General features: G+C 43.0%; 2 protein-coding genes across 6 annotated transcripts; one reads left to right on the top strand and one right to left on the bottom strand.

Moving 5' to 3' along the window:
• Nucleotides 1–1,956: 1,956 nt before the first annotated feature.
• On the top strand, nt 1,957–26,828 carry USF3 (upstream transcription factor family member 3). Its single transcript, XM_020789533.3, has 6 exons — nt 1,957–2,102; nt 7,761–7,822; nt 11,112–11,140; nt 11,295–11,377; nt 15,050–15,146; nt 16,237–26,828. The coding sequence occupies exons 1-6, from the start codon at nt 2,052–2,054 to the stop codon at nt 22,647–22,649; spliced, it is 6,735 nt and encodes a 2,244-aa protein (XP_020645192.3). The 5' UTR covers nt 1,957–2,051; the 3' UTR covers nt 22,650–26,828.
• A 2,881-nt stretch (nt 26,829–29,709) lies between these two features.
• SIDT1 (SID1 transmembrane family member 1) lies at nt 29,710–104,282 on the bottom strand. 5 transcript variants are annotated; one of them, XM_072991710.2, is made up of 26 exons: nt 103,942–104,282; nt 83,549–83,670; nt 82,228–82,398; nt 81,310–81,355; nt 77,393–77,494; nt 75,619–75,702; nt 70,793–70,886; nt 68,116–68,187; nt 64,962–65,055; nt 64,174–64,217; nt 61,631–61,702; nt 60,707–60,855; nt 58,622–58,695; nt 56,308–56,374; nt 54,147–54,220; nt 51,060–51,183; nt 47,062–47,179; nt 46,407–46,543; nt 44,440–44,548; nt 43,772–43,786; nt 42,021–42,097; nt 39,327–39,373; nt 35,316–35,421; nt 34,595–34,705; nt 33,222–33,335; nt 29,710–30,252 (listed from the first exon to the last, which is right to left on the bottom strand). In XM_072991710.2, exons 1-26 carry the CDS (start codon nt 104,149–104,151, stop codon nt 30,190–30,192), a joined length of 2,496 nt encoding a protein of 831 aa, XP_072847811.2. In that variant the 5' UTR covers nt 104,152–104,282; the 3' UTR covers nt 29,710–30,189. The 5 variants fall into 5 exon arrangements, with proteins under 5 accessions (XP_072847811.2, XP_078242864.1, XP_078242863.1 ...); XM_078386738.1 differs by lacking the exon at nt 103,942–104,282 and adding an exon at nt 103,628–103,645; XM_078386737.1 differs by lacking the exon at nt 103,942–104,282 and adding an exon at nt 103,518–103,634.
• Between the last annotated feature and the right edge of the window lie 8,011 nt (nt 104,283–112,293).

Genomic DNA, 112,293 nt, shown 5'->3' on the forward strand with positions numbered 1-112,293 from the left:
GTACCATACAATTGCACTCATTTCACACGCTAGCAAAATTATGCTCAAAATACTCCATGGTAAACTTCAGCAGTATGTGGACCAAAAACTCCCAGAAGTACAAGCTGGATTTCGAAGGGCCAGAGGAACTAGAGACCAAATTGCTAACATGCGCTGGATTATGGAGAAAGGCAGAGAGTTCCAGAAAAACATTTACTTTTACTTCATTGACTACACAAAATCCTTTGTGTGGACCACAGCAAACTATGGCAAGTTCTTAAAGAAATGGGAGTGCCTGATCTATCTCCTGAGAAATCTATACTGTATGTGCAACAGGAGGCAACAGTTAGAACTGGATGTGGAACAACTGATTGGTTCAATATTGGTAAAGGAGTACGACAAGGCTGTATATTGTCTCCCTGCATATTTAACTTATATGCAGAATACGTCATGCGAACGGCTGGATTGGATGAATCCCAAACTGGAATTAAGATTGCCAGAAGAAATATCAACAACCTCCAATATGCAGATGATACCACTCTGATGGCAGAAAGTGAGGAGGAATTAAAGAACCTTGTAATGAGGGTGAAAGAGGAGAGCACCAAAAATGGTCTGAAGTAAAAAAAACTAAAATCATGGCCACTGGTCCCATCACTTCCTGGCAAATAGAAGGGGAAGATATGGAGGCAGTGACAGATTTTACTTTCTTGGGCTCCATGATCACAGATGATGACAGCAGCCACGAAAATAAAAGATGCCTGCTTCTGGGGAAGAAAGTGATGACAAATCTAGACAGCATCTTAAAAAGCAGAGACATCCCCTTGCCGACAAAGGTCTGCATAGTCAAAGCTATGGTTTTTCTAGTAGCAATGTATGGAAGGAGAGCTGGACCATAAAGAAGGCTGTCCGCCGAAGAATGGATGCTTTTGAATTGTGGTGCTGGAGGAGGCTCTTGAGAATCCCCTGGATTGCAAGGAGAACAAACCTATCAATTCTAAAGGAAATCAACCCCGAGTGCTCACTGGAAGGACACATCCTGAAGCTGAGGCTCCAATCCTTTGGCCATCTCATGAGAAGACTCCCTGGAAAAGACCCTGATGTTGGGAAAGTGTGAAGGCAAGAGGAGAAGGGGACGACAGAGGATGAGATGGCTGGACAGTGTCATCGAAGTGACCAACATGAATTTGACCCAACTCCGGGAGGCAGTGGAGGATAGGAGGGCCTGGCGTGCTCTGGTCCATTGGGTTATGAAGAGTCGGACATGAGTTAATGACTAAAGAGCAACAACAATGATATTAAAGACTGAAAACCACTTCTCCTACACTACCATATAACTGAATCTTCACCTCACCCCCTTGTTGTCCAGATGTCTTTGGCCAGGGAGTGGCCAGGTAGCAATTCTGATAAAATCTAACTTGGAGGTTGGTTTTTGGTTTCCTATCTTAACCAGCTACATTTTGCTTCTGTGACACTATGTCTACTTTCCCACATCCTTGGTGAAAACCTGTACCACAGTCACTTTCTGTACAGTACTCCTATCTTGACAATACTTGATAGCAGCAAGCTGATGCATTAGGGCAGACAGACAGACAGACCCGTCTGTCACAAAGCAACTCCTGTTGCTGTGCACGGATTAAAAAACAACAACAAGCGATTTCTCATGCTCTTCTACCAGGTTGATTTCGACCTTTTCCCTTCCGGGGAATCCAAGCCTATCCCTCCATTTCCAACCATTTATTGGTCCTTTCTAGGAGTACAGTTTACCTGTTTTCCCCTCAATCTAACCCTTCTCCCCTCACCCCACGCTCCCCGCATACCCAAACCCTGTCCGCCTTGCGTCAGCTCAAGCCCCAGCCAATCCGCCTTGCGCGGGCGGGGCTTGCCTCCCTCCAGGTTGGAGGGGGGCGGGCTCTTTCGAGCACCCCTGATTGACAAGAGTGGGCGGCGACGTTTCCTCTCATTGGCTGGTCCGCGGGAACGGAGGGGTAGGTGGGCGGGACCGAGCGTGCAAGTGCGCGCAGGGATACGATACGAGCGCCGGGGAGGAAGTGGAGAGGCCTCCCGGGCGGAGGATGGTCCCCGCGGTGGGGTCGCAGCTGCTGAGACCGCCCTCTACGCCGCCGGTGAGTCCCTCTGGCCAGGGTCGTGGAGGGGGGACGGGAGGGGGCGGGGCAAGTAGGCGCGCGACCCCTTCCGACCTCTCCCCCCCTCCCCGCTGTGGACTCCCTCCCTTGGGGTGCAGCGGCGGCCGCGGCGACGGCTTGCTTCTCCTCAGCCCTGTAGCAAAGGGGACACCCACCCACCGGTTTGTTTGCCCGTGTCGGTGACCGTGTGAACACGGGCAGCTTTGTGGAAGGGCTTCGTCGAGTCCCCCATGTTGCCGGCCGCCCGTCCGTCCGTGTTTGGAAGATAGCTTGCCCTTTTTTTCTGGGGAAGCTCCCGGCTCCGCCACCCGTTAGGCTGGCAGTCGCCGGGTGGGAATCGTCTGGCGGTTGCGGCGGCCCCAGAGCTCCCCTAACGGGGAAGGGGGGCACGCGTTGTCAGCGGCGGGGCCTGAAAGAGGCTTGGGGGGGGGGCCCTCCAGAGGTTGCCTCCCGCCGCCGCCGCTGTCGCTCCCCCTCGGTACTTGAAAGCCGAGTCCTTCGGGGCTGCTAAGGCCCCCCACACACGTTAGGGACCTCTTTGCAGGTGGGAAAGCCCTGTTCTCAACGGCTGGCAGAGAAAGCCACCAGCAACCGGGGCTTAGAATGAGCTAGTTGCAAGTAACGTCGTTCTCTGCGAGCTGCTAATGTAACGATCAGCATGGCTGGTTGGCACAACATTTGGGGGAGGATGTAACCCTAACTACTATTTTAAGAAGTTACTTGCAAGGGACTCTGGTGTAAGGCACACCTACAGACATGTTGATGCGAATAGTTCCCATTTTGTGCCATGGCTTTATCAATCCTAAGTGGCAAGGGAAGTTGGGTCTTGTGTTGTTACCGTCTGTCACCTATATTGACTCTTTAACAGGGCTTTCAAGGTAAGTGAGTTATTTAAGGAGTGGTTTTACCAGTTCCGCTCCCCCAGTGAGTTTCCATGGTTGAGTGGTGATTCGAACCCTGCTCTCCAGAGTTCTAGCATGGCACTCTATCTGCTATCCCACACTATCTTTTATATTCTGTAAATGCGTCCAAGGTGCAGCATCTGACCTTCTCACTCCATGGATCTACTGAGTATTCCCCTGTGTTTTGCAGGCATGTTGATAAGGCCAGGACAACAGTAAGGGCCCAGGCAATTAAATACTTATGTGGTCCACGTAACAATAAGGACAGTGTAACTGTTAAAAGGCGAAAGATTTATACGATCTGAAGAGACACCAGAGTATAGGACAGTATAACTGTTGAGAAGTTATAGTAATGCAAAGAGTTAAAAAATTTAAGTTCTGGGTACAGTATTTTCAGGAGCTTTTATTTTGTTTAAGCAGTGTACCTGTCAGTAAGAAGTTTTTGGTCTACACACAAGTGAAGGGGCATCTAGCTTTATGCCAGAAATTGGGGTGGTGGTGGTACAATATCTTTATTGGGATCAATGGTGAATTAATTCATAAGACGCACAAGCTTCCACAGAGATGTCTCACTGACTGCTGTTGAAATTTCTATGGGACTGGAGAGCTTGACTCAGCAGGACATCTCTTTCAACACTTTAGGAATTAAATTATGTTTCCACTATTTTTAGTATGCTAAGTACTGTGTGGTAAACTGCATTATAATTTCAGTTTTATCCCAGATGGGGAATTCAGTTATCCAGTGCTAAGGTAGTAGAATATCTGCTAACCTTTTCTCATGCTGAAGACAAAATAGATATTGAAATGTGTCATTTTACACACACAGTGGTTAGTAAGGCCCCAAACATATGTGTCAGGCTTGAGCCCTAATATTTGGGTGAATGAACTCTTACCATCAGTGGAGGAGGAAGCTTTCATACACAGCAGGATGCCATTGTATATTTGTCTCTTTTTACTGAAACAGGTGGATTTCTTTCTATTCCCGTCATACTTCAAGTCAATTTGATTAAGGCCTCGTAAAAGTCCTATGAAATACATCCTTCAAAATTTCCAATCTAATCTTTGGTCCTGGGGAAGTGTTCTAGAGCTGATTTTTAAATAGTTCAGATGTGTATTTTTGTTTGCTAAGTGAAATGCCTTAATAGTCAACCGATTGCTTTGTTTTTCTGTTTATTAAATCCTTTATGTTAGTATGCATACATGTGTGTGCATGAGCAGTGTGGTATAGTGGACAGAGTGATGGATTAGAACTCCAGAGGCCTGTGTTCAAATCCCTGCTCAGCTATGGAAACTCACTGGGGGTGTGGAACTGGTAAACCCACTTCTTAAATATCTTACTTCCCATGAAAGCCCTATTAGGGTTGCTATAAATTATTTCCAACTTGATGGCTCATAACATGGGCACACATACATCCTTCAGGTTTTTCGTGTGGGGCGGAAATGTGCATTTGCTCACTTGCTAGACTCTAGCTCTCAGTCCTGTGCACACCTACCTGAGAATAGATGTCATAGAAATGTTTGAGGGGAAAATAAGCAAAAACTTAATCTGGGCAAGAGGATTGGAAATTGATTTGTATGAAGATACACTCCTTTAAAGAACTAAATAGACAGTTTAGGGTTTGCGTTAGTCTTGGCTAGATAATAATAGATTCTGAGAACCACACATTTTCATGAGGTCCTCTTCAGACTGTACGAATGAAGTTCTAACTGAGTGGTAGAGGGCAGGCTTTAAGTATGCATCCCCATTCCTACTATAACTAGAGCCTGCCACGATTTCAGAATGTAACAGCTAAATACAGCTTTTAACTGACCATTATTTGTTGGTAGCCATGATCAAGGATGCCTTTTATCAGATGTGATGTGCCTGTTTGGAACTGTAAGGCCTTGCTGTGGTACTTGAGTCCCTAATTATCTGTAATCTGAATTACTGCAATTTGTTTTTTTGTTGGACTACATTTGAAAACTTAAATTGGTGCAAAATACGGCCTTCAGAATGGTGATTGGCCCATAAAATATGACTACATTAGTTTTGTATCTTTTGCTTTGATGACCAATTTGATTTTGCTTTACCTAAAGGATTTACTTCATGTGTGCAGTCTTTTACCAAGGGTTTTCTCCTAGAATTGCCAGTTAGAATAATTATATGCATGTCAGGTTAGGCGGAGAATAAACTGGCTCCTGTCAACCACGTATCTCATAAATGTTAAGGCTACCATCCCTGCTTTATAAATTATTGAAGCAAACGTGAATAAAATTGGAATTGCCTGGTTATGCTTCATCCAGTCCTCTTTCCCTCTCTCTTCTGCATCTACTTTTTGAACAGCAGTTCAAGACTCCAGAATAAATGTTAGATTTGGAAGCTCAAGTATATTTATGGGGTTCCACTCTAAGAAAAAGATGGAATGTTCTTTATAATTGCCACTGGTTGATTTCAGTAGAGAAGTTTTGTTGACTGTCAAATTAGGGAAAGAAACATTAAATATTTTTCTAATATACAATTAACACCTAGGTAATATTTTTCAAAGACTTAACTTTTTCACAATATAATTATAGGGTATAAAGAGGCCTAGAGATCATAATGGTCACCTTCCTACTTTAAGGAAGCATCTTCAACATTTCACTTCTGACAGCAAAATAGTCCTGTTTTTTCACTGAGCAAAATGGTCATGGATGATCTAGTCACCTTGTCCTGTTCTGCTCAGAACACTTTTCAATTTCATGTCTGACCAGATAAATGCTAAGGCAGAGACTCAGTATTTAGTTAAGGACAGTCCAAAACAGAGTCACAAGGCACTCAAGGTTCTGTGTTGAGAGGATACAACCAGAAGATGGATCGTTTAGACAAGGACAGTCTGAAATCATTGTCGTAAAGGACCTAGAGCCAGGTGATCAAGGAAGACAGCAACAGGGACTAGAGCACTGGTTCCAGCAGCCTTATTTGTCTTGAAGCAGCTGTTACATACCTGAGTTTCCAAAGCCCTAGTCACATCTCAAATGGCTATGGGGGAAAGTAGAATCACTCATGTAATCCTCAATGTATGTTCTAGAGTAGTGCAGCTCAGGCATACATTTTATAACCTTGTGAAAATCAGGCCCAGTGCAAGTGTGTATACTGTATATGTTTTACACAGAGAACAGATAAACTGAACAATGTTATTAATTCATACAATTTTAAGGCAGCCTTTTAAGTTCATCTTACTCTTATGAAGCATATTTTCTTCTGGGCTTAAATGTCTGACTTCTTCATCTGAAATAAATTATCCAAATTTTCCTCTAATTCATCTTGTATTTGCTGATGCTTGTAAAGCTTCTGATGAGCATTGGTCATAATCCTGTTGGTGTTTGCTTACGTTTTGTGTAACTTGAAGCTAATTGTCACTATATGCACTGAGGTGCATCTCAGACAGGTGTCTGTTCACAGGTGCAACTGCACAACTAGAATGTACCCCAACACCTCAGCTTCATGGGAAATTACACAGGCCTTGCATTTACACTAATAAGATTCCCACCATTATATTGCATCTGAGCCCTCTGCTTTTACTTAAAGCATAGCAGATCTCTATTGACTAGGTAGATGTATTGCAATGTCTGTATTATGAGTCAATTACAGTTCTGTAGTGGGGTTTTTGTGGTTATTTTGACCTAAGACAAGATTATGTCTTATTGGAAATAATACGTAATTGTAATGATATTGCATCTATTTTCTTGCAGTCATATTGTTTAACCTGATAATGTGGTGTGAACTTTAAAGAAATATGCAAGTGCTTTTTCAGTTTGTTGGTCTCAGTACTGCAGATTTGTGCTACACAATTCATAGCTTGTCTTCTGATCTGCTAAATTTGAGAGAATTATGATTTTTAAAAATGAATTGTCACTCTTCAGAGTCATACAATTGGAGATCCTTCTGTGTTGTGAATCTTATATAGTCCTCTGGTTAGAGACCAGAACATCCTCTCATAAATTAACCTGAGCAATTCAAACTACATTATACAGCAAACTTAGATAATTCATGGTAAAAATGAGAAAGTAAAGGTAGTCTTTTAGCTGAAAACCAGTATGAGAAATAATAGAAGGAAGGAAGGAAACGTGCTGTTTTTCAAGTTGTACACAGCAGGAGAAATTGTGTTCGTTTCATTTTTAGAAGTAAAATTTGAAGGAATTGTCACTTTCCCCTGGTTCTGATGATCATCATTTACATTTAAAAGAATGTGTAAAGCATTGTTCTACCAAATTTGTAGAATTTTGATAGTTTTTATCTTTCACACTTAAAAAAACACCCTTTATAACAATCCCTTGTCAGTGGTGAGTGCAAATAAGCTGCACGCAGGATGGATAAAAATCAATGATTTTTTAAAAAGCAGATTGATTTAAATGACAATTTAATTTTTAAAAAATTGATTTTTTAAAAAATGTAATTGCCAAAAAAATTGATTAAAAAATTAATTGGGATTTAAATCAAATCCACCCTGGCTGCAGCTGACTAAATAATGAATCTTTCTATGAGTGGGTCATATAAAGGCATAAATAAGGTGTATGCAAATAGGCAGTCTAGAATCTTTTGGGTTCTTATTGACTCAGTGGACTCTGCTGACATAAACAAAGTACCACAAGAAGCAAGTGGAAGTTTAGTTATGAAGAATAGGGAGAAATACATGAAGAGGGTTTGCCAGTACATCTATAATGCTTGGTGTTTCTAGAATTGTTATTAGTATTTTGTTTTGTTTTCTTTATTAAGATTCTTCTCTCTCAAGCAATGCCAGAGATGACAGAAAAGGCTCCTCTTAAAAAGCAGCACCGGTAAGTAGCCTGACTGCAGAGAAAGCAATGCCCACAAGATTCAGGGTGGCAGGAGCCAAAGGACTGCTGCAGGCAGTGCCAGCCACCTCTAGTTTGCTATCCATTCTTCTACGTTGCAACAAGACTTAGTCCACCTTAACAATTTATTAACTGGTTAGCATCTGACTGGAAAAATAGTGTCGTTCAGTCTTGTTCTTACTTTTGCACTATGATAACAGCACTCAAAGTGGTTTACAAGTTAGGACTGTATTGGTTTGGAAGGATTCCATGCTGCTTCACTTGATCTTGTGCTAAGAGAAAAGTTGTGTTGCCCCAAGAGTCAGCCCTGTCATCTGCATAGGAATCCCTGTGCCTGCTGAAAGACTAGACTGAATATATATATATATCTGTGCTGGGACAAACTAGGGATTCTCAAGATATACCATCCACCCAGCTGTGCACAGTCTCTCTTTCTGAACTATCTAAGATGGTTCTGAGGGTGATTTTGCATTCACCTCAGTTTGCTGGGATGGGTTTTTTATTGTTCCACCTGTGGCTGCTCTGCTATGAATAATTCAGGATTTCATGGCAGCGACGGGTTCGTTCCAGTTGGTTTCTGATCCTGTTCATTATGAAAAGCAAACACTGGACCTTTTCCTGTTTGCTGAGTGTGGAGAATCTTTTTGTAGTTTCACTGCCATGACTAGATGACTACCTGGCAGGGTTTAATTCTCTAGAATGTAAACCTCTGTAGAGATTCAGAGCTGATTAAGATGCTGTGCTCCCAGAAAGCTGATGCCCTTTCTTGATACTTCTTGGGGATGTTTTGTTTTTTGTAGGCAATTCTTTATAAGCCATTGTTGGTCTGTAAAAGCCAGAATGGAGAGGTGTCCCATATAGTAGACGCAAACAGCTCTCAGATGCTCCTTACATGGACTAGCTCCCTGGTTTTTCAGAGAGCTGTTGAAAATGAAATGAGTGGGAGAGAGACTAGAGTGATGTTTTTGCAGGTTTTCAGCTAAGTTCAACTCAATATGGGCCAAAGCCTGTTTAAAGGCCGTATCCATAGTTGTGTTTGCAACAACAAAAATTATTCATAGATGCTGCCATTGTCAGGATTCTGTCTTGTTCTTCATGAACTACTGATAGAGGTTTTTAGAGTTTGGGCATCCAGTGATCCCTCCTGGCTGGCTGGCTCAGTGAATTGGTGTACTCTGGGGTTAGGAATTTCATTCCCCACTCTACCTCCAGAAGAAGAACCAACCCGTGTACTCTTGGGCAAGCAGATTAGTCTAAAGAGCACCACCAGAAGAAGGGAATGATAAATCGCCTCTGAATACTTCATACTTAGAAACTTCAACTTAATGCTTCATCATCATCATGTCTGTTATTGTTGTCCTAGCAACTGCCAAGTCATGCTCTCCTTTCAGTGTAAAGTCAAGGAAGGCGTTCTAAATTCTTCTGTGGTATGGACAGAGGTGTCAGTAATAGTCAGAATGAGGGTGACGCTTATTCCAAACAAAATGGAGGTTTTCCTGGTGAGCTGAGGAGAAGATCGGGGCTAAGATTTCAACCTCAGTTAGATGGGGATTGAAACTCCTCTTAAAGGGCCTGAACCTTTCCCCTGTACTTAGCCAGAAGGTGCATGCCCTTGTTTCAGTGACAGCCAGGAGAGTGCACAGCTGAGGTTAGAACAGTAGTTGTACCTGTTTCTGGAAATGTCTGATTTGGTTATAGTGACACTTACCTTGTGTACACCCTTTCGGGATGACTTTAATGTGGTGTACATGAGGCTAGAAAAGGGACGTGGTGGCGCTGCAGGCTAAATGCAGAAGCCTCTGTGCTGCAAGGTCAGAAGACCAGCAGTCATTAGATCGAATCCACGCGACGGAGTGAGCTCCCGTCACTTTGTCCCAGCTCCCACCAACCTAGCGGTTTGAAAGCATGTAAATGTAGATAAGTAGATAAATAGGGACCACCTCGGTGGGAAGGTAACAGCGTTCCGTGTCTATGTCGCACTGGCCATGTGACTACGGAAGATTGTCTTCTGACAAAACGCTGGCTCTGTGGCTTGGAAACGGGGATGAGCACCGCCCCCTAGAGTCGAACACGACTGGACAAAAATTGTCAAGGGGAACCTTTACCTTTACATGAGGCTTGGTTGGAAACTGTTCAGAAACTTCAGTTGATCCAAAATCAGCCCTGGAATGTTAGGTATTAAAATCTGTTTCTGCCCCAAAGGCAAAGTGTGATTTGGAACAACTTATCTAATTTGTCCCTTCAATTTTGATAGTGGTGAGGCAAAAGCAGTGAGAATCAGGATGTGTAATAAAGGGTCTGACTATGCCCACTGACCTGAAACAACCTTAATGTGTTTCCTGAAGTTAAGCTTCACTGACTTCAATGACACTTCTGAGTGAAAGTACATAGGACTGGACTGAAATTGCTTAATCGAGTTTATCTGCTGGCCTCCTTTTTAAATTAAATATTAGTAATCTCAATTTATGACAGCTTTTTCTCATTTTGCAAAAATTAGTCTAAAATGAACTGCTGCTTACCTTGTTTGAGAAATTGAATTATAGTGTGAACATGAAATTAAATTAACATATGCTGTAAGTAAATCTCCTGCTAAATGTAAGGATATTGGAGGTAATAGGTCTGATTCTGTGTGGCTCTGTTTTGTTTCCCTTGTGTCCTTTATTTCCAGCACCTGTTAAATAACCTACGTATATGGAGATGTAGAAAACATAAGAAATTGTGCATATTACAAGGTTTTGTTTATTGCCAGGGCAATCTAATGTCCTTCAGTTATGTATAGATAAGTGCCTAAAGCAGGATGGGGCTCTGTGGCTGCATGGTTTTCTGCTGCAAGGAAAGGGGAATTTCTAGTTCTGGAGGCCTCCAGGAGCACCAGTTACTCATTTAAATGTCACAGGGTTCCTGCAAACCACAAAGTATCAGACTTGCTGAAGCTGCCCACCCCAGTCTGAAGTTTCATTAGGGAAAGCATTCATACTATGTAATGCTGCAATTGTGTGTGTATGGTTAGCAGTGGTAAATTCTTCTCTTACGCATAGCAGGTTCTTTAAAGAATGCATTGTAGTACTGCGTTCATGGAAGCAGAATATGCATATTGGAGAGCTATGGTGTAAATGTTCTTTTTTTAATCCTCTCTGGTCTTCTGTTCTTTTGCTGCCAAAAAAGAGGGCTTTATTTTGCACATTATTATAGATGAAATGAAAGATCCAAGATGGCAAGACTGCTTAAGTCTTTATTCATATTTTCTTTTTTAATATGTTCTATTTAATAGAAAGAAGAACCGCGAAACGCACAATGCAGGTAAGACCTTCAATGCTTTTGTGGCCTGAATTCTGTTTAGGGATTTTTCATTTTTTAAAAATTCAAACACAAGGCCATTTTTGTATTTGGGAAAGTCTTTTCGGAGTAGGCTGTCAGTGTATTATTTGACATATTGTGCCTTCTGTTTTCCTAGTGGAGAGGCATCGAAAGAAAAAGATAAATGCTGGAATAAACCGAATTGGTGAGCTCATTCCGTGTTCCCCAGCACTGAAACAGGCAAGCAGTTCCTTAATGTTTTAATGGATATACACTGAGGTTTACTTTGAAGCTGACTCGCTGAATGACCTGGTTCACATTATCAAGATACCAGTTTAAAAGGCTGAATTGGGCACAAGAGTCAGGCACTGTGTACAGCCATGTTGTTTCTTCATATGTGAATGAAAAAGACAAGAACTCCTTTATCTACTGTTTTTGGCTTATGTTTGAAATGCATTATGATTAACAGAAACTCAACAAGCCAGGATACAGAAACCAACTTCAAACTGTACCTTCATGTTCTGGCTTGTTCGAACAAACTTTCTGGTGTGGACATCCATCTGTAGCTGTATGATGATGATTCTTGGCTTGTTTTACTGCTTTTGCAAAAGGTGTAGCTGAATGAGTGCCTGAGGTTTGTGTAGATCTGTGCCTATGTAGCAAAACCTTGATCATTCCTACATGGTCAGTAATTCTCTTACTGACTGTCCTGACTTTCCCTGAATACAGTGGTGCCTCGCTTGATGATGTTACAGTAATTCGTTCCAGCGCAATCGCTGTAGAGCGAAAACGTCGTCAAACGAAATTAAAAAACCCATTGAAACGCATTGAAAACCATTCAGTGCATTCCAATGGGCTGAATACCTGCTTGTCCAGCGAAGATCCTCCATACAGCAGCCATTTTTGGTGCCTGTAAAGCGAGGCATCCGTCCTAGAAAACAGTAGGGGCCATTTTCTTCAGCCGGCGGCCATTTTGAAACACGACGATCAGCTGTTTGCCAGTTGTCGTAAAGCGAAAATTGGTTCCCGAAGCAGGGAACCGATCATCACAAAGTGGAAAAACCCCATTTAAAGCATCATTTTGCGATCGCAAAAACCTAATTGTACAGCGATTTCCTCGTTAAGCGAGGCAATCGTTAAGTGAGGCACCACTGTATTTGATGTGTGAAGAGTTGCATGATCAAGGCAGCCATCAGCAAGGAATAACCTTGAAATATTTGGAAGGAGATTTTGGGGGTGGTTCTTCTTGCAGTTTAACACCTTCCCTAGTAGCCTTAAGACATAGTGTCTAGGCATTAAAGGTGTGAAAAGGTGCCTGAGTGGCGCCTGTGGCCACCTGAAGAGTATGTGACCCAGCTAGTCAATGTAGTTCAAACTTCATGTAGCTTCATATTCTGGCCTGTTCGGACAAACTGTTTGGATATCATCTGTAACTGTATGATGATTCTTGGCTTGTTTTACTGCTGTTGCAAAAAGTGTAACTGACTATTCTTTAAGACATTCTTTAAAAGTAAATCCAAACTTTCTGTAAAAGTCAGTTTTTAAAATCCTACAGACCAAAACAATAGAGTTCTAGAGAGCCTCTGAGGGTAGTGACAAGAGATAGGGACTTTCCAGGTATGACCTTACCTGTTGAACATGATCTAGAGGGATTCCATTTATCTTTTTGGCCCCTAGTTTATTTCTACTCCCAAGAATTTTGTAGGATGTGATCAGGCAGTTTTTAATAAATTGTCCCTATAATTTGTTGTTGGATAGTAAGTGTTGCTTTTTAGCATATGTTGTTTTCATTGTCTGTAAATTTTGTCTTCAAGAAAAACAAGGTATTTTTCTTTTAAATGGATGTCCAAAAATAAGAATAATGATAATATATATATGTAAATATTCTCAGGAGTTTCTGCTTTTTGTTGGCAACTTGGATAAGCTAACTTAACCCCTTAAGGTAAAGGTAAAGGTTCCCCTTGACAAAATGTCCAGTTGTGTCTGACTCTAGGGGGCAGTGCTCATCCCCGTTTCCAAGCTGTAGAGCCAGCATTTGTCCGTAGACAGTTTCTGTGGTCATGTGGCCAGTGCGACTAGATACAGAATGCTGTTACTTTCCCACTGTGGTGGTACCTATTTAGATACTCGCATTTTTACATGCTTTCGACCTGCTAGGTTGGCAGGAGCTGGGACTAGCGACGGGAGCTCTCTCCGTCGCGTGGATTTGAATTGCTGATCTTTCGACCTTGCAGCCCAGAGGCTTGCGGTTTAACCCGCAGCACCACCACATTATTATAGGATGAAAGGAGTCAGATAAAGACTTATAGGTGTTAGCTTTGGAGACAAAGTCATTGTCGGAAACAGTACCTGGAGACAAGATGAGGTCTACCCACTGAGAAACAAATTTCTCAGAGGTCAGGTGTGTCTTCTTCAGTAGACTTGGTGCCTATGCCTTACTGCTGCTCAGTCATTGGATCCACTAGGAATGGTAGACCTGTTATCTGATGCTACCAGATTTTTTATAAATGTGCAGCCAGACACATAGGCTGGAAACCTGTTGGTGTAACTATGTCTGTAGAAAGCTGGTGATGTTATCAGCAGGAGACAATTTTTGCAAACAAGCCCACCCCCACGCCCCAAAAAAAACCCTCCTACTTCTGTCTCATGGCTCTTTTGTGATCCCCTTCATTGTCTGGAAGCTGTGGAAGCTGCAGGATGGTAGAAAGAATTCTGTAGTTACAGAAAATTGAGCCCTACTGTTGATGTAATCAGCCTTCTACTGATGTACTTGGTTTTTGGCCATAGTGTGTTCATTTATAGGGGAAAAAAGTGTTCTAAAGGAACATCTCTCCTGCTGTGTTTTTAATTTGTAGCATGATTTCTGAGTCACCCTGAATGCTATTTCCTAGTGGAAAGGTGGAATATAAGTGTAATAAATAAAATCTGTGCTGTTCAGAATTCAAGTCATGGTGAAGTTATTACATTTGCTGGTATCAAAAAATCCCCATTGCCTGCTAACAGTGAAGGGTGTTTCAGTTTGCTCTGGAATTAGTAAACTTTAGCTAAACATACTCCTTTTTCTTCTCATGGCAAAAGAATCTGCATGCTTTACTGCTGTGCCCTACAGAACGATCATCAATGTTTCTACATCAGAAGAGGGCAAGCACAGAAGTGTGTGAGCCATATTTGTCCCCCCCCCCCCCCAATTCTCCTTCATGGTCCACATGGAGCCCTTAAGTGGCTGTTCTAGGCCATTAAGAAAAAAGTAAACTGGGTAGTATTTATTTTGTCAGTTAGGTGTTTGGGATGGGGGACATTAAGGGGTCGGCCTGATGAAAACTAATCTGTGTTTAATATTTCAGTACTCTAAATTTATTGCCCACCCTTGCTTTTGGAACTTGTGTAAAAATCACATGGCTTTTTTTTCCTTTTTGCTCCATATTGATTGATTGCATTAATTTTAGTTCAGGCTGATGTTGTAATTTCACTTGACTGAGCAGGCAGGTTCATGTGGTTACAGATAAAGGCAGCATTGAAAAGTTTTTAAATGTTGATGCATCTCTCTCTCTAAAGATCTCATATGAATCATATTTCCTGCAAACCTGTAGAGCAGAGGTCCCCAACCCCCGGTCTGCAGCCAGGTGCCGGTCTGTGGCCTGAACCGCGGAGATAGACTTGCCCCCCAGCCTCTTTGTGCATATGTGAGCGCTCTGCCACCCCTTCCCACATGTGCACGAGTGCCCTCGAACGCTGCGCCGGCCTTCACGCATGTGCACGAGTGCCCTTCGCTCCTTTGCACATACACACGAGCACAGGGGGTGCCCCGCCTTCCCTATCCGGTCTGCGGGGTTAAAAAGGCTCTAGAGAACTATCCTGCTTGTGTTTCAAATTGTTGTCTATGTTTTTCTTACTTTGCCTTTTCCCTTGCAGAGTAAGAACATGATCCTCGATCAAGCATATAAATATATAACAGAAATGAAGCGTCAAAATGATGAACTTCTGCTAAATGGGGGAAACAATGAGCAAGGTGAGTAGCTCATCAGATGAAACTGCCTTGTGTTGTGTGTTTTTGTCTGTTCTCCCACTCAGTTAGAACTGGTATGTGTGACATTTTGAAGCATCAGTTGTTCTCAATGAGCTGTGTGTCTTAAGTGGTTCGTGGTCTTTTCTCTGAGTGGCTTGAAGTTATCCCCATTCCAAAATAACAGTTTCTCCGGCCACTATAGGATGGTCCCTCAAGCTTGCAGCACTTTCAGATCTGAAGCCTGATGCTGTTCTTTCTTTGAAGAAGTGCTTCATTAGGAGAATTTATATCTGAGTCATTGCTATCTTACTTCTGTAATATGTTATAAATTATTTTGTTCATATTTACTGGATACAAAGAATACGCCTCTTCTGAATATTCCATGGCATGGCTGAAATCCAGTTGCCCGTACGGTAGACAATTGTCTAGTTTTCATTTCATATTCTTCCTGAGAAAAATGGAAGTTGTATTCAAACATTACATAGAAAGCAAGGACAGTGGATTTCTGCAGTTCAGATAATATTTAGTTTTTATTGAGTCAAGATAATAGAATCATTTGATCCCAGTATCATTGAGTACCAGCTTGCAGTGGGTCTTCAGGCTCTTAGTCAGGAGTGTTTTCTTCCTAGCAAAGTTCCCAGTAAAGTGGGCGTGTGCATGCATCTCTGCCTTCTGGCGTGCAGCTGCCTTCCTCCCCCATGCAGTGATCATGTCAGGTTCTGGACGCGACAGAACTCAGTGGGGGTTGTAGCCTCGCACACACACAGGGGCGAAGTCATGTGTGAGAGGTAGAGCCCCACCCAGTCGGGCTTCAAATTAGAGGGTACGTTGCTTCCTAGTTTCTTGAGGTTTTTATTTTATTTTATTTTTTTGGATTGGTTAGATTTCGACACAAATTATAGTGGAAGCATTCTTTGACACAATGATAACATAAGTAGGCAAGAAGTAAGGCATAGTGTTATAAGTATATCTAGAAAACTCTTAAAGTATTGTCACAGGTGCTTGAATTTGTTTCTAAACCATTTAGCTGTATTAGACATTACCAGACTCCTTGATTATTGAAATGTATTTATTTTTTAAATTATCTTTGCAGCGGAAGAAATAAAAAAGCTCCGGAAGCAACTAGATGAACTCCAGAAGGAAAATGGTCGCTACATTGCATTATTGAAAGCCAATGACATTTGTCTTTATGATGATCCCACCATCCACTGGAAAGGAAATCTTAAAAATGCAAAAGTTTCTGTTGTTATCCCAAATGACCAAGTACAAAAGAAGAAAGGAAATCTCAAAAGTGGGAATGTTTCTGTTGTTATCCCCAGTGACCAACTCCAGAAAAATATCATTGTATATTCCAATGGTAGTCAACTGGGTGGAAATAGCCAGGGGGCATCTGTTCAAGGAATAACATTTAATATCAGTCACAATCTGCAGAAACAGACAGCAAATGTTGTACCTGTCCAGAGGACTTGCAACTTAGTTACACCTGTGACCATTTCTGGCATTTACACCACAGAAGTCAAGTCTGGGGTTCAAACTTCAGTTTCTCCATTGGTGTCAGACCCACCCAATCCGACCAAGAAGATTCTTGAGCCCTCCACTTCGAAGAATGAACCTATTTCTATTAGTGTTGCTAACTCTATGAACACCTCGCACTTAGTGAGAATCCAGCCTGAAAAGCAGAGTTCACCACGAGATGGAGATGAACCTAAAAATAGACCAGATACCTTGAAGTCAGTTGAGAAGGCAAGCATCCGCCTCCCATCTAATGCGAGTATATCTCATGTTCAGTTGTCAGAAATAGCCCCCAAAGAAGATTCAAGAAGTGGGTCTCAAGAAGGATGTGTTGTTTCAGCTGCTGATACCACTTGTACTCCATCTATTAGAGTCTCTGTTGATGGGAAGCCATCTGCAGACAAGGTCTTCAAAAGTGTAGATGTGGTAACTGGCAGTGGAGCACCATCATTGTCCTCCTCATCAGAAGTTCTGAAGGCTGTAACAGAAAGCAACACCTTGCCTGCAACTACGTTAGATAAGTGGCCTTTCCCCAGTTCTTCAGGTACTGGCACTTCAGGCTCCAAAAGCTTGGGCAGTCTGACACGAATCACCTCTGCTGGAAACACTCAGACTACCTGGACAACTTTGCAGCTGACAGGAAATACTGTTCAGCCTGTAAATCATACTCCGTCCAACATAATGACAGCTCTGTCAAGCCAGCCAGTGAATGGGGCTAGTATTGCCACTTCCCCTCCAAACAGGATTTTGGCACCTCCTGCTGCTAGTTTAAGTACTCCTATGCTTGTAGATGAACAGACAGCAGAGCAAGTTGTAGCTACTTTGCCTTCCTACCCATCCGTCCCCATGCAGCCGCTAGTCACCAAGACTCAGGTTCTGGCGCAACCTGCAGGCAGCCTCCTCTCCTTGAATTCAGCCATGCAGGTGATTCAGATGCCCCAGCCAGTCGTTCCTCCTGTCACTGCATCACCTGTGAATCAAAATGTTGTCATTCTCCAGCCTCCTCAGGCTAGTCCCTGTCTGCCGCTGTTGAGGGCTGACGTCCCCAGCCAGACCGTCAGCCAGCAAATTGTGATTATACAAACTGCTAACCCAAATCCTCTTTCCGTTTTCTCTGCCCCACCTCCTGTCCGAATGCCCGTGAATGGGGCCTCTCCCACAGCAGCTGCTAGCAATTCTATGCAAAATGCCTCTGGGCCTCAGATGTATGGTGGGAAGCACCTTGTCCATATTTTACCAAGGCCATCCTCTTCCTCATCTTCTAGCTTGACACAGACGTTTTCAGTTGCAGTGTCGAATCCACAGCTTCCACAGACTATTTCTTTAAATGGACAGTTGTTTGCACTGAAGCCTGTAAAGTCCTGTTCTGGAAGTGCAGATCAAATCCCTATGCAAATTATTCAGCCTACTACTAGTGAAGATCCAAATACCAACGTAGCTCTCAATACATTTGGTGCTTTAGCTAACCTCAATCAAAGCATATCACAGATGGCTGGACAAAGCTGTTTGCAGACCCCGGCGAGTCAGCCTGCCAATCCAGCTGTCAGCAGCCAGACAACACCAAGTAAGCGTATTCTGCTGGCCACTCCAGCAGTGTCTTCAGCTGCTGAAGGCTCCATATTGACCAGTGTTTCACAAGCAAAAGACCCTTCTCCCTCCAAAACGCCTCTTGGTTTAGGCTCAAAACTGCCTAATAAAAACCCAGGTAGTAAAAAAGACTCAACAGCTGAAAGCAATTTTCCATGCCAAACAAATTCTTGCAAAGATTCCAAGAAACCTGCAAATGATAAAATAGAGACTACACGTGAACATTCAGAAAGTGACATCTTGCTGGAAAATGTAGCCGTTAACATGTTGCAAAACTTTGACATATCCCGAGGAAATAGTAGAGTAACGCCTAACGATGCAAATGTTTCTGAATCTCAGTCCAGTGGCAAACTGCAAGCTGAACAGGATGTGGAATCTACACTAGCACATGACTTAAACACAACTGCACTGCCTAGATCATTGCCCCTTGATTCATCCTTAACAGAACAATTTGAAGTAGTTGCACCAGTGTCCTCAGAAAGTGCTTCTCCTCCACTTCAAACTCATTCAGAAGTGAAATCAAAGTTGCCAGAATCATCCAAATGCATTCCCATTAGCCCTTTAGCTTCCTCTTCTTCTGCCTCAGACGTGACAGCTCCTCAGGTTTCTAGGACACCTGTGAAAAGCGGAGGGACCAGTGCTGAGAGTGTTCCCAGAACAGAGGTCTCAGAGATCTGCCGAGTGGAGCAGAATTGTTCCATAGTAATGCAAGCCACAGATTTGTTAGAAGAACAGGGCCTAACCAAGATGTTGTCTGATTTAAGTAAAGTGGGAGACACTGTACAAAAAAACTTCTCAGGTGAAGTTCAGCACTCCAGTTTTTGCACCCAGAGTTCTCAGTCAGTCATTGACTCAAATGATGACTTGGCAAGCAAACAGGAGGGGCTCTTGCTGATGAACCCTGAAGAGGATAATCTTGCACAGTCTCATCCCTGCACCTCTGAGCAAGAGGCAGGCACAGCTAATAGACAAGCGGACTCTCCCATGTCAACGGGCTCAGGCAGCAGCTGTGGCTTTTCAGTTGCATCGATGTTGCCAGAAACAGGTAGGGAAAATGCTTCCAACAGCACTCTGGTGAATACATGTACCAGTTGCACATTTTCTGAGCAAACAGATATTGTAGCATTAGCAGCAAGAGCAATTTTTGACCAAGAGACGCTTGCAAAAGGTACAGGAGCTGCTGTTTCCAAAGCCGGTGAAGTGGCTTCGTTAGGGAGAGACCAGCCTTTCAAATCTCATGGAGCTAAAAATGCAGATCAGATAGAAGTAGCACCAAACAACTTTAGTACCCAGAATTTAGTGCAAATAAACCTTGACAGGTCAGTAGAAAAACAAAGTTGTTCTGTTGGAGTGGAAATATCCAATGCAACATTGCAAATTCCAGCCCCCCAGTCTTCAAGCACATCAAGCTTGAGTGTCAACAATCTCATACACCAAAGCTGCATCATCCATCCTGCCGTGAGCTGCTCAGGTTTGCCACCACCTTCAGACCAAGCAACTGTTCCTGTGACTGTGACTCAATCTATGCCTGTTAATTCATATCTCAATCAGTCTCCAGAACACTCTCCAGTGTTAATGACAGGCTATGCTTCAGAACAGCTGTCTGCTCTTCGAACAACTGCCATGCAGGCTCCTCTGATGCGTGAACCACACTTAAAGCAGCAAAATCAGGGAACCCGCAAAGACTCAGCCAAGCGATCTGTTCAGGACGATCACCTCCTTTCCACATCAAAGAGACAGAAACAGTGCCAAACAGCACCTCTGCAGCTTGAAGGCATGGCTTTGCTGAACCAAACTGTTGATGATATTACAGACCAAAATCGAATCCTTCCCAGTCAGATCCCTCCCAACTCATCCAATCTTGCAGTGTCAGTGAGCAGTCAAGGCCACACTGATGGCCACAACAGGTTATTTCCAAGCGGCAGTTTTGTATCACCTGCTCTGAGGCAAGCTGAAGTTCAGTGTAATTCTCAGTCTTCTGTCTCAGATCAGGCAGGGCAACATCTTCAGCCTATTCAGCATGTGCCTGCTCAAGGAATGGCTCATCTTCATAATAATCACCCATACATAAAACAGCAGCAACAACAGGCTGGGCAGTTAAGAGAAAGACATCAGTTGTATCAACTACAGCATCACATTCCTCATGCAGAAAGTTCAATCCACTCTCAAGCCCACATTGTCCACCAACAAAGAGTAATGCATCAAGAGGCACAAATGCAAAAGAAAAGAACACTTATTCAAGCAGCCCAGCCCAGCACACTTGCTTTACAGCAGAAACATCATGGCAGTGACCAACCACGGCCAAAGAGCAGCCAACCGCATCCTCATCATACACAGATTCAGCAGATGCAGCAACATTATGCATCTTCTCAGCCTGAGAAGAGCTGTGAGAATCCTGCTGCCAGTAGAACTCACCATACTCATCCTCAGAACCATCTGAATCAGGACATTCTGCATCAGCAGCAGCCAGATGTGGGCAATAGACAGGCAAGTTCAGGAGTTTCTTCTGAACATGTGCCAGGACACAACCAAATGCAGAGACTCATGACCTCAAGGGCTTTAGAGCAACAGATGGTGTCCCAACCTAGTATTGTCACCAGACCATCAGATATGACCTGTGTTCCTCACAGACAAGAAAGAAATAGAGTTAGTAGCTACTCTGCAGAGGCACTTATTGGGAAGTCTCCTTCTAATTCAGAACAGAGGCTAGGAATATCCATTCAGAGCTTGAGGGTTTCGGACCATCTTGAAATGAGAAATTACCTTGATGTGTCTAGGAATAAAGGACTAGTAATCCATAACATGCAAGGCCGCATGTCAGTAGACCATACGGCTGGATCGGATGTTCAGAGACTTCCCGAGTGCCAGACATTCAAGCCAAATGGTCCTAACCAACAGCCCACAAACAATTTTGATGTGCAGTCCTCCCGAAGTGGTGAAATAGGTAACTCAATGTCCTCTCTCAGGAGTATGCAGACACAGGCTTTTCGAATTGCTCAGAATGCTACGCTTCCTGTAGACAGACAGAAGAGGTTGCCGTATCAGCCAGTTCAGGGCATTTCAGCAGGAAATCCTCTTCCTCTCCCGAGGGATAGTGAGAATGTATGCCATCAAGGATTCATGCAGAGTTTACTTGCCCCTCATCTTGGAGATCAAGCCAACACAAGCCAAAGACCAATTTCAGACCATCAGAGAAACACACAATGTGCTACTTCTTCAAATATTGAATATAATTGCCCCCCAACAAGAGACAGTATTCACATCCGACGAGAAAGTGATGGCCAGAATAGGGAGAGTTGTGACATGTCCCTTGGTGCTATTAACAGTAGGAACAATTCATTGAGTATCCCCTTTTCAAGTTCTTCTGGAGATATTCAGGGTCGCAACTCGAGTCCTAATATTTCTGTCCAGAAATCTAATCCCATGAGAATGTCTGAGAGTCATGGAACAAAGGGACACATGAATACTCCAGTGTCTAGCAATGTGCACGGGGTTGTTCGGCCTCCCCTTCACCATCCACCAGTCTCCCGTGGGAATGCTGAACAAGTTCCACCCTCTATTCGTCAACCAAATTCTTCAGCTACTCAACGATCAAGGCATCCTTTGCAAGATAATGGTGGTGGTTCTAAAATTCGCCAACCTGAAAGGAATCGTTCTGGAAATCAGAGACATGGCAGTGTGTTTGATCCTAGTCTTCCTCACCTTCCTTTGGCTGCCAGTGGCAGCATGATCCTTGGACGGCAACAACCTACCCTGGAAAAAAGGGGCAGTATTGTGCGATTCATGCCCGAGGGAACACAAGTGTCTAATGATAATGCCACTTCTGATCAACAGTCGCTCCCTCAAAACTTTGGGTTCCCTTTTATTCCAGAGGGTGGAATGAATCCTCCCATAAATGCCAATGCATCATTCATTCCACCTGTGACTCAGCCCAGTGCTACTCGAACGCCAGCCCTGATTCCAGTAGACCCTCAAAATACATTGCCATCTTTTTATCCACCTTATTCTCCTGCCCACCCACCCCTGTCCAATGACATTTCGATTCCTTATTTTTCTAACCAGATGTTTCCTAATCCAAGCACAGAGAAGCCCAGTGGCGGAAGTTTAAATAATAGATTTGGCTCTATCTTGTCTCCTCCCAGACCAGTTGGCTTTGCTCAGCCAAGTTTTCCTCTTTTGACAGACATGCCCCCAATGCATATGGCCAATTCATCGCACTTGTCCAATTTTAACTTGACTTCTTTATTCCCAGAAATAGCAACAGCTCTTCCTTCAGACGGTTCCGCAATCTCGCCTCTGCTGTCAATAGCAAACACTTCTGCTTCGGACTCTTCCAAGCAGTCGTCAAATCGCCCTGCTCATAACATAAGCCATATTCTAGGTCATGATTGCAGTTCAGCTGTATGAAAATAGTGGGCTGGGTGTTGGAATGATTTGTTGTTGTGTGTATGCATGTGTGGAAATGCAGTTTATGTATTCACATGAATGCATTTGAAATTGCCATTCCTAAAGAGATGGCTTAACAAGCATCACTGCTTGGAATAACGTATACATGGGTAGGTGCGTCACTGTTCCTACACACCCATGTGGCTACCTTAATGTATCAGTGCCTATCTCAGTGCTCAGTACCACCTTGATCTCTCCTAACAGTATATGATATTTCAGATGATCATTTCGGGGCCAGGATGAACCCTCTGAAGCATAACTAGACATCAAGGACCCTGGAAAGTTGCAGTTATAATCCTTGGAAAGTAGTTGTTTCACTCCCACTGGAACAAAACTTTTGAATCTGTTTTTGCTATCTCACTTGTTGGATTTTTGTATTAAAATTTGGCAGAGGAATTTGCTGGGTTTCTAAGGTACGTTCTGGTATGTACATAAAAAAAAAAATCTAAAGCCATGCCTAGCTTCTGAGGAGCAGTATGAAAATTGTATAATGGCAAAATTTGCTTTTCTCCTGAAGCATTTATTTTAATGCTTGTCCATTGAGATTTTTTACAATCAGTTCCTGCTAACAGTGCATAAATTTTTAAAACAGAAAATATATTGGTAGTTTCTCCACTGCCTTCAACCTGGAATTCATTCTTGCTATTGCCAGTTTATATGCTGTGAGCTTTCTCAGGTACCACGTTCATTTCTTGTGTAGTACATTTCTAAGCAGAAATCCCTTTTTCTTTATTGTTCCTCTAATGTTTTTTCCTTACCTTTCCCCCATGTTAACTCTTGTAGCACAGAAGCATGTCGTGTGAACATAACTGCTAGGAATTTTGTTGGGTGGCATTACAGGCAAGTTTGGAATGAATAATAAGTGCTGATTTACATGTATTTAAATGCTTTTTATTTACACAGCACCTTCTGTCTAAACCAGAGACTTTTAAAGAAGACTGGGAGGAAGAGTGTGAAAGTTTAAGCACTTGTCAAATAGGTCTTGGGAGGGTGAGCTGAAAGTGGAGCTTAACAATGCCAATGGGACGATGGGTAGTTAAAGCTAAAAGAGTGAAACACTAATTTGATGACCTAATATTTAAAGTAGGGCAAATAACTGGTGAATATTTTAAGAGCAGTACAAGCATCATTGCTTCACACCCCTTTCAGTAGTTTAAATCAGACAGCTGTCGATCCATCTTGCTTCATTTCTGGTAGCCAGACTATCACAGTGGCAGGCAGTCATTGGCCACAACCATTTACTTGTTCAGTTGCTGGTTTCTTCTATTTAGTTCCACAAATTGGTAATCGGATGTTTTCCATGAAATGGCAATCTTAATTTTTATTATACACACAGTTTTCTTCACAGTGAAATGGTTTATTGAGAAGACCTTATAATGCTCGTATTATATAGTCCATTCCGTCAAACGGCCCATTGGAAGTGAAAAGGTTTTGGATGCTAGTATGTGAGGGTAAACTTTGTATCATCAGATATGAAGGCTATGCTTAAGATTGCAAATATCATCTTGAGCAGTAATTGTGGTTGCCCTTGGTAGAGTAATTCAGTCTAGATCTCTGGGTTTCTTTCCAGTGTGTGAGGGATTACTCACAGGCAGTAAGAATATATGCAATCAAGCATATAATGTGAAGATATCTAGAGCAGTGGTTTTTAACCTTTGTTACTCGGATGTTTTTGAACTGCAACTCCCAGAAACCCCAGCCAGCACAGTTGGTGGTGAAGGCTTCTGGGAGTTGCAGTCCAAAACTCCTGAGTAACCCAAGGTTAAGAACCAGTGATCTAGAGCATATGGATTCCTAATGTGAGTAATTCAGAAATGACTCTCAAGTAACCAGAGGTCTGTTCAGGTGTTATGGATTTTGCCTCTACTCTGTACAGGAAGAGGGGAGTGATTTAGCCCCACCTGCCTTCATTTCTGGTTTCATTTCCCATGGAAGGTATCGAGTCTAGACATCCCCATGGATGTTTTGGGACCCTGCTTCTCCAGGGTCCTTACTCCCATGGAGTGTCTGTGGACATTGAATCTATCCCTTCAAACATGGTAGCCTTTTATTCTTAGGAAGGAGATGAAAACCGAAACAAGGCTGGTGAGCTTAGCTTTAACCGTGGTGAGAATATACAAAATAAATAAGGCTTGAAGAGACCTTGAGTCCCTTTGATTTTTCCAGGACACAACCCAGGCAGGCTATTTAGTTTCTTCTGGAGACTTCTCACAGGAACATTTAACTATTTAGAGATAGCAAAACAGTTGAACTAGAGGTGGGTCACGCTTCCTTTATTTCCAACAACAAAAACTCTGTGGATAATTTAATATCCCAATATTTTTTTGAAAGGTTTCATTGTTCATGGTGATAAAACACTATCCTTAACCATTAATAAGTAATTCAGTCCATATCAGTCCATTATGTATTGAGTCTTAGACTAATTTTATGCACTTAAGGTGGTATAACTGATGTGCCTTCCTGAACAGAAACTTTTTTTGTAAGATTGCACAAGTTCCTTCTGTTAAATTCTATTCCCCCCCCCTTCCCCTCACTGTCTCAGCAATTATTGACTATTTTTAGGCTATTGGTTATGGGTGCAAGTGTGCCCTCACTGTACTCTACTAGTTCAGAAAGCAGAAGCGCTATCTGAATTGCCACTAGAAAAAGCTCCCCCTCAGTTAATTACAATTGAATTCCTGCCAACTGTGTTTCCTGTTTCTACATAGTGCAACTCTTACCATATTGTGTTTATGAAATTTTCTGGACAGTTGCTGTGCTACATGCAGGTGAAGTTTTCCTAAGGTGACGGTGGCATATGTAACTTGCATATTTTAGAAGCACATGAAAAGCTGACCTCTGGTAGGTTGGATCCAGGTCAACTGTTGGGAGTCATAGACAGAAAGGATTATTCCTACCCCTTTTCCCCCAGCATAAGAGTCCTGAGGAGTAGGTGGCCTGTGGTATTGGCAAGATGAGGGGGAGCAACTGGAATTTGGGAGGAGGAATCTATTATAAACCAAAGGGGTGAGTCCTTCAGGAGAAGAGAATTCCCAGCTCCATAATTTGGTGGGAACCTCTCAGGCTGAATTATGGGACAGGGAGCTATCAGAGGCCAGAAAGTAGAGCAGTCCTCTTCCATGCTGTTTCTTTGGGCCTCTAAAAGGCATACCATTGCCCCTTCTGAGTCACAAGGATTCTCCATAACACACATGGATGTATGGAGAAAAGGGTCCTTACATAGGCTGCCTCCTGCCATTGTCCCATAATTTAACCTTGGGGTATATATGTGTTCCTGCTGAATTATGGTACTGATCCCCCCCCCCCCCCCGTGTTCCATTCCTAACATGAAAGGTGTCTCTGATTCATTTTTGCCTCCCCTCAACTCCCTCTGTGCCATAACTACCCCATTCAGCAGTGTCCCAGCCTTTGAGATGAGGGAGGCTTTCCTGGATAGGAGACAAAGGAGAGGCATGTTACCTGCCAGTGTTTCTTTGGCCAGTGTTTCTTTGGCTCCAACCCATTGTTTGGATTAAATTTGGTGGAAGTGTGAAGTTTTTGTTCTCTTTTTGAGGTGGGGGGATAGTTAACAATCTCAAACACAAGTACTTCTCTAAAGATTGCTAGCATTTATTTTTTTTGGCTTTACCTTATCTGGCTTTAGAAATGGAAGACACACCCTACTTTCAATGGATGGAAATGGTAGTGTTGGCTGTGCAATGGCTGCTGACTTCCTCTAGTAATATATAGTGTAATCACATTTTTCTTCTTCCCATTCATTGGTTAACATTTTGAGGATTAAGTAAGATAAGATTTTTGAATTATTCTGCATCTTCCTATGCTTAGAAAACATGCAATTTGGGTATTTAACTAATGGATACCAGGTAAGTTGACTAAAAGTAAATATAGTTACTTGCTGAAAACAATAGTCGAGAAAAATATGTGTTGTCCCAAATGACACTGTTACAGTACTAGTGTAAACTTGGACATAAAATACTGTTTCTATGCAAAAGGTTTAAGGATATCTGGAACTCTGTTCAAATTACCTGTCAATAGGTTGGATGTGGCTGAAACAAATGCTAGAAAATACTTGGCTTTTAAGGCATCACAAGAAAAGGAATCAGTTGTCTCTTCTTCTTAGGCATTTTTCTTATGCTCCCACAATTTTTGTCTTAGGTTTTTTTACACAGAGGCTGGGAAACCAGCAGCTCTCCAGATGTAGTGAGCTCCGGTTCCAGTCACCTTTCACCAATTTGTCTAGTGAGGAGACATGGTGGGAGTAGGAGTTCATCAACATATGAAAGGCTACAGTTTCTGTCAGGTTCCCAGAAGTTTATGGCTGGTAGGGTCATCTCAGCCATTATCTCCTAGCTCTCTTAATTCAGATCTCCAGTATGTGATCTTGCCAATATCATGTTTGGTACTTTCTTCTCAGTGTTTCTTCTTAAGTGTTAAGTCACTTAAGAAAGGGGTGTGAAACATGGGGGATTTTCTGAGTCTTTAGGGCCTATGGGATGCCAGCTTCTGGGTGCATGCAGAACTGAACAGTTCTCCTCAGTAATGAATAGAGTTGCAAGAAGTGTGTTATATGTAAATGTAGATGTTTTTAAAGTTGTATGGGTGTATAATGCATCTTTTGTGTTCTGACTGGGTACAAGCAGCCAGGCCTTGCTCTTTTGCTGGAAGGGGGATCAACATCTATGCAGCAGGGCAGGCTGTCAACACCTCTCCTGTGGCAGACCCTTGTCTCAGTGATATGCTGCTGTGCCTGGTTCCCGTAAGCATGTACGTTATACAGTATTCCCTCTCTCCTTGAATTTAAGAAATGCTTTGTCTTGAACTGTGCCACAGGTTTTCTGCTGTGTGTCCTCTAAATTTCCAACCACTATGTTATGGCCCCTAAAGACTCTTTTACCACCCTGATACTGAAAAGTGTAATGACACTGGTCAGGAATATGACTTACTGTAAATAAGATTTTGTTCTGTTTATTTTGACATCTTTTTTATAACTTCACTGCATTCATTTGTAAATATTTGCAACAGTGATTTTAATGAAAGTTCACAGATTTTTTTATTAAGTGTAACATTTTACTGAATGTAAACATTGTATAGATTCAAACAAAATAGTATTTTATTTTAAAAATCTACAGTTTTTGTACTTTAATTTTTTGGTAATGCACATATTTTCTTCTTTCCATTCCAGAAGACAAAACTGGGGGAAAAAAGCTTGCAATTCTGCACAGGTCCAAAGTTGCAGTAAAAATTACAGGCTTGTAACTTTAAAAGGTGCAAAGAATATCAAGTCAAGAAATTCAATCTGTGGTTATCCACAACTTCTTTAACTTTTATGATTCTTGCCTTCTTAGGTATATTGGTAATTTTAAATTAAGCTGAATTACTGTGTGTTTACAAACTGTCCATTTATGCACATATTCATATCCTATCAGCCGCCACCAGTCCAGCCAGCTGATCCAACTCTTGTATGTTAAACACCTCCAAAAGAGAAAGGACAGGAGACCTAAGCTGGTCTGCAATTTAAGTGCCTCCCCCAACTTCTGGGTCAGTCTTGCCCACTTTCAACAGGTGGCCTCCAGATGTATTAGTGTAATTCAACTGCTCTTTAGCCCTTTGCAGCATGGGGCTCTGTGAAATAAAGTAGACATGCTGGACTACAAGTTCTTTCATGCAGGAATAAGAGTTTTAAAAATTTTATGCATAACTTAAAACTCAGAAGCACATGGTCATGATGACTGTACAAACATCCATTTACTTCAGATGAACAGAATATCTCTGTGCATAAGCAAAAACACCCCTTGTATTTTTCTTATTGTTCTCAAGTTTCTTTCAAATACTTGCAAGCCAGTCACATCCAGTACTGGACCAAATGAACACATTCCAGTATCTGGTATTCTTATACCAAGGTATTTTTTTTTTCAAACTAGCAGATAGGTCGGGCTGTGTTCATAGCTGCTGTAAGAAGCAAGAGGAGAAAAGCCAAATATCTTTACAGACCTTGGAATAATTACCAGTGTAATCACAGTGAGATATAATCTCATGTTTAAACAATCAAGTGGTCCACAGAGGATGCAGAAGTATCTCACACCAACTCTTCTTGTCTCTCTTGTGAGAGACAAATTAATGAGCAATCAGCAGCAGCTATGTCCAAGAGAGAGGAGGGTTTGGCAAGGGCAAATGACTTTGAGGCACGGTAACACTGTGGTGTTTGCACTGAGCTTTTAGGTCACTGTTCAGAAAAAGAACAGAACTTGTCACTTTAACTAAATGGGGCTGTTGTAACGAAAAAGTAAATGTTAAGGTGATTATGTATAACAGCAGGAGGAAAAGGCGAATTCCATATGAGAACAGAGCAAATACTCAAATGTCACTAGGCTAGGTGCTTTCTGAAATGTGCCCCTCCCTGTCAAAAGAACTCCAGTGCTGCCCGAGCACCTATGTAATATTTCTCAGGCTGCACAGGCATAGAAAGGAAGGGGGTGCACTTTCAAAGCAGGAGTCTTCCAGGACAAAAAAGAATAGGTTTTGTTGGCTTACATGATGAGTTAAAAGACAAACAAATGGTGACAAATTAAGCAGTAGAATACAATCACAGTATATCAGGTAGCGAAATCACAGCCAAACGAGGCAAGACACAAGCAAGATCCTGTGTACAACTTCTAAAAAAAAATGCTCAAGAGTCTCTGCACATGGTTCAGAGGTTCGCACCAGATCATTGGAGCAGCACCATAGGTGCTGTTGCTTTCCCTCCCCGCCCCCACCTTGGCTGGATTCCCCCACTCAACAGCTGGTGTGTACAGCTGTTCTTCTCTTTGGGCATTTGACCAGTCCCAGCAAAGAGTGCGTGCTTCCCTCCTGCAGCAGCCACTCACTCAAAGGCCAGGGCTGTAGGAATCCCTGCCCTGCCACCTCCCTCTGAGGAGGCTGGTGGAGAAAGGAAGCATGAACTCCCGCTGGGACTGGCCGAACACACAAAAAGGAGAAGAGCAGCGCATGCTGGCTATTGAGTTGGGGATCCGGCTGCAGGGGTGGGGGAAGGGAATACGCAGCACCAGGGGTGACGCTCTTGACGATCCGGCACAAACCTCAAAACCGAGGCTCGTGCCCACTTTATACTCGTAATCTGGCACGTGACCTAAACTGGGCGGCAGCAAGAAATGCCATTGGTCTTTTCAGGTTTTCCTGCACAGCAGGCCAGAAAAAGATGCTAACTAGAAGGGAAATGGGCAACTAGTGAAAATGTCCCAACATTCACAGCAGGAGTTTATCTCAACTCTGGAACTATGTACATTACTTTGCTTTTTTGTGACTGGTCTTCAGGCACAGGATTCCTTGGAAATCAGACCTTACAAACCTGAAAAGTTTGCCTCAGTTCCCTCTGTGCCTAGGTTCCCTTTAGGATCTGTTTCTAGTTTGGGCTGTTTGCTTCCTTCCAAGGTCCACCTGGTGATCTGCTATGGCTGACAACAGTATTTCTCGGTGAGCAGCACTGTTTTTCTGTCATGGTTCAGAAAACAGGTATCTTGTCTCTTCTCACAGAGTCCAAGTCATCATCCAGAGTGAGAAGGACCTAGAATAAACACCACAAAAATGAGAGTCATATTTTTAAACACAACTTCCTCTAGTACTCTCATCTCCGTCAGGAAAGCAGGTAGGAAAGAGTTAATGACTCAAGAGACATCAGACTCAACTATCATGATGTTCCTTTGAATATCTAGGGATAGTTTTCTTCACCACCTTGTTGGCTGCAAATGTCACCACTAAGGAGCAGAATCTACTTTGATGATTTTCTGCTACAAGGAGAAAAGTGGAAATCTTCACTCAGTTCTAACAATTCTAGTACAGTGGTGCCTCGCATAGCGAGGTTAATCCGTTCCGGATTAACCCTCGCTATGGGAAACATCGCTCAACGGAACAAAAAAATCCATTAAAACGCATTAAACTTGGTTTAATGCGTTCCAATGGACCCTAAACTTACCGTTGAGCGAAGCTTCTCCATAGGGGCGGCCATTTTCGCGCCCTCGCTTACCGAGGGCGCGGCGGGAAAAGTTGCGGTGGCCATTTTGGAACCGCCGATCAGCTGTTCTCCCCCGCTTCGTTGTGCGAAAATCGCTAAGCGAATCGCTTAGTGATCGTCGCACAGCGAAAAAACGCCATAGGGGCCATCGCTGAGCGAACGCTCCAGCGATGGCCCAGATCCCCTCGCTATGCGAATTCATCGCTCAACGGAGCGATCGCTAAGCGAGGCACCACTGTACATACAATGGTAAATAGCATACAGTGGTGCCTCGCTTAGCGATGTTAATCCATGCAGCAAAAATTGCTGCTAACCGAAAACATCGCTATGGAGGATCTTCGCTGGACAGTGAGTTTCAAGCCCCTAGGGTTTTAATGCGTTTCTGTGGGCTTTTTAAAATCACATCACGACGTTTTCGTTTTACAGCGATTTTGCTGGAACGAATTAACATCGTAATGCGAGGCACCACTTATTTTAAGTTATCTGGCTGTGGAGTCAGAGATTCGGAGTTCACTTTCTTCAGTTAATTTTTATCCTGTCTCCCAATTCAGACACTCAAGGCAAGTTACAAAAGGGCAGCAGAGAAACAGGTGTATAAAAATATTAAACGTTTTATAAAACATACAATAATAAAATAGCATTGAAACAAAAATAATTTTAAAAGACAGCCAGAAATAAAGACACCTATCCAAAAGAACTTCAAAGGAGAAATAAGAAGCTCAGCATCTCAATGAAAAAACTCTGTAGTATAAACAGTGGTTAAAAATTTGGCTCCGCTTTAGTGAACTACAAAAGATATTTCTTTCCAATTATTCCCCGACCCCCAGGAGCAAAACTAGCAAACTTTAAATTTGTAGAAAGAGCTTTCTCAATAAACCCTGGAAACTATATTTATTGCAAAGGTGCACTTTCTACCCTCTGTGTTTTTGTATCCATGAATCCATCCTAGGCAAATTACAACAAACCCCAGTGGTTCTAAGTGTTCTCCTAATGACTTTTTTTCTTCTGTGGTAGATGAAGAGGCATCTCTTGAGCAAGTGTTCTCCCTACCAAATGGAGGAAATGCAAAATGTATGTGAACAGGAAGGTACCCCTAAAACTAATACCAGTACCTCCTTCAGTTCAGAGTTTCTGTTTCAAGCTGCAGCAAGAGGAGCAGGCACCTAATGCAACTGTTTCCAGCTCATGGCTACAAAACCAAGGAAGAGGTTTTTGGAACCTTAAGAACCAATTTTGAAAGTCAGTGTAGTGTAGAGTAGCCTCCAGCTCAAGAGAGCTCGGTTCATCTCTTCACTGCTTGAAAGTGCTTACCAACACTCAACTCAAGGAACTGTAATACACTTTGAAGTGTGTTTCAGAGATGGTGTAGGTACCCATGCTGTAGTCCCACTCCAGTGCCTGATAGCCTGGTCTTTTTCTACATGAAATTAGACTGGGACTTAGGCACAACACCCTAAAACAGAGGTCAGCAGCGTAACAGCCCCTGTAGGACACTTTTGTGACCTACAAGGTCACCTGTTGGCAATTTCAGGGGGAAAACCCAACACATTTTTGGTCCAAAAAACTGTGTTCTGACTTCCCAAGGTCTCAGGAAAGTGGGGGCATTTATCTAACGCCCTCCAAAAATCCTGGAAATACTGAAACCAGAAGTTCCTGGTCAAAGGCATTTCCTCTTTGTTTTGTTCTTTTAAAAAAAGGAAATTGACATTCTTAGGCTGGTGCAGCAGGGTGTGGAACAAAAATATGGCAAGACAGTTGCAAAGCCAGAAAATGTCCTAACTGGGCATTTCATCTACACATTAAATCCTTTTGGAGAGGCCCTTTCTTTGTCAGTGTACAGACTGCCTAACTCTCCTTAGTCTTGAAAGCACATCTGTTATCTTCCTCCTTCAGCCACAAGGGAGCTCACATGAAAAGGGGCATTTCCAAACCTCCTTTCCCCTAGCAGAGAGTGGGCAGGGGAAATCAGCAACTTCCACAGCACAAAATCTATTTCAGATTGGTATATTGGTCCTTCCGACCATTTCATCACTACTGACCCAGGGTAAATCTAATCTGACACATATTGCTTTAAAAACTTGGAAGCTCATGCTTTTAACATGTATATGGCGCTAAGACCTTTGGTTATTGGGCCATTTTAAAATGCAATAAATAAACACAATGAATAAAAATAAATGTTAGGATGATCTACTGTTAGATAACTTTTGGACCGTGTGTTTTCTTTGTCTTCAACAGCCACATTCTTCTTTCCCAAAGAAACAAACAGAACCTATAGCAATCCAAGCCATAAAAAGTAACTGGTTGAAAAGTATGGGAACCAGGACACTCAATTAGACAGGATACAGCAGGGGCTTGTTTGTTATGCCTCTGTTTTCCTTGTTTATATTTGCATTATAGATGCATGAAAGCAAAAAGTACTTTAATGTTCTGTTTGTAAAATACACAGTTTGGTACAACTATATGAAGCTGCGTAGGTATCCACATGGCCCGACTTTGCTGAGAAACAGAATGAGAAGCCTTACCAAAAAGGAGAAGAACAAAGCAGCTGCTGAGAGGAAATGCCAGACATCGTGATCATCGAAGAAACCCAAAAGGATGCACGGACGGTTTTTCTCTCTGGATTCAGCTGGGGTTTCCTAGGGAAAAGAATGATTTAAGAATCTTGTGATTCTACCTGGATTCCTTCAATAGGCTCACAGATTGCAAACTGAGTGATTGGAAGACTGGGTTGCAAGAGGATTGTTGAAATCCAGCATCTCAGCTGATGTCTAGCAAGTTTTGAACTGCAGGACAAAGTATGAAAATAAACCACCCAGAAACAATGGGATAGCTTGGGTAGCTCGGTACATCAGAGCCCCTGTGGAACCAGAGCTAGGGAGTTTGATTACCCATGGTGCTTTGTAGGAGAAAGCCAGCCGGTGTCCTTGGGCAAGGTACCTGGCCCGAGGGCACCCCCACAGGAAATGAAAAGGTCCTGGCAACAGTCACCATAAGCTGGAGATTTTGGCACGTAATCATTGCTCTCCCTGTAAAAATGTAGTTTCCAAGGCTGTTCAAGTAAAAACTGTTAGCAGGTTCCCTTTTGCACTGTTTACACTTGTTCAAAAGTGTGCAGATCTGGTCACTGTAATAACATGATATCTGAAAAAAAAGGGCCATGTTCTGTGCGCATGGTACACAACGGCACTTCTCAGCTACTTGAAGGCTTGTCACATGGAAGAGAGCCAAGACCTGCTCTCGGTTTCTCCAGAAATGTCTGCCTCCAGTAAGGAGTTTGACCAGAGAGCAAGGAAGCTCAAAAGGCCATGGAAAGGGAAAGTATGAGTACAAGAAAACTAAGTGCAAGTGAGCACCCTAGGTAAGGCAGCTGAATATGTTTACACGAAACAGAAGTTAAGGCTGGGTTCCTTAGCTTACATGCCCATTTTTGATGTGTATGTAAGTAAATCTATAAGAAGATACTCCTCTCTTAAACCAGGGTAGAGAATCTTTTTTTTCCTATGGAGAGTCAACAATCCATCAAAAAGTCAGAGAACATAAACACAGGTCCATTAGAGCCATGTCCAACTCCGGGCAAAACCAAACCAAGAGGTGGACAAAGTTCACAGGACAGCCAGGTTGTATTTCCCACTTCTCTCTTCCCCACCTTGCTCCATGGGCCCTGTTCTACCCTCTGGTGTCTGTGCTATCCCACCTCCGCTGACTGCATGGAAGGAAGTGAGCCCATGACACCAGGTTTTTCACCTCCATCTTAAACCCAACCAAGGGTGTTTTGATGTTAGCATTTAGAGGCTCACAATGCAGGCATGCTCTCCAATTATTTTTCCTGATCCATCAGAAAAACGGATGGAATGTATTACTGAAATGTAAGAGCGAAAAAAGATCAGGTACTTACCTCCCAGCTGCTTAGGTTTTGGAAAAAGAAATAAAGAGCTGCAGCCCAAACCACAGCAGTGGCCACAATACAGAAAAGGGGGATGGGTAAGAGCCTCTCTGAGCTGCGGAGCTGGAAACAGGGAAAGAAAAAAAAACCTATTTTAAAATAATCCCTTCAAACTAATCACATTTAAGAGCTCAGCTGCACATATTCAAGCCAGAGTTGCATTGTCTGTGATTCCCACCTAAACACATCTGGAAGGCAGCTGGTTCTTCAGGACAATTAAGTAGGAATCTGCTTGAATTTCAGTATCTATGCTATCATGTTTTTGGCACCGCCAGCAATCAGACGGAGCACCTTAAAAGTACCAACAATACCTTTCTGGGCAACTGTGTTTGTGATATTTGTAGTGATCTGAGAAAGGTGTCACTTAATCCGGAATTGTTTTTCTACTCATTGTTCATGTAGCTAGCCTTTGTTTTTTTAAACTTCTCAAAGACTAAATGCCTGCCCAGGTTACAGCTAGAAAAAGAGACCAAGAGTTTATTCCCACAGCCAAGGTGGGCATCAAAGAAGCTTTGAGGCATCTCAAGCTTTGGGGTGGAGGGCAACCAAAGGGAACAAATTTCTGGGTGCCCATATTTTAGGATAAGACAGATAGAGGGACTTTGCACAACCCACTTTCCCGTATCTGAAGTTCTTACAGGAAAGAGATAAAGAGGCTGCTGGTACTACTTACCTTCATGATGACATAGAAGGCGAGATACAGCAAAAGGTTACAGATAAAGATGCCCAGCAAGTAGGAGGCAAAGTCCTTTGGCCGATATACTAGTCCAAAAATGGCACTAAGGAAGAAGACGAACAAAGACAAGGTGATCCAAGATGATGCACAGAACCCTGCCCTGCTGTTCGTCATCTGTGTAGAACCACCATCAACTTAAAAGCTTCATACCCCATAAAGTGTGCTGCCTATATACTGCCCCATAGCACTTAAAGCACTCTCCGAAGGCTACACATCATAATTATTGCCTTAGACTTTTAAAAAATGGAGCTGCTTTACATTATGGCCATAATGAAACATCTTTTAGACCCTTCTGGTTGAAAGGCAGCTGAGTTTAGGGATCCAATAGATGTAAGCCTGGGGTTCGTCCTACTTCCATCCAGAAGTATTTGTTGGAAGAGCGGGGACAGGCCATTATTCTGGGCTTTCTATAAACATTCTTACTGTAACTTCACTAGTGTAGGTAAGTCAAGACATTAAGCGATGTCTTGACTGTGGCTTCTGGTAACTGAGGCAGAAAAGAGGAGACAGCACCTTAGAGAGTGTGTCGAGATGAAGTATTTCTTCCTCTCTGCTTTGTGCTGGCTGGTATTTGTGCTAATTAAACAGATCTGTGGGTTTTGCTTGTTTGTTTAACCAGAATAATTCTCATTTGAAAGGAGAAGCTCTAAACTGCACTGTCCGTGCAGAAACACACACACACAACCTTGCATCATCTGGACAAGAGGAAAAATGCAAGTATCATCAGTGCACAAATGCTCCATCTGGATGAGCCCCCCGGTTATTGAGTGTGCTCATGGATATGAACACATGGACATGAATTCACACATGCTGTGAGAAGACACATGTAAAGGGATACCTGAACCTTCATGCACCCGAAGCTCGGAGCCACCATGCTCAGGTAAATCTATTTCTTAGGGGAGGTATGTATTTGAACTAAAATATATCGTCGCTTGTCCCAGCTCCCGCCAACCTAGTGGTTCGAAAGCATGCAAATGCAAGTAGATAAATAGGGACCACTTCGGTGGGAAGGTAACAGCGTTCTGTGTCTATGTCGCACTGGCCATGTGACCACGGAAGATTGTCTTCAGACAAAAACACTGGCTCTATGGCTTGGAAACGGGGATGAGCACCGCCCCCTAGAGTCGAACATGACTGGACAAAAATTGTCAACGGGAACCTTTACCTTTACCTTTTATACACAGTCACTGCATGGAGATTAGCAAATACTATTCTAGCAATGTTAACACAGTACAGTATTAGTTCACTCTCAAATGATTTCGCCTGATGCACACCAGGCACAAAAACAAGCTTCCATGAACTAGTCCTGGATAAAGGTGTGGCAAATGAACTCATCTTACATAAGGGTGTGCTGGCAGAGAATGGGTTGGGAGGTTCTGAAAAATAACCAGTGATCGTGACTCCAAGGCTGCGATAGGCAACAGGGGATGGAGCTTCAGTTAGGATGCTGTCAAAAGTTGGAGCCAAAGAAGCAAAGGGTTCAGTGGCCTTCAAAGGGGGGGGGGAGCACAAAGGAGAGGTTAGGAGGTGGGGGAGAAAAGGATTACAGTGGTGCCTCGCAAGACAATGTTAATTCGTTCCGTGAAAATTGCTGTCTTGCAAAAACATCATCTTGCAAAACGCAGTTCCCCATTGGAATGCACTGAAATCTATTTAATGTGTTCCAATTGGGGGGTGGGGTGGAATCGTCGTCTTGAGAAAATCGTCCATAGAAAACGTCTTGCGAAACGCGGTTCCCCATTGGAATGCATTGAAATCTATTTGATGCATTCCAGTGGGGGGAAAAACTGCCTTGCTAAAGCATCGGTCTAAAAAAAAAAAACCCGTCTTGCGAAACGTGGTTCCCCATTGTAATGCATTGAAATCTATTTAATGCGTTCTGGGGGCGGGGCAAATCACTGTCTTGAGAAAATCATCCATAGAAAACATTCACTTGCGAAACGCGGTTCCCCACTGGAATGCATTGAAATCTATTTAATGCATTCCAATGGGGGGGAAACCATCTTGCGAAGCATAAACCTAAACATTGTCTTGCGAAGTGCAACAGCGATTGCAAAAACCCATCATCTTGCAGATTAATCGCCCCATGAGGCAATCGTCTTGCGAGGCACCACTGCTTTTTGCTGCTGACTGAAGAACAGGAGCTACTGGGTCCCATGGGCAAAAAAGGAAAAGCAAGATGGCCGGGAAGGCTAATTCTTATAATGATCCTTACAGTATCCCAATCATTCAAGAGCAGGCTATCTTGCATAACTCACCAAGTCCCCCTTGTCGTCCTAAAGGAATTTGGCAAGACAGAACCGGGCAGATAAGACCAAACCCTAAGAGGGAGTCTGTGGTCCTAGAGACATGTTTCTAGCTTTCCATCTATATAATGGTCTGAAAAAGAACTTAGGAAAGGCATCTCTCATCTTGGAACGCCCTGATTCTGTTTTTCTAAAGTTCTTTCCCCTATAAATCATAGGCGCCTTCTCTGCAGCCTTTCTCTCTCTCCCTCCCTCTGTATTTTTAGGGAAAGACCAGATCTCATGAAATTCCTTATGCATAGAGGAGGCGGAGTGAGGAAATGCCAGTCACTGCCTAAAGAAACGGAGGCCTTGGAAAAGGTGACCTTGGCGAAGGGTCCTGACAGAGGCTTTGGAAGGACAAGCCCCCCCCCCCAATAAGCCCTTCTTGGCAGGTCCTGGCTCTCAAAGTCTTATTCAGTTTGGGATTAAAATCTCACATGTGCTTTTAGAGTGATTTCAGCAGCAGTGAGAGCACAGGAACCTCAAGACTGCAAGAGCCTCTGCAGGTGCAAGAAAAATATCCACTGGAGTCCAGAGATTTTTATAGTTCTTTCCACAGGGATAAGATACTTTGACCCCCCCAGGCAGAGTTTCCTTAGACATCCAAGGACATGTGCAAAGCAAACAAAAGGGCCAATCTTGGCCGGCTGGTTTCCTTCATAAAGAATCTGACCATGACAGGAGCATCCTGCCTTGGGAGGTAATTGCTACCAGCAGGATAACCCTCGGGCAATGGAAGGGGACCTCTTTCGGCCAGAGGGCTAAACCCGTATGTCAGAGAAGGTCTCAGGGCCACATTCCTGAGAGTGGGCGGAGCCAGAGGCAGGAAAGGTGAGGAGTACCAGTATATCCTAGCTTTAAACCTTTTGCTAAACCAGTCACTAAGCTTGAGAAGAGGAATTTCGGCCTTTTAAATTAAAAGGGGCGGGGGGGGAAGAAGCACCTACAGAAGCTAGGAAACCACCAACTGATCATGAAATAATGGAGAAGGGGTTAGGGACATCTGGATGGATTGATTCACAGGGCCCTGGATTTGTGGGACGGGAGCCTGCTTGCAGAAGCTGCTAATTAGAGCTATATTAGCTGAACCTCATTCCGCCTACTGGGCCAGCTGCTCTGGCAGATGTCACTTGCTCCGTGTGGCTTTCTAAAGCTCCCATTTCTTTGTGGTGCTTGTCATCATCCTCGGCCTTTGATGTTCCATCACACAGGTGGGCAGTTCTCTAGCCTCACAAGCTTGCCGACAATGTGTGCATGAATGTGTTTGTGTGCATGAATGTGATCTAGTTCACATCTAGAGGCTAGATGTGAACTAGACCATATTCATGCACACAAACACTGGAGGAGTCATTTTTTTGCCACAGGCCAGACTTAACACATAGGGGTGGATGTCACTGCCCCAAGCTTGCAGAAAGTGGATCTGTGGATGAGAAAAGGGACTGCCCTCCTAACTAGGGATCCCAGTCTAAAAGTGACGCCAGAATGAACAATTAGACATCTAGAAGAAACATTTTCTAGAAGGAGTTTCTGAGGACCAACTTGTTCTCCATACAATTTGTCTGAGCTCATCGCCATATCATGCTACACGCACGCACGCACGCACGCACGCACGCACACACACACACACACACACACACACACACACACACTTGCTACTTACAAAGACCAGTTCACCAGGTTCCCCACAACAAGCAGGACCATTCTGTCCTACAGGGAAGAAGCAATAAGAAGACGCATGTGCATTAAAATCATAACCACAACATTTTTTGCCAGTGCAATTGGAGTTGTTTAGTATTTTAGGAATAGTTCAAGTGTTTCGGGCACAGTCAAAGCAAATTTAAGTATTAAAAATCCCTTCCAGACATAATTCATTACTTAACTCTACCTTTATCCATCACACAAGCAGAAAAACACCCAATCCCATCTCTTTTTGTTCTGATTTCTTCACATGCACAACAAAGGGTCTGCAGAAGGCAGTGTGCTGCTCACATGGAGCCTCTACAAAAAAGCAAGAACTCCAGTTTCCCAGGGTTGTTATTCATATGCAGAGGCTACACACCAGCAGGACTCTCCTCTTTGCAAGTGAATAATTTTTCAAGCAGCAAAAGCAACAGAGAGGGAAGGGTCTGGGCACTTTCCTGCTTGCATGATTGAGGAACAGCAGATAGAATCAGAATGAAGCATAAGCCTCATAAGATGCTTAAAGTCCATTGATTTTCAATGAGAGAGAGAGAGAGAAAAAAAAAACATGTAGGACTTTAAAAGTTCTTCCTTTAAAAGAACGGTCTCAAAAGAAGTTATAGAAATGCATTCACGTGTTGCTTTAATATTGCTAAAGTAATTCTAGAATATTTTAAATTGTTCTATGCCAATAGTTATGTAATAGTCGAACTAGTTCAATTGTTGTGGGAGATCACACTTTTTCTCTAGGCTTCTGTGTTTAGCTCTCCCCCCTCCCTCTCATTGCTTCTGTGGCCACAAGTAGAAGATGAGAAGCTTTCACCTGGTTTTAAACATGGGTAGAAAGGCAGGAATAACATCAAACAAGTCATTAAGGAAATAAGTAAGTATTATGCCTGACCTCTGTGAATTGTGGTTTGCTTAAAGCCTTGTTCATGAAAAGACCCAATCCGGCCTTGTTTGAGCAAAGTTTAAACCAAGGCTGGATCTCCAGATTAAACATCTGGTCCTACAGTCTTTGGGCTTGCTGGGTGGGGCTTGTGGGAGTTGTAGTCCTGAACACACAGAGGGCCAAAATTCCCTCCACCTTTTTAAACAGGCCATCGTTCACAGAATTAGGATTCTCCAAAACCCGGTTTCTTTAAAATGAGAAGTGAATGCTCTCAATCATTTCCTTGTTGCCATGAGAGAAGAGCTTAAATTCTACTGCAGTCTGTCAGCTGGTTATCTCTGAAGTTCTGTCCATATCCAACATGGACAAAATCCATAAACAGGTTCAGACCAGGTCATGGAATAATTCTATTTCCCTCTGGTTTGTTGCCTTTCTATTACATTGCTGCTAACTTGGCTTTCTCTGCTTAGATCTTATTTATTTTAATATGTTTACTTTTGATATGTTTTCAGTTGCTTATCTTGTGATGTTGCTTTTAGTTTATAGTGTATGCCACTCTGGAATCCTCTAGTGGAAAAACAGCCCATGAATATACATATGAGAGATGTGAACGGTTACTTCTTTTTCATTACAGCTCCCACAATGTCGCAGCTCTGATAAATATAAATAGTTAATCTCAGAAATCCTTAAAGCGGGGCTAGTTATGTGTGCTGAAAACAACGGCAGAGCAATCTTTGTTAATTATGTGTCTCCTCTACCCACAGAGGAGTGGGGAGATGAATCTAATCTTAACATGAAAGAGACCTTGTGGGTTTGCTGAGCTGGACCATCTCTTGATTTATGTCTTCCTGGTAGCGCGACAGTTCATCTCCCCTTTCTCATGCGCTTGCTTCATTAAAAACCTCACCCCTTTATAGCACATGTAAATCAAGAGATGTAGTAATCAACGACGGCAGTAAAGAATGGCTTTTATAAATCCACTCTGAAAGTTCATGACTGAGGTGAAGCCTGAATCAAGGGCCTTCAGATTCAGAGGTCCTGCTGCTACATACCAGTGTCCTGTGGTGTATGAGAGATGGAAAGGAACCTCCTATTAAACCACACTTTCATAAAGGTTTCAGGAAAGCCAAGAAAGAAGCCTTCTTGTATTGTATTCGCGAAGGCTTTCACGGCCGGGATCTGATGGTTGTTGTGGGTTTTTCGGGCTCTTTGGCCGTGTTCTGAAGGTTGTTCTTCCTAACGTTTCGCCAGTCTCTGTGGCCGGCATCTTCAGAGGACAGAAGGTCACAGAGTGCTGTCCTCTGAAGATGCCGGCCACAGAGACTGGTGAAACGTCAGGAAGAACAGCCTTCAGAACACGGCCAAAGAGCCCGAAAAACCCAGAACAACCTTCTTGTATTATTTTTTTTTCTTTCATTTTTCACCTGAAATTCTCATTTTCAGATCCCTCAGCTCTGTGCTTCAGTTCCAAACGGATTTCAATGGCGCGAATGAGAGAGCCTTCCAGTCCTTGCCACACTTTTACTCAGTGGGAGTCTCTGAGTTCTTGCCGAGAACCCACACGGGGCTACCTGCAGAGCAGTTTGCAATTTCCATTATGAATCACTCAAAGTATGGGTGTGATCCATCCAAGGTTAATGAGCTTTTGAGTCCTGTTGATATCATTATTTAATTAGATGACCACCTTTTCCTGGCATCTTTAAACACGCTCAAATGAAAAAAAAGGAAAACAAAGCACTCCCCCACCAGACCAGAGACGGCTCCTGCAGGAGAGGTACTTACCATGTACATGGGGCGGCTGCACTGCTGGATGCAGTCTGTGTACAACACCATAAATGCACGTTGGAAAATCCCAAAGTCTGCCACAAACAAAAGCACATGTTACTCCGAGGAGGGACAGCTGGGCAATCCGAATGTTGTAATGAAGGGAACTATCTATGTCCATGTGGTAAAGAAAGGCAGACAGAAGGTGGGCCCAGATCTACAAAGAGAAGGCTGGATGACCTGCAGTAGATTCTGGCTTGCCGCTTTAGCTTAAGTGAACTACAAAATGATCTTCTCCACCTCCATTAGGCTGATGAAATGAAGAAAGGCTTGGGGGTGATTAGGAGTGGACTTTTTTTGTTAAAGAACTATGAGTTCAATCCAGTTTTGGGACTGAAAAAAAAAAGAATGTCCTCTGAGGCATCTGGATCTTTAATTCTAATTTCTCATCATTTGTAACTGGTTCTGGCTTCCAGTAAAATCAAAGTAGAGCTGGCTAACCTGAGGACTCCCCCTCCTCCGCTGTGAGGGCATACAGAGCAACACTACGATAGCAAGTACTCATACTGATTTCTGTGGGCAAAAATATCCTGACGCGGTAAGGGGTATACATTATTCGCTTAGGCCACTGGGTTTGCAAAGTGGGTGTGTTGAAATCCAAGCTCATGTCTTGATGCCTATGAGGAATCTGGGGAAGAAACTCCTTTTTTACCAGGTAAAGCTGTTTTTGCATTATTTCATCACCTTTCCGGGACGGAGGCGACTTGGGCACTGCTATCTGTACTCTCCTAACTCCCAGAGAAGCCTCTGTGCCTTGAGAGATCACAACGGATGTTAGAATATGGATTAAAACTAGGACAGAAAGATCTCAGCAGTTTTAAAGCAGCTTCGCTAGTTCAGTCTGAACAGAACTGAAAGGGGTTTGTTTAACCTTTAAGGCCTTTTGCAAAGTGGGCAGTTTTGGACAAAGAACGATTCTATACACGAGTCTTCCTTACCACCACTGCTACCTGAGGCCCACGCCTGATTCCTAGGAAAAGGATCTGTTTACGTATGGGGCCTTGATTATGGAATAGAGGAGACTGCCTAGAGCTGGCTTCAAGGCATCAAGAAGCCTATTCTGGCTAAGAGTTTTTTTAAAAACTGCATTTTAACAGTCCCTTTCACCTTTTAAATTGTGAAACTGCGATTCTCTTACTTTTAGCTGTCCTTTCCAACACCGACGGACAGTTTGTTTCATGGAACAAAATTTAAAACTAATCGTCAATTACTGTTCTTAAGTTACAACTGGCTTGGAAGCTTTTGAAAAGCACCATCAAAATATTCTGAAGAAAAGAGAGACATTTTGAGAGTACCTTCCAATGGCACTGTTGAACATTCACATTCAACGATGTCTTTCCAAGAGTATTCTTAGAAAAATCTCCAACAGGCTGGCAGGGCACTCAACTCCACCTCTTACAGCTCTGTTCTGGGGAGAAATAGCACTGGTGGTTCAACGTCTAGTCTAAGCTACCGATCCTTTTTTTTTTTTTTTAAAAAATAAGGGTTTAGACTAGGTATGACCAAGTGGGCACCTTTGAGTCAAACTAAAGATGTGTCAAACTACAGCTTCCATCACACCAGCCAGCATGACTGTTAATGGGAATTAAAATCCAAGCACACTTAGATCCAGCATCAAGCCAGGGACATGCTAGAAGAAAAGAGCATGCTTTCTGGCTCAGCCTGGCTTAGTCCAAATGGGAAAGGTGAACACAAAAAGTGCGAGTTACCTGGTTCAGAGACATCTGAGGCCAAGCGAAGGAGACGAGAGAAAAGAGGGAGAGAAAGAGGCTTGTGAGAGGAGCTTAATGGCAAGACAAAAGGAGGACAAATGCATAACCTTTGGCTGGGAGGTTCTCCAGAGCACTTAGCAGAGAAGGAGGCATACACAAAGCTCAGGTGCCTGTACACACACACACACACACCTGCATCCCTAAGCAAGTGCTACCTGAAAGAAAATGAAAGATGCCTTGACGAGACAACACAGCAATTCTAGACAAGTAAGGCTCTTACACAGAGGAGAACCAGAGGAACTACGAGCTTCTATGGGGAGTCAAGGGACAGCTGCCTAGTTTGAACTGTAAAGATCAGACAAAAACCAGAAAAGTCAACATGGAGTCTCTTAATTCTGATTTCGCACACCAGAAATAAGAATTGGGTACAGAGCAACCTTTCCGTGCCATGTCCAGGATCGCAGGTCTTCCACATGATGCTGGGCTTCTCCCATCAGTCCCAACCAAAATAACCCATGGTGAGGGATGATGGTTGTTGCAGGCCACCAAGATCTAGAAGGCAGCTGATCCCCACCCCACCCCCCCACCCCCACTTAGGTAGCACTATTGATTTCTGAGAGCTGCTCCTCCAGGTAAATGTGGTTAGAAGGACTATCGTTACCCACCTATCTTGAAACGACCCATGTAGTAGATCTGAGTGCTCAGGCCAAGCGAGGCAATAACATGGATGACTGAGAAGAGGACCCAAAACCACACTGAATTCTTTCCAAAAACCTGGGAACAAGCAGGAGAGAGAGAGAGATGTGGATGGTGTTCAGCAAGTTTCCAGGCTCAGCTTGCCAGCAGTGAAAAAGGTTTCCCTTTCTTCAATAAAGGAGTTTAAATACACCCTACAATTAAAGTTTTCCAAACTTATCCAGCAAAGGCTTGCTGAAATGCGTACTCTCAGAGCCTGTCATTTTGTAAAATGGAACAACAAATCTTGTTCAGGAGCTGATCTGTGCCATGGAGCGGACGGTCAACAGCTCTCCTCCTCTTCATAGCATCCAATCATTACAGTGACATTTTTCACCGAATTTTCAGGAGCCCACAGTGGTCTTCAAGATGAAGTCGAGCCTACATTAAATAGCCTGCCAGGGCCCTCAGTGGGCTGGTGCAGGCACAGTAGCACATGTGGCTGCTGTGCTGGGGATCTCAGTTTGACTGTAACAATGGGCCTGACCAGACTGGCTACAGTGGACCCTTGACTTACAGACGGCTTGACTTACAGACTTTTTGAGTTACAGACTTCTCTGGCCGCAAAGTTTAGGTTTGACTTGCAGACTGAGATTTGACTTACAGACCAGAAAAAAACCAAAATGGAACAAAAACGGCCTGTTACGGGATTAATCGGTTTTCAATGCACTGTAGGTCAATGGAGACTTGACTTACAGACTTTTTGACTTGAGAACCGCCTTCCAATACGGATTAAGTTCTCAAGTCAAGACCCCACTGTATTTTGGTGTGGGTTGGATGGGGCTACGAAGAGTTAGTTGAGGTCAAGGGGAGGAGCTGATGTGCCATTTGGCATGCTCCTCCCATCCAAATGACAATGGCTCTTTGTAGGCCAGTCTGCTGTCAATTAAGCACTTCTCCCGATGGTCAAACTAGATCATCACTGATGTGATGAAGCAATTCATTTAAATCTTTTCCCCCCTTTGCTTGTCTCTGTTTTGCTGATCTATAAATTGCTCAGAGCTGTAGCTTCAATCAGCTATACACAGACAGGCAAAGAATTTAAAAACAAAAACATTTAAATGAATCAGTTCAGTGATGATCTAGCAGATGTGCAAATGCCCTCCATAGATGATTAGGGGAGGTGCTCAATTTCTGATATCCTGGAGCAGCTCATAAGCCACTTCAGAATACCGGAAATCGACACCAGACAGAACTGCAAGGCTATACTGTAGTTTAATATATATCAAGTTACCACACTTGTTAGGACTGGACTAAACTGGAGCGCTCCAACCCCTACTAAAATAGCAGACGGGGTTCAAAAAGGTGTGGGTTGGAACAAGCTCCAACAACGTTCGTATGTGGATGCCAGAAAAAATAGATGACTAACTCAATCCATCAGCACACCAAACAGTGGGACAAATGCCCATGTGGATTTCTTTTACACCCAAGTAAACTTAAAATAAACACACATTCTTCCCCCTGCATACCAATGTTCTCTATTCCCACCCCCACCCATCCTCTGTTGATCTTTCCATGTATCTACTGTACACTGTGAGCTTCCTGGCATAAAGGCCCGTCATACCTGTTCCTTGTAAAGTGCCAAGCATATGAAAGGGATTTATATAAATAATACTTCAGTTCAAAAAGTCTGAGCCCTTGTCTATAAATAAAAACACTGTGAAGGCTCGCAGTAGGATGGAGGTCGCTGGAACTCTTATTTTCATATACCTGGCATTTTCAGAATTTATGTTCAAAAATTCACACAAGATTGCAGGGCTTGGTAGCTTGATCTCACAAGGCATTTGTTTTGGATGCTGAGCCCCCTTTCCCCTGATTCCATTCTCAGCCTTTTCTCCCCACTTTTGCTGAAACCATTCTCTTCTTAAGGAAAAGGATGTCTCAGACAATGACATACCACTCCCAGCACAGCAAGGCAAATGACCACAGCAAAGGAGGCGTAGGCAGAATAGGCGCTGGCGTTGATGTCAGGATGGCGAGTCTGGTACAGCTTTAGCATGCACAGCCCTGCAATCATGTACATGAAGGAGGTGTCTGTCGACGAAGGAGAAAAGACCATCGTGAAATCACTGGTGGTGTTTCTAAAATCACACTCTTAAACACTCCAGAACTGCTGATAAGCCACACAAAGAGATTGGTGTTCTTGCAGACTGGAATCACCATAATGGGGTCAATGAATTAAACGAATTGTAAAAAGAAAGGAAAACAAAAACCTTCTGCTCCTGCTCTTTAAAAAGGTTCTCACAGATACAACAAAAACTTCACTGGGACATAACGTCTGCAGAGACATGCGGAAGATGCCATTGTAGATCACAAGAAAGGAGGAGGAGGGGAAGAAATTATTAGACTTAATTTAAAACAATTTTAGTACAGTGTTCCCTATTTCTGAACAGTATCTCTGCTTCCAGTTGGTTTCCCCAGATGCACGTAAAACTGGGAGGTACCGTGAAAACCAAATCTTAGTGAGTCTGATGAACATGTCAACAGACAAAAGGAAACCCTCCTGCTCTTCTTTCTCCTGTGTTTCCGGCTGAAGGAAACTCTCTGCTTACCAAACTGGAAATTGGAGTAGTTGGGGCAGACATGATAGCAAGCGCTGAGGACACCTTCCATGATCAAAGCTATGCCCATGGCATAGAAAAGGCCAAAGTGCTTGGGGATCCCATAGTCCTGAAAGGGAAGAGCAGGGAAGGTCCAAGAAGGATGATTAGTACATATATAATCTTGGAGAGAGCCTTTCTTCATAAAAGACCACTATCCTTTTCACAGATTGTCCCATTAGAGCCAATAAGCAGCAAATCTTTGGCTAGGCTTAACAAAGGCTCTTTTGAATAATAATGATCACGTGCTGGCAAGTTCTGGTTTATGATGACCCTTTTAAGGGTTTTCCACACAGAGAGTACCGTAGGATCCCCTGAGGATGCTGAAAGACATGGAATGCTATTCTCATAGTGAATGTTTGTACATGGCATGGTCTCTGTCTCCGTCTAGTGGCTTGTAACTCCATTCTTAAAAATGTATACTTTTTGGGATTTCTCTTTTATTGTTTTTAATACAGTGGTGCCCCACTTGACAACGATAATCCGTTCCAGCAAAATCCCTGTAGAGCAAAATCGTTGTCAAGCGAAATAAAAACCCCCACTGAAATGCATTGGAAACTGGTTCAATGTGTTCCAATGGGGGAAATACCTGCTCGTTTTGCGAAGATCCCCCATAGGGTGGCCATTTTCTGATGCCTGTATAGTGAGCAATCAGTCCTGAAAACAGTGGGGAGCCATTTTGCACAGTGGGTGGCCATTTTGAAAACCCGATGATCAGCTGTTTTTGATCATCGTAATGCGAAAAACCGGTTCCTGAAGCAAGGAACCTATCGTTGTCAAACGAAAATTGCCCATAGAATCATCATTTTGTGATTGCAATAGTGATCGCAAAAACATCGTCGTCAAGCGATTTTGTCATATAACAAGGTAATCGTTAAGCAGGGCACCACTGTATTTTCAGACCATGAATAAGTGAATCAACAGATGCTGATCCTACGGATAAGGTGCCTGTCACATTCCCGCCTGTCCCTTGGTTGTTTCGCCAAGCAAAGGCTACGTGTTGTGTCACTGCCACCAGTTGATTATATTGACATTATGTATTATTAATAATAGAGGTCCAGGCAATGTGTCATTTTAAACAGAACCAAGTAGAAGTTGTTTATTATTACAGGTGATGAAGGAACAATCAAATGTCTTTAAGTCTTAATAAAACATCCTACTTCATCCACTCTCAAGCACCAACCCTCTCTCCACCCCAAACTCCAAAACTCCAATCTCTCCAACTCTCAAACCCTCAAAACTCCAATCTCAACTCCTCCTCCTCCTGATACTGTAATCTTATATGTCATGACTCCGCCTCTCCAGCACTCTGATTGGTCCATGCAGATAGCACATTAATATTCATGACCTGGGCAGATGCCACAGTGCCCTAGGACTGTGCAGCTTGCCCAAGGCCACACAGGCTGACTCTTCTCCCAAGAAGCACCCTGTGTGGCCTGGCTCCACAACCAGATGCCCAAACTACTAAGCTATCCATCCGGCTTTGCTCTTTTAGAGGAGCAGTATTTCTAAGAGAGAATGTAATATGTCTGATATGAGCTTATCAGTACTGTTCATCGTATCCATTTCAGATGCTCTGCTGCTCAATCCACTAGCAAAGGTTAATGTTCGCACTGCACTAGCCTGCAGACATATACTGGTTAAGCCTGAACAGATACCGCTTGCTAGTAATCACACTGTGCTTAAAAGCTCACTGTACAGGGCTTATCTGTAGAGCTGGAGATGTGTCGTAAACTCAGCATTTGAAACATCCTCACACATGAATGGAAACCCAAGAAACTGCTGAGGACGGCAATACTATAATCATTATACACATGATTAAGGACATCACATGTCATAATTGAAACATTACTCATGTGATCCAATCCTGTTGATTTTCTCAGTTTTACTTCCTCAATCAAAATGAAAACATGGCAACAGTCTAAAACCAGAAACTTGTCAGTAGATTTTCTTGGCATCAATTTCTTTATTCTATTCCCTGGTTGGTTTTTTTTTCCTGGAAGTATATTAAAAATGCATAGTGGCTTTGAGCGGCATTGAGACTGCACAGCAGCTGAAACTTGGAAAGCAAAGGTTCAGTCAGATAGTGCTTTTTCTCATGTTTTGGACTGCTTTTGGTATGTTCGGGTTCGATCCGTTTTTGGTGATAAGACGATGTAAACACCCCTGACCCTTTTTCCATGGCTATCCACATCTTTTTGGATCACTGGCAGGGTCTACTGTTTTTTTCCCCCTGCACCTTTTAATTCCATTTCCAACATGTGTGATCATCAATACTGAATCAAAGCAGCCCTGGTAGGTGTTTTCCCCCAACAGGGCAGTGCTTTTGCCAGGGTGTGACTCGATACGAGAGTTATCCTAGGTCGGGTTCGGCTAAACAGGGTCCCTTGAAAATGCCATCTGAGATTCAGGATGATCCTTGTATCTACATGCAAGGATGGGATGGTTCCAGGATACCACACCTCAACACAACCCATATTTCACCCATTCTTCCTTCTCAGCCTCTGTGCCCCCTGCATCCTCTCCTGCCTCCCCCTCTGTGGGGAGCGAGGAAAGGTGGGTTTCCTGCTCCAGGGAGGAGGGCAAAACCCCATCCTCTGAGTGCTTTCCTGACACTTTGCAAGGAGGAGGGAAAAGCTGAAATTTCCCCTTTATTTATTGATAAGGGACACATCACTGCATGGGCTTGAAGCAGTATGTCCCTTACCGGTAACTGCCCTGCACTACAGAGACTCTTGGCATTCTCCTTTCACTTAAACTCTATGTTCTTCTCAGTCTCGCCTTATTATCCCTTGGGCTCTGAGCTCTTGGCTGGTATCTGTCTTTGCATCTTTTGAATCATCAGCCCATCTTTGGTATTCCAAACACAACTAAGAATATTAATTACAAATCTCTTTGTCACTTTTCTTTTGATTGCCTGTTATCACTGTCCTCTTCACTCCTCATTTTCCTCTGAAACTGAAGCCACCAAACACGGCTATGCCTCAGCCTCATCACCTGAACTTCTGATCATCATTTAAATGCTATTTATTATAGCTGCCAAAAAACTTCATGGGGGGGAGGGTTGGCAAAGGTTTGCTTCTATGCTGCTCTCAGAGTATCTTATGGCGTTGCTTCACTGTCCTTCCTGACGAAATTATTATAACATTACCACGCTTGGCTCCCACATATTTTGGTCCTGGACCAACAACAGTCCGCACGCTGACAGAAGATATTTATTTATTATATTTATTTTTTTGATTTTTACCCCACCCCTCTAGACTACGTGTACTCAGGTTGCACTGGGAAGCAGTTCTAGTATATGTCAGAGCTATCTTCTCCCAGCCATTCATCTTCTAGAAAAACCTATTCCCTGAACCCAAAGATGGAGTCTACAAGTCTACAAGCATAAGATGAAAGCAGTCTATAGCTACTTTATTTAGAAATTAAAAGGGGGGAAGGGACCCACGACATGCAGTCTTGCTGAAAGACACATTTTTAAGGACAGCGTGCCTGTAGGTTCTTTTCTTCCAACACAGGGCATGATCACGTGGAGAAGTAGATCACAATTTGGACCATTTTTGGAGCAGTCTACTATGATCTATTTCTTTTAGATCAAACCACATACACGGAAATGAGCTCCAGCCTGACCCCGATGTGTGCCCAAGCTGGGCTTTTTTTTGGTTCTGCTGGAAGGCTTCTATTGGGGGGGGGGCTGGGATGGAGTAGCTCCCTGACAGATGGCAAGATGGATTTCAGAGAAATTATTATTCTCAAAGCAACTCGTTCTGGGGCAATCAGGTGTGCACCTTGCAGCTGCCTGATTGCCTTCACAGTCTCTACATTGGAAAAAAACACAACACTGTATTTTCCAACACAGGGAATTAGGGCACACCATTCCAGGGGGGAGCTCCTAAGGGGTCCTGCCCCTAAGGTCTTGTCTTTCTACTAGATCCAACTAAGAGTGGTACCATTGTACAGAGGTCTTTGGCTTCCAAGGAGCGTCGGTGGAGGATGTCTCGGCGCAAAACAATCAGCAGGAAGAGAAAGCCCAGCAGCAGGTGGCCGACATTGCTGAGGATGTTGTTAAAAGCACTGTTAAGAAAGGAAGCCTAACGTGAGAGAAGGAAGGCGGCTCTCTCCATGCACATGCACATGCTTAGTGAATCTATAACAGTTTTTTAAAAACAACCAGTTCCTTGCATGTGTCACATTTGCTCACAGAACTGCATGGCATTTGGCTGGTATAGTAATTACAGGTTTTAAAAGATAATGGGAGAACCTCCTTTCCCTCAACTTCTTAAATAAATAAAGCAGCTGCTCCAAACGGCAGGACTCCGGTAATGCCGGATTGAATGCCTCTGGGATTTATGCTACCCCAGGGTAGACAAATGGAGTGTTTCCTACGTGTTTGTAACAACAGTTCCCATATTTCCTGAGCATTGGCCATACTGGCTGGAGGAGCTGATCAAATGGGGGAGAAATGATCACCAAAGGAAGGACCAAGCCCCTTTGCATTAAACTTGCACAATCTAATTTAAAATGATACACTTAAGAAATACGGTATCTGTGTTTAACAAACTTTCACATTTATTAACTTAAACAAAATTAAATGAAACTGTAGGCTTAATGTTTAAATAAACTTATCTAAATGATAGATTTAATCATAAATGGATCCAAACATCTGTCTATTTACAGTGGTGCCTCACTTGACAAGGATAATTCATTCCATTCAAATCGCTGTTAAGCGAAATCCTCGTCAAGCAAAATTTAAAAACCCATTGAAATGCATTGAAAACCGGTTCAATGCATTCCAATGAGCTAAATACCTCAGCGTCCAGCGAAGATCCTCCATAGTGCAGCCGTTTTCCGGTGCCTGTAAAGCGAGGAATCCGTCCTAAAGCACAGCGGGGAGCCATTTTGCACAGTGGGCGGCCATTTTAGAGCCGCCGATCAGCTGTTTTAAAATCGTTGTCTAGCGAAAGATCGGTTCCCGAGGCAGGGAACCGATCACCGTTAAACAAATTTTCCCCATAGGAACATCATTTTGCGATCGCAATAGCGATCACAAAAACTTCATTGTAGGTAATCGTTAAGCGAGGCACCACTGTAATTGCTTTAATATGTGACATTATCCGATAGCATCACTTCTAGGGGCATTTTGAGCCTAACTGAAAAATACTCGGCAGTCATGCTGCATAGACAGCTTTAAGAAAAGAGGGAAGGAAACTGCCTTTGTTCCAACTCAAAAATATTCAAGCCTTAATAATCTTCTCTGAAGTCTGCACGCCAGACTTCAGAGGGGCCTTTTATTCCTGACCCACCTGAGAGAGGGTGCGTGTGTGTGCGTGTATCTATACAAGTCTACCCTGAGGATTTATGTCTGACCCAACCTGCAGGCTTTTGAGTTTGCTTTTGGTGTGAAAGTTAGAAGGTGAGGGTTAAACATGACTATGTGTCATTTCCTCTTTCAACCTGTGCCATTTCTTGTTTTAACCTGATATTTCTTGAATACAGAAACCGTTGCATGCAACTCCTTTACTACAATGTTATTAGCAGGTGAAGACCTTTCTCTTCAGGCGAGCTTTCACATAGTGCTGCCAAGTGTGCTTTTTAAAAGGGATGTGTTTTGGTGTTGCTTATATTTTTTTTGGTACTGTATTCATTAATCCTTTTAGTATAGTATACTCACTGTTATTAGCTTAAATACTGTCTTTTAACTGTTGTAAGTGGCCTTCGGTCCTTTTTATGGAGAAAGACACATTAAAAATATTTTAAATAAATAAATAAATAAATAAATAAATAAATAAATAAATAAATAAATAAATAAATAAATAAATAAATAAATAAATAAATAAATAAATAAATAAATAAATAAATAAATGTCCTAACAGAATGGCTCTGTGCTATGTTTTAGAAAAGTATTCCGTAGGTCTTTGAACAGGTTTCCTGGAATGGATTTTCATCTCATTTAGCCTCATAAGACATTATCAGTCCGTCCATTGATACATTTTCCATGATCACATAACTTTACCAGAACATGGGTTTTTTTACAAATATTTAAATGCATTTGTGTTATGTCAGCAAATCCACTGGGAGTTTGTGTTTTACTTATTTTAAAAAATACTTTCTAGCCTAAATAGCCAATTGATAGCCTCACAGTGCTTCTGTAGTGATGGCTCAGCTGAAGGAAGACGGTGATTTCTTCATGTGTAGGTGATGTGTAGAAGGTGGAATATTACCTTTAGCAGCCGGCTGAGTGAAGAAGACTCTGATTAATGGATAACTTCCCCTCAGGGGAGAGAGAATGAATCAATTACTTTTTCTGTTTCAATTTGCTATGGAAGCCAGAGGCTTATTCCACCTTTGTTACAGTGATGGACAACCCATCGCTTGCCAAGTTCCTTTTGCTATTCTCTGTAATTCGTAATTAGAGATGAGACTGTATTTTAAAGCTTGAAAGCTGCTACCTGGTACTTTACTTTGAAGTCCAGGAAGCTGTTGCCATGGAATTGAGCTGCGCTTTGCCCTGCTGAAAGCTACTGTGCCAGGGTTCACTCCTAAGTAAAAGAGCACAGCATCAAGATGTGCTTCATACGTTTGGCGGGGAAATGGCCAAATTAGCAAGAATTACCTTTTGCTTTGAATTCACCTCATATCTTCAGCCTTGTTGGATTATGGATCCTGGTGGAATGTGACCCATCCAAGACCCTTCCCAAAACTGGAATTTGGCTGCCACCCAAAAAGGTTGCCCACTCTTGTTTTATTATCCCAAACTTCATATTTATATGCATTTCTTATTTTTATTGTTCTATTGTCTGATTTTAATTTGTCAGCCGTCCAGAACAGTGCATTGCACAAATGGGACAATCAATCAATCAATCGGCTTAAGTTATTATGACGTCTGTGTTACTAATAGGTGCTAAAGTCAGATAATATCCCACCTTATCCCCACCCAAGAATGCATCACCCGCATTTTCTTGGCTGTAAAGAGAAAAAAAAACCCAAATGTAAATTACAATCCATGCACTGGGAGTGTCTCTCTCTCTCACACACACCTCAGGACTCCTAGTGGGTGAGCACAAAGGAAGTTATAATAGCAGATGTCCTGGTTTCCAGTCACGTTCACCACCTGAAAAAGGAGGAAAGAACAGTATATAGCTTTACTTGCATCCTGTACACATCTTTGCACCTGTGAGAGTCAAAAGGCAAGAGAGGCAAAAGCAGAGCCTTGATTTTACTTTACTTTATTTAGATTTATACCCCGCCCCTCTAGACAAAATCTACTCGGGGCGGCTTACAAAAAATGATAAAATACTATAGAATAATATTAGCTATTAAAACTTAATAATACAAACAACTAACTAGTGGGTATATACATTATCAAGATGGGAAATTAAAGAAATGGAACAGTTAATTGACTGGAGGGAAGGCCTGCCTAAAGAGCCAAGTTTTAAAATGGCTTTTAAAAACACCTAGCGAGGGAGCTAGCGGATTTCCGTTGGTAGATTATTCCACAGCCGAGGGGCCACTGCCGAGAAGGCCCGGTTTCTTGTTCTTTCTTTCCGGGCCTCTCTCAGTGTAAGGCCCCTCAGCCGTCCCTGCTGGCTTTGTCGGGTGATTCGAGTAGACCTGGGTGGGAGAAGGCGATCTGCCAGGTATCGAGGTCCCAAACCGTTTAGGGCTTTATACGTCATCATTAAAACTTTGAAATCAATGCGGAAACAAATGAGCAACCAATGCAGAGCAGCCAGGGTGGGGGAGATATGCTGATATTTCCTCACTCCACTAAGAAGCCTGGCTGCTGCATTTTGCACCATTTGAAGTTTCCGCATCAATCCCAAAGGCAGCCCCACGTAGAGTGCATTACAGTGGTCTAATCTCGAGATTATGAGCACGTGGACAAGAGAAGTAAGCCCTCCCCCTCAAGATATGGTCGCAGCTGGGCAATCCGCCACAGGTGAAAATAGGCAGAACAGACCACGGATGCTATCTGCGTTTCCATGGTAAGCGACGGGTCCAGGTGTATCCCCAAGCTGTGAACCTCACTCTGTGGTGAGGGACGACCCTCCAAAAGAGAGGGAGTCACCCACGCCACTGATGGAAGGATCGCCCACCCTCAAGACCTCCGTCTTGTCCGGGTTCTGAGCATCCTTGATTCTGAGCAAGACTGAAAAAAACGGCTATCATATTTCTTGAACAATTAAAAGCATTCCACCCCATCTCAGAGTGGCAGCATAAGGCAAGCCCAGCTTCTCAAACTGAGAGACACCAGTACTTCAGCAATAAGGAAACCTTTATTTAGGATTCAGCTTGTTTGCATGTGTAGTGTTTAACTCTACTTGAACAATGTAAGTATGCACTTTCCCCCTTGGCTTGTGTTAGCCAAGTTAGCAAATTCTCACATATTGGAATGGTATGACAATCAGAGCCCCCCCCTACTATCCAGGCCACTCTGTAATTGCTTTTTGAAAAAATAAATGTACTTGCAGTTGGAAGACAACTACACCAGATGGGCTCTCAGTGTTGAAATGAAGATATATTTTATTTTACTTTATAATTAAAAGGGAGTCCCGTAATGGTTCCCCGTAAAGGGGGAAAAGAATGACAGTAAAGGAGAGAGTGTATTCTCGAAGGCTTTCACAGCCAGGATCCAATGGTTGTTGTAGGTTTTTCAGGCTGTTTGGCCATGTTCTGGAGGTTGAAAAAAAAAAACTGCCTGCAAAAAGGTCAATGAACTCTACCCAGCCACAAGGACCAGTGATCACTATACACAATAGACTAGCTAACAACACCCATCAATCACAGTGACAGACCATCTTCCCCCTTATCACAACAACACACCCATAACACCCTGATCACCATAATCACCCAAGCTCCTAAAAAGGACAAAAAGCTGATCCCACAGCTACAATTACTCAACTATCTCACACACTACACCAGAACACAGACAGAGTTCTAAGTCCTGTCCCCTAAAGAGACAAAAACTAGGAAGAAAATCCTTCAGAACATGACCAAACAGCCCAAAAAACCTACAACAACCAAAGGAGAGAATGTTGGTACAGAAGGTAAGAGAGAGGTGTGAGGCATTTTCTAAAGTTAAAAAAAAGTGTGGGTGATGCCCAAAACTTTGGGGTCCACTGAAGTTGGGGGGCTTGTAAGAAATTTGTTTGACCCGAATGACAAAACTGAGCTGAGGAGTGAAAGCAAATTACTCACCGTTTGGTATGTGATCACCAACTGGATCACAGGCAGGGCATAGAAAACAGCTATCGTGATGATGTTCCTATAGGCCCCAAAAAGGAAATGATTATTTGTCAACAAGCATTAAGAAGTTTACAGCAGTATGTAAAAATACAGTGGTGCCTTGCTTAATGGGCGCCTCGTTTAACAATGAAATCGCATAGCGATTAACTTTTTGCGATCGCTTTGCGATGTTCCCTATGGGGAAAATCGCTTTGCGATTATTGGTAACCTATTTCGCTTACCGATCATCGCAAAGCGATGATTTTGTAACAGCTGATTGGTGGTTCCAAAATGGCCACTGGGTATAAAAATGGCCACCTTCTGCTTTCTGGGATGGATTCCTCGCTTACCGGGCAGCGAAAATGGCCGCTGTATGGAGGATTTTTTGCTTAAAGGTGAGTCCGAAGCCCATAGGAACACATTGAAGGGGTTTCAATGCATTCCTATGGGCTTTTTAATATCGCATAATATCACATAGCAACGAAATCCCTTTGCAGCGATTTTTGCTGCACGGATTATCGTCGCTATGCGAGGCACCACTGTACTGTATGATGACAGCGATCAGGCAGTTAGGAGACAGGCTAGGTTATTTCTGCAGCTATGGGCTGATTATCCCCCCAGAATTGAAGACAGGCAGAAGAAAGCATTGGCGCAATCAGATCGGTTCACAGTCCTTTGAATACAAATCTCCAATTAAATCTCAGAGCTTTTCAGCTGACACGACGGCACAGGGTTGTCTTCTGGCATTGTTCCTCTATGCAGACCCCAGTGTTGAGTTGCAGCCTCTTCTACCGTCATTGGCACTGCTACTTCAGTGGTAGTTATCTCACGAACCCACTGCGAGTTCCTGTGACTCTATGGTGGTCAGCTATTGCAAATACTATCAAGAACACTATCTGAGATAGTGCACCCTACCAAGTACAGTGGTGCCCCACATAGCGAGGTTAATCCGTTCCGGATTAACCCTCGCTATGTGAAATCGTCACTAAACGGAATGTAAAAGCCCATTAAGCGAGGGGAGGGCGCGAAAACGCTGCATGCGGACATTTTGGGCGTCAGGCGGCCATTTTAGAACCGCCAAACAGCTGATCGCCCGACTCTGTGGGAGGTTTGGGGGGTCGGCAGCAAGAGGAGGAGAAGAGGGAAAGTGCGGGGGCGGAGGACGCGCGGCTTCCCTCCCTTCGCCTGCCTGCCTTGCAGCCTGCCTTCGTCCCTGGGGGCGGCAGGAGAAGGACAAGGAGGAAGAGGGAAAGTGGGGGGGGAGGACGTGCGAACGCGCGGCTTCCCTCCCTTCGCCTGCCTGCCTTGCAGCCTGCTTCCGTCCCTGGGGGCGGCAGGAGAAGGACGAGGAGGAAGAGGACGCTCCTTTGCCTGCCTGCCTTGAAGCCTGCCTTCGTCCCTGGGGGCGGCAGGAGAAGGACGAGGAGGAAGAGGACGCGCAAACGCGCGGCTTCCCTCCCTTCGCCTGCCTGCCTGCCTGCCTTGCAGCCTGCCTTCCTCTTCCCGGCCAGCGCCGCCCCGCATCACTCTCGCGGCGGCGGCGGCTCCTTCCTGGCACCCTTCGGTAAGCGAGTTTTCTCCATATGGACAGACGCTATGCCTCCGCATTAGCGATCCCGGAGAAGGGATCGCTATGCGAATTCGTCGTTATACGGTGCGCTCGGTATGCGAGGCACCACTGTATGTGTATCATCCAGTAAGACGATTCTCTAGCATCGTATCCCGCCTTCCATTAAACAAAGCAGTGGTGGGTGGAGTGCAGCCCTCCAGATGTTACTGGACTGCATTTCCTATCATTTCTCACTACCAGCAATGTTGGCTGGAGCTGTTGGAAGCTACAGTCCGACAACATCTGGAGGCCCTCATTCTGCCTGTGCTTCACACAGAAAATAGGGGATAGCGGAATGGGTAGTGGGATGGGCTGTCTCTCCTTTTTTTAACCTCCAATCATAGCAGCCTCATGGCGCAGTGGTTAAACCGCTGTACTGCAGCCAAAACTGTGCTCACGACCTGGGGTTGAATCCCAGGTAGCCGGCTCAAGGTTGACTCAGCCTTCTATCCTTCTGAGGTCGGTAAAATGAGTACCCAGCTTGCTGGGGGATTGCAATGTATAGCCTGCATAATTAACTTGTAAACCACCCAGAGAGTGCTTAAAGCTCTATGGGGCGTTATATAAGCAGCACACTTTGCTTTGCTTTATTAAGAAAATGTTGGTTGCCTAATCTGAAAGGCGTAGGACAAAAGGCCCAATGTTGAGCTGATGAGAGACTACCTGTCTCTGACTTACCAGAAATAAATGTTATACTTTTTGGTGACAATTCTCCGGTCTTTTCTGGACAAATCGGACAGATAGAGGAACATCTAGAAAGAGAGAGAAAAGGAATTCTGCAGTGTTGTGATGCTTTCATGCACTGCAAATGGGTTCCCCAAAAGCCTGAGCCCCGCCCCTCAAGGCAGCCATACAAAAGAACACCATGGTACTTAGCCAGAAGGTAAAAAAAAAAAGTCAAAAGCCTTTCAAAGAATTATAGAGAATTAAAGAAAACCTGCTCTCTGAAAAGAAATGAAGATAAATCTTCCATGTTTTAGCTCTTTATAAACTCATCAGTTTGTGTTCCATAGGCACACATGCATTCAGTACACAACATAAAGTCAACAGTGCATCCCTGGCTGCTTGAATTGATGCAATTGATTTATTTTACCTCCAGCCTTTGAGGGTAATCATTAGAGCGAGAAATGATCTAAAGAACTATCAAGCTTCAGAGCTGTTTACTGAACATAATCATCATGATGCGCCAACAAGTCAATTCTGACTTACGCCCATCTTTTTCAGGGTTTTCCAGGTAGAGAAAACTCAACAGTGGTTTTATCATTCCCTTCTTCTGGGGATGCCCTGGGACAGTGCAGCTTGCCCAAGGCCACACAGACTGGCTCTCCTCCCAGGAGGCACCGTGGGAAATTGAACTCCCAACCTCTAGCTCCGCAGTCAGATACCTAAACCACTGAGCATGAACCACAGTTACTGAGAACAGCCTAAAATTGTTTTCAGTATAAACAGTGAGGGAGAAAGAAGGAAGGAACAGGTAAGAAATGTCTCATTCTGTTCTTCATATTCATACTCATCTAAATCTTAATAGGTAAAGTCCTCTCTTTTTCCTTCTGTTCATGCAATGGTCCACTGCAGAAGCAGTACAACAATTATTGTCTGTCCAGAAGCCTCTATGACAGAGATGGGAGGTAGAGTCATGCTGCTGGAGTTTTATGCTCCATTGCTAATCAACTGGATTCTGACCAAATCTCTTTTGCACAAAGGTTTGACCACCAAAATTTGCTCAGCTCTTTTAGAACAGAATCACCTGTAATACTTTATTTTCAGGTTTTGCTGAACTTACTTTCCAATCATAAACTTAACATGAATATGGTAAAGTATTACTAATAAAATTACTCATGCTGCTTGTTGGGTAATCATATTACTGTTATGTACTACTTTTTTGGGTAATGATGTTAGCAATATTGCTACTTTCAAAAAAAAAAAACACAAATTGACTACTGAAATATTCGAATATGGGCTTTGGGGGGGGGGAATAACTTCTGTTTGTTACTCCTGAAATGTTGCTTTTGGAGAGAATCATAATACAGTAGCAGTGTTGGTAGTAGTGGATACCCAATATGGTGTAGTGGATGGAGTGACTGACTAAGGCTCAGAAGGCCTGAATTCGAATCCCCACTTGGTCATGGAAACTCACTGGGGGAATGGGACCAGCAAAACCATTCTTTAAAATCTCATTTACCTTGAAAGTCCTATTAGGGTCACTACAAATCAGTTCTGACTGCATGCACAACAACAACAAAAATATTGGTAGCCATAGTAACTAAAAAGTAGCACTTTATTAATGACCACCTAACTTTTTTAAAAATGTGTCATGCAGAGTACTTCAAAATGTAATGAGTAGGGAATTATTTTCAGAAAGCAACACAACCAAGCAATGGGGTTCATTCCCTAATTCCCCACCCCCTAATCTATTGGTTAAGCAAGCAGTCCTGGGTAAGCATCATCACACAGACAACAGCTTCCCTTCTGAAATCATAGATTGTTCCCCTGCATCCATCTGAGCTGAATTTCCCCAGGTATTTGTGGCACAGAGAGGTTCGTCCTTCCAACACAGAAAAAGAGCCTGCAGGGGTACCAAGAGACACAAACATCCCCGGTAACCATGGCAACAAGGCTCCCTAAATCTTACAGCTTGCTGACTGCTGTGCTTCATATGCCACAGACGCTCACAAACGACCCATCCCAGACAAGTGCAGGCCTGAGAGTGGGTGGGATATACCGAAGGAGAAAGTCCTTACTCAAATGACCTGCAGGAGATACCTTAGTGCGGATTACGTTCTTGTCACTGTCGATTTCAGGCATGGTGTCAAAGTCACTTTCCTCTTCCACTGAGCTGTCTGTGTCGGAGCCACACGGAGGTTTGTGATCCAGAGAGGATAACTGCTGTCCTCCACTGGAACCGGACTCATCTGGAAAATAGCCGAGGAACATTTGCATGTCTTGGGAGAGTAAACTAACGCAACCTGGATTCAAATCCATGAGGGAAAAAAAAACATTGTATGAAAGGCAGTGGGGAGTTTGGTTTGTTTCTCAAGGTTTATAGGAAAGGCCACTTGCAGAATCCCCTTCAAGAGCACTGTATGACTCTCCCAAAGGGGTTGATCCATGGGTCCACCCATCCTTCGGAGACATCAGCCTATCACCCCAGTTCTCCGAGTCTCTCAACGCCTGCCCAACGCTTCCCCTTGGGAAAAGCACAGGAAGGCCACTTTGGGAGCCACCATTTCAAACTGTGCAAGGCGCCTGAAACAGCAGCTCCCAAGGGTGTGTGCTCCTGCCTACCTCTGACAGGGAAAGATGGGGGGGCCAATGTCTGGAGTGGCTGTCTCAAGACACGTCTTGAACAAGCAGCCTCCAACAGAAGAGGCAAAGCAAGAGGGGAACAGAGATATGGCAATGGAGACATTGAGCCATGGATATTATGGGAGTAAAATACTGGGGCAGCTATTCCCTACCCCTTATTTAGAGGACAGGCCGTTTGCTATCCATAACCCTGAGGGCACTTGAGGACACCCCTCTGCACCTCACTCTGCATCCTGTTTTCAACTAGTACTCTCATCGTTCCACAGCTTTTCATAAGATGTCTTTAATTATCATTTTAGGCAGTATACAATGTATCTACCACCTGATCAGGCTCCACAGTTATATCTGTAAAAGCGTCCCTTGGATCAAGAGTTACTGTACCAATTGCTCCATAGCTGCTTCCCTCGGGGGTGCTGGCAGCGATAGGATGAGAGGCAGCCACGGTCCCAGATCCTACAGTGGAAATAAACAGTCTTTTTTAAAAATTCTGATTGGTCATGGAAGCCCCCACCCCACCCCAGGAAAACAGACGATTTCTGCTACAGCCTGGGCTTGCCCAGGGAAGCTGCACGGGAAATGAGCACTATATGGATGTTGCCAGCTCCCCAGGCCCAAGGGGGTGGGAACACACAGGATGTTGGGTGGGAAGTAAAAGCAGTAAAAGCAGAAGGAGCAGGTTAGGTATAATTGGCCAGGGCATTTTTCCATGGAAGGGAATATATCTATATATATATCTATATAGAGAGGATATAGGATATAGTATTTACTTTTCTACCCATTGTAACCAGAGTGATTTATTACAATGTATTCAATTCATTTAATCTTGTCTTGTACTCTCTAACATAGTATTAATCTAATCTATTCTATTTAAGTTGGTGTAGATTTCATCCAGGTGTAAAAGGTAAAGGTAAAGGTTCCCCTTGACAATTTTTGTCCAGTCGTGTCCGACTTTAGGGGGCGGCGCTCATCCCGCTCTTCAAGCCATAGAGCCAGCGTTTGTCCGAAGACAATCTTTCCGTGGTCACATGGCCAGTGTGATTTAGACACGGAACGCTGTTTACCTTCCCACCGAGATGGTACCTATTTATCTACTCGCATTTGCATGCTTTCGAACCGCTAGGTTGGCGGGAGCTGGGACAGGCGATGGGCGCTCATTCCGTCGCGTGGATTCGAACTTACAACTGCTGGTCTTCTGACCCTGCAGCACAGGCTTCTGCGGTTTAGCCCACAGCGCCACCACGTCCCTTCATCCAGGTGTAAAGAGGTTCCCATTTATTATTATCTGGTCTATCATTTAGTGTATCTGTCAGAATATCCATTTCTGCTAGTTCCAAAATCTTTTCAATATATTCCTTCTTTGGTAGCACTTTTGTAGTCTTCCACCTACAGGCATATACAATTCTTGCTACAGTTACCAGGTGTAAAGTCAGGTAAGTCTTGTTTTTTCGAGCATAACTGGTAAAATATTCAATAAGAAAAATTCTGGCATTAAAGCAATTTTAACCCATAAAATTTTCTCTACCATTTCATGAATCATTTTCCCAAAGTCATTGGCCTTACTGCACATCCACCACATATGAAAGAAACTCCCAACTTTCTCTTCACATTTCTAGCACTTATTAGAAACATTTTTATACATTTTTGTTAATTTCTCTGGTGTTATGTACCATATTTCTAGAGTGGACGGCTCTGCTGCGGCGCTGCCGCCGGCTGCCCGGGGCTCTGCCCGGGCCTGCCCTGGAAGTTCATGGCAGGCGAGGAGGAGGGCGAGGAGGAGGGGATGCGGCCGGCGGCAGTGGAGGAGGAGGAGGAGGGGAAGCGGCTGCGGCGGGTGAGCGGGCAGCTGGCTCAGCGGCGCAGAGCAGTGGGCAGCCCAGCGGCTGACCCTGCTTCCTTCCCTCCATCTGGACCGACCGCCTGCCTGCCTGCTTGCCTGCCTTCCTCCCCGGCCGGTGCGGCCTCGCGTCACTCACTCAGCGGTGGCGGCAGCGGCTCCTTCCTCGCCCAACTGAAATGCACCCGACGTATAAGACGCCACCCCCCACTTGGAGGCATGTTTTTTGGGCCAAAAAAGTCATCTTATACGTCAGCAAATACAGTACCATCTACAAAAAGTTTTATATATTTTTTCTTTTAGATGTATAGATTTGTCATTTTAATACAGTATTTCGTTCCCAAATTTGTGACCACCACTACTACTGCACTCTTTAAGCCTTTGCTGCATATTCTATATTATGGTGGACCATAATGATCTACAGATACAGGGAATATCTACAGCTGTGATAATTCCTTTAGCTGATGAAACTATTTGTCTGTGGGCAAGATAAGAGAGCCACTAGCATCTTAAGATTCCATGGCCAAAGGGGTCCTCATTGAACCAACTGGGACCTCGGAGGAAGCTCATGCCATGGATCCATGCTGTTATTATTGCATGCCATCTCTGTTTTGGATCTTCACTGAAGTACTGGCATCTCTCTGTTTGAGAAGCTGGGTTTGCCTCATGCTGCTACTCTGAGATGGGGTGACCTCTGACTCAAGGAGCACCAGCAAGTCTTCGTACATGGATCTGACTTTGGCTTCTAGGCAATGTGCTTCAAGGATGTCAACACCCAACCCAGGGAAGAAGAGCCAGCATCAGAAGCAGCAGCAGCACATACACAGCCTGCAGAAGCCAAGTCAGCACCAGCGAGGTTGGGGATGCTCAACTGACAGAGACAAATTTTGTCAAGGAAGCCATTAGAGACTCTAGAGCCAAAGATTTCAGTGGACTTCAAAGTTATCTGCAAGGTCTTTTCCAGAGAGTTGGGTTATTAAAAGAGTTAAAAGCCCCACCCCACAACACTACTATGAGTAGGATTCCTGCTATATTGGCAGACGATAAGACTCCAACTTTGTGATATGAATACAATAAACTAGAAAATTACCCTCATCAGGCCTGTGTCCTCCAGTTGAAGTCTTCCTACGAATTCTGCAACCAGGAAGAAAGATGTTTAATCAGCCATCTTATTACACCCTTATGCCCATGCATTGCAGTTTGCAAGAGGTAACTGACTACTTGTATTTTAGAATGCGGAATGATTCTAAACATAAAAAGGCTGAAATCCTAATACCTAACTTTTTGCTTCTAGCAGGGCATGGATGAAGTACAAGAAACAGAATCAAATTTCCCACTATTTGAGACATTGGAGAAGCAAAAGCAGGAAGGTGGCACATCCTTGCGAAAGAGGCAGGCCCATCATAAACTCCAGAAACAACAGCCTCATCTAGAATCCACAGCAACTGGAAGGTGTATGAACCAAATTAGCCCTTTAATTCCTGTGCCACAGATGATGCCCCATAGCTGTCAAGAGGCACAGAGTGTGTTTCCACCCCACCCCACCTCAAGAATTCTGGCAGAGGTGCTTTGTTTACCAGAGAGGAATGGATGGGAAGTTACAAATTTAGCTTATATTCCAAAAAGGATTTCAGCCTTTGATTGCAAAAACATACAGAAGATGATAAAAACAACTTGTCCAGTGAACTTTTTCTGTATCTAGAAAAAGATAAAAAGTGCCAAGCCAATGTATACTCATCATGACCTCAGACATAACAGAACTGAGCAACTGTACATTTTCTTGCCTGCCCATGTCCCCCCTTGAAGGATTAGGCACCATTGGTAAATGGAGAACGAGGCTTATCTTCCAACGTGATGTTGCTGACCTGCCTCACCTACCTCAGGTACTGCACAAATGCAACCACCAGCGCACCCAGATAGAATGAGAAGAAGCTCAGGAAGCTGAAAAGGATGGCGTGAACATAAACAGAACCTGGGGGAAAGGAGAACAAACGTGCCGTTAAATATTTGCGGAGAAAACCACAACCCATCCCCCCTCTTCTACTATGCCTTTTGCTCCTAAAATCTAAATCAGGATGGGCAACATGCAACATCCATGGCCTCTGTCCATTTCTAAATGACTTCCAAAGCCACTGCCCCAAATTACCTTTAAAAAAAGGAGGATCATGCTCCTTCTGCTCTAAAACAGCTTGCATTATCATATTTCACCTTGTTCTAATTCAGTTTGACCCTCTCCACCCCTGGAACTATAAATGGACTTGTGGTCATTTCTGGTTTCAGTAGAAACAGCAGAGAGGACTGAAAAGGCTCTCTCATTTCCACCTTCAGCAGGTTGTCCAGCTGCGTCCCTATCTTGATGTGGGGGCACTCACCACTTTGGTCCATGCGCTCGTAGTCACAAGATTAGATTACTGTAATGTGCTCTACGTGGGGCTGCCTTTGAGATTGACACACAAACTTCAGATGGTGCAAAATGCCGCGGCCAGACATCTAACTGGGGTGGAGGCACCAACATATCTCCCCCACGCTGGCCACCTTGCATTGGTTGCCCAAAATAAGCCCCAGTTAAATGAAACCCCACCCTCCACCATTGTGCAGCAACCAGATGACATGACTGTGTTTGAATTAATGTAGATTGTTGTACATGGAAAAAAAATTAAAACATCCCCTGAAAATAAGCCCTAATGCGTTTTTGGAGCAAAAATTAATATAAGACTCTGTCTTATTTTCTATGAAACACGGTACCAAGATGTACTATGGAACTATGTTCCACAGTCTAATTATCAATTTTGGGCTTTTTTTGAAACCTCCTATGTGGAGCCTCACTCCAAGTGGATGGTGTTTTTTTTTTGGGGGGGGGAGAGAGATCTAAATGGGCCGACAGAGATTCTGTTCCTTCAAGTATCTCTACAGTAAGAGAATTATGCCACATATTGTTACATCAATTCCAATTCAATCCATTTTCACATGCTAAATTAACTTTATTGAGCAATCTGGATTTAAAATTGGATAGAAGCCCTTTTTATGGAGGTTGCAGACAGACTGAAGAGTTTTTACCTTAGACCAATTAATTAGACAGGATGATGAATTTTTGCCATTTACCTACTTGAGAAGTAGGTATGATCTGCCAACTGCAGCCAAATGTCAGTATCTACAATTACAACATCTATTGATTGCTAAATATGGTCCAGCAGCATTGAGTGGTGCACTTTTGGAAATGTTTATTGACTCAGTAAAAAGAAAGGAAGGAAGGAAGAAAAGGAACCTATGTATTCTCAAAAGCTTTCACAGCTGGGATCCGATGGTTGTTGTAGTTTTTTTGGGCTGTTTGGCCGTGTTCCGAAGGTTTTCTTCCTAATGTTTTGCCAGTCTCTGTGGCTGGCATCTTCAGAGGACAGGAGTTAGAACTCTGTCTTGTGTTCTGGTGTAGTCTGTGGGATAGTTGAGTATTTGTAGTTGTGGGATCAGCTTTTTGTCCTTTTCAGGAGATTGGGTGATTATCGAAATAGGGTGTTTTTTTTGTTATGGGTGTATTGTTGTGATAAGGTGGGGGAGATGGTCTGTCACTGTGATTGAGTGTCGTTAGCTAGTCTTTTGTGTGCAGTGATTACCAGTCCTTGTGGCTGGGTAGACTTTGTTGACCTTTTGCAGGCTGTATTTTTCAGTGCTGGGAGCCAGACTTCGTTGAGTTTTAGACTTTCTTCTTTTTTGTTGAAGCTCTGCTGGTATTCGTGGATTTCAATGGCTTCCCTGTGTAGTCTTACATAATGATTGCTGGTGTTGTCCAGTACTTTTGTGTTTTGAAACAGGATTTCATGTCCAACAACCATTTTTCTGGTTGTTTTAGTCTGCTGTATCTTTCATGTTTTTTTTATTCTGGTGTGGATGCTTCTTTTTGTGGTCCCAATATATACCTGGCCACAAGTGCAAGGTATCCTGTATACTCCTGCAGTGCTGAGGGGGTTCTTTTGCCCTTTGCTGACCGTAACATTTGTTGTATTTTTATGGTGGGCCTGAATACCGTTTGTAGGTTGAGTTTTTCAAACGTTTCCCCATGCAGTCTGTGACCCCTTTAATGTATAGCAGAAATACTTTATTTGTGGTTGGCTGTTTTTCTTCTTCAGTTCGGTGTTGTTTAAAATATACTGGACACCACAATATCTTTTTAGGAAGGGGCAGGAGCAAATAATCTAAATGTTGCCATTGTGATTCTCTTGAGGCAATTTTACAACACTGGAGAGATAGATGCCTATCACTAGTAATTAATCCAGTGGATAGAAGACCTTACAACATTATTAACATATGAATGTACAGACAGCAACTATGCCTGGATATATTTTTTTCACATTTGGTAACCTTATATAGAAGGCAATATATAGATATACTTGTAGGGTTTTTTTTTGTTTTTGTTTTTTGCTGTTTTCATTTCTCTGCTGCTGCTCTTTTCTTTATACTTTCCATTTTTTTTCCTGCAATATTGTATCACCTTTTCAGCTATGAATTGTTTTCTCTTAACTTTTAAGAATGAATAAAATTTATTTTAAGAATTAGTGGCTATTTGTCATTCAAACTTATACCATGGCACGTAAATATTCAGCTGCTTTTTTTCAAGGCCAGCTAAATCCGCTTTCATTTCATTTAACAGACAGGATTCTGAAAATGGGAAGAAGCATCACCTGGGGGCAGAGGATATAATTAAAGGGACTGGAGCATATGGTTATATTTCCTGCCCAGCTGTGACCTTGGAGTAAACTCCTCTTCTGAAGCAAATACGAGCATTAGGTGTCTGCAATAAATTATCCATCTATGCCATGCACAATATTAATTACTATCAGGCCACCCCACATATGAAATGCAAAATAGGAATTAACATCACATTTATGTTGGTGGTGCAGGAGGAAGAATTTCAGGCTCAACAAGGACTCTGCACTGATTTCATATAGGTGACACACAGAGAAGCAGTATTTCCCAGTAGAGTTCACTGATCTTTCTGAGGCTAACCATGAGAAGATGAAGAATTACTGCCAGGAACCTTTAACTGAAGGGACAACGGTCACTTCGAGGCTCTTCATTCGCTGGAGGTTCCAGGTGTGGTTGGTCCTTCCTGCAACAAGAGAATTAATTAAACCATGCGTATAATTCTGGCCTCCATCACCTAGCAACGGTTTACAGTCCATTATGAACAGTACTATACAAACTCTCACCAGCCTGGAGATCTCGCCAAAGAGTAACACTGAAATGGCTATTCTCTGTTTCTTAAAAATTAATAAAGATGTTTGTTAGTGGGTTTACAAAAAGAACGCATGGTATAAATAAATGAAGACCAGTATGCTGGAATTAAAGCAAGATCACTGACTATAAGGAACGAAACAGGAAACATTTTTTTTCAAGCCAAAGGTCACATGGACTTTGTAATAATCTTTTGGAACCTGTTTGTCAGCAACAGGCAAGGTTAAAACAAAAGTGGCCAGTGCTAGCAGCAAGCAGGGGCATCCGCCATTTTTCTCACCCACCCTCTCTGTCTCTCATCCACACACTGGCTGGTCAACACACAGGGAGAAGGGACCACAAGAAAACAAGTGGCTTGAACCCCGCTACTTATCCTACTGGGGAGCCCAGCAAACTAGTACATCTAGGAAGAAAGTGAGATCTCCCCCTGGATTGCCAACTGGCTGCGTTTTCTCTACATTGGAAAAAAAAGGGTCCTCTTATTATAGAAAATATGCCTAAAGGAGCAGGATTCAGTTGCCTCTTGCCCCTCCCACTGAGAAACATGAGGGCCAAGGATGGTATTCAGATGCTACTGTTTCTAAAGCACTTGAGTTCAAGCTAAGTGGCCTTCCCTCTACCCTTCATCTTTCTTCAAGCTGTGGGGCTTGAAGGGGAGACTACAGAAGGCTGGGTGGGGAGAACTGGTTAGATGGGATAGAACTGGTTAGTTAGAGGGCACCTCTATTGCATGGGAAGAGTATGTTAAAAGTAAAACAACGGAAATGCTATACATAGGATAAAAGTTTGGTTTAGTGACATATTTTCCTGTGTTACATTTGGCTGTGCAATTTGCTGCCAAATTTCATTGCACATGGAGTGGGGATAGCGCCTGAGAGCAGCCTGTGGCCTGCAGTCCAAGTGTTGCATGCCTGGTGTTACAGTTAACCACATGATTTCAATTTCCTCATTTTGAAATTCAAAGAGCAGTATCGGTAAGGTAAAGGTAAAGGTTCCCCTTGACATTTAGTTGAGTCGTGTCCATCTCTAGGGCACAGTGCTCATCCCCATTTCCAAGCCATAGAGCCAGCGTTTGTCCGAAGACAGTTTCTGTGGTCATGTGGTCAGCACGACTAGATACGGAACGCTGTTACCTTCCCACCGAGGTGGTAGCTATTTATCTACTTGTATTTTTACATGCTTTTGAACTGCTACGTTGGCAGGAGCTGGGAGAAGCGACGAGAACTCACTCCATCGCGTGGATTCGATCTTACAACTGCTGGTCTTCTGACCTTGCAGCACAGAGGCTTCTGCGGTTTAACCTGCAGTGCCACCACATCCCTGGCAAGTATTGGTAAACTGAATGCTAAATATTGGTGATATTTAATTTTCTCTATGAGAGTCCCCCTAGAAGAGATTATGATTCTACATCTAGAAAGAAGTGGACAAAATGCATGTAGCCCCGTTAGTCCATTTTTGAAGGATCTCCCCCCACCCAGGAATGGAAAAAAAAATTCAAACTAGGCATCCAGGAGCTATAATTTTTGTGCAAGGGAGTGAAATGTGTCCAGGCGCAGGAGGTAAAAAACTGAAAAAAATAAATCTAAACCAGAAGTGGATGTTGGGTTTTATTCTGCCTTCCCCCAAATTTCTGGCTAGTGTGGGACACAGATTTATAGAATCATAGAATCATGAAGTTGAAAGGAACCTGTAAAATCAGTAAATCCCAAATCCTGTTTGATGGAAGATCTGAGAGATGGTTGTCCAAGTTTTTCTTGAAACCAGCTCCTGAGGTAATTGGTTCCATCGTCATATTGCTCCAAGAGTTAGGAAATTTTCCTGATATTCAACCAAAATGTGTCCTCCTGCAACTTGAGCCCCTTATTACGTGTCCTGCACTTTGGGATGATGGACAACAGATCATGTCCCTCTTTCAAGTATTTGAAAAGTGCTATCATATCTTCCCTTAGTCTTCTTTCCTCTAAGCTAAACCTGCACCCTTTTTCAATATTTCTTCATACGGCTTGGTTTCCCGTCCCCTGATCATCCATGTTGCCTTCCTCTGAACTTATTTCAATTTATCGATATCCTTCTTAAAGTGCAGTGTCCAGAATTGGACATAGTACTCTAGATGAGGCATAACCAATGCCAAAAAAAGGGGAACTAACACATCGCAGGATTTGGAGGCTATATTTCTATTAACGCATCCTAAAATAGCATTGGCCTTTTTTGCAGTCACATCACACTGTGGGCTCATATTCAGTCTGTGAGCCCCAACAATTTCAAGATCTTTTTCACTCACAGTATTACTGAGCCAAGTACGTATGCCTCATCTTGTAACTATGTTTTATTCCCCTAGGTGTAAACTTTGCATTTATCCCTGTTAAATTTCATTGTTCTTTTCAGCCTAGTGCTCCACTAAGCATATCAACGTTCCACTGTCCAAGATGACCCAAAAGATTTTCTGTCTTCCCCAGGCCTTTTGATCCCATTCATCTTACCTTGAATAGAAGATGGGATCGAACCTCCACAAGCATAGTCCTCTGGCTTTATAACAAATACAACGAAGAACTGTTTTCCCAAGAAGTCTTTTTTCTGCATAAATTAGAGAGAGAAAGGTCACCTCTAAGACTGAATTCCATGTGAACATCTGTGGTTACAGTACAGAAGTGTGGGAACTATTCAAGAAATCTTTTTTTTAATGCTATGACCAAGAACTTTACTATATGCAAATCATCAAGTGGAAAGTAATCACATATGATCCGATATTAATAATATATTTCAGGGATGCTTTAACATAATCAAAGAAATCTGCAAATGACTTTTCTCCATTATTGCTTATCAAAGCTCATCATATTTTGTTCTGCACGTACGTACAGTGCAATCCAAGACACCTGCTCGCCATCCACCAAGGGGCATTAAAATGGGGCAAAACAGGGAGGCACCTGAATAGCCAGGAAAGAGCAGATGAGAGCTGGGTTTTAGGAGATTTTTGGACTGAGCTGATTTTGAAGGGTGCTGCTGGATATAAGAACTGTTGTTTTGATTTGCCATTTTTGCTGCCAGACAGTAGGAACTTTAGGCCTGCTACTAAAAGCCATGGCTGGCGAGAGTTTAGGTGGTGCTAGACAATATTTCAAGCAGCTGTTCATTTACTACATCTTGATTTTTGCATAGCGCAGAGATTTCATTTAAAGAGTAAACTTAATTTGTTCAGGACCCTATCTTTTCAGACAGCTTTAGTGAGAGAGGAATTGCAGGTTTTTTTGCACGGGAAAAATTCGATACGTAACAATTAGTTTGATTTTCGTGAATGTTATCATTTTCTTCACGGAATGTTACTGTTCTGATTTCTACTTGAAAATGTTTTATCCTTTTTGATCTAACAAAAGGCACTCACAATTTCTCTCTGCTCTTTGGGATGAACGCAAAGAAACTTTCCAACTAACTGTAGTTGTAGGCAGCATTGAATTACTGTATTACTGTTAATGTCCTCCTAACCACTGAGGTAAAAAGCAGACCTCATCTTTATACTGATCTCCACATAACTTATTTCTGAGTAGCTCTGTACTAATGAACTATTTCAATTGCACCTTCCAGTTTCAAACTCAAGGTAGCCGATACTGTATGATTAAAATAGTGAAGCAACTAAATACCAAAATCAGATTTCACAGCAAACATTCATCTGTCAGGTGAGGGAGTCTGATGCCTGAACATCTCTATAAGAACCTTAAACAACTTTTATAGACATATAGGGAACAATCAGAAGCCAGTTTTCCTCAAAACTACCATTTATCCCACAAAAGGGCAAATTCCAGAATGAAATCAGATTATCATTTCCAGTCATAACAACATTCCTCTGGGTATCAAGGTAGAAATATCATTATTGCAATAATTCAAGGCAACATCAGCTTGTCTAATTCTACAAGGGTTATTTATCTAGATTGCTTGTAGATAAATTGGTTGCAGATAAATAAAGCATATGCACAAAATACTTCGAAAAGTGACAAGTCAAATTTTACTGAAAACATTCTTATAGTTATGAAAAACTGTAGGCACAAATGCTTAAAAATATATCATTGCATCTTGTGAAAAGGTACGGGTGTGATTGCCATAAGCTTTTAGCTATAAATGTAACTGATAAGAACTTGAATCAAATTTGAATTCAAAATTACAGGAGCGTATAGCTTCAAAAGGTACAGTCAAAAGCATGGACTATCTCTCAAAAAATATTTAAAGAGATTTTCTTAGACTCTAAGCGTATTAATAACACAAACAAAATAATTCTAAATGCTCAAACAGCCAATCAAGATTGAAGCTATGGAGGAAAATCCATGATGATTGTGTTGCTGTCTTATGTTGATAAGCTCATTTTTTGCTGTTCTTTTCCTGGCTCTCTCTTTTTCACATTATTTATACCCTTATCTTTCACTTATCAACTATCAACAGCCATTTCTGCAGGGCCTGAAAGTGTAGTGGCCTGGTGCACCAAGACATTTTTTTAAAATAGGAATCACTATTGCTGTTGTACTGCAACTCTAAGGGCTTGCAACTCAGAATACAGCAGTCTGTGACTGTGAGGATGATGTCATTGTTTTGCGTCTGGAGGAATAAAGGCCTGTAATATAAAGAATATGGTCCACCAAGGTACTGAAATACCAACATACTGTAATTACAAAGAGTGTAATTACAGGACCTGCAAATGTCTTCGGTCATATTAATACACTGCAATGTTTTACTTATTTGAATTATTTCTGTTCTCTCTCGCAACTCGACTGTCAGTCATTCAAATACAGTGGTGCCTCAACTCACGAACTTAATCCATTCCAGAAGATGGTCATAACTTGAAATGATCGTACGTCAAAGCACCATTTCCCATAGCGAAATTCCCATTGAAATGCGATTAATCTGTTCCGGCTGGGGGGAAAAATCACCAAAAAAACCTCAACACTGCAAGACCCATCGGAAACACGATTAATCCATTCTGGACCAGGGGGGAAAAAAACAAAAAGCAAACAAATCCTGAAAGACCCACCGGAAATGCAAAAAAACCCAACAACCCCAAAAAGCAAACAAACCCTGCGAGACCCATCGGAAATGGGAAAAAAACCCAAAAAACCAAACAAATCCTGCAAGACCCATCGGAAATCAGGAGGAAAAAAACCAAAAAGCAAACAAACCCTGCAAGACCAATCAAAAATGGGGGGGAACCCCAAAAAGCAAACAAACTCTGCAAGACCCATCAAAAATGAGGGGGGGGGAACTGAAAAGCAAACAAACCCTGCAAGACCCATCAGAAATGGGGGGAAATCCAAAAAAGCAAACAAACCCTGCAAGACCCATCAGAAATGGGGGAACCCCCCCAAAAAAGCAAACAAACCCTGCAAGATCCATCGGAAATGGGAAAAACACAAAAGCAAACAAACCCTGCAAGACCCATTGGAAATGTAAAAAAAAACCCCAAGAAACAAAGGCTGCAAGACCCAGAACAGCACAGAAACATACCCCCCCAGCCCAAAACCACATTGCAAAACCCACCCAAAACAGGCAGTTTTTAAAAAGCAGAAAGCAGCACCTTACCAGGCAGTCCAAAGCCTCCTCCAATCACACTCTCTCTAACTGCTGGAACGAAAGAGCTACAAAGAAGCAGCCTCTTCGCCACCAACAGTTAGCAGTTTGAATTCCCCGCCTTTTTTCCGATCGTAACTCAAAGGTCCGATTGTAACTCGAAGCTCTGGTCGCAAGTTGAAGCAAAATTTTGCGGCTGTTGCTGGTCGTAACTCGAATTGGTCGTAAGTTGGAATGTTTGTAAATTGAGGCACCACTGTAACTCCTTCTGCTAGGCAGTGTTCATGTGACCTTGCTCTGCTGGAGAGCTGATTGCTTTGCAGTGATTTTAGTGAACTGTTGTTCAAGCCACATTTTAAAAAGAACTTTCATTTTCAGGGCTGCTTTTTCTCCATCCCCCTTAATTATTTTAACATTCTATACATAAAAATATATATGTGAAGATTCTCAGTCATCCAGGTGAAGTTATCTGCAAGTTGAGTCATAGCAACTGAACTTCTTCCTTATTAAGTCGAAACATTTCACTACTCATCCAAGTACAGTACTGTAGACTGAAGAAGCTACCTGGATGAGTAGTGAAACATTTCAACTTAATAAGGAAGAAGTTCAGTTGCTGTGACCCAACTTCCAGATCTATACATAAAACATTTCATATCTTGGTACCTAAAAATACACAAGATTAGTGCTTCCATGAGATTTAAATGTCAATATTCAGAATTTACAAGTAAACATGTCTGCAAGTTTGATAAACATGAATTGGTCTGATTTGTTTCACTTTTTGTTTAACATGTTAGAAGACAATGCTTTGCAGTTTAAGATAAACAGAAGAGAACTTTTGCCTAAAATTCAAAATGTCAACTTCTGTATTGTTAGATCTTCACATCATATTAACTGATTTTAGAATTTTCTCAAATTGCAGAAGATGACTGTGGCGTCTGCCCAGGTCATGAATATTCATATTCATCTGCATAGACCAAGGGGAGTGCTGGAGGGGCGGAGTCACAAGATACAAGAGACTTAGCAGGAGGAGGGGGAGCTAGAGTTTAGAGATGGAGAGACAGAGAATTCTGAGAGAGAGAGTTGAGAGAAGGTTTTGGAGTTTGGGCAGGAAAGTGATGGTTGAGAATGGATGAAGGAAGATGTTAACATTGCTTGAAGTATCTACATCTGTAACAATAAACAATTTCTACTGTATTTGGTTCTTTTAAAATGACATATGGCCTGGACCTTGATTATTAATAATAGGTAATGCTGATGTAATCAACTGGTGGTAGCTGAGGGCCACGTAGCGTGAGCTCCTTGGTTTGGTGAAACAAGCAGGGGCCACATGGGGATCATGACAATAACATTTCGGGCTGAAAAACCAAGAGAAGGGGAGAGAGAGAGAGAGGGAGAGGGAGAGGGAGAGAGGGACAAGGAAAAAAGAGAGCAAAATGAGGGGTGGTTGGTGAGAGGGTGGTGAAAAAAGAATGATGTGAGTGTGGAAGAGAGGAAAAAAAGCGCAGGGTGCTCTATCCTGCCCAGTTTTGGCTCTAACCTCACCTGCCACTGGTATGTGGCCCTGGAGGAGCCTTTGCTTGAAAGAATGTAGTTCGGGGTGGTGGAGGAAGCAATTATTCTCCTTCTTAAATCAAGCGCTGTTGAAACTTGAGTACCTTAAACAACATGTAAGATTACAACCCTTACTTTACAGGTATTAATAATCAGAAACAATCCAGTTCAGAGGGAAAGAGCTGAATGGACAGCTTTAGCGACCCACCTGCACCGTGATGGCTGCCTGTTTTGTCATGGACTGGTAAATTCCATTGAATTCCACGTTATGATCCAAATCATAAACTGGACACTGCAACACATGGAGAAATTTATTAAAAGGCTGTCTTGCCTCTTTTGTAAGCATCAGTTTTCAGAAAGCATTCACTAAGCTGCCCCTATGCACTGGGCATTATGCACTCTATGTTTTGTCTGAGGCCTATTTAGGGCCACTACTTTAAAGTGTTCCTTTGCCTGAGAAGCTCATAAAAATATTGTTTGTTATGTTGATAAACCAGACTCCTGAACTATGACATTCTTGCCTTGCCTTTGATGGCAATTACCTTATCTTTAACCCCCTACCCAATAAAATGATCTTGTGTTCTTTTCTTTTTAATATATTAGCTAGTGTTTCATAAGGAATACCTTTTATATTCCAAATGAATCTGCTATTTCTGCATCTTTTGTTTTTTTTTTTCTTTGTCTGTTTCTGCTTTCCTTTTATTGGTAAATATTTTTTTTGGTAGTATTGTTTCCTTAGCGCTAAATATTTTTCTTTGAAAAGATAAGAAAGGATTTCAGGAACTTGCCAGAAAAAAAAAGCCTGAAATATGCTGTGTTTGCGTTTCTGCTAAAGAATAATAACGTAGGGCAGTCTAATATCATAGTTATGAGGTCTTTGCACCTAAGGATCGTAAGACTGACAGTTGCATAACTTCTCTGAACTTCTTCTTTGGGAGCCAGGATGAGAGACTTAAACTTTACATGTTTTAAAGGAGCATCTATTAGGCAGTGGTTCCAATTTTTATTTTATTTTTTGGAGGTCCAGCTCTAAATAATTCTGCCAAGTATCCATCAGGGCTCTTGAAACTGTACTGCATGCTGCCAGGGATTTCAATCTTCTCAAAATATTGCTTTATTCTCTATGCGGTGTGTTCTGTTTTAATTCATCTAAACTGTTTTAAAGGTTTCAATTTAAACTTAGCTTGGGGTCTTTTCTGGACCAACAAGAGCCCGAAAACCAGTGTTACAAAGAAATAAATGACAAATAAATGAAGAGATGTTTGCTGTCTTGGTTCTAAAGGTTGGGACATAAATTGCGTTGAATGACTGAAAAGCTGATTTAATTTAATTTAACAAAATAAGCAGCGGCTTACAAGCGAAAGTCTGGCAAAGTAATTGACAGCTAATCTGTGTTTTTGCTTCATGATAAGAAAAATGACACTGGCCAGAATCCTCTTTGAGTTCACACAAGGTCTGTGTAATTTGCTGCAGCAAATTGGAATTGACTTGATGAGATCCCTGGTCATGCATTCAGCTGTGCAACCAAGCTGTGTCCTGCCACTACACCCATTTACCTGCCAGTAGCTTAGATAAGTGATGCAAACCTTATATGAATGCAGTAGGATTCTGGCCAATGAAATGTGAATACAAATTATGAATTAAGAATGAATACAAATTAAGATTACAACTGACATAGATTTATTGCAACAGAAATGGTTTGAAAAGCTACAAGTGGGTTGCATGTGCGTGTTGTGGATTGGTGTGAAGAATCAGGAAACACAGAAAACCACTCCAGCCAGCCAATGACTGAACATTTCACAAGTGTCTTGCATGAATAAGAAATAACACAGGACCCTGTTGGAGATACTATGTCCCCAGACTCTCACTATGAGTCAAGAATATGATTAATGAAGTCCAGTGCTAAGCACAGAAAAAACAGCACATAATACTTGTGTATAACTGTGGCTGGCCATCAGCTGTCCCTCCCACTTGAAGCTTACCACAGTGTCCTGGATGGAGACAACAGAGCAAGGGTAGACGGTCTCAGATGTCACTCTGACGATGACAGAATCCACATCAGGAGGGAATTTATATAGAAAATACTATGGAAAGAAGACAGAACTGAAGGATTCTTTCTGCACACTGCAAAGATATCTTTATGACAACAGAAGGAACAACCACAGAAACCAAATGGAGACAGACTGGCAAGTACAGTACTGGCAGCTCTTTGGGTTAACACCCATTTGATACAGCAGCTCTCCTAAAGATAAGGAAGTCTGAGGCGGGTCAGTACCTGGATGAAAATGAAATAAGTAAGTAAATAAAATAAAATATCTCTCATGATTTCGAAGAGACAGAAAAATTTCCTTACACTTGGTTCAGAAAAATAATTCTTCGTTCTTCCAGCCCATTACAATGCTCTGTGGGTCACAACAAATGAGGTTGCATCTATAATGGCTTGATTCACATCCTAATTTATGCTTCCATTCAGATCACAGGATCGAATAGAAACTGAGAACCATTTTGGTGCCCGCATCCGCACTGGCACCTCAATCCATGCCACAGCCCACAGCTACCATTTCCTTTGATCCTGCACCCAAATCATTATGTCCAGCTTAGTACCACCTACATAATGTCCACCCCAGTCCTTGGAGAATGAAACAACAGAACACCTTTCAAATCACTCCGACTTAAAAGTCCTCAGTGGCAGAATTGGAAAATACCACCTCTGAAGCAAAAAGGGTAGAGCTGATTCATATTGGCTCTTGTTTACTATTATCTTCTTCCAGGCTACCCACCACACAAGGCACATTTAAAACAGGTGTAGGGAACCTTGGGCCCTGAGGTAAAATTGAGCTGTCCTCGGATCCCAGTCTGGCCCTACTCGGTTCCCCAGAAGGCCCGACCTCCTTCCGCGTGGCACCACTATTGGGCAGTTTCCTCCCTTTCATACAGGTTTTTTTCTCCCCATCCCCAAAGCATTAAAATCCTCCCCTAATGGTTTGATTATTGGCAGCAAGAGCTTTAAGCTAAATTATCCTGTCATTTCTGGCTCCCAACTTTGCCTTTATTAGCCCCACACATCACTAGAGTGTGGGTTCAAAAACTTCTTTGAGACTGAACATGGCTCTTCGGCTGAAAGAGGCTCCCAACCCTTAATTTAAAAAAAAAAACATTTTAAGGGAAGGACTTGGCTGCATTTGATAGCATGTGCAGGAGCAGCAGTATCACAACCCCCGCACATTTTTGTCTCAAAATAGCGAATGCACTCTATGCTTGCCTTGCCTTCCAGGTGAATTATGCTCCAAGAAGGTTTCTAGAAGACTAATTCTCATTTTAAACAAAGCATGTACTATCTGTGTTTTAAACTGGAAGCAGGTCTTCTGCTGCTGCCGCATTCTGGTCACAGACAATAGCAGAGTGTGGTAGTGTGTGCCCCTAAGCAGAATGAAATTGGCCCTGGCCCTGTAAAGCTATACTGTACTTACCTTTGCTTTAGTGTCCTAGGACCACTGAAGTTGAGTTAACCCTCTGCCATTTCTTGAGAAGATTCAGAAAGGTTATCCTAGCAGGTCATGCCCACACTGGCCTTCACTCTAAGACCCTTCAAGAGATTTCCAGCCTAGGATAGGGGCCTGCCTGTCACCCTCAACTGGATCTGAAACTCAGGGTGTGTCCCCACAAGGAAATATAACATAATCTGAATCATTTGTGGAATGGTCTGGTGTGATCTGTTTCTCAGAGATGACATGACACATGGGGAAATGCGCTCCAAATTGACCCTGATCCATACCAAAGCTGCACATTTTTGGTCGAGCTGTAGGGCTTCTATTTTGGAGGGGCTGGGCTGGATTGATTCCCCAGGAGAAAGAAAGGTTTCCTTAAGGGAGATCACTCCTAATAAACCAAGTGTTCCTGCTATGATCAGGCACATGCCTTTGCAGGTAACCTGATCACAGCATAGTGAAAGGACCCTTTACAAACTACTTCTGCATTCATGCTGTACAACAGTCATTTCGGAAACTGTGCATCAAATTGTGCAACTACATCCAACTCTCCTTGTTGCCTGGGCACAACACCTGGCACACTTAAAACAATGCAAGATTACATGGGGGCAAAGGTAAAGACCATTTCAGCCGCTGTGTGGTGCTTTTTCTTTCTCGAACTGAATTTAGCAGCAGTGAGGAAGGCAGAAATGAGCCATCTGGATGATTCTGCAGGTAATGGTAATATAAATGATTTTACGTTTTAAATAAGGGAGTGGGGGAGGGGAAGGGGAAGGTGAGCATTTTGAGTGTTTAAGTCTTAGTTCGTGTCATTACAGAGAAGTAAGATACACTTTTTTATCAGTCCCACCCCCTTTCCAACTTCTCTTTGCTACTTGGCTGGCTGTGACCAACATTTTTCTTTTACATTCTTAACGGCTAAAATCCTGCAGTGACCTAAAACTAGAGCATGCCTACTGAATCAATGGAACTTGAGAAGTTGCCTTATCAAATTCCCACTTAATGAATGGGACTACTCTAGTTGCAATGTACCACTGGGTTTTCAGTCATTGTTTCTTTCAAAGAATAAATCTTGGCTTCCTTTTTTTAAAAAACTAAAAGGCTTCTAAATGCTTGGCCACAAGAATGAACCAGGGAGGCACAGGTGTCTGAATCCAGGAAATAGTGTGGGTATGTATGTATCCATAGGTAGTTGATTTAGATGGCATGAGAGAACAGATGGATGAGCAAGCTGTTTAATGTGTATTTTGAAGGCTCAAAACTCAGGGATGTCCCACCCTTGCTTCTTAATTATGAGTTTTATATAAGAAAAATGTGGATAATCAAGATAATCAAGAAAAAACTTAGATAACCCCCGGGCAGGTAACCTTTGATTTGTATTTCTGCATTGAGCAAGGGGTTGGACTTGATGGTCTTGAAGGCCCCTTCCAACTTCACTCTTCTATGATTCTATGACTTCTTGGCTCTGTATACTGTGCTACTTTGACATTTTTTTAATATTAAAAAATCCATTTTATGCATGTCTACCCACAAATGACAAAGACTGGATTGCTCAAAATTAAGTATCAGCCTATATATATATATGGGCTTGTATTTAATTTTGAACAATCCAGTCTTTCTCATTTGTGGGTAGACAGGTATAAAATGGTGGGGTTTTTTTGTACTGTACTGCTTCTCGTTCTTGCATCTAAGTAGGAATGGCGAAGTATGACCATGGTAGATTTTAAATGCTGTGCAACAGCTTCCTAGCAGAGCAAGACAATGGGGCTGAATGAATGTTATGACAATGTTCACTTAGGGAATGGTCTGGTGTGATCTATTTCACAGAGATTACATGACACACACAGGGAAATGCACTCCAACCTGACCCTAATCCATGACCAAGCTGGACTAGAAGGATGAACAGAGAGGCCGTTATGTTTGTAAGGCTAACGTATGCTGAATTCCAGCAACATCTGGTGGACTATAGAGACCTCATCCAACCGCACGTTTCTTATTCCTGGGCTTAAATTTTTCCAAAAATCTGTCCTGTAACTGAGACTTGTTTGCAACAAGGCTGTGTAACAGGAACTGCTGCATAACAAAACAATGTACTGTAATTCAACTGTAGGTGAGATGGTGGAAAGTTTGGGAACAGGCAGTCCTGCAGTGATTGGAAAAATATGTGCCACAACAAACAATTATTTCTGACTGTCACATGACAACACGGCAAATAGGCCTTATCGGCATCCTGATAAGAGAACAGTCTAACAGTTTAATGCCTGAGATTTCCCACTGAAAAGATACGTGTGTCCTTTAATAGTAACCTTAGAATTGCAGAGGTGGAAGGGACCTGATGGATCATCAGGTCCAATCCTTGTCAAGGAGGGACAGAGGGGATAATAAATGGAAACAATAGTATTCTTGCTTACCTGAGGTTGGGAAGGACTGGCAGTGAATTTAAAAGCGGTGTCCATCCTGAAAATAAGGGGAATCGTGTTGGCATCGGGTTAAGTAATGAAACTTTTAGAATGCTGGCAGGCAGCACCTTTTCTGAAGGTACTTGAAAAATAACATTGACATATCTGCAGCTGACTTCATTTTGTCAAATTAGCTCTATTCAATAAAATAAACAACGGAGATTGAGAACCTATCTGAGGAAAGCATCATCTCCTCCCTGAACCAGACGTTGCTTAGCAGCAGTAATGTTTATCCCTGGAAGAAGAAAGTGCCCTAAGATCTCGACCAAGGCTGGGTCTCTTCAGCCCTTTAGAAATTATTTGACACCGATTTCTCCCAGCCCTTCTCACTGGCTATGCCAAATTCCAGCAGCATCTGGAGGGCCACAGTTACCCACAGGCCAATAATTGCTCCATCTGTAGAAGATTTTGGATGGTTTACCAGAAGACTCCTGGTGTTCTACCTGACTCTACCAACACTTTCATTGTCCACCATGATGACCATATATTTACCAAAGAAAGGTTCAACCACGAGACATTTACTTCTCTTGCTGCTTGTTTGCCTCCCTGACTCTAGCATTAAGCTGGGGGGGGGGGGAAAGTATCTCACAGCTGACTGATTGGGATGGAACCAATTTGGTGGCCCAAATAATAGTATTCTAGTATTCTTGTAAATTAGTCCACTCATTTTCCCTTGAATGTGGGCTGCCAAATGATCTGCCTCCAAGTTTAGATGACAAGCCATGTAGCATGCCGAGCAATCTGAACTCATTTTACATCTCCAAGTAACACAAAGGTAGTCCTGTCACAGGAATAACATGCAATTAAGAGCAGTTCTAAGTTATTGACAAGCAAGTGGACATTTGCAGAAACAAAACACTGACCACTCACCCCAGCTGGAAGTTTTTTACTCTGGTAACCTGCAGCACATAGTTGGCATTATAGGGGGCCATGGAAGCCACATCAACAAATAAGATCTGTTCTGAAGGTCTACTCTCAAGTGAAGCTTCTGAGGGGCAGAGAGTACGGCTCACTTCAGTGTAATTATACGTCCTTTGGTAGCTGCGAACACGAGAACAAAATCATGAATTTCCATCACCTAGAACGTTGCCCATAACACTGAATTCTAGAGGGACAGCCATGCTGGGCCAGACAAAATACTACAACTACTGAAGACCTTAAAAGCTAACAAATTTACTACAGTGTGATCTTCTGCAGACTATACCTCACTTCATCAGAATATAATGCACAGTTTCCTGTCATTTCCAAGTTCAATTTGAAACATTGCTGCTTATTTAAAGCTCTAAATAGCTTGGGGGTCAGGTATTCATTGGAGCATCTTCACCTGTACCATCCTTTTTAGTCTCTTGAGGTTTACAACCTTCTCCAGTGCTCCCACCTTCTCAAAAATAGTGGGTAGCAACTGGAAAAAAGTACTGGAACTCAGAAAGGGCTCCCTGGCACCCATCCTGATATGACTTTGGAATCAGCTAAAGAACTGTTTTGCTTTTTAAAGGATTTTTTAAAAATTTCTGCTGTGCTCCTTATAATTTTTTTTAATCCTTTATTTCATTTTATCCATTCTGGATCTGTAAGCCACTTTTAAAATACTTAGTATTTAGCTAAATAACTACAGAATGCAGTGGTGAAGGAGTTAAACCGTAAGAACAAAAGTGTTTTTCCTCATTTAAAGGAATAATGCAGGTCTCTAGAGCTAGCAAGAGTGTAAAAGGTACTCTCGTAGGGACATGTGCTGTGCATCCCCATTCTACTGCAAGGAGCAATGGGAGGTGAATAGCACTTCCACCAAAAGGTGTCCACTGATTCAGTGGCTGTCCTCTTCTTGGGCTTAACCATTAGATTGAGTCCATAACATTCAAAATAGCAGAGAAGATAAAGCAAGCCTTTGAAGCATATGGAATATTAGGGCTCATCATGCCAAAGATACCTGAAAATGGCTGTGATATAAATGTATGCCTTCCTTTCCTGTCAAGAAGATCTAATGGGTGAAACTTATATAGCAAATTCCTGCGTTAAGTTACAACTATCATAGGTTCATTGAATCAGTGGGATTTTTTTAAGTCAACACCTCCATAAGTTGCACTGATTCAATAGGTGTACTCTAGTTGTGACTTGCTACAAGAAGCAATAGGATTTCAGCCACAGTGCAAAATACTTCAAGGTGGGTAATGAGAATATTATAAATACTTACAGCCCGCGAAAAAGAAGTGGGACCTGCCAGGACAGAACTCCCCTTTGCTGGCGAACCACAAACAAGACTGGATACTGAAGGTCTTCAGAGTCACTCTTTACATTAACTCGAACTGCCTCCACCTGTGAAAATAAAGGTGTAGGACAGGCATGCAAGAGATAGCAAGCCAACGCTGCTGTCCCATTCAAAACAGCCCACCATTGTTCTTTCTCTTCTACCATTTAGGAGGAGGAGAAATGGAAGACTTTCTCCAGGATCATAACAAGGGGGGAAAATAGGTCACCTGTAGAAATATTATGTATGCCTGCTTTAACCATTGAATTAAGAAACGAGAACAACAGGTGGTATGTTTAGATAGAAGAAAATTGCCAGTTAGCACTTCTTAGCACCTTGTTAAGGCAGCTTCTGCTATAGCTATCCAGATTTGCAGAAGTCAGCTGGTCATAGGCAGGCACATGTGGGAAGCCCTTCATCTGCCTTCTCCATGGTTGCAAGCAGCTGCAATGAACAAACAGCAAGCTCAACAGATCAGCCCACCTTCCCTGCTGATCAGCCAGCCAGAGCAAATGTGATTGTTCTCTGGGCAACAATGAATTACAAGGGGAGGGAAGTGAGAAACAGCCAAAAGTGGCACACCGGCACTGGGTGGACCTGAATGGGGCAGGAATGAGAGTCAGACTGAGTATCTGCTTGCAGCCGCAGAGTGAGATGATAGCTTTTCCATGTGCTCCTCCTGGCTGCTGCAAATCTGGTTAGCTACAGCATAATTACTTGGGGAAACCTGGGTTCCATGGGAACAAATCTCAGCAGATAAACCCATCTTCTTCCAATTGTAATATGGGTGGCTTGTCTACTTAGGAACCCCTCTGTATGCCATATAAAACTCCAATAGACCAGGGAACCGTGAGGCAACCCTTGGTCGGCCCAAAAAATGAGTCACATGAAAAACAAAGACACTCGTAAAGAATATCTCCACAGCAGTTTTAAGCACTGATGTGTGACGAGACGCACAAAGATGTGATAAGGCAGTCTGGGATGGAGAGGAGATAAAGCATCTTTTCCAGAGCCTAATATATACATACCACATTATCATTCAGACATATCCCCAGTGCTTTCTCATGGTTATGTAACTTGCATCTGGAATCCATGGCTACCAATATTATAAAATATTGCGATACTGCCAAACAGCTTGGCACTATATATGTACACAGTTTGTCTGTTCAAACATCTGACTGGCCCAGTGACAAATACAAAGCTATTACTGTAATGTTAGCAACAGCTGTAAGGACACTTAGAAGGTGGCAGCCCCGAGCAATTCCCTCTTGGACTCAATATTTACTCAACAAGGAATGCCAACAGTGTTCATGAATTGGCACGGCTTCTACCCTACAAAACATCCAACAGACTATTAAATGGACAGGGCCAAAGATGCTGGCCAAATATTTGGACAAACACACCCAAGGACATTTATGTTCCGTCATTACTCTTCTTAACGCATTACTCTAAGAGAGAGAGAAGGGCCCAGTTTGCTATCAAGGAAATACTGACAAATGCCTTCTTGAAGAGACAGACAACTTAGACCCAGACATCTTAAAAAGGAAACAGGGCACACCTGTCCGTAAAGAAAGATACCATCACCCCAGAAAACGCAAATAGTTCTGTACCTTAGAGTTCTCAGTGAGCACTTTGCTCCAGTCAAGCAGTCTATAACTGAACTAAAGCAAAGCCAAGCCCTGAACCCCTTTGTTCGCTGACGGGTAAATGATCCCTTACAGATTCAGCACCATTCCTAAGGAATGGAAGGCCCTGAGAGCACAGTCATCTGGCCGGGAGCACAGCCCCTTTTCTCTTCTTGGTTTATTTCCTCCACAGTCATTGTCAGGTACTGGGCCTCTGTGTAGCTATGTGAATACTCGGGCATCCATGTGATCTGGAATCCCAAGAATGCAGGATTCCAGATGACACCAAGACTTATGACTGTGTGTATACAGGCTACCCTGACTTCAGTTGTCCTTACTGTGCACACCGTTGCAGGATACAAGTTAGGTAACCACTGTAACACTGGGGCAGAATTACATCAAGGAAAGGCACTTTCTGAATGCCTGCATAGAGAAAAGGACTCAAGGAGGAGGATCAGGCATATACATAGCCGGCTATGCAGAATTCTTAGTTACCAAAATTTCCAGTGATTTAGATGTCAAAATACCTTCTCTCTCTGATGTACTTGGCTTTTTAGATGAGCAGGTTTTAAGCCTATTCTCAGAGGTGCAAAGCAGAGGTGCAGAGATAGGCACTTGGTTATACTTCTTTTAATACTGTATAAGCCTGCAAAATATAGACAGGCCTTCCCTCTGGGCATTACGTAACTTCCTCTTTTTCTCTATCTTTATCTACTTTGTTCTGTGTAAATGCTGTAAATTGTTGTTTGATATGAATTGTTTTTATTCTGCGGTTTTTGAGCCGCCCAGAGTAGACTATGTCTAAATGGGTGGCATATAAGCTCAATAAATAAATAAATAAATAAATAAATAAATAAATAAATAAATAAAATAAAATAAAATAAAATATCTGTTTATTTCAAAATGCCCAGAGTGAGGATTTTTGTTGTTGCTGCTGCTGCTCACATTGCAGCATCTGATCTTTTTTTAAAAACAAAAGACAGCTGGGTTTCTACTGCTCTCCCTCCTACATACCCTCTAGCATTCTAAATGCAGTGTGCCCAGTAGCACACGGTTGGCAGCAACAAACTGTTTGGCTCCTAGAAAATCAAGCATAAGATACAAGAAACCTATACAAGTTGTTGTTAATTCTGAAGATGGATGGAATGAATATCCAGAACTAAGCTTCTGAAAACCATTGAAAGCAAAGTTGGATGATACCTCCATTCAATCAATAAAAAATCACAAACAGAAACCAGCTTTTGACCCAGCACAGGTCTTCACCAGATTAGGAACCGTAGATTTGGGGTGGTGGTGGTGCAGAAGAAACATAAAAGCTCCAGAAATCATAGCCAAAAGTATAGAGGTGTCTCTGTCTAAGGTTGTGACTACTGTACATGATCAAATACCACAGGATCTGTTCTGCTTATAAAATGTAAGAAATTGAAGGTGTGTGTTGTTGTTTTTTTAAACTGACCACTAACACAAAGGCTGATTCAAATCGGTCCACAACTTTTTGTTCCCAAAGTGGCTTTCCAGTGTAGGTGCACCTTCAAAAAAAGTTTCAGAATGAAGGCTTGCAGACTCAAGCCAGAGGTGTTGGTTTCAGATTTAACCCCTTGCAGTGTGGATTGGAATGCCTATCTTTCAATCTTGTCAGACAAAAGTTCACCACCAGTCATTCGCTATCTTGTGGCCCTAGATGAAAACATACTGTATAGTTTATTTTTGCTGGGAACAAGGGCACACAAAAATGTGGTTGTTTTATCATGTTTTAATGGAATTTTATTACCCTGACTGATTTTACCAAACTATAATTATATGTATCTATTTTATATTGATTTGGTTTTACTGGTCTTTGACCGTAATAAAGTATTCATTCATACATCAAAGCGGTTGGGATAAAATTTAGTTCAGATGCTGACTCACCCAACTGCAGCCAAATTAAACTTATCACTTATGTAGTTAACAATCCTGGTTTGCAATGTTAAATGTTGCTTATGAAAAAAATTATTTTCCCCCCACTGCCATCTGAGACAGTAAGTTTTCACTGACTTCTGGTAGTAGAAGGGAGTACTTTAAAATAGAAAGAGATTACTACATTCAGTGTGTCACAAATAAAACCATCTGAGAGCTCCCTACCCCAAACCAAGCATTTATGTAATGTTCTTTAGCATTACGTGCACAGATACAAACACGCATACAACTAATGGTTTTCAAAAATATATATCCAGTTAATCTGAAATATCTTCTAACCTGTTATGCTAACCATTTGCAATACTGATCAACAGTGACCACAGTCACTTGAAAGTCTGTGCGATCCACACTGACAGCATGAAAGAACAAACTAAAAAGTTTTAAAGGAACATATTTTATAGTAAAGGATATGGCTCTCCAGATGACTAAGGTATCTATCTAGTCACAAACCATAGGAAAACATTTCCATGGAGCAAAAAACAATATTCAAAGGCAACATATAAATGTAATTATATGGGGAGTGGGTCCACTGTGTAAGTATGCTTTCAAGTTCTGTACAAACAATTTTCCCCCTCCACAGAAGCGGAAGTGAGCTCAGGGAAAACTGGTTCTCCAAGTTTGGAGCCGAAGCTGCGGATGGACAAGACTACCGGCCTGTGTTGGAATGATCACTAACATACACCCACTCCCATTTCTGCATTAATCTTCCAACTTTTTAAAAGCAAATGGGAACGAACACAGAGGAAAACAGATCCTGGTAGCTATAACAATGCTTTCTGCCATATGCTTGTTTCTCTCCTTTGAGGTTTTAATTGCAACTCGCTGCATTTTTTCTTCTCCCCTAGCCTTATTCTTCTACCTTCCATCTTTCACTAATCTTAAAACTTGCTGCATGTTGTTGTATTATATGCCACTCCCATGGCGAAGCTACATTGCCATAATCTCTCCACCTGTGTGTCACATGCCATGTGACACGGTCACTATTTCATGTTTGCTGACCAGGGCTGAAAGGGAGTGAATGTTGTGACAATCCATGACAATACCATGCTCCCATTCCATCATTTCATGTCAATATAGTGTCAAGCATATCAAACATATCATGAGGCCAGAGCCTAACATCAGGATCTCAACCTCTCTGCCCAAGGACAGTCAAGGTTTTCTCGTACTTATACAATGCACTGCCATAAATCCACACATAGTCAATGCCAAGGAGAGAGAATAAAAGTACATTCATACTAGAAATGTATTCAAATTCACCATGAAATAGCAGGGCTTAGCTGTGATGTTACGAAGGCAAAACTCCAACAGCACATGGGGGAAATTTAAAAGTATTCAGAAATGTAAATATTTTCTAGGCATACTGCAAGGACAAAAGAGGACCTGATCAAGAAGAAAGTATATCCTTGCACAGAGAGTGATACCAACTAGGAACACACATGAAACACATCATCACATTTTGAATAACTGAACAAACCCACACAAATGCAAAGACACTGAGTGATAGCAAACCAAAGGCTAAAAAAAAAAAACCACACCAAGGTATTTCATTGTGCCACACCTTGCAACACAACAAACTATGGTTCATTGCAACACATCAACTGGAACAAGATGTACATTCCGTGTTTTCAAAAAGCCAAAAAAAAAAAAATCTTTTTTTCCTACCTCAGTTCAGTCACTCACCCAGCACCCTCCTCCCAAATTTCTTCATCACTCTCATCACCCCTTCTGAAACTGCCACGCATACTTCCTGCACATTCTTCTTGTCCCTACCTTCAGACCACTTTATTTGGTATTTTTCCCACCTTTCTCTCTTTCCTCTGACATACTAACTCTTCCTGCTTGTGACCTTTGCTTATCCAGCTTTGCCATTTCCGGCCATATTAAACTTCTCTGACCTCCCCCCCCCCCAAGAACGTCTCCATGAGGCCTCCTCTCTAACTTTCTTCAAACCCACCCTCAGAACTCACTTCTTCCACTCAGCTATTGGGTCACTCCCTAGTCTGAATAGCATACTGTAGTAATGGCAAAGAGGTACGCCCGATTGAACCAAAGGGGCTGCATTAATGGTCCCCATTGAAGTGACCTTTCCACTTGCCAAGAAATCATTCCAGCCAGGACCCCAAAAGTAGAAGCTCTGCAGTTGGATCAAAAAAGTCCAACTTGGGCTGGAGAGCATTTCCCCATACGTCATGGGATCACCAGGAAACAGATCACCCTGGACTGTTCCACAAGTCCAGTTACAATCTATTTTCCTTCATGAGCACACCCTAAGTTAAAATAAATGTAACTGGACTAATCATATGTTATTTCACTATTTTTTTTTAATTCCCAGGCTCTGTTCCTTCTCCTTGGTTCCCTTTGTATGTTCCCTTCTTGGTTCCCTTAACTGTAAGCCCCTTGGGGTTAACCTGGTCTTGACAATCTTATCCTTTGCAAAGAACCTGGTATGCCTTTCAATAAAGAGGGAAATACCAGAAATACAAGGAAAGCTGCGTAAGACCTCCAAAGTTACGTTCAGTTTTGTAACTTCGCATATTCTCCCATGGAGGGTGATATTTCTGTCAATTTCAACCTATCCTTTGGCACTCTGGTCTTCATTTTACAAATGAAGTTAGTACTGATCTTTGCACTTCTCCCCTTTCAAGAATGTTAGCTGAGGATTAAAAAAGAAAAGGCAATTTTATTTATTCAAATTAATGGCAAAAAAGGTGCTCAAGACAGCTAGTTTATATGACTGCATCCATGTAGTGGATATACTTTGAATATACAGTACAGTACTTGCAAAATACTTTTTATATAATATGGAAGAAAGTTATTGGAGTGAAGGCTTGTATTGGCAAACATTTGACTTTTATTTTTAAAAGAAGCAAAGAGAGATTTAAAACATTTCAGTGCTACCTTTCATCTCAAAATTGCTATTAATTTCTATTAAACACAACAGAAAACAAGGAAAGGCAGTACTAAAAATATATGTTTTGAAAACATCTGACATTTCAAGAGGAATGTGTTCATGACTACTTGTTTGTACACTAGTGAGATCTCATAACGTTTGATACCTTTGTTAATTATATACTGTACTCACTTTTCACACAGAGAGTTTTAAAAATGAGACTACCAGCTGTCTTCAGCAAGAGATTTTGCCAAAATTAGTTGATGTAAAAAATGTTCTGCATCCTAGTCTTCAGCAAGTCTCAATTCACATTCTCAGTAGTTCTTCAGAGGCTATTTTAACCAGATGCTATTTCAGAAACATCATGTTTATGCTTGCCCATCACATGGAAAGCCTATTGTCCTATCTCATCCCTTTGTGTTTGTTTTCAGTTTTGCTCCATATGTGTAGGGGAACAAAATACCTCTCATTTACTGCTTGCAGGGAAGTGAAGATCCACTGTGGAAATTTACTGTGAAGGAGCACAGATATTGTGACCTGCTCTAGTTTGGTAGTTCTTTGCCTTCAGCAAGGGAATAATGATTCAAAAGTATGCAATTATTCTACTAAAGACGTCATAGACCTTGCTATAATCATTTTGTAGGAGAGCAGGTTGCTTTTTGCACTCAATTTTAGGCCTGAAACAAACTGACACCTTTTTAAAATCTCAGTTTACACACAATATATCTATTTATTTCAACTTCCATCCCCCAATCACAGCCCAGTACTCTTATACTTGGGAGTTCCACACTTATGCTCAGTTCAATGCACCTAAGATTTCAGTCCAAAAACACAACTATGTTTGCTTGATCTCACCTCCTGCTTTCCGGCTTGTTGTTGTTTAGTCATTAAGTCGTGTCCGACTATGGACCAGAGCATGCCAGGCCCTCCTGTCTTCCACCTCCTATCAGAGTTTGGTCAAATTCATGTTGGTAGCTTCGATGACACTGTCCAACCATCTCATCTTCTGTCATCCCCTTCTCCACTTGCCTTCACTCTTTCCCAACATCAGGGTCTTTTCCAGGAAGATTTCTGTTCTCATGAAATGGCCAAAGTATTGAAGTCTTAGCTTCAGGATCTGTCCTTCCAGGGTTGATTTCCTTCAGAATGGATAGGTTTGTTCTCCTTGCAGGAGATGTCTCTGCTTTTTAAGATGATGTCTCGGTTTCTTATCACTTTCCTCCCAAGAAGAAGGCGTCTCTTAATTTCGTGGCTACTGTCACCATCTGCAGTGATCATAGAGCCCAGAAAAGTAAAATCTCACTGCCTCCATATCTTCCCCTTCTATTTGCCAGGAAGTGATGGGACCAGTGGCCATGATCTTAGTTTTTTATATATATATATATTGAGCTTCAGACCATTTTTGTGCTCTCTTCTTTCACCCTCATTAAGAGGTTCTTTAATTCCTTCTTACTTTCTGCCATCAGAGTTGTATCATCTGCATATCGGAGATTGATATTTCTTCTGGCAATCTTAATTCTGGCTTGGGATATCTCCAGTCTAGCCTTTTGAACCAATCAGTTGTTCCATATCCAGTTCTAACTGTTGCTTCCTGTCCCACATATAGATTTCTCAGGAGATAGACAAGGTGGTCAGGCACTCACATTTCTTTAAGGACTTGCCATAGTTTGCTGTGGTCCACACAGTCAAAGGCTTTTACATAGTCAATGAAGCAGATGTTTTTCTGGAACTCTCTGCTTTCTCCATAATCCAGCACATGTTAGCAATTTGGTCTCTAGTTCCTCTGCCCCTTCGAAATCCAGCTTGTACTTCTGGGAGTTCTTGGTCCACATACTGCTGTAGCCTACCTTGTAGGATTTTGAGCATAACCTTGCTAGCTGTCATCTTTCCAGGGGATACAGCATGTGAAAGTCCAATAAGTCAGCCCAAAGTCGGAAGTCCGAGAGATACAAAACAGATTTGAAACTGTCAAAGCCAAAACATAAACTGTAGTCAGAAGTCAGAGTCCAAGAGCCAAGGGTCAAATAAGCAAGGTTCAAGATAGCAGGAAGGTGGACATGAGCCAGAGAATGGACTTGTTGCTTCCACAGGCTTCCAAGCCTCTAGGTACAAATTATATAGGAGCAACAATCATCAAACTCCTAGAAAACACTCTATCCTGTTAAAACTGGATGACCTGATGTTCCTGTGCGAAGCATTCATGCAAGCCTCAGACCTACATGTTGTGAGTCCCTGCCAAAGCTTATCCCTCTTGCTAGTGGGGGAGGAGAATCTGGCAGTGATTCAGATGTCTGTGACACTAAAAGCCCAGCCTTTTTCTCAGCTGTAATTAACCCCTCTGGTTCCAGATCTTCCTTGCCTGAACTCATGACACTATCCCCCCCCCCGCAGGGCTCCCCCCTTCAGATGGGCCGGATCGATCAGGATAGGCGGCATGGAACTGCTGTACGAGGTCGGGGTGTGTGTAAGTTGCTTGCAGGTTCCCATGATCTTTGGCCCTCAGATGATGTATAGGAGACTGCAAACTAGACTGACCCTACTGTATGTCCAAGCCAGACTTTTCTGGTCCAGTGGCAGCCTACTCATTTGCATTAGAACAACTCCTGTACGTATGGCTGGGTTCCTTTAAGGGAGATCGTTCGTAGCAAAGCGACTCTTTCCAATGAAATGAGACAGAATCCTTTATTGCTGTCTGATCATACCCTGAATTTATTAAAAGTTTAATTTAATCCTGGAAAAGAGAGTCCTGTTTTTAGGCAGACAAAAAGTTCAGAACCTGAAAGCTGCAAATTATTTGTATATTTTCTTCCCAAAGGTGGAAGAAAAATATGCATATTCTATCACTTTTCAGTGTAATCATAGAATTAAAAATAACATTCCATGAGATTTCAACAGTAGAAAGAATTTAATTTTACTGGTAGTCAATAGTTTTTAAATATACTTATGCGAAAATTGTCCACACATCCCTACGTTCGTTCGTTTAGTTGTTTAGTCGTGTCCGACTCTTCGTGACCCCATGGGACAGAGCACGCCAGGCCCTCCCATCCTCCACTGCCTCCCGGAGCTGGGCCAGATTCATGTTGATTGCTTCAGTGACACTGTCCAACCATCTCATCCTCGGTCATCCCCTTCTCCTCTTGCCTTCACACTTTCCCAACATTAAGGTCTTTTCCAGGGAGTCCTCCCTTCTCATGAGATGGCCAAAGTATTGGAGCCTCAGCTTCAGGATCTGTCCTTTCAGTGAGCACTCAGGGTTGATTTCCTTTAGAATTGATAGGTTTGTTCTCCTTGCAGTCCAGGGGACTCTCAGGAGCCTCCTCCAGCACCACAGTTCAAGGGCATCAATTCTTCGGCGGTCAGCTTTCTTTATGGTCCAGCTCTCACTTCCATACATCACTACAGGAAAAATCATAGCTTTGACTATTCGGACTTTTGTTGGCAAGGTGATATCTCTGCTTTTTAAGATGCTGTCTAGATTTGTCATCACTTTCCTCCCAAGAAGCAGGCGTCTTTTAATTTCATGGCTGGTGTCATGATCTGCAGTGATCATGGAGCCCAAGAAAGTAAAATCTGTCACTGCCTCCATATCTTCCCCTTCTATTTGCCAGGATGTGATGTGACCAGTGGCCATGATCTTAGTTTTTTGGATGCTGAGTTTCAGACCATTTTTTGCACTCTCCTCTTTCACCCTTTCTTTCTTAAAAAAAAAAACCTTTATTGGCATTAAAAGGGGATAAAACAGCAGTAACAATTTATGTCATAGTGTTACAAACCAAGAAGGACGGGCGTGAAGGTAAGAACTGGGAGGGTGATGCGGGGGGAGGATGGGGCAGGGGTTTTGACTTGGAGACCGCTAAAAGAAAATCCGCTACCACGCTAGTGATGGTCGCCGAGTAATCGCTTAAAAGGGTGGGGAGGGGGTCAGCTAGGGAAACAAAAAGGGACGACAGAAGGGGTTCAAGGATGTTGTTTCTTAAATGTTGATGAGTCGGGCAGCGGAATAATATGTGGTCTAGGGTATCGGGCTCAGATGAGCAAAAGAGACAGAGTCTATTGTTGCGTGGTATGTTTGCAAATCTTCCAAAGTGAACAGCTGATGGGAAAATGTTTAGTCTTGCTAGCATAAAAGCCCTCCTTTTACTTGGATTAATTAATTTACTAAAATAGTTTGAGGGTCTACCGAGTGAAGGGGAAAGGCCGAAGAAGTGAGGGGAACAAATAGGATTTAAATTGGGGAGTAATAAATTGAGTTCCTGTTGCCAGAGTTTAGATTTGATGATTTGATGGGCTCTGTGAAGGGTGGTGTCTGAAAGAGATTCGGGGGAGAGGTCCAAGGATGCGAGCTTAGCATCAAGAATATTGAACCACTTGGATGAAAAGGGATCTTTTAGTAGGTCATTGAGTATGGAATCTGGTTGGGTATTGAGGTGTAGTCTAAGCCAGAACTTGAAGGTTAGGGACCAAGCGATAGTAGAGGGAAGGTGCATGCCTAATTCGAGTATCAATGTGGACAATCTAATTAGGTTTGGGACTCCAAGAATCCTTCTGAGAAAGGAGGCAGCGACTTTATCAAGGTCTTGATTAGCAGCCTCGATCCAGATTGGGGCTCCATATAGCAGCTGGGAGAGGATTTTGATTTGAAATATATGGAGAGCAGCCGGAATGTACTGGTTGCCACTGTTGAAGTGGAAACGGGCGACTGCATTTAAATGTGGCATGGCAGACGAAATGGCAGCTTTACAATGGTGAGTCCAGCTGAGTCGGGAGTGGAAGGTGATCCCCAGATATTTGAAAGTCTGGACTTGCTGGAATGATAGATTACCAATCTTCCAGGCTGTCGGGGCCCAGGATTTCGAGAAAACCAGGATTTTTGTTTTCTCGGGATTGATTGATAATTCATTGGAGAAGCAGTATTCTTGGAAAGAGGATAGCAGAAGTCGGAGGCCAGGTTTAGTGACAGACAACAGTACTGCGTCGTGCCGGATTCGTGCCGGATTCGCCTCGATGGCGCAGGCTCCATGACCGACGAAATCCCTATCAACAAAGGAGTCCGCCAAGGGTGTATACTTGGCCCCTTCACTTTTCAATCTATTCCTTGCAGATCTGCCTCCCGCTCTTCCTAGCTCTGGAACCTCCCCTCCCTCTCTCAATGGTGTCCCTCTTTCACCCTCATTACAAGGTTCTTTAGTTCCTCCTCACTTTCTGCCATCAGAGTGGTATCATCTGCATATCGGAGGTTGTTGATATTTCTTCCGGCAATCTTAATTCCGGTTTGGGGTTCCTCCAGTCCAGCCTTCCGCATGATGTATTCTGCATATAAATTAAATAAGCTGGGGGACAATATACAGCCTTGTCGTACTCCTTTCCCAATTCTGAACAGTCAGTTGTTCCATATCCAGTTCTAACTGTTGCTTCCTGTCCCACATATAGGTTTCTCAGGAGATAGATAAGGTGGTCAGGCACTCCCATTTAAGAACTTGCCATAGTTTGTTGTGGTCCACACAGTCAAAGGCTTTTGCATAGTCAATGAAGCAGAAGTAGATATTTTTCTGGAACTCTCTGGTTTTCTCCTTGATCCAGCACATGTTAGCAATTTGGTCTCAAGTTCCTCTGCCCCTTCGGAAACCCGCTTGTACTTCTGGGAGTTCTCGGTCCACATATTGCTGAAGCTTACCTTGTAGGATTTTGAGCATAACCTTGCTAGCGTGTGAAATGAGTGCAATTGTACGGTAGTTAGAGCATTCTTTGGCACTGCCCTTCTTTGGGATTGGGATGTAAACTGATCTTTTCCAGTCCTCTGGCCACTGTTGAGTTTTCCAATCTTGATGGTATTGAATGTAGCACCTTAACAGCATCATCTTTTAAGATTTTAAATAATTCAGCTGGAATGCCATCACCTCCACTGGCCTTGTTGTTAGCCAGGCTTTCTAAGGCCCACTTGACTTCACTCTCCAGGATGTCTGGCTCAAGGTCAGCAACTACATTGTCTGGGTTGTCTGGGATATCCAAATCTTTTTGATATAATTCCTCTGTGTATTCTTGCCACCTCTTCTTGATGTCTTCTGCTTCTGTGAGGTCCCTTCCATTTTTGTCCTTTATCATGTCCATCCTTGCACCAAAGGTTCCTCTGATATCTCCAATTTTCCTGAACAGATCTCTGGTTTTTCCTTTTCTGTTATTTTCCTCTATTTCTTTGCATTGTTCATTTAAGAAGGCTCTCTTGTCTCTCCTTGCTATTCTTTGGAAGTCTGCATTCAATTTTCTGTAACTTTCCGTATCTCCCCTGCATTTTGTTTCCCTTCTCCTCTCTGCTATTTGTAAGGCTTCCCTGGACAGCCACTTTGCTATCTTGCATTTCCTTTTCTTTGGGATGGTTTTTGTTACTGCCTCCTGTACAATGTTACGAGCCTCTATCCAAAGTTCTTCAGGCACTCTGTCCACCAAATCGAGTTCCTTAAATCTGTTCTTCACTTCCACTGTATCCCTACACATGACCAATATATTCACTTTGTGACTTCAAATGTCTCTGTTTTTGGACTCATTCCTCTGTATAAATCCCTGACTACATATACTATCTGCTTCCAAGGCTTTAAAGTATATTGACTCAGAGAATCTGATATTACATCAGTTATTGCAACATATGAGAAGTTTCAAAATTTGCTAAAATAATCCTGATACTGCATAGAGAAAAAACAGTTTTTAAATCGCACTTGCTAAATTAGGCATGGTTTTATGGTTACTTTTATACACCACCAAACTACAGCAAAACTGACCCAATTGACAGAAATTCTGTGTCAAGTTCATTGGTATATACAGCAAATTAACATCGATAACATTGAATGTTAGTAGGTGACAGATGGCTCGATTCAATTAGGTTGTATAGAGTAGTAGAAGACTGAACTGTGAACCAGGAAGTCTTTGATTAAAATCCTGCTTCTACTTGGAATTCTCCAAGCAGCCTTAGGTATTCATTAACCCACAGCCTTCCACGTGCAACAATAGTGCAGCCCTGTTCTAGCTGCAGGGTTTAGAGATATTGAATCTCACCTAGATATGTAGATTAAATCCAGTGTAGGAAGGGGGCTAAAAAAAGTACAAACATTTAGGCACTGTGTTGGCCAGGTCTTCCATGCACTCCTTGCTAAATTAAAAAAAAATGCCAGTAACAAAAAGTGGAGGCTGAGCTACATAGCTCTCAGTTCAAGATTAATGTGAACTCTATCCAGCTCATAATCTGAAGTTACAAAGAAATTCAGTCCAATTTTAAAAGTGCAGCTTTTAGTTGAGTTTTTAAGAAAGAACATGCAGGTCTAGAGGACAATCTTCAAACTAGACTCCTTCTCGGTCATGCCCTTTCACTCCTGGAGGATCTGTAACCATCTATACTATTCTCCTTAAATCCCCTGATAAAAATATTTATTCCTGAGGCTATCCTAGTTTGGGCTTCCACTCACAAGAGTCTAGTGCAAGCTAGGATGTGGATTTCTGTTCCTTTTTTAAAAAGCAACCACCACCTCTGATTTAACCAGCTGCAGCAGCAGTTAGGAGAACTCATCAAGGGCCAGAGAGAGGTTAGATAGGCTTGTGTGGGAAGCCCAGAGTCCAAGAGAGAGAACCCCAACGAACAGCGAATCTGAATCTCAGTTTTAGTCATAAACCATCAAGGTAATACAAGTTTAAGCACACCAGTAAGTCAATTCATGGAAAAATAAGGATAAACATTGGGGGGGGAGAACAGAGGTGTGTGACATTACATTTTGTGTGGACAAAGAGAACAAGGAGATGTTCTTCTCCAACAAAGCTGAATGACAGACGTTTTGAGACAAATAAAAGAAGACACTGTTCACAAAACACATATTTAACCAACTGGTAACTATGAAGGATAAAGCCACCAATGCTGCTAATCCTGAGGTTACTTTACCCTAGTATCTACAGACAGCATAACTCCTGAGGAAGACAAGCAGGAGGGTACTACTGCCTTCATGCCCTGTTTTGTGAGCTTCTCACTAATTGGTGATTTTTTCAACAAACCATTGGGCTAATTGGGTCTGATCCAGCCTGACTCTTCTTGTGGCTCCTTAGATTCGCCTCCTTTGCCAGTCTATTCCCAGAAGCGCTGCGATACTGATAGGGATGGGCTGGTGCACTCTATGAGACAGTAATCCGGCAAAGTTTTTGCCAGAGTGCACCAGCCTATCCTAAGAGCGTTAGGATACTTCATACTTTTCTGGCCCCACTTAAGGGGCCTCTATTTTTTGGGTGCAGGTAAAGATTGCTCTGGTATGAATTGGTTCCAGCCCACTGTGATTGCTGGAACTAATCAAAAGCAAGCCTTCCTCTTTCAATTTGACTTAATAAGCAAGCCACTTCAGGATACCAGCAAAATTAATCACTTCCCCAGCTCAGAAGAAAGTGAGTGAAGTGGAAAATAAATTTCTTGACTATACGTAGACTATTACTGAAGTGCTACATCAGTTATATATACATACTGTATATAATTGTGATGAGTTTGTCACTGACTTCGAGGGAAAAATCACTCAGATTCACAGTGGGTTGGACTCCATCATTACTGCAGAATCAGAGGATGTGTCCAGTGTGCTGTGCTCAGGTCAAGTATTAATGGATATGTTTCAATTGTTGAGACCTGATGATGTGGACAGCATCCTTGGATCTGTTCGTTCTACCATCACTCTGCTTGACTCTTGCCCATCTTGGCTAATTGGAAGATCTACCAGGGGGTTCACACCTGGGTCCAGGAGCCCATGAATGCCTTTTTGAGAGAGGGAGTGGTCCCTACTGCCTTGAAAGAGGCAGTACTTTGGCCTCTCTTTAAAAAGTCTAACCTGGACCCAAGGCTAGTGGTTAACAACCGGCCAGTGACGAACCTCCTTTATTTGGGCAAGGTGTTGGAGCGGGTTATGGCTGGGCAGCTCCAGGCACTGCTAGATTAAACAGATTTTCTGTATCCATTTCAATTGGGTTTCAGGCCAGGCTTCGGTACGGAGACTGCCTTGGTGTGATACTTTTGATACTCCTGGACCTCTCAGCGGCTTTCATCACCATCAACCATTGTGTCCTTCTGGATAGGCTGGCTAAGTTGGGGGCACTGCTTTACCATGGTTCTCCTCCTTCCTGGCTGACCGTGTCCAGAAGGTGGTGATGGGAGACAGTTGCTTTGCCCCATGGCGTTTATGTCATGGGGTTCCTCAGGGCTTAATACTATCCCCCATGTTGTTTAACATCTACATTGGGAGAGGTTATCAGGAGGTCTGTGCTGAGGAGTCAGCAATATGCTGATGACACTCAACTCTACTTCTCGTTTTCCACCAATCCAGGTGAGGCGGTTTCTGTGCTGAACTCGTGTCTGGATCTGATAATGGACTGGCTGAGGGCTAATAAATTGAAACTCAATCCAGACAAGACAGAAGTGCTGTTAGTGGGTGCTTCACCAGACAGGCTGGAGGGCCATATCCCTGCCCTTGGAGTGCTACTGAACCCCAGTCTATCTTTGGAAGCCCAGGTGGACTTGGTGGCCAGGGGTGCCTTCAGTTGAGGAAATTATACCAGTTAGGCCCTACCTGAACGAGCAGAGTTCCATTACAGTTATGCATGCACTGGTAACATCTTGTATAGATTACAGTACTGCAATGTGCTCTATATGGGCCTGCCTTTGAAGATGGTCTGGCGACCGCAACTGGTCCAGAATCGAGCTGTGCGGCTGGTGAGTGGTGGGGCCACTAAGGAACACATCAGGCCAATTCTGTTCAAATTACATTGGCTACCAGTTGCTGCCCGGGCCCAATTCAAAGTGCCTGTTTTGACATATAAAGCCCTAAACAGCTTGGGCCCTGGATACCTGAAGGACCGCCTCTTTCCATATGAACCTACCTGGCAGTTAAGGTCTAGCCAGGGGGCCCTTTTGAAAGAGCCACCCCTCAAGGAGGTAAGAGGGAGGGCTTGTAGACAAAGGGCCTTTTCGGCAACTGCCCCCAGACTATGGAACGCACTCCCAACTGAAATTCGTCTGGCACCGACGTTGATGATGTTTTGGTGCCAGGTCAAAACCTTCCTGTTCCAGAAGGCTTTTAATTGAAATAATATCAACCATGGGTCCTGATGGCAATGTTTAGAGTACTGTATTTTTAATTGTATTTTAATTGTTTTATCTTTATATCTTTTATTATATTTAAATTGTTTTAAGTCGCCCAGAGAACTTTGGGTAGTGTGGGCGGCATATAAATTAAATAAATAAATGAATAAAGTATATACAGTAAAATCTTTTCTTTGCCTCATCTTAAAGAGCTGGTCAAGAAACTGTCCATAATCGACCCCACGGCAGTGGCTTTAGTGACAGGCAGCTTCTCAACCTTAAGAACGTTTTTTTTCTAATAACTGATGCAGCTCATCAGCAATAATTTATATACAGTAAAAAAAATAGTTTTTTCATTTCCCCTGTCCTCTGTTGAGTAAAGGAAGTGGTTAATTTGCCAATATCCTGTAGTGGCTCACTTATTAAGCCACTTCATGATATTGGCAGAAGCGATTTCCGTGTGAACATTCCGGTTTGATTAGATTGTTCCAGTCAAGCACAGTTGTTCCCAAGTAGCCCACACTAGCTCTCTCTCTCCCTGCTGCTAGTGTAGCCGTACCCTAATTTTTGGCAATAAAAAACTATTAAGCATTTAACAAATCGTCCAGGTGGGATCAGGGCTGTGTATATTATAGATACATCCAGGGACATACTTGTTATGTAAAAAAAACCCGAGTGGAAACACTGCTACCATCTGGTTAATCCCATGAATGTCATTACGAGCACTTTGGATGAAAGGTCTGCTATAAATGTGACATTAAAATAAAAATGAAGCTCTGTTCTTTGCCCACAGACACTACGGACAGTGCTCAGTTCTAGACACAGTTCTCAGACTGTGATTTAATTCCACTCTAATAGGTAGCTTAAAATCATATTATTCCCCAAGGGATTCTATTTGTCTCTCCAAACCTTTTTGTTTTTAACAAACATGAGAGTTACACTGAACCAGACCAAAAGCCTAGCTGAATCGAACAACCTGTTTTCTCCTGTGGCTAACCCAACATGTATAGAAATCCCACAAACAACAAGACATGAAGGCAATAACATCCTCACACTCATGGTCCCCATCAAATGAAATTCAGAGCGTGTTGTCTTCCATACTAGAGGATACCAGATATAGCCATTCTTCCCAGTAGCTATCAACAGGCTTATATTTCATGAATTTGTCCAACTCTTCTCGTTAAATGACAAATCTACCTTTCTTTGACCAGGATTTTTTCTTCTTTTTTAATCTGTAAAGAATTAGTGGAAGAAAGTGATTGATGGCTTCGGCAAGGTTCGGAAGCTTCGGAGAAAGATACAGTTTGTCTCTCTGAATAAAACGTCTAAATCAGCAAACAATAAGCAGTAGAAAACGGCACTTATGACAAAGTACAGCAAATAGCAAAAGACAATGAGAAAGATGCTGTATTGGACAACTGGCTTTCTTTAAAGCTTAAAGCTTCTGCAAAACAAAGGGAGAATAGCTACCTGACAGTCTCAAACTCAAGCCACCTGAAACCCATTTGTGGAAGAAGAATGATATAAGTATTTCAATGATATAAATATTTTCCTACCAAACCAAATCTAGGTTGATTTGACCCAAGATCAAGTTGCTGGAAACAGCCCAGTTCTCAAATTTAGGGAGAAGGGGACTGAGAAAGTCCAATTCCCTTGCCTTAGGTAGCAATTCATTCAAGATGACTTGTGTCTTCTGCTATAATTCAAGCATTATAACATCTTCCTCTGAAGATGCCGGCCACAGAGACTGGCGAAACGTCAGGAAGAACAACCTTCAGAACACCGCCAAAGAGCCCGAAAAACCCACAACAACCATCTTCCTTCTTGTTAATAAGGAAGTAGCTGCTTCTCAATGTTGCATCTCTATGTGAACAATCCCCCTACGCATATCACAAAAGTGATGCCCTAATCATTCATGTGACCCCCTAATCCTCTCACTGGACAATGGATGCAGCATCTCCTTTTGGACAGTTTACAGATCTACAGTGGACCCTCGACTTACAGATGGCTCGACTTACAGACTTTTCGAGTTACAGACTTCTCTGGTTGCAAAATTTAGATTCGACTTGCAGCCGGAGAATCGACTTACAGACCAGAAAAAAGCCAAAATGGAACAAAAATGGAACAAAAACGTACAGTTATGGATTAATCAGTTTTCAATGCATTGTAGGTCAATGGAGATTCGACCTACAGACTTTTCGACCTGCAGCCACCGTTCCAATACGGATTAATACCGTACGTAGAGGGTCCACTGTATGTCTACTGTCCACCCCAACAATGTGCACCATATAAATCTACCTGAAATTATGGAAAATACTCCAATGCAATTTACTAAATGAGGCTCATATTATAAATTGCTACAGTTTGTTGCTGAACAAATTAACCAAGCTATCAATTTCGAAAATGAATTAAAATGAAATAAATAGACATTTCTATTCAAATAAATGAATGGACGATTCAAATAAATGAGTAGAAATGAAAATTTTAAAATAAGTTTATATTGTTCTGCTCATTTACTTTAAATGCTAGTTTTTATGCTTACTTCAGAAAGTATATGAAGATGGCTATCTTCTTGCCCCTTAGTTTTCTCTTTTCATGCTAAATATGCCCAGCTCCTTCAACCGTTCCTCACAAAATTTGGTTTTTCAGACCCTTTACCATTTTGTAATACTTCTCTAATATGTTCCAGCTCGTTGATATTCTTCCTAAACTGTGGTGCCCTGTGGTGTTTTCTAACCTCGCATCACCCTTTTGACTCTTCATTCAATTTATCCTGCCTCAAAGGAGGACTTTGCATTTACCCCTGTTGAAATTACAGTACAGTAATTTGGCTTGGTTTGATTCAGATCTGCAATATATGAATGCCTTCTCCAATCCGCATTCTGTCCCTCCTGATCTGATGTCGCCTCCCAATCTGAGGAGCATCCCTTCTCTTTCATCCAAGTCGCTGACTAAGATGTGGGACAACACCAGGTCCCAAGACACAACCCCGCGGCACCTCTCTTTTTACCAGTTTTAAGAGGATACTGACATCCTTTCCGTTAACCCTCTTTGATGATGACCCGTCAACCAGCTACAAATCTAGTTCAGTCTTGCTCAAAAGTCCAAAGCTCTTAGTAAATGGCGTTTTTTAAATTGTTTTGTTTTTTTGGGGGGGGGCGGCAGGAAAGAAATCCCAACTACAAAAAGCCCTTTCTAAGGCACAATCTGTCCAGCCCCAATCTGTCTGTTCTTCTCATCCCCTTCCTGGCCCCAGGGACCACTTACTTATTCAGGTCTCTCACAGACTCCAGTCAGGGACCATCAAGGAGGTTTCCAAGGCCCAGGGCCCACCCTTTCTCTCTTCCCACTTACCATCACCCCTGCCACCCCTGATCATCCTCTCCACCGCATCCACGACTGTCTCTGGCGGCTGTTCCTCCCTTCCCTCCCCGTCGGTGGGCTTAACCCCCCCCTCCATTTACTTCGGAGGCGCCTCGATCGTCTTCAATCTCAGCCTTAACGCACCCGGGGAGCAAAACAGAACGAGGCAGGTTTCCGATCCTGTCAGCGGGAGACCCTGGCACCGCAGGGAAGGCAGCAACCTTGAGAGCCACGGCACGGGGCTCCTTCCCTTTCCGTCCGGGAGCCGCTCCGGGCTTTCCCGGCCGCTCCCCCGCGGCGGGCGCCGGTCCCAAGGGAGCCGAGGACCCCTAGGCGCCTTCAGCAAGGGGGGGGGGCTGGCGGCGGCTGCAGCCCCCCCTCCCCGCGGCAGGGTTTCCCGCAGGGCGAGCCTTACCTGGCCCGGCTGGGCGGTGTAGTTGAAGGCGTAGAGCTGCTCGGCGGCGCGGCTCACCGTCCCCGCGTAGCTGCGGTCGAACTCGGACGCCGGGTCCAAGGCGGGCGTCACCCCGCCTCGCTTGGCCCGGGAGGGCGGCGGCCGCAGGAGCTGCTCTTGAGCCCCGGCGACGGCCAGGAGGAGCCCCGCCAGCCGGGCCCAGCCGCTCATGGTGGCGCTCCGGCGGGAGGCAAGCGAGCCCGAGGCCGGGCAGGCGGGCGGGCGGGCTCCAGGGCGAGGGGCCTGCCGCTGCGGTCCCCGGCGCCCTAGCCGGCGCTCCGGGCTCCCTGCCTTGCCACACCGGTCATCCGCGAGCCACCTGCTTGCGTGCGTGTACGTGTGTGTGTGTGTGTGTGTGGAAGGAAGCGGGGGGGGGGGGGAGTCAGAGACAAGCTCCTGCTTCCCGGAGCGGCGGCGGCGGCGGCGAAATCTGCCTGGCTTCCCGCCTCAGACACCCCCCGCTTCAAAGGGCGGCTTCCCGGCCATGGGGGCGCCGGCGGCAGGCGCTGGGTGCCAGACCTGAGGGAGCCTGCTCAGGGTCGCCTCCGGAGAAAGGGGGGAGCGAGAGCTACCCCTCGAAGCACGCCTCTGCCTTCCCTCCTGGGCGGGGGCACCAGCCGCCCGCCGCCCTTTGCCTTGGGCACCAAGGAGAGCCCCCCTCGGAGGGCGCTTCTGGCGCGCAGCAGACGAGCGCGGGTGGCGGCGGCGGCTCCGGCGGGACCCGTCATTCACGAGGGAAAGCACCCGAAAGAAACGCGGCTTCCCGCTCGTGCTTCGCGGAGGAGAGAATCCACCCCTTGACAAGACACCGACCTCCACGCCCGGAATCCGCCCTGCCCAGTTCGAAGCGCAGCTCCGGGCGAATGGGGCTCTCGGGTGGTTTGGCCTCCGCGTTTGCCACGTGGCCAGTTAGTTGTACACACAGACCCGCATGCCCGGTCTCTCCGTAGGACCGTTTTCAAGGTGATGGGAAAGTACTGAGTATTTAATTAAATGCACATTTTGGGCATCAGTGCCACAGTTCCTTCGGCTTTGTTGTTACCTAAAGAAATGGGATAAAATCTAGGAAAGGTGTGGCGATGCTATCGTTTATTCCCTTCTCCTGAAACTGGGAACCTAACAGAATTTAAAACGTTCCTTTGGTCTGAGAATATTGTGAAGATCTTTTCTATAGTAAGAGAATATCCTGAGAGGATCTTACTGTTGTTTCATAGTATCTTTGCAACATTTTCTCACTGAGCACTGTGGGAATACAATTGCTCCTGCTATGTTTCAGTGGAGACTATATAAAGTGCAATTTTAACAGGCCAAATCTGTGCTTAATTCAAACCTCTCCCAACACATACACGCTGGGAATTATTCAGGATTATCCTTACATTGACATAGCTTTGTGACTGCACTGTGCCCATGTCCTTCTGCGGTAAAAACAAACAAACATGATTTGACATAACTTCATTCCTCCTTCACCCTCCTCCTTTTCTGCTCTTTCCTACCAGCATATTTTAGCCAGCAATTTAATTACAGTAGGACTCCCATATCCATGGGGTTTGTTTCCAAACCCCCAGCGGATGCTGAAAAATGCAGAACGCTATTTTAATGGCAAACACTTCCTGTAGTGGCCATTTCTGGAAAATTCACCTTTAGAAATATATATTATTTTTTCTTTTCATATTTTAAATATATTCACACTGGATAAGTGAATCAGTGGATACTGATCCCACGGATAAGGGGTCCCCACTGTATTCCAGCACACCACTCTGTTAGCAGGAGAGGCTTGTACCTAATCCTAGCCCCTTCCCTGTTCCTGGACTGGCTAGATAGCTCAGTGGTATAGATAGCATGCAAATGCAAGTAGATAAATAGGGACCACTTCGGTGGGAAGGTAACAGTGTTCCGTGTCTAAGTCGCAGTGGCCATGTGACCACGGAAGATTGTCTTCGGACGAAACGCTGGCTCTATGGCTTGGAAACGGGGATGAGCACCGCCCTCTAGAGTCGGACACAACTGGACAAAAATTGTCAAGGGGAACTTTTACCTTTACCTTTATAGATATCTGGCAGGGATGGAGACTTAAGACAAGTTGGACTTAAGTCACACAGGATTCAACTCAATGTTTTTTCAACGACTCGGACTCAACTTGCAGCTTGCCCACTCCTTCTTCCCTTTTTTTTCTGGGGACAAAGCTTGTTTTTAATAGAGACAGACTTTAGACTTGGTACCAAGGACTTGGGTTTGGACTTGGGCTTGGGACCCAAAGACTTGTCAACATCCCTGGTGTCTGGGAGGCTGGGAGTTAAATTCTCCCCTGTGCCTCCTGGGAGAAGAGCCAGCCTGCATTGCCTTGGGCAAGCTGCACAGTCTCAGGGCACCCCCAGAAGATAGAATACTTCTGAGTATTCTATACCTGGAAAACCTTGAGAAACGGTCACTATATTTCAAAATTGACTTGATGACATATGATTATTATGCAGGTCCAAAACATGGCAGGCAAATTCCTGAGTGGGGCTGGTCACAGTGATCATATAACCCCTGTTTACAGCAGCTCCACTCGCTGCCAATCCCCTTCCGGCCAGAATTCAAAAGTATTGGTTCTAACTGTGAAGATCCTCGGTCACTCCGGTGAGGTTATCTGGAAGTTGACTTGTGGCAACTGGGCTTCTTTCTTGTCTTGTTGAAACGTTTTGCTACTCATCCAAGCAACGTTTCCAGCCTGAAGAGAGTTGGTAGGAGACCCCTGATGTATCCTCAAGGATCTCCTACTAACTCTCCCCCAGACTGAAGAAGCTACTTGGATGAGCAGCAAAATGTTTCAGCCTAATAAAAACGAAGTCCAGTTGCCATGACTCATCTGCCAGATATTGGTTCTAACCAGAGGTGGGATCCAGCAGGTTCGCACCGGTTCCATCGATCCGTTTCCTAAATCTGATAATAGTTCGCCGAACCGTTTCCTAAAGGCCAGGTGACCAGCGAGGAGCGGGGGGGGAAGGGGGGCTATGTTTTTTTTCCCAAGTTAAACGTAACTGAGGCTGTTGCTCTGACAATTTGTGGAGACAAATGGCACACATTGATCGTTCACTCAAAAACAGGAAGACAGCTATCAGCTTTTTAACACTAGTAAGATTTACCACCAGGCCAGGGTTAAAGCAGAGCAGATCAACATATCAAAGGGAAACTATCCAGACCTTCAGGCTGGGGGTGGGGGTGGGGGCTGGAGGGACTGAGAGGAAGAGGAGGAGGAAAGGGCACACAGAGCATGTTAATTCAAGCATGCATGCTGCATTTGTCTCTGTGACCAGCATCTTCAGTGGACTGTTCAAACTGGCTTTCACAAGCTTTCATTTTTAAGATTATTCAAGTAAGTAGGTAAGTATAATACATAAAGCAGACTATGTCTGAGCAAAAAGCCGCTTTTTATTAAATATTTCCCTGCCTTAGCTGTTTGCCATGCAGTCTTGAGAAATGGAAGGAGGAAAATGAAATGATATTTTATCATGTAAAATATATTTTGAAAATTATTTCAACAGGATTCCCTTTAGGACCTTTTAGCATTTATGTAATTGTTATTGTGTTTGAGTTTAGAAAATTTGATACTTCTATTTTTTGAAATAAATAAATACCTGAACTTTGGAGAAAAAAGGTCAGAAGCCTGTTGGTGATTAATTAGTTATGCAAAATTAACTTACAGCAACTAGGTTTTCAAAGAAAGTATATGTTTTTAAAGAGTGATTTTACAATTTCCACTCCTAGTGAATTTCCATGGCTGAGTGAGGATTTGAACCCTGGTCTCCAGAGTCCTAATATGCCAGACTATTCCTGTATTTGTGATTAACACATGCTTAAGTTTAATTGTGTTCATCAGGTGCCCCAAGAAACATAACCAAATTTTGCCACCATGAGTTAATGCTTTTTAACATGAAGTTAATTTGCCTCCCTCCAGTGATGTCCTTTCAAGGGAAAATGAACATTTATGATATAGGCCACTATGTTTAGATTTTCAGGGAGCGAGGGCATAACATGCCACTTTTTTCATTGGTATGCAGAAATCTAGTATTTAGGATCTATGGAAAAACTAATGGGGAACCAGGCTTGGTCAGGAGGAGGGGATGGTATTATATTTTATTATGATGATGATTAAAAAATTTAAAAGCTGGTAAGGGCATTTATTTGCAAAGGCTTTCATGGCCGGGATCTGATGGTTGTTGTGGGTTTTTCGGGAAGAGCAACCTTCAGAACATGGCCAAAGAGCCCGAAAAACTCACAACAACCAATTAAGGGAATAACCTTTCAACTTTTTTGGAATTGGCAGTTAGATGCAGGGAATCCATACAAAGCCTGTGATTTCTACTTAGGGTGACCCCAGGAATGAGCAATCTCCAACATGGCCTGGCCTCAACAGCCCTGCCCATCTGTTGCAAACTCAAGCTTGTGGTTTCCTTAGGGAGTAGGTCTATCTTGCATTTAGCCTTCCTCTTTTCCTGCTGCCTTCCACCTTTCCAAATATTATGGTCTTTTTCAATCTATGCCTGCCTTCTCATGATGTGCCCGAAGTAGGACAGCCTCAGGTTTGTTTGTTTGTTTGTGTGTTTTTTTCTTTTTGCCTCTGGAGATAATTTAGGCTTAATTGGATCGAGAACCCACTTACTCATCTTTTTTGGCAGTCCAGAGTATCTGCCATACGATCTGATCAGGCCAAGGGTGTCTGCAAAGATGATCATAATTTTGTTAATTGGGACAGTCCTCTTTGTGTCAGCAAGCTGTTTTAAGCTTCTGTTGTTGTTACATGCTATCAACATTGCCCCTTTGTGCTGTCCTCAACAGCCCTGCACAGCTGCTGCAAACTCAACCCTGTGGGTTCTCTGATGGTGTCAATCCATCTCACATTTGGTTTTCCTCTTTTCCTGTTGCCTCCAGCTTTTCTGCAGAACCTGGAATGGGGAGGGATTAAATGATTGTGACGTTGTTCAGAGACCAGTTCCAAATCCCAGGGTGGCAGCCCTCTCTTGCTTGTGCTACAGAAAAAGCTTTGTTACTGTTGCTTTGTGGTAAGAACTTTTTCTTCAGAAGGGGTCAGAGAATTTGAGAGTTATTCTCAAGTTCATCTTTGCTTTACATGTGTGTTATGTGCCATTCAAGATGACCCTAATGGGCCTTTCAAGGCAAGTGAGATATTTAAAGATATTTGAGATATCTAAGGAGTGGCTTTACGTTTTACCAGTTCCACGCCCTCAGTGAGTTTCCACGCCTGAATGGGAATTCGAATGCAGGACTCTGGAGTCCCAGTCTGTCCCTCTCTGAATTGCATTACTTAATGTTAAGGGTTGTTGTGAAAGGCAGGATGTTATTATTTGCAAGCATATAAGCATGTCCTATTTTGTCTCTGTGAAAAATTTGATTTCTCTTGAAAAATTTCTCTGGAGAGAATTCTACTTCACTGTCATCATTAATACTATCAGCCTACAATTTCGTTACAAATGTGGTAGCTTTGGGGCATGAAATAGGAGCAGTCTAGAGGTAGCTTCCAGTAAACATTTATGGAAACAAGTCATTGATAATGTTAAACTGCAGTTAAGAGAACAAAAGCCAGAGGAACTTCGACAACCACATTGTTGGTGAATTGGGGGGTGGGGGGCGGGGGGAGGAAGTGTCTGGCAGCCTACTGCTGAGTCAACATGCTTTTACATCCCTGTCTTGTTCCTTGTTCAATCTGTATATTTCCATAACTAGATAGTGCTGTAGTAGATAATAATGTACTGATGAAGGTATGTGAAATCATTCAGGGCCACCCAAAGACAATTCGTGAAGTAGTGTGAAGCAGAAAATCCTGCAAGCACCTCTCCCCAATTCTGTCAGTAAAAATACAACAAGTAACCCTAAGTTACTAATAATTTCCTGAGGTAGTTGTCACACTCTGCATAACTACAGGCTTGACCCTGAGGCAGTGGTTGCTGAGGTCTCCAGGCTTAAAAGGAAGGTCCCTTCAAATTCCAGATGCAGGGAAGGGGGATCAGGAGACAGGCGTCTAGTTGTCTCTTTGCTCCCAGAGGCATCTGATGGGGCCACTGAGAGATCCAGGATGCTGGACTGAGATGGGCCCTTGGCCTAATCCAGCAGGGCTCCTCTTAGGTTCTTATGCGGTTTTACTATTTTCCCATGTGTGCAGATATGGGGAGAAAAATGTGTCTAATTTTCTATATTTTAGACACAGACTGGGTTTTAGCAAATTAAAGTTTTGTGTAGCACAACAGCAGTTTAAGGAAACTTATGAGAAGCATAATTCTCTTGAATAATTTAAATATAATATCTATGTACAGCAGGGGTGAGCAACGTCTGTTGCCCCTGGTCTCAATTTTTGCCGCAAAGTCTGTAAGTTGCAAAGTCCACCTCCTTCTTCTTCCCAAAGCGGCTAGAATTCTAATTCTGGTTTTCAAAAAGAGTTATTTTGTGTGTGTGTGTGTGCGCGCGCGCATGCTCAGTAATGCCAAAGGGCCCTGTAGATATTTTGTAAGGTAATGTTTGTAAGCCGCCCCGAGTAGACGTTGTCTAGAGGGGCGGGGTAGAAATTGAAAAAATAAATAAATAAATAAATAAAATAAAAGTAAATCCCTACACCTGGAAGAGCAGTTGTTCACATTCTTTTCACCAGGAATCTTCTGAAGTTTTAAATTTCTGGTCAAATTCCTTTGTGTGTTGCAGTAGAAGTACAGAGATCCACAGAGCAGATGTGACAGGGTTCGTCACTACGGTATGACAGTTCCTTGATTTTTGATATGGGGAGAAATGGAGAGGTCAAGTTCTTTGGAATAGAAATTTGATTAACAGCTTTAATGGATTTGTCAGCAACAACTTCTGCAGGTGTGCAAAGCTGGCCTCCAGTTAACAACAAACTGAGCTATCAGTCATTTCAGGAGCAGGAAAGGGGAGGGAAGTAATTTTTACTGGTGAGCTATAGGGCGAAATTGGAGGTAAAGGAAAGATGTGTCAGTTCTCTGTCAAACTTGGTCATAAGCACTCACTGTGAGGTGTGTGTGTTTGTGTGTGCGTTTTTGGCACAAGCCCATGGTGAGGGTAACAGCAGTGGTATGCCCAAAGAGATACAGTACAGTTATCCAGATGTCTTAATCATGTGAGAGGTAGTTGTGATAATAGGCAGTAGGGAGACCACTATGGAAGAAACCCTCATCAGATCCCACTGTCCTGGGCATTTATTTATTTATTTATTTATTTATTTATTTATTTATTTATTTATTTATTTATTTATTTATTTATTTATTTATTTATCGATCAATCATTAGGACATAGAACCGGTTGTTAATTTATTTGAATCCCACCACTGGTTCTAACCTGTCAAGCCCTAAATGGGTCCAAGCTGTTTCAAAAACTACATCTCCCTTTATGGGCTTACTCAAGTCTTAAGATCAGGACAAGCTTTTCTCTAAGCCCTGCCACCTTCATAGCTCTGTTTGGTGGGAATGCAGGAGAGGGTATTCTCATTGTTACTCCCAGACTTTGAAACTCCCTCCCACAGAAATCCAGGCTGATCCCATCTTTATTGTCCTTTTGCAAGCAGGCAAAGACCTTTTTCTTCAGGCAAGCTTTCCCTGAGTAACTAGCTGCCTGAGTAGGCTTTTTTTAATGGATTGTTGTACCTTTCTGCTTTGAATGTGTTTTGGTGTTGCTTATGTTTCCTAATATGGTTTGCTCCTTTTTAGTAATTGGATACTCAGTGTTGTTAGCTTTAAAATGCTGTATTTTAATGACATAACCTGCCTTGGGTCCTTTTTAAGGAGAAAGGCAGGCTAAAATATATTTTAAATAAAAATAAATAAATTACTATTCCCATAGCTGGCACATCTTTGAGTTAGGTTTGCAATGCCCAAGACCAAAAGCAACATTATCAGAAATGTTGACATGGGGGAACAGTTATAATTGATTGAAATCCAATGTTGTAATTTATGCCATTTAAGTCTGATGACATCACTCACAATAAATGTCTGATTTTCTCCTGAAGGTCCTAAGGCTCCCTTGAGGTCCCTTTCATCATGGGGAAGCCAACACAGAATGGAGGTAGGGAGTTTTAATTTCTAAAAATTGCTGCTAGCTGGATGGTTTTTAACAGTGATTTCCAGAAATTAAATTTCCATCTCTTCACAGCCCCCAACAACTTTCACTGATGAATTTATTTATTTATTTAAAATATTTTTACCCTGCCTTTCTCCTTGAAAAAAGCACCCAAGGCGGCTTACATCCTTGACAAACAATATTTAAAGCTGAAAGCAGTGTACTATGGTACACTGTTAAAAGAAAAAAAATGTA

This window comes from Pogona vitticeps, chromosome 2, assembly GCF_051106095.1.
Source record: "Pogona vitticeps strain Pit_001003342236 chromosome 2, PviZW2.1, whole genome shotgun sequence".
In the NCBI taxonomy this organism is placed as follows: Eukaryota; Metazoa; Chordata; class Lepidosauria; order Squamata; family Agamidae; genus Pogona; species Pogona vitticeps.

Bases quoted from the DNA above. Each gene is read 5' to 3' on its own strand.
- USF3 (XM_020789533.3), top strand. From the start codon at position 2,052: ATGGTCCCCGCGGTGGGGTCGCAGCTGCTGAGACCGCCCTCTACGCCG. The intron at 7,823-11,111 runs GTAAGTAGCCTG...TCTATTTAATAG, and splicing joins CCTCTTAAAAAGCAGCACCG to AAAGAAGAACCGCGAAACGC. The intron at 15,147-16,236 runs GTGAGTAGCTCA...TTATCTTTGCAG, and splicing joins TGGGGGAAACAATGAGCAAG to CGGAAGAAATAAAAAAGCTC.
- SIDT1 (XM_072991710.2), bottom strand. From the start codon at position 104,151: ATGAGCGGCTGGGCCCGGCTGGCGGGGCTCCTCCTGGCCGTCGCCGGG. The intron at 83,671-103,941 runs GTAAGGCTCGCC...TTATTTTCACAG, and splicing joins ACACCGCCCAGCCGGGCCAG to GTGGAGGCAGTTCGAGTTAA. The intron at 30,253-33,221 runs GTAAGGCTTCTC...TGTTTATTCTAG, and splicing joins CTTTGTTCTTCTCCTTTTTG to GTCCTTCTCACTCTGGATGA.